Here is a 144179-nt window from a genome sequence, read left to right as displayed (position 1 = left end):
CTTGTTGAGCCTATACAATGCCAAAGTGCACTGTGAATATTCCAGATATTTAAGACCCAGCATTTCCTGATCTCTCTAACAACAGACACCACATTGAGACTTGCCTGGCAGTCCATTGGTTAAGACTTCACCTTCCAGGGCAGGGGGTGCACGTTCCATCCCTGGTTGGGAAGCTAGGATCCCACATACATCTTGGTCAAAAAACCAAAACATAAAACAGAAGCAGTATTGTAACAAATTCAATAAAGACTAAAAAAAAAAAAAAAAATGGTCCACATCTAAATACAGACACTGTTCACTATGGAGAACTCTGGGAGATTGGAACATCAAGAAATGTTACTCTAGGTCAGGTGTTACCAAATCCAGTTGATCATCAAAATCACCTAGAGTTATCTATAGTTATATAGATATACGGGCTTCCCTTGTGGCTCAGCTGGTAAACAATCTGCCTGCAAATGCGGGAGACCTGCGTTATATAAATATAGACTGTGAGTACCATCCAGACTAACAGGCTCTGTTTCTGGGAAAGATGAGGAAAAGAGAAGAGGAAGCCCAGAAATTTGCATTTTAAATAAACTCCAGGTAATTTTGTTAATTAACCCAATTTGACTAGCATGCATAGATAAAGATTTAGGTATACAGGACGTTTGAAAAATCTTTGTATAGTTTTAAGCTTTAATAATTTCAGAAGTATAATGTTACACACTTAGAAAAAATATTCAAAAGGTCATATCAACTTTTTAAATACTGTTGTTTCTTGTTAAAATTTAACATAACCACTGTCTTATATTATACATTTACTGTAGCTGATTTTCAAACTTTGCAAAAAAAATTATAAGAATTATATTCATAATTCTACCCTTAATGTTACTCAAAGAATGAAATATTAACCATACACAACAGTTTTGATGTCACCCCTCAAGAGTCCAAGTTAGAGAGATCAGGTTACTAAAATGGCCAAGAAAAAGTATTTTTTCTATCAGAAACTGTGGCAGTGACACAAAAACAGTTAAAAGTTTACTTTTTATTATTATTTATTTAAGATATTACTTCATGAATCTGTTAATGTATCTGAAGTATAATAGCATTAGACATTCATTATAATTACTTGAGGAATAAAAGTGCTCAAGCTGTATACTAAATTAACATAGTAAATTTACAGCCACTGTAACTGCAGTGTGTATTATTCTTTTAAGAAAAGTAGCAATCCATGAATTGCATAATTGTCAAGATTTTCATTTAATAGAAAATGCCCGTTCCTCAATCATAACAGGTAAAAGATAAATTAAAATTCTCATTTAAATAAACTTGCAGAGAATAATATTTGTAGAAAGGTATTTGAATAAAAACCTTCCCTGGTGGCTAACAGGTCTTCCCTTGTGGCTCAGACGGTAAAGCGTCTGCCTACAATGTGGGAGACCCAGGTTCGAGCCCTGGGTCAGGAAGATCCTCTGGAGAAAGAAATGGCAACCCACTCCAGCACTCCTGCCTGGAAAATCCCATGGACGGAGGAGCCCAGTAGGCTACAGTCCATGGGGTCACAAAGAGTCGGACACGACTGAGCAACTTCACTACTTCACTACTTTGAATAAAACTGTCTAGTATTAGAAATCATAAAGATGATTTTTTTAAAAGACCTCACTAAATCTTTACAATGGAGTAGGAAATGGCAACCCACTCCAGTATGCTTGCCTGGAGAATCGCATGGAGAGAGGAGCCTGGACAGCTGCAGTCCATGGGGTCGCAAAGACTCTGACATGACTTAGAGACTAAACAACAACCAACAGTTGCTTTTCAATGTTGTGTTAGTTTCAGGTACATAGCAAAATGATTCCTATATATATATAACATATATATTGTATGTATGTATATGCATGCTAAGTTGCTATAGTCATGTCTGACTGACATATATATATATATATGGCTTCCCAGGTGTTGCTAGTGGTAAGGAACCTGCCTGCCAATGCAGGAGACCTAAGAGTCACAGGTTTGATTCTTGAGTCAGGAAGATCCCCTGGAGGAGAACATGGCGACCCACTCCAGTATTCTTGCCTGGAGAATCCCTATGGACAGAGGAGCCTGGTGGGCTACAGTCCATGGGGTCACAAAGAGTCAGACATGACTGAAGTGACTTAGCACAGCACACAAATCTTTACAATGGAGATGCACAATGTTCTTCTTATAATTGGCTAGTAACAAATGTAATGTATCAAAAAGAGGTATTTAAATATTAATATATATTTCAGAGGGACCAATTCAAAGTATATGGACTAGCATCTACTTGAAAGGAGTGACCTGAGGATTATCAAAATCTGTAGCGGATGCAAGATGAAAGAGAAAGAACTTAGAAAGAGCTAGTTTGATTAGGTCTCATGAACTATATTAACATATATAGGTGTGTTTACCTATCAGTGGATAAAGAATGTCATCAACTCACACTAATGAAAGAAATTGAAGATTACAGTTACAGATGAAAAGATACATGCCATTCTTGGATTGGAAGAATTAATATTGTTAAAATGACCATACTACCCAAAGCAAACTATAGATTCAATGAAATCCCTATCAAAATACCAATGGCATTTTTCACAGAACTACCAAAAACACTTTTAAAACTTCTATGGAAACACAAAAGACCCTGAACAGCCAAAACAATCTTGAGAAAGAAGAATAGAACTGGAAGAATCACACTCCCTGAATTCAGGGAGTTTATAAAGCAAAGCTAAAGTAATCAAAACAGTATGGTACTGGCACAAAAGTAGATACTTAGTCAATGGAACAGAAGAATAGAGAACCCAGAAATAAACACAGACACTTAAGGTCAATTATTCTATAACAAAGTAGGCAAGAGTATACAATGAAGAAAAGACTCTTTACAATAGGTTGTGCTAAGAAACCTGAACAGCTACATGTAAAATAATTAAAATAGAACATCATTTATGAAAAAAACACTCAAAATGAAATAAAGACCTAAATGTAGGATGAGAAACTTCCTAGAAGAAAACAGAGGCAGAACACTCTTTAACATAAATAGTAGTGATTTTTTTTTATTTGTCTCCTAAACAAAGGAAATAAAAGCAAAAATAAACAACTGAGAACTAATTAAACTTAAAAGTTTTTGCACAGCAAAGGAAATCATTAACAAAATGAAAAGACAACCTACAGAATCGAAGAAAATATTTGCAAATGATACAACTGATAAGTGAGTAATATCTAACATATATAAACATGTCATACAACTCAACCTCAAAATAGCAAACAACCTGATTAAAAAATGGAAAGTGGAACTGAATAAACATTTTTCCAAAGAAAAAATGCAGATGGCCAACTAGCACATGAAAAGATCTCAACATCATTAAACATCAGGGAAGTGAAAATCACAACCAAAATGAGATAGCACCTCACACTTGTCAGAATCAGTTCAGTTCAGTTCAGTTCAGTCATTCAGTCGTGTCCAACTCTTTGTGACCCCATGAATTGCAGCACGCCAGGCCTCCCTATTCATCAGCAACTCCCGGACTGAGTCGGTGATGCCATCCAGCCTCTGTCGCCCCCTTCTCCTGCCCTCAATCGCTGCCAGTATCAGAGTCTTTTCCAATGAGTCAACTCATGAGGTGGCCAGAGTACTGGAGTTTCAGTTTCAGCATCATTCCTTCCAAAGAACACCCAGGACTGATCTCCTTTTGAATGGACTGGTTGGATCTCCTTGCAGTCCAAGGGATGCTCAGGAGTCTTCTCCAACACCACAGTTCAAAAGCATCAATTCTTTGGCACTCAGCTTTCTTCACAGTGCAACTCTCACACCCACACATGACCACTGGGAAAACCATAGCCTTGACTAGATGGACCTTTGTTGGCAAAGTAATATCTCTGCTTTTTAATATGCTATCTAGGTTGGTCATAACTTTTCTTCCAAGGAGTAAGCGTCTTTTAATTTCATGGCTGCAATCACCATCTGCAGTGATTTTGGAGCCCCCCAAAATAAAGTCTGACACTGTTTCCACTGTTTCCCCATCTATTTCCCATGAAGTGATGGGACCAGATGCCATGATCTTCGTTTTCTGAATGTTGAGCTTTAAGACAACTTTTTCACTCTCCTCTTTCACTTTCATCAAGAGGCTTTTTAGTTCCTCTTCACTTTCTGCCATAAGGGTGGTGTCATCTGCATATCTGAGGTTATTGATATTTGTCCTGGCAATCTTGATTCCAGCTTGTGCTTCTTCCGGTCCAGCGTTTCTCATGGTGTACTCTGCATATAAGTTAAATAAGCAGGGTGACAATATACAGCCTTGACAGACTCCTTTTCCTATTTGGAACCAGTCTGTTGTTCCATGTCCAGTTCTAACTGTTGCTTCCTGACCTGCATACAGGTTTCTCAAGAGGCAGGTTAGGTGGTCTGGTATTCCCATCTCTTTCAGAATTTTCCACAGTTGATTGTGACCCACACAGTTAAAGGCTTTGGCATAGTCAATAAAGCAGAAATAGATGTTTTTCTGGAACTCTCTTGCTTTTTCCATGATCCAGTGGATGTTGGCAATTTGATCTCTGGTTCCCCTGCCTTTTCTGAAAGCATCTTGAACATCATGAAGTTCACGGTTCATGTATTGCTGAAGACTGGCTTAGAGAATTTTGAGCATTACTTTACTATTGTGTGAGATGAGTGCAATTGTGCAGTAGTTTGAGCATTCTTTTGCATTGCCTTTCTTTGGGATGGGAAAGAAAACTGACCTTTTCCAGTCTTGTGGCCCCTGCTGAGTTTTCCAAATTTGCTGGCATATTGAGTGCAGCATTTTCACAGCATCATCTTTCAGGATTTGAAAGAGCTCAACTGAAATTCCATCACCTCCACTAGCTTTGTTCATAGTGATGCTTTCTAAGGCCCACTTGACTTCACATTCCAGGATGTCTGGCTCTAGATGAGTGATCACACCATTGTGATTATCTGGGTCGTGAAGATCTTTTTTGGTCAGTTCTTCTGTGTATTCTTGCCACCTCTTCTTAATATCTTCTGCTCCTGTTAGCTCCATAACATTTTGTCCTTTATTGTGCCCATCTTTGCATGAAATGTTCCCTTGGTATCTCTAATTTTCTTGAAGAGATCTCTAGTCTTTCCCATTCTGTTGTTTTCCTCTATTTCTTTGCATTGATCACTGAGGAAGGCTTTCTTACCTCTTCTTGCTATTCTTTGGAACTCTGCATTCAGATGCTTATATTTTTCCTTCTCTCCTTTGCTTTTCACTTCTCTTCTTTTCACAGCTATGTGTAAGTCCTCCCCAGACAGCTATTTTGCTTTTTTTGCATTCCTTTTCCATGGAGATGGTTTTGATCCCTGTCTTCTGTACTATGCCACGAACCTCCGTCCGTAGTTCATCGGCACTCTATCTATCAGATCTAGACCCTTAAACCTATTTCTATCTTCCACTGTATAATCATAAGGGATTTGATTTAGGTCATACCTGAATGGTCTAATGGTTTTCCCTACTTTCTTCAATTTAAGTCAGGATTTGGCAATAAGGATTCATGATCTGAGATAGAGTCAGCTCCCTGTATTGTTTTTGCCGACTGTATAGAGCTTCTCCATCTTTGGCTGCAAAGGATATAATCAATCTGATTTCGGTGCTGACTGTCTGGTGATGTCCATGTGTAGAGTCTTCTCTTGTGCTGTTGGAAGAGGGTGTTTGCTATGACCAGTGTGTTCTCTTAGCAAAACTCTATTAGCCTTTGCCCTGCTTCATTCTGTACTCCAAGGCCAAATTTGCCTATTACTCCAGGTGTTTCTTGACTTCCTACTTTTCCATTCCAGTCCCCTATAATGAACAGGACATCTTTTGTGGTTTTTAGTTCTAAAAGGTCTTGTAGGTCTTCATAGAACCATTCAACTTGAGCTTCTTCAGCGTTACTGGTTGAGGCATAGACTTGGATGGCTATCATGAAAAGGTCTACAAATAACAAATTTTAGAGAGGATGTGGAGAAACAGGAATCCTTGGACACTGTTGGTGGGAATGTAAATTGGTACAGCCACTGCAGAAAACAATATGGAGGTTCCTTCAAAAACTACCAATGGAACTACCATACGACCCAGCAATTCCACAGCTGGGTATATATCTGAAAAAACAAACACACTAATTGAAAAAGATACATGAACCTCAATGTTCATAACAGCACTATTTACAATGGCGCAGATATGGAAGCAGCCTAAGTGTCCATCAATAGATGGATGGATAAAGAAAATATGGTATATAGATATAATGGAATACTAGTGAGTCATAAAAACAATGATATTTTGCCATTTGCAACAACATGGATGGACTTGGAGGGAAGTATGCTAAGTTAGACGAGTCAGACAGAAAACAATAAACACTGTATGATATCACTTATATGTGGAATTGAAAAAATACAAATAAATTAGTGAATACAACAAAAAAGAAGCAGACTCACAGGCATAGAAAACAAATTAGTTGCTACCAGTGGAGCGAGAGAAGGGAGGAGGAGCAAATAGGAGTAGGGAATTAAGAGGTGCCCATTAGGTACAAAATGAACTACAATGATATACAGCACAGGGAACATAGTTTTAACTAAATATTTTATAATAACTATTAATAAGAGTATAACCTTTAAAATTGTGAATCACATTGTAAGTTACATAATACTGTACATTAACTATACTTCAATTTTGAAATTTTAAGAAAAAAAAGAATGTCAGCAACTCAAAGAGATTTAAGATTGGTCACTACACAAGAAAATTTCACACATCTGAAATTTCACCACTCACAAAAGAAATTTGATTCAGGTTTTCTCAAATTTAACAACCCTAAGCATTCATATCAGGTTAATAGATGAATCATCTATTAATTGCTCATATTTTCCAATTCTTTATAATTTAAATGAATTTATATTTTTTTAATCAAATTATTTAAAATAAATGTTAACTAGGTTAATAGATTCTGCAATTACGGGAATGAGTGAATTTAATTCAGATGACCATTATGTTTGCTACTGTGAGCAAGAATCTCTTAGAAGAAATGGAGTAGCCCTCACAGTCAACAAAGGAGTCCAAAATGCAGTACTCGGGTGCAATCTCTAAAACAACAGAAAGATCTTGTTCATTTCCAAGTCAAACCACTCAACATCACAGTAATCCAAGTCTATCCCTCAACAACTAATGCCAAAGTAGCTGAAGTTGAATGGTACTATGATGATCTACATGACCTTCTATAACTAACACCAAAGAAAAAGATGTTATTTTCATCAAAAGGGACTGGAATGCAAATAGGAAGTCAAGAGACACCTGTAGTAACAGAAAAGTTTCGCTGTGGACTACAAAATGAAGCAGTGCAAAGGTTAACAGAGTTTTGCCAAGAGAACACACTGGTCATTGCAAACACCCTCTTCCAGCAGCACAAGAGATGACTCTACACATGGACATTACCAGAAAGGTCAATATTGAAATCAGATTGATTATATTATTTGCAGCCGAAGATGGAGAATCTCCATACAGTCAGCAAAAACAATACTGGGAACTGACTGTGGCTCAGATCAAGAAATCGTTATTGCCAATTGAAGAAAGTAGGGAAAACCACTAGACCATTCAGGTATGACCTAAATCAAATCCCTTATGATTATACAGTGGAAGTGACAGATTCAAGGGATTGGATCTGATAGACAAACTGCCTGAAAAACTATGCATGGAGGTTCATAACATAGTACCAGAGACAGTGATCAAAACCATTCCCAAGAAAAAGAAATGAAAAAAGGCAAAATGGTTGTCTAAGGAGGTCTCACAAATAGCTGAGAAAAGAAGAGAAGTGAAAGGCAAAGGAGAAAAGGAAAGATACACCCATATGAATGCAGAGTTCCAAAGAAGACCAAGAAGAGATATGAAAGCCTCCGTAAGTGATCAATGCAAAGAAATAGAGAAAAACAATAGAATGGGAAAGACTAGAGATCACTTCAAGAAAACTAGCCATACCAAGGGAACATTTCATGCAAAGACAGGTACAATAAAGGACAAAAATGGTAGGGACCTAACAGAAGCAAAAGATATTAAGAAGAGGTGGCAAGAATACACAGAAGAACTATCCCCAAAAAAAGATCTTCATGACCCAGATAACCACGATAGTGTGGTCACTCACCTAGAGCCAGACATCCTGGAATGTGAAGTCAAGTGGGCCTTAGAAAGCATCACTATGAACAAAGCTAGTGGAGGTGATGAAATTCTAGCTGAGCTATTTCAAATCCTAAAAGATGATGCTGTGAAAGCGCTGCACTCAATATGCCAGCAAATTTGGAAAACTCAGCAGTGGCCACAAGACTGGAAAAGGTCAGTTTTCTTTCCCATTCCAAAGAAAGGCAATGCCAAAGACTGTTCAAACTACCATACAATTGCATTCATCTCACACGCTAGCAAAGTAATGCTCAAAATTCTCCAAGCTAGGTTTCAGCAGTACATGGACTAAGAACTTCCAGATGTCCAAGTTGGATTTAGAAAAGGCACAGTTACCAGAAATCAAATTGCCAACATCTGCTGGATCATTGAAAAATCAAGAGAGTTCCAGAAAAAAACCATCTACTTCTGCTTAATTGACTACATTAAGCCTTTGATTCTGTGGATCACAACAAATTGTGGAAAGTTCTTAATGAGATGGGAATATCAGACCACCTTACCTGCCTTCTGAGAAATCTGTATGCAGGTCAAGAAGCAACAGTGAGAACATGGAACAATGGACTGGTTCCAAATTGGGAAAGGAATACATCAAGGCTGTATATTGTCACCCTGAATATTTAACTTCAACGCAGAGTACATCATGCGAAATGCTGGGCTGGATGAAGCACAAGCTGGAATCAAGATTGCCCCCAAAAATATCAATAACCTCAGATACGTAGATGACACCACCTTTACGGCAGAAAGTGAAGAGGAACTAAACAGCCTCTTGATGAAAGTGAAAGAGAAGAATGAAAAAGTTGGCTTAAAACTCAACATTCAAAAAACCGAAGATTATGGCATCCAGTCCCATTAATTCATAGCAAATGGATGGGGACACAATGGAAACAGTGACAGACTTTATTTTCTTGGGCTCCAAAATCACTACAGATAGTGAATGAAGCCATGAAATTAAAAGATGCTTGATCCTTTGAAAAAAAGCTATAACCAACCTAGACAGCATATTAAAAAGCAGAGACATTACTTTACCAATAAATGTCCAAAATGTCCATATAGCCAAAGCTATGATTTTTCCAGTGTCACATATGGATGTGATAGGTGGATCATAAAGAAAGCTGAGTGCCAAAGAATTGATGCTTTTGAACTGTGGTTTTGAAGAAGACTTTTGAGAGTCCCTTGGACTACAAGGAGGTCAAACCAGTCAATCCTAAAGACAAATCAGTCCTGAATATTCATTGGAAAGACATGCTGAAAATGAAGCTCCATTATTTGGCCACCCAATGCAAATAACTGACTCATTGGAAAATACCATGATGCTGGGAAAGATTGAAGACAGAAAGAGAAGGGGATGACAGAGGATGAGATGGTTGAGGTTGGATGGTACCACTGACTCAATTGACATGAGGTTGAGCAAGCTCCATGAGTGAGTGAGTGGAGAACGGGGAAGCCTGGTGGGCTACAGTCCATGGGGTTGCAAAGAGTTGGACACAACTGAGCAACTGAACTGCGCTGAGGCTAATAGATGTATCTGAGCCTTCAGTAATAAGAGGAAGATAAAATCTGAACTTTGGCAATCAGGAAGTCAAGGACAATAATATATCTATTACTTTATAAATTGCCTTTGTCTTTACAACTCAAATTAATTTTATCTGTAACTGGACTCTTGAGAGCAATGTTCTATCAAGTTAATCCACCAAAAAAACAAACTTCAAACTCTAAAGAGATTTGCCTTTCTCAATCTAAATTAAAACACTGAAAAGGACAGATTGAAGCACAAAAGAGATCATGAAAATTTCAAAATAATTCCGTCCCACATTACCTCCTGTCCCCATCCCTCTATCCCACTCCACCTCCCCAAAAAACTTAAAAATGATTGCTGAAACAGAGCCCAGAGTACATTAGCCTTCTAGGAGTATCACAGCTGTCTGAAAGCTGAGGGAAAAAACTCCAGGCAGGATTATGGTTTCCTCCTTTTTTGTTATTGTTGTGTTTCACGCTGTTCATTTGGGGGGTTTTTTGAAAACAGAAGAAAGAATAGACAGCTGGATGGACAGACAGACAATTACCTGAAGCCAGATTATTAGTAGCTTAAGTAGTAATCTTTTAAGTGTATTGCCAAACACACCGCAAAGAGATCTGAAACAGCTCTTGTCTGAAAAAAGTTGAAGAGACGTGGTAACAGCACACCTCAAACTGTTTTCTTGACCCCAAACTTTAAATGTTACTTTCATCTTGTTAAAAGGTGCTTAAAGTAGTGTAAGGTTTTGAGGCTTCCTTTACTGAATGTGTCCCCGCTGCCTTCCTCAGCTGTCATTTGAATTACTTGAATTTTTATAATGGAAAAATATCACCTCCATAATTCATGCTGTGTCAATATAAAATTTTCAGTAATCCACCAGAATTAGAATAAATACAACCACTTCAACTGTATTTTTCCTTGCTTTACAAATCAGATGACAGACAAAAGTGTGGCTATGTAAACTATCCCAATTAGACACACTGGCCTGTGCCATTAAGATTTCAAGGGAAGAAACTCTCAACCGAACAATTAATTTCAGATCAAAACTGGACTAATAAAAATTTCTATATGAGTATCAACACACTAGCAGAGAAGAACAAATACCTTTGTCAAAATCTCATTGGGGAAATAGATTGATATAAAAATAGAAGCAACAACAGAAAATGATAATTTAGATTTTTGAAAGTATAAAACATTTTGTGGTTTTTTTTTTCTTGACAGGTAAAAACAAAACCCACAAAACCGTTTATATATTGCACTCTCTTCTTATCTATATCCTTTACATTGCATTTCTTTCTTCATGGAGGGGGGTGAGTGAGGGTAGCATTACAAAAAGGAAGCTGCAAAGTATTTAACTAATATATATTTACTTTAATCAATACAGACAACATATCCACTTTCAGACAACAAAAAGGATAAATTTAAAAAAAAAATTCACCCCCGCCCCATTTCCTGAATGTTAATATATATTCTTTATGGTTTTCTATGCTTATACAACATATATGTAATTATATAATGTATATGTAATTAAATATATATACCTTAACTTTCAGGTATTTTGAAACTTACTCAAGAAACTGTAAGAGTCACAATACCAGAAAGACTAAATAGTCTTTGTTTCAAAATAGACTTTTGTTAGTTCCAATCCAAGGTATACAGAAGGTATACAATTTTAAACCAAGTATACAGTTCTATATTCTTCTAGGCAATTTTTATGAAAATAAGGTTAGTATACCTTACCAAGTAAAAACAATCATAGTAAGAATCATGGAAGCCACTAACCCAGAAAAACCTTAAAAACAAATAAACAAAAAGAAGAAAGATAAAGAATACTAATATATCTATCATTAAGGACTCAGAAAAGCTTACACCCTAAGTTTTCAATGCCAGAAATACCCTGCTTTGCAGCTTGTCACAAAAGAGCATTGTCAATCTCAGCACACATTTTTTTCTTTTACTTCTCATTTCAAAAATGTCTCTCCTTTAAGATTTCAGCACTGCTTTAATTTGAAACAAGTTCCTTCAATATTGATGCTGTTATGAACAATGAAGTATTCTGTTTAATGTTACAAATTCTCAACTATCTGTAGTTTTGTTTTTTTATACCAAAAACTTGACTGTGATGCAAATTAACAATTGCCATATTACTGGTCTATGTATCATTGATGTGGCAACTGCTGTAGCTGGTTTCCTGGTGTCTTTAAGTGATTTAAATTGGATTTAGATCGTTTCGGGAGCTAAATGCTAATTGCTGAAACTCATCATTCGTGCGGTTGTACATGGCTAAATGATTCACTGAGATCCTAAAGCTCTTACCGTCAATGGTGTGTTGGTCATGGTTAACAACCAGTTCTGTGGGTAGGGAGAAGCCCAGTCCTGATTTGTAGCATTTTCCAATTTCCGGGTAGTAAATATTCCCACTATGGCCAATTTCAAGACACTGAAATAGGTCAATAACCTCAGAGTTGGGAAGGGATGTGCACAACCAGCTCTTGGGAGCATCTACCGGCCACTTCACAGCAATCTTGAACAGATAACTGAAATTCAGTGAGATTCCAACTTTTCACTCCATACAGCCACAATCATAACTACTCCCCTCAAAAGAAAAGCACCCCTGTTATCACCCATTCTTTCCCCTTTCCCATCATTTATCCTCCTCCTTTAGAAAACCGAGTCTAATTTTCTGCTGAGCTTTTGATCTGAAACTTCTTTCCCTAAACTCATGATTAAGAATGCAAAATCTTCACTTTGCACATCTTGACAATATCATGATCTTAAAAAAAAAAAAAAAAAGCAGTAGCTGCTTTTATTTCCTAGCATCAGGACTAGAGTCAAGAGGAAGGTAAACAATTATAACCATTCCCTAAGGTACATTTCAACCCAGAAGGCTATGGTGATTTCAGAACTTCCCATCAAAGTTCTTTTCCATCTCCTCACCTTTAGGGTCACCATGAATGGTTTCCCATGGGAAGTGCACTGTGCACAGGGGAGGGATGGATATGTGTTTGTTGAATAAGTAAACAAATATTCATTCCCCTCTCCATCTTGTGATACCCATGAGGACAGTCCCACAGAAGGAAGTACCTATAATATGAATGTACCTCCATAGTGTATCCTCAGCTATTATATAAGATGAGTAATATGAAGGCCATTTATGAAAGGGATTACAAAAGGCTTCCCTGGTGGCTCAGAGGTTAAAGTGTCTGCCTCCAATGCAGGAGACCCAGGTTCGATCCCTGGGTTCAGTCCCTGGGTCAGGAAGAAACTGCTTTCTCTAAGTGAAGAAGAAGAAGGAAATGGCACCCCACTCCAGTATTCTTGCCTGGAGAATCCCACGGATGGAGGAGCCTGGTAGGCTACAGTTCACGGGGTCGCAAAGAGTCGGACACAACTGAGCGACTTCACTTTCACTTTCACTATGAAAGGGAAGCCTATGGAAGTGTGTCTGAATTTGTCAATGGAAGGATTAAGTTACTAAACTGCAGGAAAGGGAAAATGTCCGTGTGTGCTAAGTCACTTCAGTTGTGTTCACCTCTTTGCAACCCCACGGACTGTAGCCCACCAGGCTCCTCTGTCCATGGGATTCTCCAGGCAAGAACACTAGAGTGGGTTGCCATGCCCTTCTCCAGGGGATCTTCCCGACCCAGGGATCAAACCTGCAACTCCTGCAGCTCCTACACTGCAGGTGAATTCTTTACCACTGAACCACCAGGGGAAGCCCAAAGGGAAAATACTATATTCCTAAAATTGTCCAAAATCATTGCTATCTGTACTGTCACTATTTCTCCAAAGATGCAGGCCCAGATTCACTGGGGAGAACCTGTCTGTACTCCAGGAGGCCATGTAAGCATCTGAAAAATTGTACCAGATGAAAGCAACTGGCTTAGAACGTCACTCAAGTATTTTTCTTCCCCAGCCTTCTATTCTCCCAACACTTCCTCTGCCTTCTCTTCACCAACACTATAATCACATTACCACTGTAATAAGTAATCTTTACTAGGAACCTTGCTCCAATTGAGAAGCCAACAACCAGCCTCGTAATTTCACCTGTTTTGAGGCTTGTTGATCTCTTCTTCCTTGAGCTCTTGTGGAAAATAAGGACATTTCTGAGGGGAAAATCCTCTAATTTCATGTGATTTATTAAACATGTTCAGAAGTATTCCAAATTGTATCATTTTTTGTGTAAGCAGCATTACAATTATTATTTTCCACCTCTTCCTTGGAAATGCACTTAGATTTAATCTACGTTACAAACTAACAGTCTCTGATTAGCTAATCTGAACTTTAGCCCAAAGCACGCTAAAGGAACTTAACTGAATTAATGAATGAATGGATAAATGGATATTATAAGATCAAAATCACTATTCTAGAATCTGTATAAATGCACTTCAATATTCAATCTAATTGAAAAAATGTTCATTTAGAACATATTTTATTGCCATCTTAAAAATCAACTACATTTGACACAATTTCATTCAACTCTGCATTTTGTTAGGGACCAGAAAATATAATGCTGTTTCTTAACCAAATCTTTGTAAACTTTGTGGTTGTAATTGCTATGATAGTAGGATTAAATTTTGTCTTCCCTGATGAGCTTTCCTAAGTAAATTTTTGAAGTCTTGATTATATCGGTATTTATCATTGTGCCTTTTTTTAATTCAGTAGCTTCCTTCAGAATCCAGTTTCAAACATACTGGAGAAGGCAGAAACTCCTCCATTTCTTTCTATTTCTGTTGTATATTTGTCCAAACCCCACATAGCCTGTAGAGGTCCTTCTAATCCCACAACTATAATGCAGGCAACGGAACCCTCAACAATTTGCAGGGAAAAGGAAAACTACAGCCTCCTTTGTTACAGGAATTTCATTTTAAAACTCTTCCTTTCTTCCGGAGGTTGGAGGGGGGTTCAGGATGGGGGACACTTGTGTGCCCCACGGCTGATTCATGTCAATGTATGGCAAAACCACTACAATATTGTAAAGTAATTAGCCTCCAATTAAAATTAATTGATTAATTTTTTAAAAAACCAAACACCAGTAGTTTTATTAAGATGGAGTTAAAAATCAGGTTTAATTTTAAAAAAAACTATTTCTTCCTAATGGTTCAGAAATACATTTCTCAGTATAAGAAGATAAATACAACTGAAATCAATTTTGCATTTCAAGTGTTTGGTCCTATGTGCATCTATGACTTGTAGTACCTTCAAGATTCCTTACTTTCTTCATTAGACACTTACTGACCAACTGTTGTAGCTACCAATTGAAAATTAGTATGTAGAAGATACATTTCTATTGATGAATTTAAAATACTGTTTTGTTGTGTTCGAAAAAATTATATTAACCACAAAAACTTGGGTTATTCAAGTGGGTACTTATTCAATACCCACTACTGAGTTTGGGGGGCTTCCCTTGTGGCTCAGATGGTAAAGAATCCGCCTGCAATGAGGGAGACCTGGGTTCAATCCATGGGCTGGGAAGATTCCCCTGGAAAAGAGAAAGGCTACCCACTCCAGTATTCTGGCCTGGAGGATTCCATAGACTCTGTAGTCCATGGTGTTGCAAAGAGTCAGACACAACTGAGTGACTTTCACTTTCACTGAGTTTTTAGGCTTTGTCTTCAATTTTAGATATATTTGAGTAGTTATCAGTGCTGTCAGAAAACTGGCTGGTTCACAGTTCAACCTGTCTGCAAAATCCTCAGTGGAGAAATAGTAGAGCTTAAGTCACTTACCCCAACTGGTGTCAGCTATTCCTGATGACAAGAGTGCCAGCAGGGTGGGGCAAGCTTACAGTCAGATTAATAAGAAGTTTAATCCCCTACTTCCCCAATATTAATATAATACAGCAGTTTTTCTTTCCACAGGGTACAATTAATAATCACTTCTCATTCAAGCAGCTGAGACACAACACTACCATTAGGCAGTGTTTCTCCAACAGCTGAGTCATCCCTTTCAATTTGGTGTCAATTAGGCTAATTAGTGGTTAGCAGCTCAGACTGCCCTTCAATCATTTAGAAATAGCTTTTCACACAAATGACAGGTACTCACTCTACGATTTTCTCACATACTGATAATCTATGTCTTGGCTGCTAAAACAGTTACTATAAGCAGGAAAGACAGCATTTGATTGGCTCAGCACTTGTCTGCCAACTGTCACAAAACAGAGTTGGCCACCCACTAGTTCTACGGCCTCTTGTCAGCCACAGCCATTGGGGCACAATTTGTTGGCCACTGATATAACTCAATCATGGTACCTTTTCATCTCACCAGCTAGGTGGTCGGGCTGTGCTTCCCCCTGAGGGCATATGTAACTGTTAACACACTATTTCTTTTGGCTCTAGTTCTAAACCCAGGCAAAGGGGATTAGAAACCTGGCTTTTAATTGTGCTTGCCTTTTTCTTTCGTGAATGGCAATCATTCTGTAGCACCTTTTGTGATATGAAAATGAACACTGGATTAAAGCATATTTTTGATTCCTCACCAAGCATTCTAGTCAGTCAGGCACCTTGCTTAAGCCGGTGGGTGTGCTTAGCGGACAGTTCAGTTTTGGCAGCAGGCAAACATTGAGCAATTTCAAAGCAAACCTGGTTTCTACTCCTAAAGAAGATCACTGGGAACAACTTTACAGAGATAACACAAAGAATTATTTAGCATTGTTCATTTAGTTATCAGATAAAATCTTGAAAATTTTGACAGATTGATTTCCCTCATGAGATTTTAATAATCATAATACATAAACAAAGAGCCTGCATAAACTGTAGAAAAACATAAAGTTGTTCTACAAATTAAATCTTCAGGTGAAGAACATCTTTTCAAAAGTAAGGTTGTGTTATGACTTTTGAAAAATGTTATATATACTGATATATCCTTTAGTAAGCCTCATAATATGAGAGAATTTTCATTTAAATAGGACATAATTATGTCCTGTCTAGAAGTTTAGATGTTTAAGAAAAGTTACCTTATTAAATTAGATATGTTTTCAAAAAATTAAATGTTATCAATCTTTTGATTCTCAGGAATTGAATCCTATGTAATAAAATTATATATGAATATATTTTTTGAACATGGTTATTCAAAATTTCCAGGAGTCAATAAAAAATTAGAAAATTTGCCAATTAAGTATTTAGAATGATATAATAATATATTTGAGTAATGAATCTCATGGAAGATTTTATGTAAAAAATATTTAAAGTACATCACTGACATGAAAAATGTACATATAGTTTAAGCCTATCTGTGATGCAATTAAATACAGTCTACTTCACTATATAAATGATGATACATTTTTATTTTATTTCTATGTTGAGAGTCTATATAATGTATAAAATATATTTATATATTACATACAGTCCAGCTATATATAAAAATATAAATATACACTTGAATTTGTATTGTATAAACAAATTAAAAGAAGTTGAAAATACTTAAGTATTTAAAAATGTGGTATCAATTACAGCCATAGAAAAATGTGACCAGCAAAACCTGATAAACAAAAAGATCCATTCTGACTAAAATTGGCTCAAAAAATTAAATAACAATAATTTGACCCATCATATAAGTTTTTAACATTTTATAAAAGGTATTTTTGATAATTTTCATTTTTAAAATTAATCATCTGAAATTATAAATATTGGATGATTTTTTTATACTAGCACTACACATATTTGAAAAGTCAAATATTTATGTTCTGTATGTTGAACTCATGTAAAATGGGTATAAATGAAATAGAGGTATAGGTTTGAACAGATAAAGCCAGATGGATATATCTTTGCATAAATAGCAAGTTATAGACCAGAAACATGTAACTTTTCTTTTTATTTGCCTAGTTATTGATTATCAGTAAGACTCAATCTTAGATTTTGTTCCCCTTAAATATAAAATGATACTTCAAAGAAATTTTTTCTTAAGCAATAAGGTTTACATTAAACTACAGACTCTGCAGTATGTGGAACAAATTTTTTAAATATGTTCTACATATAAAGTAAATTAACTTCTAAAACATGGGAATTGGGGAGAAAAAATAATTTACAATGTTCTGCTACTTTCTCTGCTACAATCTTTTAAAGCTCCAAAATTTTCTCTTTCATACTATTTCAATACTAGGCAATTAATGCCTTCAAACTAAGGACTTCACCTATGAAAACAATCCAAAAACAGTATGGTACAATCTGAAAAACATAATCAGTCTCTTTTCTATACTTCAAAATCTTTTCCACATAACTCATCGCATTACTTGTTAAGAAAATGTTTCAAAATATAAAACAGTGAGAGAAAATGATGGAATAATATTAGGACTGAGAAAAGAGGACAGAATAGAACAGGAAAGTTATAATTTTCAAATCAGACTAGGGATTTTGGTTTCAGAAAGAATAATGCTTAAGATATGTATTACAATAAAGAATATGGATTTTTGCACTTTTTTAAAATGTCAACACAGATTAACTTTTCACCATCTATTGATTTTTTTTCATGAAAAGGTGTAATTTGTACTTTCAATAGGGTAACCTCTGGCCACATCTGGCTACTGAGCATTTCAAATGTAGCTATCCCAAAATGAGAGATGTATTTAAGAGCAAAATACATACTAGATTTCAAAGATTTAGTACAAAAAATGCAAAATATATCCTTAAATTTCTTATATTGATTACATGTTAAAATGATAATATTTTGGATGTATCAGTTTAAATAATATATTAGTAAAAGTTATTTCACATTTCTTTTCACTTTATATGTCACTAGAAAATGTAAAATTATATTTCTTGCATTTATTTCTAAGGAACAGCACTTGTATAGACTGCATATACATAGAACTAAATGATCCTTTTAATCACAATATTAATGTAATCTGGTTTTTTCTGAAGTGCCAAAGAGATGCCCTAAGCAAACTAACAATGCCAAAATTAGCCAAAAAATAAAACAAAAGTGAAATAAATCCAAAAGCAGTAAAACAAACAAAAAACCCACAAAACGTGGACAGATATCTAAAAATAGGTAAACTGGACAGTTTTCCACTACTGAATTCATACAAATGCCAAACCATTTGTGAATATTGATGCAGCTTCAGTTTTTCATCCAGGTCCATCAGATTCATCCCTCTAGAGGACATTTTACATTCCTGTTACCCTTCCATGTATATCGGCCATGTGTTATTCTAACCAATCGCTAGATGATTAAAATTCAAAGCATAAGATTGAAAATGTATACTAGCTTATACATACAAATAGCTCTGCTCTACAAAATATACAAGTTTAACTACCAATTAATTGTTTTGTAAAAAATTATACATTCACTCCCTCAACAATAAATAACATGGTTATTTTATTGGCAAGTATGTTTGAGTATTATATCAAAACAGATACCTGAAAGCTGTAAATTTTAATCAGTTCATCAGTTGTCTTACACAGTATTGTATAAGAAAGTCAATAGAGTGGCCATATCCAAAGCACAGATTGAAACCAACTTTGATATTAAACAAAATGAGAAAAGAAATGGCAACTGGAACTGAAAGCTTCACAGCTACATCAGAAACAGAATTAAATTCTATTGCCAATACTAAGCTTCCATCTCATGGCATGCTTCCTTCTCTCCGACTCTGTTTCCAGTAGATTCGTCACTTAAAGTTCTGTTCACATGGAATTTGATGAAATCCCCAATCAGACCACAAGACTGGTAAACCTGTTCTAACTGCTCTTACAATATCATGGAACAGAGCTTGAATTACCAATCCACCAGAGAATGCTAATGCAATTATGAGTGTTTACTTACACCATGTGTTTCTCACTGAGCCTCCCCCGCTGTGTCAGGATAAACCGAAGGGAGCTAATGTTTTATAGATGGTAAGACTCTGTTTGTTTTCAGTAGGGCTAAGTCTCCCAAAGCACTCAGACACACTAATTAAAGTAAACTGCAGAGGCCCATAATAAAATATATGTGTTTGGAGACTGTGAGATGAACCCTACTGGCTTATTAAAAGTCAAAAGAAAAATATACATTATTTATGACTTCAAAGGGACACATTGTGAGCTCTAGTTTATTTAAAGGATTAACAAAGCAGTGGTTATTGGTGACCATCTGAACGTTTCTTCCTTCACAGTTCATTAGTTCTGTCATATATGTGAGAAGTCATCATTTGGGTTCAAATCAAATATTATTAATCAAATAAATTACAGAGGGCACACCAACATTATTAAATGAAATCTTTGTGAAAATAACTGCTAATAAATCTAGTACTTACTTTTCAACAGTTGCCTAGTTGCAACAGTGTGATTTAGGTTTTCAAAATGTGTTATAAGGATTAAACAATACATTCTTCATAAATTTGGCTATCCCCAAAAACAGGAAGCTGGGGAATATAATTACTAACCAAGTTGCTTCATATCTATGTCCACAAAAGTTATTCTGTACTCCCTTAATGTGGAAACCTGTAAACTTCACAAGGAAGTCCACTTTCTCATTTTCAGCAGACTACAATAGAAGGAAAAGTTATGGCACATGAAAATCAAAGCCTTTTTACATCTTATATTACTTTGAATTAAGAATCTTTGAATTCTAAATCAATCCACATTATTCAATCAAAGGACACTGTCTACACTTGGCTTAATCAAGCCTGAACAGAGGATGATAAAGACAAATCAATATTGCTACATTTGTTCATCAGTATATGAAAACTGCAAAGTTAACCATTTTTAATATGCTTCTATCAATGAAAATTTCATATTACTTAACTGATTATCATCATACATCTGAAGATTCCATATAAATGAAATCTTGCAAGCATTTCCGAGTATGATACTAAAAGAATTTGCTTCTCATATGGCTCTAGTCACCCTGAGATTTACCTAAGTTTACACTTTAAAAGGAAATAATGTCCCCCCAAAATAAGATGTCGCTTCTGGACTGTCTTGGAAATAGAGTTTCCCTAGTTTTCTCAAGACAACAGACGTGATATATAGGATAGATCTGAAATTGTCTCCTGATTGCTTTATTAGGGGTTTTATCTCATTTTGGGCTTCCCTCATGGCTCAGCTTGTAAAGAATCCACCTGCAACGCAGGAGACCTGGGTTCTATTCCTGGATTGGGAAGATCCCCTGGAGAAGGGAACCTCTGCCCACTCCAGCATTCTGGCCTGGAGAATTCCATGGAGTTGCAAAGAGGCGGACATGACTCAGCGACTTTCACTTCACTATCTCATTTTTTCTTTATTCTCCTTTTCTCTCCTCTGTCCTCCTCCCCTCCTCTCCCTCACCTGCACTCTCTCTCTCTCTCTTTCCATTTGGCACTTGTTTCCTTCTGAAATTTGCCCATAGTCATTTATCATCACAAGCTTAAGTAAAGAATATAAAGCCCAGGGTTATGACATTTTTAATTTTATGGGTCACACTTTCAGGCAGTGAGTTAAAGTTGCTGAGAATTAAGAACAAATGATATGATACTTATGTTTTATTTTCTTTATAAGTTCACTTTAACACCTCTATATTCTACCCTTCATTAAGCAGAAAAAGAAAAAAACCTAATTTGAATAAACTCAGCCTTACCAAAATAGAATTGTTTTATTAATAGAATTAGTTTTATTTCTATAATTTGTTTAGCTTAACCTCAACAGGGACTGATATAAACTTAATTTTTAGATTTCTGAATCTATTGGCAACATATTTATATTTTATTATTTTAATATTCCAGAAAATATTAATGGCGGAAAGATATTATTCCCACTTAGTTATGAGAGATTTCCACAAAATGTGCATTACAGACGGAAAATAATAAACTAAATTTATTGGACTAAAGGCTAATTATATTATTAGTCTTTTATCCATTTCTCTTTTTTTCTCTTGCCCATGTGGTTTCCTATGCCTATTTTCCTGTAACGCTAGATTTAAAAAGTTTCTTCTGGAACTGTAGGTATATCGTCTTAAAAAGATTCTCTACAGATATATCCTGTATCATTTCAAGAGCATCACATGATGATCTGGTAAGCAAAATTAAACAAACAAATGAAAACTTGTCATTAAGAAATCTGTATCTTCTTTAAATCTTATGTTCCTTTGAGCAATACAAGTATTTGTGTCTAACTTGACTGTATAGGTATAAACTCAGAACAGGTGCCTTTAATTCTTGAGCCAAATACTCTTAGCTGGTTTTTAATTCTCTCTGCTTTATCAAATTAAGGTGTCCTTATTCCAGCATTAGATTGAAAGTATTTTACACACACAATAAAGATCTTCCATTTTCGAATTAAATTTTGGTTGAAATGAAGATAAATTATAATTACATTGCTATGGCACTTACTGTGAGGTAGCTCTATTACCTCCATTTTATAAATAAGAAAACTGAGATTTAGAGAAACATGGTTATTTTTTTACTGTCATACTACTAGAAAGCAGTGAAGCCTTGATTTTAATACTAGCCCAATCCTGTCTAAATCTAGAATTGAGAGTTTAACCACTCTGATAAATTTCCTCTCCAGTAATAGAATACTATTGTTAACCTACAAAGTCAGACTCTTAGGGCTGTGATTACAGTAATCAATGGATTGTACCTCCTAAAAGTTAAGTTGAACGTATTCAACAGAGCTCAAAGTATTTCACTATAATGTTAACATTCAGTTCAGTTCAGTTCAGTCAGTCGCTCAGTCGTGTCCGACTCTTTGCGACCCCATAAACTGCAGCACGCCAGGCCTCCCTGTCCATTACCAACTCCCAGAGTTCACCATCGAGTCAGTGATGCCATCCAGCCATCTCATCCTCTGTCATCCCCTTCTCCTGCCCCCAATCCCTCCCAGCATCAGTCTTTTCCAATGAGTCAACTCTTCGCATGAGGTGGCCAAAGTATTGGAAACGAAAAAATGATGACCTCTTTATAAAATGGAAATGAACATCTTTTTCAAAATATGACAATAAAAAGTTACTTGGAGACTTCAAAACTTAAAAGAGGGTGGACAAAATAAATTTGCAAGTTCAAAACTAAATCTGTTGTTTTTATTATTGTGTTTAATCTAATCTAACTTCTATTTAACTTTGAAAACAGCAGGAAAGAGAAAAAAATGCCCAGTTATTCTCTGGAACAATCTTAGAAACCCAGGACAATCTTGGAAACCATTTTTAATTTATAGCCCCAAATCTAAAGGACAAGCATTTCTTTAATCTCTAAATATATATTCAGAAATGAATTAACATTGTCACAGATTTGTAAAAATTATTTTTTTTCAAGTTTGCAATTTAGGGGTTGAGATTCAAACAGTAAAAGGTAAATAAAAGTGAAGTAAAACTTTTTCTGTCATCCAATTTATCTCAATTTGTATAATTGTTATTGATAACAATCTCACTCATGAAACTGTAAAGTTCCTTAGGACAGAAATCAGGCCTACTTCTCCTTTTTATTTTATCCCTATTGCCAAAGACATTGTCTAGAAAATGTGTACATTAAGTAAACTTGTACTAAATGTTTATCACGGAATCGTAAATATATTAAGTCCTGTAGGGTTTCAGAGGGAAAAAGATTGCTTTCAGTTGGGGTAACTGTGGAAGACTGTGTAAAGGAAATAACTCTTGAGTTAACCTTGAAGATTGAGCTAGAATTTCAGTAGGCAGGGTTAAAATATATGCTTGAACATTGGAGAAGAGAGGGTGGCTTTGGGAAAGGAAGGCTATCAGGCAGATAGAATAACATAAGTAAAGATGTGAAGGATAAAATATAAACATAGTCTGTTACAGCAGGCAGACTGAAATGTGGGGCTGAAAGAGGAATTTTGAAGAGAATAAAGGGGAAGAGGAAGCGAGGATCAGATCAAGATTCAGGAAGCCTTGAAATTCAGACTTACTCTGGAAGGTTTTGAACATGCAATGAAGTAGCATTTTATAAACCTAAATTTAGCAACGAGCTACAAAATAGTTACTGCATTAAAATAACGGTAGGGGGAAAGCCAGGAAAGGGAACTGCAAAAATCTGAGTGGGAAGTAAATAAAACTCTGCAAATGTTTCTTCTCATCAACTTCTGAAAATGCTTCCTTGAAATCAGCAAATTGTTTAATTTGGGGGACTTCCCAGGTGGCGCTAGCAGTAGAGAACCTGTCTGCCAGTGCAGGAGATGTAAGAGACTCCGTTCAGTCCCTGGGTTGGGAAGATCCCTTGTAGCAGGGCATGGCAACCCACTCCAGTATTCTTGCCTGGATAATCCCATGGACAGAGGAACCTGGTGGGCTATGGTCCACAGAGTCACAAAGAGTTGAATATGACTGGCAACTTGAAACACACGCACCCAAAGAGATTTTACAGATGATCTTGACCACACATTGCATTTTATGATTTAGGAAACTGAGGATTAAGAGATTCAATGACCTGCCCAAAATTGCAAAGCCAATACTGATTATGGATCTCCTCACTTCCAGCCCCGTTGTTCTTTCTGTTATAAAAGAACTCCCCTCAAGGTGACTTTTTAAATTAAAAGGAATTAACAAAGAAACAAATACAGAATTAGGACCTTTATTGCTATTTCACTAGCCGACAGTAACCTTATTTAATAGATTTTCTTTGCCACACAGATATCCCACTGAAGCATTGTAATAAATGTAATAAAAGGGAAGATTAGGGCAAACATCGGTGGGAAGACATTAATTAGAGGAGGACCTCACCAATTCTCAGTTGACTAATCCTCAAACCCTGTAATTCTCATAAGAAAACTGGCAATCTTGCTTTACTTCTTATCAAAGAGACTTTCCAGCTAAAGAGAGGGGCAGGCTCAAATAATCAGAATCTCATTAATTTTATTAAATATACTATATAAAGTCCCATAATAAATAATTAAGCCCTATTAAACAGATATTGATAGCACATTTTATCCCTTCTTATTTAAAAGACACAAATAAAATGACAGTGCTTACACAGAAAATCATAAAACATAATTGTTGTTATTGATGACAATAATACCGTATGTTTGTTTTAGAGATTTTAAAGCTTTTCAAGCATGACTGTTGCTTCATAATTGCCACACAAAGCATTTATGTCTTCATCTATTTAAGTTTCCACCTGCTAGCTGTTAAAGCATCCGTTGAAATAGACAGATTTTCAGCAATTTGTGCAGGTATGTTTGTGATAACCTGACTTAAGAAAGTAATAGTTGTTCAACATGTCCAGTGGGGAGGGCCTGGCCAAGTGTAGCTTCAGACGCTGCCAGCAGTTTCTAGTTGTTCAGTCCCTAAGTCTTGTCCAACTCTTTGCATATCCATGGACTGCAGCACGCCAGGATTTCCTGTCCACTGTGTCCCAAAGTTTGCTCAAACTCATGTCCATTGAGTTGGTGATGCCATCCAACTATCTCATTCTCTGTCGCCCCCTTCTCCACCCGCCTTCCATTTTTCCCAGCATCAGGGTCTTTTCCAATGAGTTGGCTCTTTGCATCAGGTGGCCAAAGTACCAGAGTTTCAGCTTCAGGATTATACAGGATATACAGGATTGATTTCCTTTAAGAGTGACTGGTTGGATCTCCTTGCAGTCCAAGGGTCTCTCAAGAGTCTTCTCCAGCACCGCAGTTCAAAAGCATCAATTCTTCGGTGTTCAGTCTTCTTTATGGTGCAGCTCTCACATCCGTACATGACTACTGGAAACACCACAGCTTTAACTATATGGACTTCTGTCGGCAAAGCGATGTCTCTGCTTTTTCATACACTGTCGTGGTGTGTCATAGCTTTTCTTCCAAGGAGCAAGTATCTTTTAATTTTTTGGCTGCAGTCACTGTGTGCAGTGATTTTGGAGCCCAAGAAAATGAAGTCTGTCACTGTTTCCATTGTTTTTGCCATAAAGTGATGGATGCCATGATCTTCAGTTTTTGAACACTGAGTTTCAAGCCAGGCTTTTCACTCTTTTTCTTCGTCTTCATCAAGAGGCTCTTTAGTTCCCTGCTGCTTTCTGACATTAGGGTGGTATCATCTGCATTATCTGAGGTTGCTGGTATTTCACCTGGCAATCTCAATTCCAGTTTATGATTCATCCAGCCATCATTATTCAGAAACTGCCAGCAGTGTTTGAAGCCATACTAGGTAGTATCAATTAAAATACACAAATGTAGTCTCCACTTTCACTAGAGTATAAGCTAGGGCTTTAAAAAAAAATATTGAAAATGCTAAAGGTTCTAGAAATTGTCTTTTCTTTTGCCTATATTAATCATTTCTACTTGTACAAATATATGCTTCTGACTACTAGTGAAATTCATAGTGGTATAATTTGTCTTAGCTTTGACTGTGCCTGGGTTACACAAGTAAAACAGAATTTATCATTTTCAACTGAATCACAGTGCTGTACATATGGGCATTAAGGCAACTGATACAGTAAGCAGAGGGGCTCCCCAATACATGTCCATGTTCTAACTCCTGGAATCTGTCAATACGATGATTTGTATGGCAAAAGAAGATTTTCAAATGTAATTAAAATCATGGACCTTAAAAGAGATTATCATGGATCTTCCAGGTGGGCCCAATCTTATCACAAGTCATTAAAAGCAGAGGACTTCTCTTGGTACAGTCAGGGAGATACTGCAGAAATCAGAGAGATTTAAAACATAATTGGGAGTCAGCTCACCATTGTTAAAGGGGACCTCATGGAAGGGATTAGAAAGAATACAAGAAGTCCCTAGGAGCAAAGACTGTCCCTAGCTGATGGCTAGCAAGGAAATGTGGATGTTAGTCATACAATCGCAAGGAAATTTGAATTCAGCCAATAACCTGATTGAGCCTGGAGAAGATTCTTCCGCAGAGCCTCCAGTGAGAAATGCAGCCCAGTCAAAGCTTTAATTTCAACCTTGTGAGACCCTAAGCAGAGGACCCAGTCAGGGCCACTAGAACTTCTGACTTACAGAAACCGAGGAACAATACACTTGTGTTGTTTAAAGCTGCAAAGTGTGGCAGAGTGATGTCAGTGTCACGGCAGTATGAGACAATCCCTTTGTCTCTCGTCTTCAATCTACAGCCAGTAAAATATCCATAACTCAACAAATGATCCTCTGCCCGACATACCAGGACACCAGAGAAATCCATACATCTGTACATCTCTAGGTGGGCAGACTGAAAACCACAGGGGAGACTGGAACCAGGGGAAGAGACCACAGTCGCAACCGCCAAGCTAAAGTGGTTGAGCCTGAAGCCCCAGGGACCCAGTAGCCGCAGCAGAGATGATACACATGATACCAGCCTCCTCTGGCCACAGCAGCAACCACAACCACAGAGAGCCAAGTAGCAGCGTCAGCAGGACCTGCAACCCCAGCCCCTCTATCCGTTCAGAGCACACAACTCCAGCCCCCTGCCTACGGAGGCAGCACTCAAGACCCTGAAAACTCCATACACAGTTGAGGTACAAACCACCCCAGCTCCCTCACTCGACCTCCTTCTCCCCCTGCCAAGGAAGCAATGCTCATGACCCAGGTACCCCCAATACAAGAGGTACCCTCCATTCCAATGCCCCAGCTGTAATGCCAGCAACAGCAGCATCAAGGCACTAGTGAATCGTAGGGACACAAGCAGTGATGATGTGGCTACGGGTGATGCCTCTGAGAGAGGCAGTAGAGGAGGGAGACAGTGGAGTCTCAAATACAGAGGCAGCGCAGGTAAAAGAAACCAAAAACTTGTGCTACAGCACCACCTACTGAAAATCAAAATAGATGCTTCAAATTACCAATCTGTTGAACTGAACTGTCAAGTAAAAAATGCTTTACCTACAAAAGAAAGATGTTTGCTACTTCTAATGCATCGGCAGAGGAACAACTCATCAAGCACCATGAAAACCCTAGTAACAAAGCATCACGAAAAGAAAATAACAATTCTCCAGAAACCAAACAAGTCACAAAGAATTGTGCTCAAACTGACAGAGAATACAAAGTAGCTATTATGAAGAACATAGACAGTATATTAAAAAGCAGAGACATCACTTTGCCCACAAAGGTCCATATGGTCAAGGCTATGGTGTTTCCAGGAGTCATGTATAGATGTGAGAGTTGGATCATAAAGAAGGCTGAATGCCAAAGAATTTATGCTTTTGAACTGTGGTGCTGGAGAAGACTCTTGAGAGTCCTTTAGATGCAAGGAGATCAAACCAGTCAATCCTAAAGGAAATCAATCCTGAATATTTATTGGCAGAACTGATGCTGAAGCTCCAATACTTTGGCCACTGATGCTGGGAAAGATTGAAGGCGGGAGGAGAAGGGGACAACAGAGGATGAGATGGCTGGACAGCATCACTGACTCAATGGACATGAGTTTGAGCAAGCTCCGGGAGTTGGTGATGGACAGGGAAGCCTGGCATGCTGTAGTCCATAGAGTCACAGAGAGTCGGACATGACTGAGCGAGTAAACAATAATTATGATGAAACTCAATGAGCTTAGAAAAGCAGTTCACTGAGCTCAGAAATAAAATCAGTAAGAAGGAAACTCTCTTCTCCAAAGAGAATGACACTCTATCATAGAATCAAACAGAAATTCTGGAGCTGAAGAACTCAATAAATGAGGTGAAGAATGCATTAGAAAGCACTGGAAATAGGGCAGGCCATATAGAATAGAAAATTAACAAGTTCAAAGATAGAAATAAAAAAAGGATTCAAGCAGAAGAAGACAGAAAACTATTTTTTTTAATGAAAAAACTCTATAAGAACTATCTGACTCCATTAAAAGGACAACATAAGGATAATGGTTATCCCCAAAGAAGAAAGGGAGAAGGAAGCTGGGAGCTTATTTAAAGAAATAATACCTGAGAACTTCCCAAACCTGGGGAAGGAATGGATATACAAGTCCATGAAGCTAATCAGTTAATTTTCTCAATGCAAAAAGACCTTCTCCAAGACACATTAAGTTAAAAACTGTCAAAAGTTACTGATAGAGGAATAATTTTAAAGGTAGCCTAGGGAAAAAAAAAAAAAAGACAAGTTCTCTGAAAGGAGCCCTCATTAAGCTATAAGCCATCAGCAAAAACTCTATAAGCCAGGAGACAGCAGAATAACAAATTTCAAATGTTGAAAGATAAAAACTTGCAGCCAAGAATATTCTATCCAGCAAACTTTTTTTCAGATAAGGAGAAATAAAGGCTTTCCCAGACATATAAAAGCTTCAAGAGTACATCACCACTAGATCTACTTTACAAGAAATACAGAAAGAAGCTCTTCTAAAGAGATAAATAAAAATAATCAGAAAATTGTAATGCTATATCAGAATATGTTACTAAGGACTTAATCATTAGCATAAAGGTCAAAGGAGGAAACAAGAACAAAAATAACTATATCCACTTCAATTTGGTAACAAACTCACAACATGAAAAAAGTAAAAACCCACAGCTATCATTCTAAACTTACGAGCAAGATAAGGATGCCCACTTTCACCTCTCTTATTCAACACAGTATTGGAAGTACCAGAGCAATTAGGCAAGAAAAGAAGGAATAAAAGGCATCCAAATTGGAAAGAAAGAAGCAAAACTGTCACTATTTGTGGGTGACATGATTTTATATATTGAAAACACTAAAGACTCCACCAAAATAACTATTAGAAATAATAAACAAATACAGAAAAGTCAGGGTACAGAATTAACATTAAAAAATCTTGTCCTTCTATACACTAACAATAAACTAGCAGAAAGTGAAATTAGGAAAACAATCACACTTACAATCACATCAAAAAGAATAAAGTACCCAGGAATAAAATTAACCAAGGGGACAGAAGACCTGTACACTGAAAACCAGAAGACACTATTGAGAGGAATTTGAAGACACAAAGAAATAGAAAAATATTCTATGTTTATGGATTGCAAGAAATTAACATTGTTAAAATGTCCATATTACCTAAAGCAATCTACAGATTTAATGCAATCTCTATCAAAATCCCAATGACATCATCACATAAATAAAACCAAAAGTCCTAAAATTTGTATGGAACCTTAAAAAAGCCTGAAGATCCCACAGAATAATCTGGAGGGGAAAAAAGGCTGGAGGTATCACACTCCCTGATTTCAAATTATAGTACAAAGCTGTAGTACTTAAAACAGTGAGGCAGGAGCAGAAAAGCAAGCACATAAATCAATGGAACAGAACTGGGAGCTCAGAAATAAACCCACATTTATGTACACAACTAAATCACTACAAAGGCACCAAGAACGTACAATAAAGGAAAAAATGTCTCTTCAGTAAATGGTGTTGGAAAAACTGGACAGTCAAATACAATAGAGTGAAATTAGACCACTATCTTACATCATACACAAAAATCAACTCCAAATGGATTAAAGACTTGAATACAAGACTTAAAACCATAAAACACTTAGAAGAAAACAAAAGCAGTACATTATTTGACATCAGTCTTAGCAATATATTTTTTGATGTGGTTCCTCAAGCAAGGGAAACAAAAGCAAAAATAAACAAATGGGACTACTAATTTAAAAGCTTCTGCATAGCAAAGGACACTATCAACAAAAAGAAAAGACTCTTACAAGTGCAAGAAGATACTTGTAAATCATATACATGACAAGGGGTTAATATCCAAAATATATAAAGACCTAATATAACTCAATGACAGAAAAAAAAATCTGATTAGAAAATAGAGAATCTGAATAGATATTTCCCCCAAAAAATGATATATAATGTCCACAGGCACATAAAAAATATTCAACATCACTAATTATTGGGTAAATGCAAATCAAAACAATAATGATATATCACCTCACACCTGTTAGAAAGGCTACTATCAAAAAGACAAGAAATACTAAGTGTTGGAGAGGATGTAGAGAAAAGGGAACTTTTGTATACTGCTGGCGAGAATGTAAACTGGTACCACTATGGAAAAAGTATGGCAATTTCTCAAGAAGTTAAAAAGAGAACTACCATATGATCCAGGTATTCTACTTTTAGAAATTTACCTGAAGAATATAAAAACACTACTTTGAAAAAAATGTATTCACTTCTATGTTCATTGCAGCATTATTTACAATAGTCAAGATATGGAAATACCTAAGTGCCATCAACAGATGAATGAATGAAGATGTGGAATGGAATACTCTGTGTGTGTGTGTGTGTGTGTGTGTGTGTGTGTGTGTGTGTGTTAGTTGCTCAGTTGTTTCCAACTCTTTGTGACCCCAGAAACTGTAGCCCGCCAGGTTCCTCTGTCCATGGGATTCTCCAAGCAAGAATACTTGGGTAGCCATTCCCTTCTCCAGAGGATCTTCCCAACCCAGGGATCAAACCCGGGTCTCCCACACTACATGCAGATTCTTTATCATCTGAGCCACCAGGGAAGCCCAGTGGAACACTACTTAGCCATAGAAAGATAAAATATTTCCAGTTGCAACATGACTGAAACTTGAGGGTATTATGTTAAGCAAAATAAAACAAATGCCATATGACTACTCTCATGTGCACAATATTAATTAAATAAACAAGCCAAATTTAAAAAAAAAAAAACATAGATACAGAGAACAGAGTAGTGGCTATGAAAGGGAAAGGAGGATGGGTGAAATGTGAAATAGATGAAGGGAGTCAAGAGTATGGTGACAGACAGAAACTAAACTGTTGGTGGTGAACACGCTGCAGTGTTTACATAAGTCAAACTATACTGGTGTACAAATGAAACATATAATGTTATAAACCAATGAGTGTTACCTCAATTTTTCAAATAAAACTGTTAAAATCTGTGGTAATCTGTTACAGCCACAGTGAAAAACATACACCTGCGTATTCTGGTTGATTTACATAATGGAGAATATGCCATGTGTAAATAATTGTATTAGGGTATATGTTTCCTTATCTTGCCCAACATACAATCCATTAGTAAAATAAGATGTATATATGAAAGACTGATTAGTAAGTCAGTCAAAGCAGTAGTAAACTACATGATAATTCATAAACCTATTTAAAAAACAAAAAAATGCCTATTTAGATCATCTAGTAAAAGCTTAAAAGGTAGATTTTTTTTCCTATACATCAGGGAATATTTCTTAAATTACAGTATCTATAACGATCAACTGGAATCTCCTGGAGATTTTATTTAAAAGATTTCACTCAAAGATTCCCACTCTCAGAATTCCTGATCCAGTAAATCTGGGATGAGGTTTGGGAGGTTGTTAGCAAGTTTCCAGGTGATGCTGATACTGCTGATCTGAGGGCCAAAATTAAGAACCACCATGCATAAAAAGGAAAGGAAATGGTTTTAACAAACATTTAAAGTTTAAAAGTTCGATAACTGTTTAGGGACTGTGTTGTTCTAGTTGCTAAGTCATGTCTGACTCTTTTGTGACCCCATTGTAGCCCACCATGCTCCTCTGTCCATGGGATTTCCCAGGCAAGAATATTGGTGTGGGTTGCCATTTATTTCCTCAGGGGATCTTCTCGATCCAGGGATCAAATCACATCTCCTGCACTGCAGGCGGATTCTTTATCACTGAGCCATCTGGGAAGCTCTAAGTAGTCCAATATGAAAATCATGCTTTGGAAAGATTTTGTTCTTGTCGCGCTGCTCAGTTATGTCTGACTCTGCGACCCCACAGACTGTAACATGCAAGGCTTCCCTGTCCTTCACTGTCTCCCAGAGTTTGCTCAAACTCACATCCATTGAGTTGCTATACCATCCAACCATCTCTTCCTGTCGCCCCCTTCTCCTGTCCTCAATCTTTCCCAGCATCAGAGTCCTTACAGTGACTCAGCTCTTCACATCAGGTGGCCAAAGTATTGGAGTTTCAGCTTCAGCATCAGTTCTTCCAATCAATATTTAGGGTTGGTTTCCTTTAGGATTGACTGGTTTGATTTCCTTGCAATCCAAGGGTCTCTCAAGAGTCTTCTCCAACACCATGGTTCAAAAGCATTAACACTTCAGTGCTCAGCTTCTTTATGGGGGAACTCTCACATCCATACTCTACTGGGAAAACCATAACTTTGACTACATAGACCTTTGTCAGTGAAGTGATATCTGTTTTTCAATATGCTGTCTAGGTGTGTCACAGCTTTTGGAAAGATTACTGGAGCCATAAATATTTGGGAAATATCGAGTCAGGAAGAGATCTAAAGTAGAAAAAATTAAATATTAAGGATTCCATTACAAAAATCTGAGGTGAGAAGCCTAAAATCAACGAAGAATGAGCAGATATAGAAAAGGAAAAAAATGCTTGAGGATTAGCAAAAGGCTATACAAAAATAATAAAGTTACCTGGCATGTTACACTAAAGGCAATTGACTCATCAAGATTTTAGGCATTTTATATTTTCTTTTTCTTCTGTCAATTTTGGTTGTGTTTTTAGAAGAATTTATCATTTCACATCATAACAACTATCAAAGTTATTAACACAAAGTTGTTCATAATGTCCTTTTTAAGCCTTTAATGTCTGTAATAATATTGCCTTTTTCATTATTAATATTGGTAATTTGTGTTATAGATGATTTGTGTCCTGTTTTCTTCATTAGTCATACAAAGAGCTTTTCAACTGTGTTAATATTTTCAAAGCATTTAATTTTGACTGTTGATTTTAGGTTTACTTTCTCCATTTATTTTGGTTGTCTTTATTATTTCTTATATTTCTGGTCAATTATTATAGATTGGTTGTAATTTTTCCTGATTGATATGAAAGCACTAGAACATTGGTATTCAGCTTTTCTTATTTTCTATCGTATGTTTTTAATGCTCTAAATTTCTAAGCTATGTTTTAACTGCATTTCATAAATTTTGATGTGCCACGTTTTCATCATTTAATTTGGAATACTCTTTTAAATGTATTATATTTCTTTCCTGACCCACAAACTTTTATAAGTATTTTAAAGACAACTGTGGGATTTTTTTGCCTTTATATTATTAATTTCATTAACTTTTAGAAAATATATTCTGAATTATTTCAATCCTTTGAAATCCTGATCACAGGGACCACAGCCTTGTCTAACTCAGTGAAACTAAGCCATGCCATGTGGGGCCACCCAAGATGGACAGGTCATGGTGGAGAGGTATGTCAGAATGTGGTCCACTGGAGAAGGGAATGGCAAACCACTTCAGTATTCTTGCCTTGAGAACCCCATGAACAGTATGAAAGGGCAAAATGATAGGATACTGAAAGAGGAACTCCCCAGGTTGGTAGGTGCCCAATATGCTACTGGAGTTCAGTGGAAAAATAGCTCCAGAATAAATGAAGAGACAGCCAAAGCAAAAGCAACACCCAGTTGTGGATGTGACTGGTGATGGAAGCAAGATCCGATGCTGTAAAGAGCAGTATTGCATAGGAACCTGGAATGTCAGGTCCATGAATCAAGGCAAATTGGAAGTCCGACATTCTAGGAATCAGCGAACTGAAATGGACTGGAATGGGTGAATTTAACTCAGATATATTAACCATTATATCTACTACTGTGGGCAGGAATCCCTTAGAAGAAATGGAGTAGCCATCATGGTCAACAAAAGAATCCGAAATGCAGCACTTGGATACAAATCTCAAAAATAACAAAATGATCTCTGTTCGTTTCCAAGGCAAACCATCCAAAATCATGGTGATCCAAGTCTATGCCTCGACCACTAATGCTGAAGAAGCTGAAGTTAAATGGTTCTATGAAGATCTACAAGACCTTCTAGAACTAACACCCAAAACAGATGTCCTTTTCATTATAGGGGACTGGAATGCAGAAGTAGGAAGTCAAGAAACACCGGGAGTAACAGGCAAATTTGGCCTTGGAATGCGGAATAAAGCAAGGCAAACGCTAATAGAGTTTTGCCAAAGAACGCACTGGTCATAGCAAACACCCTCTTCCAACAACACAAGAGAAGACTCTACACATGGACATCACCAGATGGTCAACACCAAAATCAGATTGATTATATTCTTTGCAGCCAAAGATGGAGAAGCTCTATACAGTCAACAAAAACAAGACCAGGAGCTGACTGGGGCTCAGATCATGAAATCCTTATTGCCAAATTCAGACTTAAATTGAAGAAAGTGGGGGAAACCACTAGACTATTCAGGTATGACCTAAATCAAATCCATTATGATTATACAGTGGAAGTGAGAAATAGATTTAAGGGACTAGACCTGATAGATAGAGTGCCTGATGAACTATGGACAGAGGTTCATGACATTGTACAAGAGACAGGGATCAAGACCATTCTCATGGAAAAGAAATGTAAAAAAGCAAAATGGCTGTCTGAAGAGGCCTTACAAGTAGCTGTGAAAAGAAGAAAAGTGAAAAGCAAAGGAGAAAAGGAAAGATATAAGCATCTGAATGCAGAGTTCCAAAGAATAGCAAGGAGAGATAAGAAAGCCATCCTCAGCAATCAATGCAAAGAAATAGAGGAAAACAACAGAATGGGAAAGACTAAAGATCTCTTCAAGAAAATTAGAGACACCAAGGGAACATTTCATGCAAAGATGTGCTCGATAAAGGACAGAAATGGTATGCACCTAACAGAAGCAGAAGATGTTAAGAAGAGGTGGCAAGAATACACAGAAGAACTATACAAAAAAGATCTTCACGACCAAGATAATCATGATGGTGTGATCACTCATCTAGAGCCAGACATCCTGGAATGTGAAGTCAAGTGGGCCTTAGAAAGCATCACTACAAACAGAGCTAGTGGAGGTGATGGAATTCCAGTTGAGCTGTTTCAAATCCTGAAAGATGATGCTGTGAAAGTGCTGCACTCAATATGCCAGCAAATTTGGAAAACTCAGCAGTGGCCACAGGACAGGGAAAGGTCAGTTTTCATTCCAATAAACAAAGGAAATGCCAAAGAATGCTCAAACTACTGCATAATTGCACTCATCTCACGCTAGTAAAGTAATGCTCAAAATTCTCCAAGCCAGGCTTCAGCAATATGTGAACCGTGAACTTCCTGATGCTCAAGCTGGTTTTAGAAAAGGCAGAGGAACCAGAGATCAAATTGCCAACATCTGCTGGATCATCAAAAAACCAAAAGAGTTCCAGAATAACATCTATTTCTGCTTTGTTGACTATGTCAAAACCTTTTACTGTGTGGATCACAATAAACTGTGGAAATATTTGAAAGAGATGTGAATACCAGATCACCTGACCTGCCTCTTGAAAAACCTGTATGCAGGTCAGGAAGCAACAGTTAGAACTGGACATGGAACTGACTGGTCCCAAATAGGAAAAGGAGTCTGTCAAGGCTGTAGATTGTCACCCTGCTTATTTAACTTATATGCAGATTACATCATGAGAAATGCTGGGCTGGAGGAAGCACAAGCTGGAGTCAAGATTGCTGGGAGAAACATCAATAACCTCAGACATGCAGATGAAACCACCCTTATGGCAGAAAGTGAAGAGGAACTAAAAAGCCTCCTGATGAAAGTGAAAGAGGAGAGTGAAAAAGTTGGCTTAAAGCTCAACATTTAGAAAACAAAGATCATGGCATCCAGTCCCATCACTTCATGGGAAATAGATAGGGGAACAGTGGAAACATTGTCAGACTTTAATTTGTGGGGCTCCAAAATCACTGCAGATGGTGACTGCAGCCATGAAATTAAAAGACGCTTACGCCTTGGAAGAAAAGTTATGAGCAACCTAGTAGTATATTCAAAAGCAGAGACATTACTTTGCCGACTAAGGTCCATCTAGTCAAGGCTATGTTTTTCCAGTGGTCATGTATGGATATGAGAGTTGGACTGTGAAGAAGGCTGAGCGCTGAAGAATTGATGCTTTTGAACTGTGGTGTTGGAGAAAACTCTTGAGAGTCCCTTGGACTGCAAGGAGATCCAACCAGTCCATCCTAAAGGAGATCAGTCCTGGGTGTTCATTGGAAGGACTGATGCTGAGGCTGAAACTCCAATACTTTGGCCACCTCATGCGAAGAGTTGACTCATTGGAAAAGACCCTGATGCTGGGAGGGATTAGGGGCAGGAGGAGAAGGAGACAACAGGATGAGATGGCTGGATGGCATCACCAGCTCGATGGACATGAGTCTGAGTGAACTCTGGGAGTTGGTGATGGACAGGGAGGCCTGGCGTGCTGCGATTCATGGAGTCGCAAAGAGTCGGACACAACTGAGCGACTGAACTGAACTGAATGTCATAAAACTACGCTATATATACAGATGTAAGACTGTGATACTGTTCTGGTGGGCTTCTATTTCTCTGTTTGATTTCTGTATTTATCTTCCTTGAGATTTGCTGAGATTTTCAAGTCTGTGAGTTTGTGTTTTTTAATCAGTTCAGGAACATACTCAGAAATTTTCCTTTCAAATATAATTATTTCCAATTTTCTCTTTTTATTGTTGTCACTAAGAGTTTGCTATCATTTCTGCTCTGCTTTTAAGAAGTCTCAGGGTTAGAAATCCTGATTCTTTCGTCTTTCACTTTACATAGGCTTAAATTTTGCCCAGTGTTTTGAGAAGAGACTAGTTGTGTGTCTGAGATGACTCAGGTCTCCAATTTTGCTATTCCAGTCCTATGCAACTGACATGGAGTTGTGAGCATTTAAGTTTAAAGTTCTTTTCCCATCATCTTGCTATGATGTGAAAATTGTCTGTCTAAAAATTGAACCAATAGAAAAGATTTATAAAACAGCAAAAGAAAAAAAAAAAATCCAGGAAGACTGAGAATGATGACATTGTTTGAATCCCTGGCCTCAGTGATACCTGGAACTAGTACTATCCCTCATCTTTTCAATTATGTGAGTCAATAAATCTCATTTTTGCTAGTTGAAATTCAGCTTATGATCACTTGAAACTGAAATAATCCTGACAGGTATAATCAGTAGATTGACATTTGCCATATGCCATTTTTCAATACATTTTATCTTTTTACCTTTTCTTCAAGTGACAATCACTATCTTTTTCTTCTTCCATCAGTTTGAATTAAAACATATTTAAATATACCTCAGCAATCCCAACAGAAATACATTTATATAAAAGACTTAGAGGACTCTGAAGAAAATACATGTCTACCTAAAAAAAAGATAAAATAGGCATAAGCCTAGTTCAGAAACAGAACTTTGGGGTTTTAAGGAAAAGGTAATTCTGGGTAGTTGATTAGATGGTTCAGGGTGCTCGTGGGGGACACCATTTTGGAATTTTGAGCAATAACCAAGGGTGAAAGAGTTGCTGGTGACTATGATCAAAATTACTAGACAAGAAAAGGAACAAGTGAAATAATAATTATCAGGGGCTTCCCTGATGGTCAGTGGTTAAGATTCCGCCTTACAATGCAAGGTACACCAGTTCCATCCCTGGTCCAGGAAGATCCCGCGTGCTACAGAGCAACTGAGCCCCAGGGCCACAACTACTGAGCCCATTCTCCAGAGCCTGAGAGCCACAACTACTGAGCCCATGCACTGCAACTACTGAAATCCAAACACCTGCAGCCCATGCTTCACACCAAGAGAGAAGCCACAGCAATGAGAAACCTCTGCACCACAATGAAGAGTAGTCCTCTCTCTCTGCAATTAGAGAAAGCCAGCATGCAGCAACGAAGACTCACCACCGCCAAAAAGTAAAAACAAATGAAAACAAATAAATAAATAAACTTAAAGAAAAAGATGATTATTACTAAAACTGTTCTCCTTTTGGACTCCAGCCTAGGATGCTGGAGGAACCCTGGTTTATTGCATTCTATTACTGGCTCTGATTTGTTGCACGATGAGTGTGGGCTAACTTGTATCCCTTAGCATCCCCAGAATCTAACATTATTTTGCACATAATAGGTTTATGAATGCTTTCAGAAAGACACCCATGTAAAGGGAAGAGGCATTAGATTGAAAATAAAAAGATAAATATTCTATTCCCAGGGTCACCAAATACATCTTTCATGACTCTGGTTAAACCACATAACATCTCAAAGTCTCCGTTTTCTATAATATCTGCTGTGCCTGGTTGAGTGATGAGAAAGATGAAACAAAAATGAGTATGGCAAAGTACCCTGTAAACTATAATATGCTTTCCAAATGTAAAGGGTTAATATCATTAATGCTGATAATGTTGAAACTTACACATTTATGTTGTGTAATTTGTAATTTAAAAAGTCAGAAAGCTGATTAAAGTTGCAAGTGTATTCAAAGGTTTAAAAATCTTATTCAGATTATTTTGAAGAACCTACAAGATACAAATAGGCTTTATAGAGTCATATATTCCATTATGGAATTCACTATGAATTTACCAACTCTCCCCATTGAACATACCAATTCTACCTATTTTCATCTATCCCCCCCCCCTTTCTTCTTTCTATACTCTCAAATATGGATGTATTCACTAATGCAGAAGCTCCCCAAATCCTATTATTTAGAGATTTGTATGGAGGTTTCATTAGATGGACACAGTTAATTAAATCGATTGGCCATTGGTAACTAAACTCGATCTCCAACCCCTCTCCTCTCCCTATAGGTTGGAAGGAAGGACTAATCCTCTAATTGCCAGATTAGCGTTTCTGGTGATCAGACTCCATCCTGAAGCTATCTAGCCCCGCCCCCATGTAGCATCTCATTAGCATACAAAGGATGGTAAATTCTAAGGATTTTTCAGAGTTCTGTGCCAGGAACCAGGTACAAAGACCATATGTTTATTTTTTATGATATCACAATAGAAACAAATATCACCTCTGACATGTGCATTCTGCGGTTATCCCTTATTTAACCATAAATCATCTAACAGAGAAATTATAATTCACTCTAAAAAGAAAAGTTTGAAATATTATATCATTTAATCCCTAGTAGTAATCTGGATAAAATTTTAGAACCTGTACCCATGCTGCTGCTGCTAAGTCGCTTCAGTTGTGTCCGACTCTGTGCAACCCCATAGACGGCAGCCCACCAGGCTCCCCCGTCCCTGGGATTCTCCAGGCAAGAACACTGGAGTGGGTTGCCATTTCCTTCTCCAGTGCATGAAAGTGAAAAGTAAAAGTGAAGTCGCTCAGTCGTGTCCGACTCTTCGCGACTCCATGGACTGCAGCCTACCAGGCTCCTCCGCCCATGGGATTTTCCATGGCTAAATGTAATTCATCAGCTATCTGAAGCAGATCAGTACAAGCAAATTTAATGAAGTAAACTTGAGCTGATTTTTTAAATTTTATTTATTTTAATTGGAGGCTAATTACTTTACAATATTGTGGTGGTTTTTTTGCCATTCATTGACATGAATCAGCCACGAGTATACATATGTCCCACAATCCTGACCCCCCTCCCACCTCCCTCCCCACCCCATCCCCCTGGGTTATCCCAGTGCACCAGCTTTTGAGTGCCCTGCTTCATGCATCAAACTTGCACTGATCATCTATTTTACATATGGTAATATACATGTTTCAATGATATCCTTTCATATCGTCCCACCCTCGCCTTCTTCCACATAGTCTAAAAGTCTGTTCTTTACATCTGTGTCTCTTTTGCTGTCTCCCATATAGGGTTGTCATTACTATCTTTCTAAATTTCATATATATGCATTAATACACTGTATTGGTGTTTCTCTTTCTGGCTTACTTCACTCTGTATAATAGGCTCCAGTTTCATACACCTCATTAGAACTGACTCAAATGCATTTTTTTTATAGTTGAGTAATATTCCATTGTGTATACATACCACAGCTTTCTTATTCATTCATCTGCCAATGGACATCTAGGTTGCTTTTATATCCTAGCGATTGTAAACAGTGCTGTGATGAACATTGGGGTACATGTGTCTCTTTCAATTCTGGTCTCCTCAGTGTGTATGCCCAGCAGTGGGATTGCTGGGTCGTATGGAAGTTCTATTTCCAGTTTTTTAAGGAATCTCCACACTGTTCTCCATAGTGGCTGTACTAGTTTGCACTCCCACCAACAGTGTAAGAGGGTTCCCTTTTCTCCACACCCTCTCCAGCATTTATTGCTTGTAGACTTCTTGATGGCAGCCACTCTGACCAGCAAGAGATGGTACCTCAGTGTGGTTTTGATTTGCATTTCTCTGATAATGAGTGATGTTGAGCATCTTTTCATGTGTTTGTTAGCCATCTGTATGTCTTCTTTAGAGAAGTGACTTTTTAAATATATTGATTGGAAAGCCAGGTTAAAGATAAATAACATAGGCACAGATGTATTTATTTGATCATTTCTCACCAAACATTCAGCAATTAAATCATGTGTGCATATGCATCCTCAGTCATGTCCAACTCTTTGTGACCCCATAGACTGTAGCCCACCAGGCTCCTCTGTCCATGGGATTGTCCAGGCAAGAATACTGGAGAGGTTCTTATTTTCTACTTCAGGTGATCTTCTGACCCAGGGACCAAACCCTCATCTCCTGTGTTTCCTACCCTGGCAGGCAGAATCTTTACCACTGAGCCACTTGGGAAGCCTAACTAAACCATGTGAATATATAATTTTTACCCATCACATTGATAAAAGTTTAATTCAATGTTAATGAAGGTGTGGGAAAATAAATATTCATATATTTTAATGCGGTAGGGTAAAACAGTAAAGAATTTGAGGAATTCAATTTGGCAGTATTTAATAAAATTTTTGATTTAGGTCATACCTGAATGGTCTAGTTGTTTTCCCTACTTTCTTCAATTTAAGTCTGAATTTGGCAGTAAGGAGTTCATGATCTGAGCCACAGTCAGCTCCTGGTCTTGTTTTTGCTGACTGTATACAGCTTCTCCATCTTTGGCTGCAAAGAATAGAATCAATCTGTTATTTCGGTGTTGACCATCTGGTGATGTCCATGTGTAGAGTCTTCTCTTGTGTTGTTGGAAGAGGGTGTTTGCTATGACCAGTGCATTTTCTTGGCAAAACTCTATTGGTCTTTGCCCTGCTTCATTCCACATTCCAAGGCCAAATTTGCCTGTTACTCCAGGTGTTTCTTGACTTCCTACTTTTGCATTCCAGTCCCCTATAATGAAAAGGACATCTTTTGTGGGTGTTAGTTCTAAAAGGTCTCGTAGGTCTTCATAGAACCGTTCAACTTCAGCTTCTTCAGCGTTACTGGTTGGGGCATAGACTTGGATTACCGTGATATTGAATGGTTTGCCTTGGAAACAAACAGAGATCATTCTGTCGTTTTTGAGATTGCATCCAAGTACTGCATTTCAGACTCTTTTGTTGACCATGATGGCTACTCCATTTTTTCTGAGGGATTCCTGCCCGCAGTAGTAGATATAATGGTCATCTGAGTTAAATTCACCCATTCCAGTCCATTTTCGGAGAAGGCCATGGCACCGCACTCCAGTACTCTTGCCTGGAAAATCCCATGGACGGAGGAGCCTGGAAGGCCACAGTCCATGGGGTCGTTGAGGGTTGGACACAACTGAGCGACTTCACTTTCACTTTTCACTTTCTTGCATTGGAGAAGGAAATGGCAACCCACTCCAGTCTTGCCTGAAGAATCCCAGGGACGGGGGAGCCTGGTAGGCTGCTGTCTATGGGGTCGCACAGAGTCGGACACAACTGAAGTGACTTAGCAGTAGCAGCAGTCCATTTTAGTTCGCTGATTCCTAGAATGTCGATGTTCACCCTTGCCATCTCCTGTTTGACCACTTCCAATTTGCCTTGATTCATGGACCTGACATTCCAGGTTCCTGTGCAATATTGCTCTTTACAGCATCGGACCTTGCTTCTATCAACAGTCACATCCACCGCTGGGTATTGTTTTTGCTTTGGCTCCATCCCTTCATTCTTTCTGGAGTTATTTCTCCACTGATCTCCAGTAGCATATTGGGCACCTACCGACCTGGGGAGTTCCTCTTTAAGTATCCTATCATTTTTGCCCTTTCATACTGTTCATGGGGTTCTCAAGGCAAGAATACTGAAGTGGTTTGCCATTCCCTTCTCCAGTGGACCACATTCTGTCAGACCTTTCCACCATGCCCACCCGTCTTGGGTCGCCCCACAGAGCATGGCTTAGTTTCATTGAGTTAGACAAGGCTGTGGTCCTAGTGTGGTTAGATTGACTAGTTTTCTGTGATTATGGTTTCAGTGTGTCTGCCCTCTTGCAACACCTACCATCTTACTTGAGTTTCTCTTACCTTGGGCCTGGGGTATCTCTTCATGGCTGCTCCAGCAAAGCGCAGCCACTGCTCCTTACCTTGGATGAGGGGTATCTCCTCACTGCCGCCCCTCCTGACCTTGAACGTGGAATAGCTTCTCTAGGTGCTCCTGCGCCCGAGCAGCCACCGCTCGTTGGACGTGGGGTGACTCCTCCTGGCCGCCGCCCCTGGCCTTTGGTGGGGGTAGCTCCTCCCAGCTGCTCCTGTGCTGTCGCAGCCTGGCACTCTCGGCCGCCACCCCTGACCTCGGACGTGGGGTAGCTCCTCCCGGCTGCCGCCCCTGACCTCGGAAGTGGGGTGGCTCCTTTCAACAGCCACCCCTCGGGCGTGGGGTCCACCCAACTTCTGCCCCTGACCTCGGACGTGGGGTAGCTCCTCTCGGCAGCACTCTGCGCGTCGTCTCACTTAGGAAAGATGGGAACTCTGGGTCTTCTCATTTCTAGCCACTCACTTTGAGAACCTCGTAACACCCAGACGTCATCACTCTCATAATTGGTGCAGAAGGTAAGTCGCAGGGACCCCATTCAAGCTGTTTCAACTGGAGCCAATGTAGATTTCCATCAAGTCTGATTTCTGCCACCAGCCGTTGCCCTGAATAACCTCAAATGCTTCCAAACTAAAATCTGGCCATGGAAGAGCTAAGAAGACCGGTGATAGCAGGCTATCTTCAGCTTTTGGCTTTTCTCCTACATTTTTTAAAGTCCTTCCAACCCGATTATACAGTGGAAGTGAGAAATAGATTTAAGGGTCTAGATCTGATAGATAGAGTGCCTGATGAACTATGGACTGAGGTTCATGACATTGTACAGGAAACAGGGATCAAGACCATCCCCATGGAAAAGAAATGCAAAAAAGCAAAGTGGCTGTCTGAGGAGGCCTTACAAATAGCTGTGAAAAGAAGAAAAGTGAAAAGCAAAGGAGAAAAGGAAAGATATAAGCATCTGAATGCAGAGTTCCAAAGAATAGCAAGAAGAGATAAAGACTTCCTCAGCGATCAATGCAAAGAAATAGAGGAAAACAACAGAATGGGAAAGACTAGAGATCTCTTCAAGAAAATTAGAGACACCAAGGGAACATTTCATGCAAAGATGTGCTCGATAAAGGACAGAAATGGTATGGACCTAACAGAAGCAGAAGATATTAAGAAGAGGTGGCAAGAATGCACAGAAGAGCTGTACAAAAAAGATCTTCACGACCAAGATAATCACGATGGTGTGATCACTCATCTAGAGCCAGACATCCTGGAATGTGAAGTCGAGTGGGCCTTAGAAAGCATCACTAAGAAAAAAGCTAGTGGAGGTGATGGAATTGCAGCTGAGCTATTTCAAATCCTGAAAGATGATGCTGTGAAAGAGCTGCACTCAATATGTCAGCAAATTTGGAAAAGTCAGCAGTGGCCACAGGACTGGAAAAGGTCAGTTTTCATTCCCATCCCAAAGAAAGGCAATGCCAAAGAATGCCAAAGAACTACCACACAATTGCACTCATCTCACATGCTAGTAAACTAATGCTCAAAATTCTCCAAGCCAGGCTTCAGCAATACATGAACCGTGAACTTCCAGATGTTCAAGCTGGTTTTAGAAAAGACAGAGGAACCAGAGATCAAATTGCCAACATCTGCTGGATCATTGAAAAAGCAAGAGAGTTCCAGAAAAAAAAATTATTTCTGCTTTGTTGACTATGCCAAAGCCTTTGACTGTGTGGGTCACAATAAACTGTGGAAGATTCTGAAAGAGATGGGAATACCAGACCACCTGACTTGCCTCTTGAGAAACCTGTATGCAGGTCAGGAAGCAACAATTAGAACTGGACATGGAACAGACTGGTTCCAAATAGGAAAAGGAGTATGTCAAGGCTGTATATTTTCACCCTGCTTATTTAACTTACATGCAGAGTACATCATGAGAAACGCTGGGCTGGAAGAAGCACAAGCTGGAATCAAGATTGCCGGGAGAAATATCAATAACCTCAGATATGCAGATGACACCACCCTTATGGCAGAAAGTGAAGAGGAGCTAAAAAGCCTCTTGATGAAAGTGAAAGAGGAGAGTGAAAAAGTTGGCTTAAAGCTCAACATTCAGAAAACGAAGATCATGGCATCTGGTCCCATCACTTCATGGGAAATAGATGGGGAAACAGTGAAAATAGTGTCAGACTTTATTTTTTTGGGCTCCAGAATCACTGCAGATGGTGACTGTAGTCATGAAATTAAAAGACGCTTACTCCTTGGAAGAAAAGTTATGAGCAACCTAGACAGCATATTCAAAAGCAGAGATATTACTTTGCCAACAAAGGTCCGTCTAGTCAAGGCTATGGTTTTTCCTGCGGTCATGTATGGATGTGAGAGTTGGACTGTGAAGAAAGCTGAGCACCGAAGAACTAATGCTTTTGAACCGTGGTGTTGGAGAAGACTCTTGAGAGTCTCTTAGACTGCAAGGAGATCCAACCAGTCCATTCTGAAGGAGATCAGCCCTGGGATTTCTTTGGAAGGAATGATGCTGAAGCTGAAACTGCAGTACTTCGGCCACCTCATGTGAAGAGTTGACTCATTGGAAAAGACTCTGATGCTGGGAGGGATTGGGGGCAGGAGGAGAAGGGGACAACAGGATGAGATGGCTGGATGGCATCACTGACTCGATGGACGTGAGTTTGAGTGAACTCCAGGAGTTCATGATGGACAGGGAGGCCTGGCGCGCTGCGATTCATGGGGTCGCAAAGAGTCGGACACGACTGAGCGACTGAACTGAACTGAACTAAACTGAATAAAATTTTTAAGGTTTCCCTTGGTGGCTTAGTGATAAAGAACCCATCTGCCAATGCAGGTTCGATCCCTGGGTTGAGAAGATCCCCTGTGAAAGGAAATAGCAACCGACTCCAGTCTTGCCTGGGAAATCCCATGGATAGAGGAGCCTGGCAGGTTACAGTCCATGAGGCCACAAAGAAGTAGAACACAACTTAGCGACTAAACAACAATAAAATTTAAAGTGCAAACACATTTTAACCCAGCCATTCCTTCTGAATACATATTCTTCAGATATATTTCCACATGTGCAAATTTCTGTAATAAGATTATTTTTATTAATTACAGTGGTGAAAATGTGAAAACAGTCTAAGCATCTAGCTGTAAGGGAATAGTTCAGATAAATCCTAGTACCCACTTGGTACATACTTAGCACTTAAAAAGAATATGATAGATAAAGTCTCATCAATATCTCAATGATAGACTGCCAAATGAAAAATCAAGCTGAAAACACTGTTTAGAATAAGACCCTTATAATATTAACAAAAGAGTAATAACTATGCATGACATATGCTCAAAAATTAATTATATTATATATCTCACATAATATTGTTAAAAATAATTACCCCTCTGTGAGGGAGAAAATAACAAAAACTCACTTTTATTCTGTTAGTTTTTCATTTTAAACTTGTATAATGAAATTGCAGTCATATGTTATTTTGTGAGTCATTTATATCTGAATATTCCTGTAAGACAAAATAATCCTCAGATTCATCCAACCTATTCTCATGCAGGCAATGCCCCCTAAAGTCCCGTGAGCAGGGCTTTCCAGGGTGGCACTAGGGCCCATCTGCACTCTACCATACGAGTGCACCAGCAGATCCTGGAGTACCAGTAAATTTGAGACACCTGATTTTCTGCCATTAGCTTTTGAGACTACCCCAGCACTGTCAGCCTGCACAGTTAATTCATTTATCATCTGGATTTGTCAGTCACATCACAGTATCTCTCCTCCTCACTCTTCTGCACGTTCTCATTCTACCTGTACATTTTTCCACCTCTGCTTGTACCACGGAGTCCAACCTGCGTTTGAATCTTAGCTCTACCACTATTTGTGTAGAATAGGGCAAGTCACTAGAATGCCATGAAGTCTAGTTTCTTCAAATACGAAATTATGAAGATAACGTCTGCCTTCCACTATTACTGTTAGCGTATTGCATGTGAAGTATAGTGGTGGATTCCTATTTAGGGTGAAAAACTAACAGTGACTATTATGATCTTTCTCTGGTTCAGCCATCTCCTTCCTTGGTTCAGGGACCCCATAACGCGTCAATTCCAAAGTTCCTGAGCACTCTATGCCTACTCTGCTGACCTTAACTTCTGTCTCGGGGAAGCATGACAGAAAATTTCTGCAGGAGCCACGTTACTCAGTCTTAACTGCTCAAATTCTATGGCAGCAGTGCCATTACATACACTGTGTTCCAGAGCCTGAAAGATTAAAAAATACTAGCACTTCCTTATAATCAAAGCAACATGGGATCATGAGTGTGTCCTGTTTTTGTCCTGGGAGTGCCAGGAAAGAGACACACAGAAGAGTGAGCAGAAAGGTAAACAAAATGTTTTACTTATGCGTATAAAACAAGAAATGATAGTAGGATATAGAATGAGCAAGTATTAAGGAAAACAACTACTAAGCTGAATCAAGCTTCCTCTCGGTCACCTCTTATGAAGGCATATACAATTCTTTTTGAAACACTATTTACCTAAAGCCACATTGCAGGTATGGTTACCACTTTCCATGACACGCAGAAACACATCCGAATTTGATTCTGTAAAGCATGTAATTTAAACACTGGCACAACACTGTAAGTCAGTCCATAAAATCTGAGTTGTAGGGTCTAATACATAGGTGAAATCACATTATGATGAAATTGTTTCAACTAATCAGGTAACTTTATCCCAAACCACGCTATGGTTACTATCATATTAAAGTGCTATTATCCCGTGAAGTCCTGCTTCTCACTGCTTTTTTGTTATTCTCATCATAAATAAATTCAAGAGCACTACAACTACATATGAAACAGTACATTTTAAGGCTTTATTTACAAATTTATGCTTAAAATAATGTTGATTTGTTGCTACCACTGTGAAAAACTTTTAAATTACGTATAAGTGGTCACATCTTTTAACAAGAAAGGCATGGCTCATAAATACTTTAAAGACACCCAACAGCACTAAACTGAACGTGAATCCTGTGGGCTAAGTGTCTGGGTTCCCAGTCAAAACAGATGCCATCCTCCACAGTAACGGGTGTCTTTGCTGGTATTCTTCACCTTGCTATTATAAGAGCTCTTAATAGTCAAAGACATCTTCATCTGAAGCTTTCTTCTAGAAAACATATCCTATTTAGTAAACTAGGTGTAAAGCTCTTTTAAACTGTTTTGGATTTTCTTGACCTTAAATAAATTCTACATAAAAATCTAAATCAGAACTATTTCACCCAGGTGAAATTATATGAAGAAAATAAAAATGGTCTTTCTCTTATTCCTTCATATTCCCCCCTGCCCCTCCTAGATATAATAACCTATTTCGGAGGTAATACATATAATTCTGTGACAAATCCACTTCAGCCTTGGTAATGCCCTTCGTTTTGACTTCAAAACATTCACTGGCTCTCGTGGATTTGTACTATTTAACACCCAGATAAAGGTAAGCTGCCTTTTTTAATAACAATGGATTACATTTTCTCGTTACATTCTCTTATTCAATTGGATTTTTTCAATTTAAGTACATCTATTCTAGGGGAGAAATGCAACGTCAGTTCTGAGAATAATTGTAGCTATTAGAAAAGTAAACACGACGAAACACAAAGGAACATAAACTGAAATTATCTGATTAAATTACTATAAAGGACTAGCATTTCCATGGAGAAGCGAAGCATCGATGTGCTCTGGGTTTTACCTTTCCTTTCGTTGTTATAGGACTACGTTACAACTTGTATCTTCTCATAATCAAATACGTAGAGAGAGAATGTGGGGATATTTTAAATAGAAATAAAAATCTGGAGCATGTACAATGAAAGAGATACTATGGCATTTTATGTTTAGAGCCTGGTCTGATAGTTCCTAGACTAAAAACTGTCTTACTGCTTTTAAGGATGTTCTTCCTGAATACCAGGTCCAGATTACACCTCAGGGTTTTCAGATGCTCTAGTCCTTATATTCTGGTAACATGGCTAAGTCCATTAAAACTTACTTTGATTGCACAGTGCTCACACACATGCAAATAAAACTACTTTATTAAGACCTGTTCTACTCAATTTGAGCCATTAAAAATGCCATCCATTCACTGATACTTCAAGTTGCTTACTTGAATTACTTAAATACTACCATAATAATAAGATTAACTATGGTGTTTCCAGAATCTATATGACATACACAGTACCAACCATTTTACCTAAAGTTTTGCATAAAACTCCATGCCTTCTGCAGGATAGGTTTGCTGACCTCTCTTCCAAGTAATAAAACTAAGACCCACAGAGGTGAAGTGTCTTATTCCGAACAGCTCAGCTAACTAGCTTAAGCAGTTCTTGGGCCCAGTCAACCCAGTTCCAAAGTGTATAATCACTCCAGGGCACCTCTCACATTCTTGCTTTCAGTTCTGAGACCTGCACTCAAGCATTGTGCCAGCACCAGTACAGTGCCCAACATCCAGTGACTGCTTAGTAAGTGGTCAATGAAAGGATAAATGAATATATAAATGAACAAACTATTAGTCTTGGTATAATACAGAATATGGCCCACAACTTTGAAATATACTATCACAGTTTCTTAAAGTCAGCATGCAAAATCATGGAAGTATAAATGAATTAAAAATGAATCTCATTAAAATCACATTTACAGCAGCATATTTCTACTTGAAAAACATACTTCTACTTAAAGTATGTTACCCATACTTTAAGGTAACAAGCATATGTGATCTAATATATGTACATATATTACAGTCTGAGAAACTGGGCATATTGATGTCCTTGACTGTTTTCACTTAAGTTCAAACTTAAAAATTATGATTTGTTAATGGAACATTCCCTTTTTGCTGTGTCAGAATTAAAGTAGTGTATTTCACCTTCATTCCTTTTTCAGAGAAGCCAATGTTTAAATCTGATATTTGGGTTTAAATCATGTTTTCTGACCAACATTCCTTTGGAGAGCAGAATGCAATATTCAGTATTTCCAGGCATGCTGTTGTTGGACAGATCCCATAGCAATGAACCTGAAAGACTGGCAGGATGAAAGAGTAAGAGTTCAGAAAGGGCAAAGCCAAGATGCCAAGATGGAAGGAGAGGAGAGACGAAGGTGGTGGTGGCTGGGGGAGGCGGGGGAGAGAGAGAGATTTGTATTAGTCTTAATACCTTGTGACAGCCATGTAGAATGACATAATCCTGTTTTGTAGGACTATTTTGTTAAAATAATAGGAATATTATGTTTGCCTTCTTAAAACATTTCATAACAGTGCACCAACAAAAGATATGGACACCCTCCTGTTTCATTTCCTGCCTTCATAGAATGTTGTGTTACTAAAATATTTTTATTACGGCAAAACCTGAAGCAATATAAAATGTTTGCTTGAGGATTTATTTGAGTCCCTTTAAGCTGAACTTCTGTAATGAAATCTATTTACAGACATTCCACAGTGGCCTATGGTTACTAGCTTATGCAAATGAAGTGTGACCCTGGGAATAAACCTCTTGCCCCCTCATCATCCTCCCTGGCTTCAAAGGTCTCCAGGCAATCACTTTTTTAAGTGAAAAGATTTTTAAGCTGAATTGAAATAGAAAGAGAGGGAACATAACTTGATGCCCAATACTCACACAACCCAACCATTTACTATCTACTATTTTCCCATAAATATTTAGACACTAATTTATAAATCCATTTGGGATAAATGTGTTAGTGTGTAACGATTTTTTTTTTCAGCCTCTTCTTCTACTTTGAATCCTAGAAACTAGAGACCAATATCAATCAATAGTCATTTACTCTAACTTCATTTCTTACTTCTTAAACTAAGGGCCACTAGATTGGGACGGAATTGGTTTAGTGATAATAAAAGCTTCTCGGCTGATTCTATTATCACTGAAAATATATTTGTGCTGAGCACAAGAATAATCAAAGTAATTAGAAAGATTGTACAACTCCACAAGGATAATAACTATAATTTGGATATATCAGTGTTAGGAATATAGGAATATATTGATTTTTATAAGCAATTTTTTAATGGATCAAATTTTTAGAGAAGAGTAATGAAACTGGATAATTGATTCCATTTTCAGATGTATTAGCGGGAAAGATCAGTCCAAAATTTTTGAATGACAATCACCATACCAAAGGACATAATTTTAGGGGGTTCCTTCCTACTGGACGATACCTTGAAAAAAAGTTATTTTTTGTGGAGAAAATGTTTAAACTCCAGATGGCTAGTGGATTCTAATCAGTTCCTAGAGGGCCCAGAGACCTCAAGGTCAAAGTGTCATCACAAGATATTGTCAAAATTTAGAAACAAGTCCAGGATACTCTGGAAACTGTAGGCCAAAGGGCTCCTCTACAATATTTCAAGGGATGGAAAACCACAGATTACTAACGTTTTGACCTGGCCAAATGACATGATAAAGTTAGAGTGCAAGAAAACGTTGGCAATTCCCTGTGAATCTATTTATACATATAGTTATATAAATACATATATATATACATACATATATATTTTTATTTATATATTTTATATATTAAATTTATCTCTTTTATTTATAAATTTATATATAATTTTACAGGAAATTATATATATTATATATATTAATATATAATAACATTAATTATATATATACATATAAATTCTCTACTTAAGTCTTCTGAATCCTTGCTATTTTTAATGAAATATAGAGCTTTATTAACTGGTGATTCAGTGGTAAGGAATCTACCTGCCAATGCAGGAGACACAGGTTCGATCCCTGGGTCAGGAAAATCCCCTGGAGAAGGAAATGGCAAACCACTCCAATATTCTTGCCTGGGAAGTCTCATGGACAGAGGAACCTGGCAGGCAGTACATGGGGTCACAAAGGAGTCAGACATTACTTAGTGACTAAACAACGACAACAAAATGTTATTTAAACTAGCTTATCGTTATTCATGTTCTGAATTGTGTAAAAATCATTAAATTTATATCATGGGATTTTATTTTAGATGGTTTATGTTGAATAGTCACTATTTGGCATAGGTGACTAGTTATGTCTTGAAATGTGTAAGTCTCTGCAAAATCCTTGCTTTTAAAGGGGTCAAGGACCTCAAGACCATAACCATCTGCCTGGAAAAATTTGAATAGGCTCCAGAATGGGGCTAACAGTCCTGAATGCTTGGCCAGCAACAAATGAATGAAAGGCGGGGAAGTAATAAATTATGTCCCCAAAATAGACTCCAGAAATCGGTGCTACAACTCTGAAGGTCACAATAAGTAATGTCTTAAAGTTTGTTGTACTTGCGAACATTATTAAGTTGGAGAGGAAACATGCATGAGACCAGAAAATTAGGAAATGATACAACAGAACTATGAATCAGCAATTAAGAAGAAACTGTAGTGGATTTCCCTGGTGGTCCAATGGTAAAGCCATCACCTTCCAATGAAGGGGATGTAGGTTCAATCCCTGATGGGGCAGCTGAAATCCCACATACTTCAGGGCCAAATGCAAAACAACAAAACAAAATACAAAATAGATACAATATAGTAAGAAATTCAATAGAGACTTTAAAAAATGGTTCACATCAAAAAATCTTAAAAAAAAAACAGTAGCATATCAAGCTAAAATCATAGCTAAAATCCACTAAAAATTTTAATACTAGAGACACTAAAAACCCAATGGAGAAAAAAAATCAAAGAACTCAACCTGTGGAAAGTAGGAAATCCAGTGGAAAACATGCAAGCATTAAAAGGAAACATCCCTTTAAAAAACAACTCAGCATTCATACACACCAAAGAGTCCCTTTGGAAGCATTTCCTCAGATACTTACCTGTCAAATTTTTAAATTTCAAGAAATAAGAAAGATTGGAATATAATCTCAACTGTGGATATTGGTCCTCAGACTGAGAAGCCGGTAGGAGAGTCCTCAAAGATAAAGAGGTACTCTTAACAAGAGCCACACACACACACGAAAAAAATAGATAACAGAATTTAAAATGGCAATATCCTTTGGAAAGACAATAGAAAGTCCAAGTTCAAGTTCCATGGAATGGTCACGGTCTCTCACTTTTTTAAGACTCTGGCCACTATGGCAGAAGACACATCTCATGTCTCACACGAGATGTTCCAGAAATCCTGGTTCTGAACCACATTTACACAACAAGTAGTAAGACAGGATCCCTACCAGCAAAGCCCTGGGATATGTCAACTTTACCAGTTCTGCGTACAACTCATCACCATACAACATCCCCTAAAGAATAATAACCCAGGCTACTTTTCCACAGTGGATTAAAAATCTCCAAGAACAAACGCAGAAGGAAAGCTCTAAAAATTCACGGAAATGCATCATCAGTGCAGATGGCCAGAAAATAATGGCAGACCACAGAGGAGAGTATTTGAGGAAAGGATTCACCTCTTTTGGCCAAACCACATATGGAGAGGGCAGTGTGCGTGGGGCCCAAGCATTTCAGCCCACACCCTTTCAGCAAGCCAAGAGCATTCTGAGATCCTGTCAGGTCATAGGCAACACTTCAGGGGCCACAAGAACCTAATGTTTTCTTCTCAACCAATAGAAAGATGCAAAATACAGTTGCCTTCTTGGTAGATGAATCCCAGCTGGAGGGCAGTGAGGTCCTGGGAGGCTGATATGAAAAGTAGCTTGCGCTTTTTGACTGTATCTGTGAAAGATGCTCCGTTCCTTTGTAAGTAAAGCTGTTACTTGGGAGAGGGTAGAGCAACTTCATATAAAGTCCAGGACCATGGGGGCTCCAACCAGGCTCTTACAGCAGTAAAGAGCTATGAATCCAGAAGTGAAGGGAAAGTCTAGGCCATTGCCTCAGGGTTGAACAAGGACTGGAGGCATTGCTGGGAGTAGGATATTGGATGCAATAGGTGGCATTAGTGGTAAAGAACACGTCTACCAATGCAGGAGACTTAAAAGATGTGGGTTAGATCCCTGCAATGGAAAGACCCCTGGATGAGAGCACCTCAGCCCACTCCAGTGTTCTTGCCTGGAGAATCCATGGACAGAGGAGCCTGGTGGGCTATGGTCCATAGGGTCGCAAAGAGTCAGACATGACTAAAGTGACTTCACATGTATATACGTGTCATCGAAGCCTTTCAAACCAGTGCCTAGGCTGGAGTGACTGGTAACTAAGCATATGCATAGGGTCTCTCTCCTGCAGAATGAATAGGCATCCAACAAAAAAGTGCAGACAAGTCTAACAGTGAAACCATTTGGACAAGGGAGGCAAAGTGAGCTGAACAAATTTTCCTGTGCCCTGTATGCCTTGTTTGAGAAGTAAGACTAGCTTGCCCTTTAGCCTTAAGAATTTACGGGGCTTCTTGGGCAATTAAGGAGGTGGTATACTAAGAAGGCAGATAGGTACTTAAGTGATTAGAATATGTTCTAAGTTTATGAAGCAGGCCATACTGCTTACAAAACGATTATCAGTCTCTCTTCAAGGCTTCTATCATATTCTTCATAATTGCATCTTCACTCTTACAACTTTCTATTTTCAAGGTGGTTACACAACAAATAATACATTCTTTGAAATATGTTTCCTTAACTGTGTGTTTTGATTCTCTCCACAAATACATGAAAAGTGAAAGTGAAAGTCACTCAATCGTGTCCAACTCTTTGCAACACCACGGACTATACAGTCCATGAAATTCTCCAGGCCACAAATACATATCTAGTTTCTAATAAAAAACTACTGATACAAACTTCCATTAACAGTCACCTTCCCTATTCATTACAGCACCTATCTTCAACTGATAAATTATGCTTTACTTCCTGTGGTTACATTGAATTCCAAAATATAAAATACAAATTCCAATTTCCTTTCAGTAATGTCTTTCAAGATTAAATTCACCCATGGTTCAGTGGTAAAGAATATGCAGGTTCCATCCCTGGGTGGGGATGATCCCCTGGAGTAGAAAATGGCAACCCACTCCAGTACTTTTGCCTGGAAAATTCCATGGACAAAGGATCCTGGAAGGCTACATTCATAGGGTCACAAAGAGTCTGATACACTAAGCACACAGACACATAATGTTTTTCAAAGTGTTGTTAACCTCGCCACAAAATTAGTTTTACTTCAGCTTGAAACCAACTGCATTTTCAGGGTATACTGAAACACAACAGAGATCCTACTGCATTGTACAATCTTTTTTTGAAACAATCGTGCTTTAAATTAACTTTAACTTTAGATTCCTGGGTTGGCAAGATCCCCTGGAGGTGGGCATAGCAACCCACTCCAGTATTCTTACCTGGAGAATACCACAGACTGAGGAGCCTGGTGGGCTACAGTCCACAGGGTCGCATAGAGTTGGACACAATTGCAGCAACTAAGCGAGTACACATGTATGTATATATGTATGTACACATACGTATGTATGTATGGTTTTTTTAACTGAACTTGCAACGATCCCTAGGAAGAGATGAACAATTAGACACAAGGCACAAGATATGCCTGACACCAAGCAGCAGAGGCTGCAGGATCCCCGACGTCTCAGAAGGAATTTCAACCTTGTCCTTAAAGGCTAAGGCCTGATTCGTTAAGCCCTCAAACCATAAGTGGCTGGAGCAGCCCAGTTGCTCTGGGTTTAAAAAGGCCACTTCAGCAAAAGAGACACAGATGTATAGAACAGTTTTTTAGACTCTGTGGGAGAGGGAAAGGGTGGGATGATTTGGGAGAATGGCATTGAAACATGTATAATATCATATATGAAAAGAATCGCCAGTCCATGTTCGATGCATGATACTGGATGCTTGGGGCTGGTGCACTGGGACCACCCAGAAGGATGGTACAGGGAGGGAGAAGGGAGGGGGGTTCAGGATGGGGAACACATGTATACCTGTGGCGGATTCATGTTGATGTATGGCAAAACCAATACAATATTGTAAAGTAATTAACCTCCAATTAAAAAAAAAAAAGCCCGCTTCCACAGGGTTGGAAGACAGCGGTTTTGTGCATGTGCAGACTCTGGCGCTGCAGCAGGATGCCAAGCGCCAAGCGCAGGCAAGGCAGGGGATCAAAAGCAGTGGATTAGAAAAGTTCATTATTTATATTCAGACATTGAATTGTACTTTTAAGTCTGAGAAGAGAAGAATTTGCATGTACTTGTATATACATCTATTTTTATTTCATTATTAAAACTTTCATCTGTTTTAGCCAGTATAGGCTAATTCATGCTGCAGTAACAGTGATCTCAAGTCTTGCGGACTAAACAGTGAAAGTTTATTCCTTGCTCACTTTTACGCTCATCACATTGACGAGCTGCTGATCTGCTCAGTGTTCTCTTTATTTTGGAAGTAAGTCTGAATAAGCAGCCCTGACATGGTGCTCGCTGGTTTTTTGACAGAGAAGAGAGATGAGAATGAAGCAATGACTCTCAAAACTTAAGCATGGAAGGGGCATATGTCACTAGTGGCCCTTATTTATTTCATTGTAACTTATTTTGTATATATTTATATATGGAGAGAGAGATGAGTTAATTTATACACAGCCTCCCGGAAAGACTATCTGAAATCTAACACATCCTGGAGAAAGAAACTCTTAAGATTTTATTTGTAAAGCACAGTGCCTCATTATAATATGATCAGAAAATCATACTAGCAACCACTCACCAAAAAGACAATTTCTCAAAGACCTCTCCATAATAAAATTTATCATGCCTATACAGGTCTAAATGTCCCACTGTTCTAAACACATTCAAGTACCTGACTATTAAATCTTATAACTAAATGTTGCATATTTAGGTTTATGCTTTATAAATAATACATAAACATTATAAGCATTATAAATAATTTATACCATTATAAATCATGAGAAACACTGGGCTGGAAGAAACACAAGCTGGAATCAAGATTGCCAGGAGAAATATCAATAATCTCAGATATGCAGATGACACCACCCTTATGGCAGAAAGTGGAGCTAAAAAGCCTCTTGATGAAAGTGAAAGTGGAGAGTAAAAAAGTTGGCCTAAAGCTCAACATTTAGAAAATGAAGATCATGGCATCCGGTCCCATCACTTCATGGGAAATAGATGGGGAAACAGTGTCAGACTTTATTTTGGGGGGCTCCAAAATCACTGCAGATGGTGACTGCAGCCATGAAATTTAAAGACGCTTACTCTTGGAAGAAAAGTTATGAGCAACCTAGTAGTATATTCAAAAGCAGAGACATTACTTTGCCGACTAAGGTCCGTCTAGTCAAGGCTATGGTTTTTCCAGTGGTCATGTATGGATGTGAGAGTTGGACTGTGAAGAAGGCTAAGCACCGAAGAATTGATGCTTTTGAACTGTGGTGTTGCAGAAGACTCTTGAGAGTCCCTTGGACTGCAAGGAGATCCAACCAGTCCATTCTGAAGGAGATCAGCCTTGGGATTTCTTTGGAAGGAATGATGCTAAAGCTGAAACTCCAGTACTTTGGCCACCTCATGCGAAGAGTTGACTCATTGGAAAAGACTCTGATGCTGGGAGGGATTGGGGGCAGGAGGAGAAGGGGACGACAGAGGATGAGATGGCTGGATGGCATCACTGACTCGATAGACGTGAGTCTGAGTGAACTCCAGGAGTTGGTGATGGACAGGGAGTCCTGGCGCGCTGCGATTCATAGGGTCGCAAAGAGTTGGACACTACTGAGCAACTGAACTGAACTGAAATAAATTTAACATAAAGTAATTTAGATGAAAAAGAAGGAATATAGTAGAAACCAATCATAATTCAAGAAACATAATTTACTTAAAGCAAGTTTCCTCAAAAGCGAAGAACATTGACCACATTACATTTAGAAAGCCCCATTATATTTTAAGTATTCATAAGGAATCTGCCTGCCAATGCAGGAAATGTGGGTTTGATCCCTGGGTTGGGATGATCCCCTGGAGAAGGAAATGTCAACCCACTCCAACATTCTTTCCTGGGAAATATGATGGATGGAGAAGCCTGGTTGGCTACTGTCCATGGGGTTGCAGAGTCAGACATAACTCAGAGACTGAACAACAATTTATCTTTCCAGTTCAAGGATAATGGTCATCCTCGAAGCAATTATTTCCCATGAATTACATATGCTGATAAACATATACATTATAATTAATCTATAAAAATATACTATTTCTAAATAACAGAGCATGTTTTAAGAACTTTATAAAATAATATCCTAAAATACCATGTTCAGTCCTGCTGCATCTCTGTAAATTCCAACATCTTAAGCAAAAAAAGGCCTTCAAGGGTCAGAGTTTCTCAATGTCCAAACCATAGGATTACTTCAGGATTTAACATCAAGCGCAATTAAACGCAATTTACATAGATCTTTCTTGGAGCATAACCAAAAGGAATTTTTTAATGTTGATAAAATTGCAACAAGTGGGGATAAAACCACCTTTATACCCCTCAAGAACAAACAAATCAAACAACCAGAGGTGAGAGGATTACATGCCATGTAATGGTATGCATCCTATGACATCACCATCATTATTACCCAACAATTATTGAGCATTGTCATGTGCGAGGTAATGTGGTAGGAGCTGATAATATAATAACAAACAGAGGAGGAGAAATTAAGGGGAAACTTCCCAAAGAAGTCTGAATTTCAAAGAATGAATTTAAAAGAATGGATATCATTTTGCCAGATAAACAACATGGGCTAGCAAAAGAGGAAGGATGTGGAAAAAAGAGAAGGCATTCCATGCAGAACAGATCTCATAGGCCAGCATGGAGGCACCAAACAACACAGGGAATTAGTGAAACTGCAATTAGTACAACACAGATAGATACATATTGCTAGGGCCCACAGAGAAGGCTGGTGGGCTGCCATCTATGGGGTCACACAGAGTCGGACACGACTGAAGCAACTTAGCAGCAGCAGGGCCCAGGTGAAACTGTCAAACAGCATGGGCAGGAACCAGTTTATGGAGAATCTCATATACCTTGCTAAGGTTTTTAAATTATACTAGGAGCAACAGAATATCAATAAAGGGTCTTAAGGAAAAAAGAGTCACATACTAAATTAGTATTTTGGAAAAATAATTTTGTCCAGGGTATGGAGGATGCAATGGAAGAGGTTAAACTGCAGGAAGAATATCAGCAGACTTTTTAAATATCTAGGGGAGAAAGATTTTTTAAGAAAAGTTTCAGCAATGGCAAAAGCAGCAAGTTTAAAGCAGAGAGAGCCTGAAACAATACATAGAGGCAGAATTGATAGGGCTCATTGGATCCTTACTGGATATGGAGGTTTGACAGAAAAGCCAATTCTGATTAGGAAAGACACAAGTCTCAGAGGATGGGGAGTATGTGAGTTTCATTTGGAATGTGTTACTCATAAGGGGCCTGTTACACCACCAACCATCTATTGGAACGAAGATGACATTTTTCTGGATTCAAAAATTTTATGTTTAAAAAGCTTTTTCCCCCTAGCAGATACTTTGAAAGGAATCATTTTATAAGATATCGTCTTACTTTGAATAAAAATGCCTATGTAAAGAATTTGCTCCTTGAAGAAAATTGCCACAAATTTCTAATTCCTTGAGCTGTGTAGGATTCACATGCCAGGTCATAACCCTCATGCTTTTAAGTGATAAATAATTTTATTTCTCCCTTGATTGGGCATATGACTTCTCCCTCCTGCTGAGAGCATGTGCCTCTTCTGTATATTTGTTTGCCACCAAGATCAGACTTGCCCATGACCTATGAAGTAACCTGAACTGTGTTATATTTTTAAAGACCCATAGAGGAGACAGAAATGATTGCGCATCCTCAACATTTTGGCCAGTGGTCTGACATCATAGATATTCTCTGGGCTCATTTCAACATTTGACCAGTTATTCTTCCCACTGAGTCATGCTGAAACAAAAAACATTATCTGTGTAATTACTATCTTCAACAACCTAAAATTAAGCATATTATTATAACTCTGTGGTACAATGAGAAAGAAATTCTCGGCTTTAAGAAAATTAAGGAAATACTGATTCTAGGAAAGTTATACCATACAGGTAGAATAGATTTTTAGAAAATATTTTCCATAATTGCAGGAAAAACGTCTGTCATGTCTTCTGAAATGACAAAGCCCCCTCTCATCCCCTTCCTAAAAAAATAAAATTAAAACTAAGCATAGTTCTAAATACTGTCATTAAAGGTTGTATTTAGGTTTCAATTTCTGCTTATTTAACAATGCATTCATTCTTAAATATACAAATCATAACTACTAAAATATATAGCATGTCCCTAGAAAGTGAGTATTTCTTGTTATAACTAGCTAATGTTGCTTTCTAAACCCAAAACCTTTTAGAAAGTTTACATAAAAACTCTGATAAGGTCTTAAAAACATCTGTGATGAAGATCACACAATGCAGTTAATACCCAAGAAGAACTGTCGACAGTAGCTTCTTACTGCCTGCCAAAGTCCATGACTCTGTTTTAAGATTATGGTAGGCCATTCATTTTGTTTTTATAAACTTAAAGATGACTTAACCAAATCCCCTAACAGTAGTTAATGGTTCTTAATTATACGATGTGATAAAAACAAGAAGAAAGCCTTATTCACTGAAAGGCACTATTATTACTAAAATTGTCTAATTTTATATGTCAGTAAAATTAAAAGATGACACAGCAAAGATGGAAAAATATCCCATGAAGTGGTTAAACAGCAATCAAGTTTTCACTTCTCTGTGCCAAGTTTTACTTCAGAGAAGTTTCAGTTGCATACAATTTGGGGGAAACATGAAATTAAGTTTTAGAAGCAAATTTTATAGCAGAAGAATTTCATCCACAATCAATTCTTCTTTATTCATATGAAGAAGTACATTTTGCATCATTCCTTGAATCTGCTAGCATTTCCATGATTAAAATTTTGACCTGAAAGTTAAACAGCAGGATAGTCTATTTTGAGTAATCCTCATTGTTATATCAATATATCCAATAATATTTTCAACAAGAATACAAAACAAACACTGGCTTTCAAGGGTTCTATAGGATTTAGAACATGAACAAGATAAGCATACCTGAGACTGCCTACACCATTTCCTTTGGGGACAAGAACTCTGCTTCTTTCAAACCTGTGTAAATATGCGGGCTAATCAAGAGTTTCTAGTCTTCGTATGTCTTGTTACCTTATAATAACTAGTACTCACTTAATTTTTTTTCATTTGACACTTTCAGAAACCCTATGAGATTGGTAGTATAGTCCCTATACTATAGAGAAAGAATTTAAGGCTAATAGAAACTAGATTATATCCTCAAAATTCACAAACTCAAAAAACAGAAACAAGACTAAAATCCCTCTTCTATTCAATGGGATTTGAAGTACACATCTATCTAACTCTAAAACAGGCTCTATCCTATACAAGGCTGCTTTTGATATATCCGACTCTACATTTAACTGTCCCACCTTAAACTAGGTAACTGTATATCCATTTAATATAACTTTCACATAACTTATATTAATAGTAATCCCCCCTTCATTCACAAAAGTGTCCCAGTTGAAAAATAATTTATATGATCAACTTACCTTTAAGTTAATATACATGAAACTAAATGCATATAATTTTTGTTGTTGCTGTTGCTCTTGTTTAGTCGCTCAGGCCTGTCCAACTCTTTGCAACCCCATGGACTGCAGCACACCAGGCCTCCCTGTCCCTCACCATCTCTCGGAGTTTGCCCAAGTTCATATTCATTGCATCGGTGATGCCATCCAGCCATCTCATCTTCTGATGCCCTGTTCTCCTTCTGCCCTCAATCTTTTCCAGCATCAGGGACTTTTCCAGTGAGTTGGTTGTTCACATCAGATGACCAAAATACAGGAGCTTCAGCTTTAGCATCAGTCCTTCCAATGAATTTTCAGAACTGATTTCCTTTAGGGTTGTCTGTTTTGATCTGCTTGCAGTCCAAGGTACTCTCAAGAGTCTTCTCCAAGACTACAGTTCAAAAGCATCAATTCTCTGGCCCTCAGCCTTCCTTATGGTCCAACTCTCACATCCATACATGACTACTGGAAAAACCATAGCTTTGACTAGCTTTGGTCAGCAAAGTAATGTCTCTGCTTTTTAATATGCTGTCTAGGTTTGTCAAAACTTTTCTTTCAAGGAGTAAGCATCTTTTAATTTCATGGCTACAGTCACCATCTGCAGTTATTTTGGAGCCCAAGAAAATAAAGTATGTCACTGTTTCCACTGTTTCCCCATCAATTTGCCATGAAGTGATGGGACTGATTGCCATGATATTCATTTTTTGAATGTTGAGTTCTAAGCCAGCTTTTTCACTGTCCTCTTTCACTTTCATCAAGAGGCTCTTTAGTTCCTCTTCATTTTCTGCCATAAGAGTGGTGTCATCTGCATATCTGAGGTTATTGATATTTCTCTTCTCTTCTATTTATTATATTTCAAATCCAGCTTTTCTCCAGCTACAATTCCACTGTCTTAGTTCTGACACTCAGAATTTATTTTCTGAACTATTAAAAAAATTCTCAACTGATATTTTTACCTACATTGTAATTTATCTCTAATCTTATCTCTACATTGCAATTAATATAAACTTTCAAAAGGACACGTTCTATGTTATTTCTAAATCACTCACAGCTCTCAGTAACTGTATTGAACACATTTGTTAAATAATGGTTTTCTTCTTAAAAAGTATTTTCCACTAGGGTTTATTCTTAGAAAGACTATTGTAGAGCCAAAGAAAAATGTAAAAAGCAATTTCTAGATCTACATCATTATTTCTAAAGCACATTTATTAATTACTTCTAACTCTTATTTTATGTACACATATTTTTTTCTGATCTGTTGGGGGATCCCATCTTAGAATAAGGAAAAGCAATGAAGCTGCATTTGTTTCCACATATGTTTAAAATTTCCTTTTTGGACAACTAAAAAACAAATATCTTTATTCTTTTTTTAAAAAAGGACACATCTTCTCATGTAGTCATCCCAATTTAAAATACTTAAACAAAAAATAAATAAAATAAAATCCTTAAACAATTCCTCAGAATCTCCAGGATAAACACTAAAGCCTTCTTAGAAGTCTTAAGTCCCTTTGTTAATTGCTCCTTGCTTACTTCTCCACCCTAATCTCTCACTGTCTTCCCTGTCACAGACTACATCCCATCCGCTAAATGTTCTATAGTTACCAAACTATGCTGGCTTCTCTCTTGCCTTAGCACAGACTGCCTTCTTCCTCCTCTTTCCTCAAATTGTCCTAATTTTCACATCTTTGAGCAGAGAGTTCTGGTACCCTCTCCTCTGCTTATCTCTTGATTAAATCCTTGCTTGACACAGCACCAGACCCGAAGCACTCAGGGATAGGTTGTCATTATTGAGCTGAGTTTTGAGGTCTCTCTGCTGCTAAGCTGCTGCCGCTAAGTCGCTTCAGTCGTGTCCGACTCTGTGCGACCCCAGAGATGGCAGCCCACGAGGCTCCCCCATCCCTGGGATTCTCCAGGCAAGAACAGTGGAGTGGGTTGCCATTTCCTTCTCCAATGCATGAAAGTAAAAAGTGAAAGTGAAGTCACTGTGTCGTGTCCAACTCTCAGCGACCCCATGGACTGCAGCCTACCAGCCTCCTCCGTCCATGGGATTTTCCAGGCAAGAGTACTGGAGTGGGGTGCCATTGCCTTCTCCATAAAATAAGGCTAAATCATCTCTAACTTCCAGAGGTGCGAGGACTAAAGAAAAGAACGCACTTGTTATTACTGCCAATATGAGGAACGCGGTCACGAAGGAAGCTATTATTGAGTGAGCGCTGGAGGCACAACAAAGTCCTTCTGCGGTACTTTCTTTCTCTTAATTGTTATGCAACCCTCTGCGTGGGTACCGCCGCGTCGTTTTCCTGATTAGAAAACCGAGGCCCGAGCCAGATAAACAAGTTTTCAAGGTCTCCCAGATGTGGGCGATGAATTCCGCATTCGAACCCAGGTCTAGAGGCGGGCTTTGGGGGCGAGGGGCCGCGTTCCTACCCCGTCCCCAAAGTCCTTGAGCCGTCCGGTACCAAGCGCCTCTCGGCCTCTGTGGGAGCCCCCGGGGTCACCTCCCCGCACCCTGGGTCCCCATCTCCCACCTGTGGACGCACCGTGATTCCAGGTGTCGCAGCGCCCGCTTATAAAGCCGCAGCACCTTCTGCTGGTGGGTCAGATAGGCGGCCGACGACAAGAACGCCATGATGGCCGGCTCACCTTCATTCTACCCATTTCTGATCTCCTGTGTCATCTCCTTGGGTGAGGGATGGGTGAGTGAAGGTCTACCTCTCCTCTTTCAAGATGTTTCCATGTCCTTTTCACCATTGCTTGCAATGTCTTCCAGTAGGAATTACAGTCTTTTGGAAGAAAAGAAAAAAAACTCTCTGATTATTTGCCAACTTCCAAGGTTTATGTTAGATGCTTTTCCTTGGCGCTCCATAACATCCACTGCATTGCCACGTGATAGTTTAATGTTCTGGTTACCTGTCTGTCTCATTGACTAGGCTATAAGGTATTTGTGGTAGCGCTTTTATCTTTTAATTGCAATATTCAGAACTAGACCTGATGCACAGTAAGCATATGATAGATTTTTACTTTTAATAAAAATAGGACATTGGTCTATTGAACAGGATTAAATGAAAGATGACCATGAAGGTGCTATAGGAAGGCAATACCTAAAGTTTAATGTATTTATGATTTTTATAATAGACACTTGAAAATTTTTGAGAACAATCAGTTCAGTTCAGTTCAGTTGCTCAGTCATGTCTGACTCTTTGCGACCCCATGAATCGCAGCATGCCAGGACTCCCTGTCCATCACCAACTCCCAGAGTTCACTCAGACTCACGTCCATCGAGTCAGTGATGCCATCCAACCATCTCATCCTCTGTCGTCCCCTTCTCCTCCTGCCCCCAATCCCTCCCAGCATCAAAGTCTTTTCCAATGAGTCAACTCTTTTCATGAGGTGGCCAAAGTACTGGAGTTTTAGCTTTAGCATCATTCCTTCCAAAGAAATCCCAAGGCTGATCTCCTTCAGAATGGACTGGTTGGATCTCCTTGCAGTCCAAGGGACTCTCAAGAGTCTTCTCCAACACCACAGTTCAAAAGCATCAATTCTTCGGTGCTCAGCCTTCTTCACAGTCCAACTCTCACATCCATACATGACCACTGGAAAAACATAGCCTTGACTAGACGGACCTTAGTCGGCAAAGTAATGTCTCTGCTTTTGAATATACTACTAGGTTGCTCATAACTTTTCTTCCAAGGAGTAAGCGTCTTTAAATTTTATGGCTGCAGTCACCATCTGCAGCGATTTTGGAGCCCAAAATAATAAAGTCTGGCACTGTTTCCACTATTTCCCCGTCTATTTGCCATGAAGTGATGGGACCAGATGCCATGATCTTAGTTTTCTGAATGTTGAGTTTTAAGCCAACTTGTTCACTCTCCTTTCACTTTCATCAAGAGGCTTTTTAGCTCCTCTTCACTTTCTGCCATAAGGGTGTTTTCTGCATGTCTACGGTTATTGATATTTCTCCCAGCAATCTTGATTCCAGCTTGTGTTTCTTGCAGTCCAGCATTTCTCATGATGTACTCTGCATACAAGTTAAATAAGCAGGGTGACAATATACAGCCTTGACGTACTCCTTTTCCTACTTGGAACCAGTCTGTTGTTCCATGTCCAGTTCTAACTGTTGCTTCCTGGCCTGCACACAGATTTCTCAAGAGGCAGGTCAGGTGGTCTGGTATTCTCATCTCTTTCAGAATTTTCCACAGTTGATTGTGATCCACACCGGAGAGGCAATGGCACCCCACTCCAGTACTCTTGCCTGGAAAATCCCATGGATGGAGGAGCCTGGTAAGCTGCAGTCCATGGGGTCGCTAAGAGTCGGACATGACTGAGTGACTTCACTTTCACTTTTCACTCTCATGCATTGGAGAAGGAAATGGCAACCCACTCCAGTGTTCTTGCCTGGAGAATCCCAGGGACGGAGGGAGCCTGGTGGGCTGCCATCTCTGGGGTCGCACAGAGTCGGACACGACTGAAGCGACGCAGCAGCAGCAGCAGCATTGTGATCCACACAGTGAAAGGCTTTGGCATAGTCCAGAAAGCAGAAATAGATGTTATTCTGGAACTCTCTTGCTTTTTCCATGATCCAGCGGATGTTGGCAATTTGATCTCTCTTTCCTCTGCCTTTTCTAAAACCAGCTTGAACATCAGGAAGTTCACGGTTCATGTATTGCTGAAGCCTGGCTTGGAGAATTTTGAGCATTACTTTACTAGCGTGTGAGATGAGTGCAATTGTGCGGTAGTTTGAGCATTCTTTGGCATTGCCTTTCTTTGGGATTGGAATGAAAACTGACCTTTTCCAGTCCTATGGCCACTGCTGAGTTTTCCAAATTTGCTGGCATATTGAGTGCAGCACTTTCACAGCATTATCTTTCAGGATTTGAAATAGCTCAACTGGAATTCCATCACCTCCACTAGCTCTGTTTGTAGTGATGCTTTCTAAGGCCCACTTGACTTCACATTCCAGGATGTCTGGCTCTAGATGAGTGATCACACCATCGTGATCATCCCGGTCATGAGGATCTTTGATAGCTACCCCATATAATAAAATTACAAGTTTCCTTTCTCTTTTAAGCCATAATATCATGGCTTGAAAGCACCCTGATTCATAGTATCTATTCAAATGATAAAGTCAGAAATTCAGAACATGAAAGAATTATAGAATCTAGTCTAGTGATTTTCAACCCATTATTTAGCAATAGATCAAAATCATAATCATCCCCAGAATATAAACACTTTATTCTATAGCTCTTGCCTAAGAGCTGCTTCCAGGGAATAAAGGGCCTTGATTGTTCTACTTCTCTATGTCCTCTCTGGGCCTGGAGATTCTAAGACTCTGAATAGCACAGTTGTACAAACTCCAACCTAGTCCAGAATTTTATACGGCAAAAAAAGAAGCCAAAGACAGAGAAGGTTGTGATCTTCCCAGGAACACCACATGATGTAAGACGAGACCTGAGTCTTCAAGGGCCTACATTCCAAAATCATTTCACGCTTTTAATGGGAAAAAGCATTTAGCTCTGGGAACACTAGAAAAAATTTCCCCTTGCCTAGGTAAAACTATTCAAAGAGATGATAACAATACTTAGGAAATATGGACACTAAAGAAGTATTAGACTGAATTACATTGAAAAAATATTTGTGTTGCAAGGCACATTGCCTATGACTCTGATGATATCTAACCAAAAACTGTAAATAGCAGGCTGCCAGGTACCTGTATCTTTCCTTATGTCAAATTTTCATCAGAGACTATTTTGGAATTTTCCCCCATTAACAAAGTCAATGAAAATATAATAGTGATACTACTTTGAGAGAATCCCACGAATGTATCACCTCTCTGAATTCACAGCATTTTGGAGGCAAAATCTTACTATCAGATAACAGTGGGAGGCAGCCTCATTAAACCTGGCTATGAATTGTATTGGTTTTTATTCCAGATTGAATTGTGTGCCCTCGGCATGTATATGCTGAAGTCTCAGCCCCTAGTACCTCAGAATATGGCCTTGTGTGGAAACAGAGTTATGTACGTAGTTAAGATGAGATCACACCACAGTGAAGTAGACCTAAATCAATAATCAATATCACTAGTGTCTTTTAAAAAGGAAACTTTAGAGACAAACACACAGGGGAAAATGCTACATGAAAACTGGAATCCTGCTTCCGTAAGTCAAGGAATGAACAGAAACTGGGGATTCCTGAAAAAGATCCTTCTCTGGTGCATTCAGAGGGAACATACCTCTGGCGACACTTCAGTCTCAGACTTCTTGCCTCCAAAACTGCGGCAACAAATGTTTGCTGTTTAAGGCACCCAGTTTGTGGCACTTTGTTAGTGTGGTCCTTGCAAATTAATAAAATTCTAGATCTTCAATCACTCTCAAGGGGTTTTTTCTCAATCATCTAGTTGAGTAAATTACATGCCAAAAAATTAGATCTCTTTACTTAAATCTTCTGGTTGCTAGAAGTTAATCCAGGAAAAAAAAAAAAACATAAATAGCATTAACAAACAATTAGATAATATCTATATGCAGAGGATGAATTGAATACAAAATCATAAAAATACAGACAGCATAATGTGCTGTAAAAATCAATTATATCTAGAGTCAAGTCATACAGTTCTATTTTGATTAAGCTTCATATAACTGAACACAGAAATTTATGACCCTCTGTATTTGTTTCACCCCATTTATTTATTATCTGATTGCTACATTTGAAAACTTTATTTCTGCCTATGATCTACAATATTTTAAAGACATGTAGAGATATTCCAGCATTAGATTTTCTTTATGTCTGCTCCCTAGTGTGTGCAATTCTCTGGCCTCTCTTTTCATATACAATTTCATACAAGAAATCTGGTCCCCACAATAAGCCTTGCAAAAAATTAGTGACACAAATAAATATTTTAAAGGATTGTTTTAGTTCAAGCAATGATTCCAAAGATAAACACTTCATCTAACTTCCACATTTAGTTGTCTGTTAATAGACTGCTATCAAACTAAATGTCAAAACATAATCAAACTTCACACTTTATGATTTAACATGTCATAAAACCATACAGCTGGATTCTATCAATGTGAAATTAGTTCTCTAAAAACTATTAAAGGTACCCAATGATTTCTACCTTCTTTGAAGATTGTAAACATTACTTATTTTATAAAGTTCATGTATACTCTAGAGAAGATATTTGTATTTTAATCAGACAATGAAATAACTCCTTTATAAACAGAAATAACATTTGAGTGTGAATTTTTCTTTCTTATACAACTATACAAACCAGGAAAGAGGACTAGTCCCCTTTCAAGTATCATTTAAAAGTTGGCTGTTCGTATTTTTCAAGAGACATATCCCTTCTAAGTCTTTACTCCTACTTTGTGTTATAAATATGTCAGTATCACTGCCCTCATACCAAGTAAAGATGAAGCACCCTGTGGTTCAGGTGACCATCTTTCCAACTCTTCAAGAATTAAGCTGGTCACTGCTTTCCCATGAGACTTCACCTTAACGGTTTAGGGATTAAGAATCTCCATAATCAGCTCACAATGAGAACTGGATGAGTGTAGCCAAATCATTTGGTTTAATTCCATTTAACAAATACATATGTGTTAAGTGCCTACTATGCATTGTCATTGGACTAGGCATTGGATAACAAGAGATAGAATAAAACTCTTAAGGGACTTACAACTGAGAGACATAAATAAACATATATTGACATTATGAGGTAAGAAAAAAGATAACAATCTACCCAGGGTGCTATAAAACAGGAAATGGTGCTATGAAGCCACTTGGCCCATCCAAGAATTGTTCAATTGATTTCCTGGAAAAGTTAGATGAGCTAATTTCAGGAGAGATGGATGAGAGACTGGTCAGCAGGGAAGGTGGGAAAGTTCTCCCAAGTTATGGAGAGAAATAAAGTGAAATGGAGAAGTGTGCCCAAAATTTTGTCTCTCCAAAGTGAACACTTAGTGTAGGATATTATTAAGATCAATATCTGTGGAAGGAAGCATGAAGAAGCAGGACTGGGGCAGAAGTGGAAGCTGAACCAGTACACAAGATGCCCAAGTCTCTGCCAGCAACATGCAACTACCTGGAGCCAGACATTTATATCCTTGCCTGGCTCTGTCACCCAAATGGTGAGATGCCCAAATGGTGACACCTTGGGAGAGGCAGCATCCAGAAGTCAGAGAAGTGGCTGAGAGCTGGAGGCAGCTAGTCAGCAAATCCTCCTGGAAGAGGGTGCAAACAGAGCATCTCCATGGTGCCCAAAATGTAAAGCTAGTAGAGGGCCAGCATATTAAACTGTAAGTCCCATGTAGTAAATGGTAGGAAAAAAGTTGGAAAAGTAAATTTTCAAAGATACATTCTCATAATAATGTTCTAGTCTCGCCAGAGGGAGCCAATTGTGTATCTCTTCCCAACTCTACATTCAGTGACATTATTGGCATCTTGAAATCATCCTTGGAGAAAGTATTTACACCATAGAAACTGGCAAAAGTTACAAATCAGTGCTTTATTTTTCTTAGAACTAGTTTACCAACACAAAACATCACCATTTTCCTTCCTATGTCCATAAACCCAGTTTTGAACCATGATGAATAAAAGCCCCAGGTAAGACAGCATTCTGCAATCTGAGTGCTCATAAGTCAATAACCCCCATTCTTTTATGCTGAGAGAAGTAAAGACTCTTCCATTTCCTATCCTTGCCACTAACCTCATTTCTGCCTTGGTAAATTGTAGTAGTCTCAAAGGATAAATTCATTCATTACAAGCGTTCTGCTTTCACATGTATTCAAGAATATGTATTAAAGGCCTACTATGTATTAAAAGCCAAGTTAGGTACTGAGAACTCGATATTGAGCAAGCAAAAGACTTAGTTCCTATTCTTAGAATTTACAGTTGACACACAAACACTAAATAAATCATAAAATAAATATATAACCATAATGGTAACTATAATGAAGAAAAGATAGAGAATGGGAGATACTTGAATATCTTGGATGTTTTAACTTTACAAATCACCACATAGCATAAAATAAAACATCAAGTTAATAGAGACTAAGAATTAATGATATACAGTTTCAGAAAAAGCAAATTATAAGTATTTTTAGAAAATTTTGTCTTATCTACTGTTATGAAAAGCCCAGTTGAATACTGATTTTTTTCCCAAAAATTTCCATATGTGCACTAGCAATCATAGTTACCTCATGTTTTCCATTGACTGTATCATTGCATTCATCTGCTGTATCATTACAAAGATACAGAAACAGAGAAATTTGAATAGCATCAAAAAATCAGAATTTTTCTCCTTTGGCCACTGTTATTTACATTGTAAAGAATATCTCATGTTAAACTAGACTCACTTTTTCTAAATAATTGCCTTGAATATTATTAGTAAAATTCTCTGGTTAGGACATAACATTTGGCAAAGAAAATGAGGAATCTTACCTTAAAATTCATATTCCTGGGCTGACTATATGAAGGAAAAATGTTTTTTCAATTTACTATTTTTATTTTTAAAATAGACTTTCATTCTTGGAAAAAGCTGAGACTTATGCCTGATGTATACCTAACAATATAGGAAAGGATGAATTTAACATCTATTCATGATACTGCAGTTCAAAGCACATATCAAAATCTTGTTTTATACGGTTTGGAAAGTAACACTTTCTATTTGTGGCACCACATTTATGTGCTTGTGAATTCTGATCATATAAAAAAATAATTAATCCAGGACAACCTGTCTCTACTTCCTTATGGTCAAGTTTAGATTAAACAAGATTTGCCGTTTTTAACATCTTTTATCTTCACCCCAAAGTCATTACAAAATACATCTCTAGAATCAGATGAAAATTTATAAGTGTTTCCACTGTGGATTGCGCCAAAGAGTTAAAACATCGCAATGCATTATACATATATTCATACATAGGAGCAAAGGGATACCATTCTCATTTTTTCATCATCAAGGCATTTATAAGACTTCTATCTTCTTTTGCTTTTGTGACCTCTAACCAGAAAGGCCAAAGTAAATAAAGGTCAAGATAGATGTCAGATCAAGCAATTACTAAACAGGGAACTTGGCTGTGACCCTCAGATTAGAAATGCTGACCTGTCACAGCAACAGGGGAAAACCTTCCTGCAACTCCTTCTCTCATTTTATGAAATGCAATCTAGATTTCAGCCTAGGTTGAAAAAACCTGATATCCTTCATTTGCCTTTTAATTTTTTTCACCCTTCATATTGGGGTTGTCCTCCTATTTTCTCCTTGGCTATAGGCTCTGAATTGTAGATACTTGAAAGAAAAAATCAGCAAGAATTGGGAGCAGGGAGGGATAACATACCTACCATGAAAAATGAGAACAAGCCAACACAACACAAAATGTTGTAATGTCACTTTTGTTCATATAGCTGTACTTGGAACTGCATGAAATTTAGATGATTTGCACAATAGCAGTGACCTCAATCAATAATACTCATAGTTTTTCTTCAATGGGTCACTTGTAGTAACTGCTTTTTGAAATGTTCTTTGGAAGGTAACTAAAATTTGCAAATTTGTTTATACACCTGGACCTGGATTCCTCTAATCTCTAAAATATAACTCTCTCTCTAGTTCCAAAAAGATATTGAAAAATATTATCCTTATTACCCATTACAACCCACATTCACTCCTGAATTCCTCAAATCCATAAACTTCGCACCCTTCAAAAGATCCATATTACTGTTTTCATTTTCAAAAGGAAAAATAGAAGATTTTCCTATGAATTTTGAGTTGAAACAGAAAAAAAGAAAGGAAATCCATCACAGGAATTGTTGGATAATGGAGTCTTACAGAAAGGTTTCTGGCTTTTTTTCCCTGCTTGACTTTCCACAATTCACAGGAGAATATTAGTAATTAAACAAAGAACTCTTGGCCTCATTTCCTGGTAAACTATTAAATTTTGTTGCATTAATGGATTTTCACTGTTGAATATAATTATTTCAATAAAGTTCATTAAATCAAATAACCTGATTTGAATTCCTGACTTTGAAATAATCTGACCTCCCCCCCCCAGAAAAAAAGAGTCAAAGACTAATTAAAAAACAAACAAACAAAAATAACAACCATCATCCTGTTATTGGAGCACAAGCCTGGAATTCCAGTGAGGAAGAATTATCCAAACAAAAACAGAAAAAAACACTTTTTTTAAGGAAAGTCCTACTTTTCAAACATTCTTAACATTAGCAAACTTGAAACACTGACCCTAAAGGAAAAATGCAAATATATCATTTTAAGGTACTTTCCATTTCAGATTCTGCTCAAATCCCAGTCTCCACTGGAAAATAAAAGACAATTGGAAGATTTTCTTAGCTGCACACTACAGAAAACCGAAACAAAAGGAAAAGTTCCCGTATCAAAATGACAGTCAGTGTACATTATATGTAAACCACTTCTTGTAATCTTTTAAGTTTAATTATTTTCTGCCCATATGCTCCCAACTTTCACTTCTTTGTTCAAGAAGTCCTAGTGGAAAGTCCAGCCTATTATTTTTGTTATCATAACTGTTTCTTCTAGTCACCAAAGAACAAGGCTTTGAATAATCATCTTAGAAAGCATTATACCCTCCAAGGATTCCTTCACAGTTTACACTAATTTCGAAATATTATTTCTTTCAAAAGCATCAACATACAAGAATACCAGCAGAAGCAGGAATGAACTAGAAACTCTATATTATTTCTTTGAAAAAGATCATATTCACCTGTACTGCATGCATTTTTATTTACAAAATTCCCAGAGCTAAGGCTAAATAAAAGAACCCAGTTCACAATCGTTGTGAATTACTACATCTTATTTCTTCATTGTGTCTGCGGTTAACAAAACTGAATGAATAAGACTGAAGTTGCAACCTGTGATGGCTTGACATGTTTTCTGTTTCCTCAAGAGGTGTGGCCAGAATTTTTTTTTTTAATTGTGTACTGAAAAATAATTGTCTAAGAGTAAGAAACTGGCATTTAAATAGGAGTGGATTCTCTCTAAATTTTACCCCAGTGGCTCCAAGATATGAATCACAGAAAATGGTCTACTCCCTGTGGTCAGCATTCCTTCTGCCCACATTCAATAATGCCAATTAGCCTAGGTGGGGCCAATACAGGGGTGATCTTACAAATGGACCATTTTAATAATAATTTTTCCCTTTGGAAGGGGGTCTGTGGGCTTCAAACAAACCAATAATAAAATTAGTTTAAGAAAAAGGAAAAGTTAGACTTCAAGGTTAGAAAAACATTTAAACCTTAATCAGTATTTCTTCTTTTTGTCTTCTTTATTCCTTTTGGAAACTGAAATAACTCAAGAAAGCATAATAACCTTCTCTGGAATTTTCACTCAGCTTGAGGATGCCAAAAGTTTGTTAATATGTTTGTTTACACCCGATGCATTTTAGAAGTGTAGTACTCAGGGACTTAGAAAGTAATGAGTGCAAAATACAAAGTGAATTTAGAAGACTGAGTTTCTTCATGATGAATTATTTCATAATTAACTATGAAATATATTTTAGAATTTATTTCTGGCCTAAAGAAATATATGTGTTACATAGAACCTATTACAGTTTTTATATACAGTTCTTGTGCTATCATGCTAAGTTGCTCAGTCGTGTCCAATTCTGTGTGACCCCATGGACTCTTAACCCGCCAGGCTCCTGTATTCATGGGATTCTCCAAACAAGCATAGTGGAGTGGGTTGCCATTTCCTTCTCCATGGGATCTTCCCGACCAAAGTTTCTAACCCATATCTCTTACTGTCTCCTGTATTGGTAGGAGGGTTCTTTAAGACTAGCACCACCTGGGAAGCTATTTACAGTTATTTCCCCCCAAATCTATAAGCATTACACAAATCAATGCCTAACCTTTACCAAAATATTGTAACAATCATGTATACAATTATTCAGCCACGAGAAAAAATAAACTTCTGCCATTTGCAACAACATGGATAGAACTTGAGGGCCTTATGCTAAGTGAAATAAGCTAGACAAAGATAAATACTGCATGATATCAGTTCTATTTGAAGTCTTTAGAAAAAAAATCTAACATACAAACAGAGTAGAAAAGTGGTTGCCAGAGGCTTAGAGCATGGAGAAAATTGAGAGATAGTGTAAAAGGGTAAAAATGTTCAGCTATAAAATCTGAGAATCTAATGTGTAACAGGATGACTATCGTTGATAACAATGTACTGATAACTAAAATTTGCTGAGAGTAGAATTTAAATATTTTCACCAAAAATAAATAAATGAGGTGATGTATGTGTAATTATATGGAAGAAAATCCTTTCACAATGCATATATATATCAAATCATTATCATGTATGCATTAAATGTTATACTATAATTTTATTTGTTAATTTTAACTCCATCAAGCTGCAAAATATACCAACAATCAAGATACAGTGAAAATATATCCATATAATATTCCAGGACAATCTCTGAGGTAAATTCTTTGATTGTCTAACAACCTTATAAAGTGGAAAAAGTAATTTTTCCATTTTAAATGTGAGGAAATAGAGATTCAGAATAATTATGTCTATGATCTCAAGCTAATTTTTGTGAGAGTAGGTTAGATTCTAGGCCTTCTGGATTCCCACATACCACTTCGTGTTCACCCTGCCAATATTTGATTCAGTCCCCCAAAGTTTTATGTAACCTGTCTGTTCTTCGGGAATTCAGAGGAAGCACAGGTAACTTGTTTAAGGCTCCATGGACAGGAGGGCTTTGAGTAGAGCTTTAGATGAGGACCAGTTAGACCAGAAGGGGGGACAGAAGAAAAGTATGGCAGGAGAGGGTAAAACATAACCAAGTAAAGACAGTAACAGCATTTATTAAGCACATATTATCAGATACGATACTGAGCAGTTAACTTACATCATTTAATTTACTCCTCACTACCCACATGAATGAAGTACTTCCTCAGGAAACTGAGGCTTAAGAAACTTAAGTATCAATTTGCCCTGGGTCACAGAGCTGGGACAGAACTAATAGCTGGATTGTAACCCTGGTCTGTTTGGACACCCGAATTCAAACTCTTTAGCTTTGCTCTCTATTGCTTCTGGAGCCAAGGCATAAGGAATGGGCTTAAGTGAAAAAAACCCTGACAGCAGAAGAGTCCCACTAAGAATGGAAGAAAATGAACCAGATAGAACAGATGGGATTAAATTATCAAGGGTCTAAAAATTCAAGGAAAATTAAATTTGATGTAGTAAGCAATGGGTCCCCTTTACAGATTTTTGAATTGGAAGAAAGACAATAAAAAGAAGTATCCAAAGAATATCTTAAGACAGTAAGATGGAGCAAGCAAAGGACGAAGATAAGGGAGCTAGTTAGTAAGCTATCTAATGGTTCAAGTATGAAATGCTGAAAGTCTAATCTAGGGTTGTCAACATGATCGTGAATCAGAAGAAAAGGATACCGAAAACAATTAGAGGGAGGAATCAGCATAACTTCATGACTAATTAGATGCAAGAACTGAAGCAGAGGAATGATGAGTCAAAGATGACTGGATGGTTTCAAGCCTGGAGGACTGGAGAGATGGCGCCACAAAAAGTAAAGGTGAGAGAGCAATCTGTGGTGGAAAAGCCTGAGTTTGTGTTTAGGCATGTTGGATTTCAGTGACTGACGAGAAGGGACCTGGCAATGGGAACTCATTTTCAGATATCAGAACATATAACTATGAGAAACAAGGGCACCGTGCAATAATGAAAGGTGGAAGTTGTGGATATATCTGAATGTGCAGCTGAAGAACATGAAAAGAGAGAGAGCAGGGCTGAGATTTTAGTCTAAGGAGTTTCCGTTAAAAAAGGATGCTGGAGAAGAATGAGGAGGGATTCAGGAAATAAGCAAAACCAGTTTCTTTCCTTTAAGGGATTTACAATTTACTTGGGGAGGCATATTAACATGCGTGAAGCAACATCAGTGAAATTATTTATCTTCACTGGAATATAAGCTCCATGACAATAGAGACTAACTCTTAAAATAGGACTTGGCATATTTTAGAAATTCAATATTTGTTAAATAAATGAGTAATTCACTGTATGCCATGTTTCAGTAACTAGCACAGTGCCTGGCAAACAGCTGGAGCTCAATAAAGCTTGCTTAATTGGATTGAGCTAAGAATAATTCTATCTTTAGTCCTAAGGAGATCTCATCTGAAGGTTGTTAATTATGAGATTCCAGATAAGTTCACTAAAAATTCAAAGAAAAGACACATTATCAAAGCTTTAAAAGTAAAACTCATGAAGTGGCCTTGGAATAAAGAGAAAGTAAAAAGAAAGAAGGAATACCAAGGAAGGAGACAATTACTTAGGCACAGAAGCAGAAACAAATTTGAGACATCTGTGCATCAGTTTAAAATTTGGATGTAAATGAAGGATATGAATTAAAGAAACATGACAATTACCATTGTGCGTGGTGCTAGTAACCAATAAGTATATCACACCCTTTCATGATCGGCTACAGGCAATAAGAGAGAAATGAGTAGAGACCATGCCGAGGTTTGTGACCTGAGTGACCCAGCATAAGAATGACAGCAATGGGAACTCAAGTGGAGAGGAAGATGTGCTTGATTTTAAACATGGATGCCCAATGTCTCTGTTAGGGACCATTTGAATGAAATTCACTCAAACCAACTCAAGTGAAAATAGTACTCATTAAAGACGAAACACAAAATTTTGTAGACATCAGAGAAAATTTCAAAATGTACAGCTTGGCCAGCATTACAGATGGAAAAATCAGGAAGTAAAGCTGACGGTCCTTTTCTCAGTCCTTATATATCATGAGATATATTATATACTTCATGATTCTGTGGCTCTGATCCATTTTCCGGATAGATTCTATAGACCAGCTTCCTCTGCTTTTTCAAGGTATTTTTGTTCCTTTAGAACTTTCAGCGTGGACATGACTTTGGCTTGCTATGATGTCGACTTTACATGAACACCCAATTTTTGTGCTTTCATTCTGAAAAATGTCTCACATGCTTTCACAGGAATAATACTATCACTGCCCTACCTTTTTTTTCCCACAAAATTTATGAAGTTAATAATAGGATAAGAAAATTCATTTTTCATGTTTACTATTAACTGGAAGTATATATATTAATTCCCATTCACTTTGATACTCATTTATTTATTGCTTTAAAATGCTTCCTTTCTACACTCCATGTTATCTAATTAAAAAAATCAACAGATATCACTCACTATCTCTCACAGATACTTACTCAATTGAAAATGGATTCGAACTAAGGTATTATCTCTTCTTGGGACTTTCCAGGTGGCTCAGTGATAAACAATCTGCCTGCCAAGCAGGAGACACAGGTTCAATCCCTGGGTCAGGAAGATCCCCTGGAGAAGGAAATGGCAACCCACTCCAGTGTTCTTGCCTGGGAAATCCCAGGGACAGAGGAGCCTGGCAGGCTACAGTCCATGGGGTCACAAGAGTCGGACACGATTTATCTACTAGACAGCAGAAGCAGCAGTTGAATAGCTAAGAAAATATCTCTGGATGTTCTTTGGTAATCTTTTCTTGATGGGATTTTATGGCTCCAGGAAAGAGGCCTCCACCCACACAAAAATTCTCTCCCTTGTGAGCCAATAATCTGAAATTTCATTACTAGAATTTTATCCCTTTGGTTGACAACTTTGATCCTTATGAAAATACTTATTCTTTTGTTGTATGTAATAATTCCCCCTGCTTCTAGAGACAACCCCTGACTTCTTAATTTTACCAGGTCTAACTTTCCTGGTAAGCTAAATCTTTTGCATGTTATGTACTCAGATCCAGCAAATAGTTCAAGATGAAAGGGCGGAGGTATTGCTAAACTGCAAGCCAGAAAAATAAACTATGTCAAATGTTAGTATGAAATAGTCTTTTGCAATTTATTTGTAGCTACTTCATAAGGACCTATTGAGAAAATAATTTTAATTTTATTAAGCTTCAGACTATTTGCAAAAGTAGGTTTCAGATTATTCTATAATTTGTGGTATACAAGAGCAATGGACCTAAATTTTAAATTAAAAGAGAAAAAAATCTTCCTTCAAACTATAATCTTAACAAAGAGTCACTACCAATGTTCAATCCCCCTTCAAGTAACTGTTTTTATTCTTCAAGTATCAATATATATTTAATAAGTCATAAGGGAAAGATTGCAGAAGGCCACACTGATGTTTCCTTAAATATAAAGAAAATAAAGGATAAATATTAAAATCAGTAAGTCTATCATCACTCATGGCATATATATTTATATATTTCATCATATATATAGTTCCTCATGTCTGACCGGCTTTGTTACCTTTCGTAGTAGCGCACAAACCTAAAAATTCTCAGTGCCTGGCTGTACCATAAGCATCTTCTAATTGGTTCATTTGTAACCTATCTACTTCTTAACAATTTCCAATAGCCCATCTTTAAAGTGTTAAAGTTTTTCTGATGATAAAAATTGATCTACTTTAATTTTTCAAAGTACGGACAATTCTGTTCATTGTTTCTTTTAATTTCGACGTTAAGGAATACAGGTGTGCATTCTTATTTATAAATAGATAAGTATGCAAATATGGTCCATGATATAAGATCTTTCATGTAACACAATCATCACATGTGAAAACAGAAATTAGTTCTCCATTCACCACCCATATTCAGATATTACTGACAGTTTTAAGGTGACTACTCAATGCAAAAATCTTAATTATATTATCTGAAACTATTTGAATTAAGAAGGACTCTTGAGTGAAGCAGCTATACAAGGCAAGCTTATATTGCTTTGATGGACTCATTCAGTTTCAAGCAAACATTTGACCAAGTTATAGGATTTATATTACAATGTATTTCATTTCTTTAATTCTAAAAATGTAGCTATGAAAAATCTTATTAAATCCTTTCACCTAGTAGTTACAGAACCTGAAAGAGTCATAAATATCTCTGACCCTCATTTTTCTTATCTATTAATTTGAGAAAATAAACCACAGCATTTTTCTGTGGATTAAATTAAATGAGATATTAAAGTACCTGGTGCATAATAGATTTTCAGTAAATGTTTGCCTTTATTATTATAACTGGGAAGAGTATTTCAAGGAAAGAAGAAAAGTGACATTATAATACCACTTTTAAATCCAAGAATTGAGAGGATTCCCTGGTGATTCAGTGGTTAGGACTTTCAATACTATGTGCCTGGGTTTGATCCCTGGTCAGGGAACTAAGATCCTGCAAGCTGTGAGGCAAAAAGACAGAAAGAAAAAACATGTGGGTGTATATATATATACACATATATATATCTCCAAGCATTGAAATCACATGTATTCTTGGGCCATCTTCTTTTTCCTTCCTTACAACTGCCTAGAGGTCCATGTCTCTCTCTCTCTCTCCCTCTCTCTCTCTCTCTCCCTCTGTTTAATCACTAAATCATGTCCAACTCTTGCAACCCCATGGATTTTAGCCTGCCAGGATCCTCTGTCCTTGGGGTTCTCCAGGCAAGAATACTGGAGAGGGTTGCTGAAGTCCATGTAAATCCATTGGATTCCTGGCATCTTAATTATGGATTTTATTCAACAGGAATAAAACCAGGAGTATCAGGATTATACACAAGAGTCATGTTGATGGTGTTAATTCTCTTCAATTTAGGAAATACAAAAATGAAACTAATGAACGAATTGATTGAGCCAAGCCATTAACCCTCAAATAAAGGGTGATTACCTGCTTTTGATCTCAGATTACTAGGAAGATGCTTTGGTCCTATTTCAAGATGACTTCCCAGTTTGTTTCTTATTTACTTGAAGAAATAAATATCTTTTTTTTTAGGTTCCCTTCTCCCTCCACTTTAACTTCACCTTCTGATATAAAGCTAGACACCTCCTACCCTCTAATCCTGCTAATCAGTCATTCCTCCTTTTCCCATACCCTGCAACAACTAACCCTCCAGCACTTTTTACACAACTTGGTCTTTCTATACTTCAGTAAACTGAAGACCTCACTTTGAAGGATTTCACACTTAAAATTTCTTCCATCAAACCTTCCTATTGTGCATGTCCTATAGTGCAAAACAGGACAGTACTCAAAAATAGTGAGGCTGACCACTAAAATTCTGGTATCTATGGAGAGCCAAGTGAAAATAATATAGGCTAGAATAAATGTTTGGAGAAGGCAATGGCACCCCACTCCAGATTTTCTTGCCTGGAAAATCCCATGGGTGGAGGAGCCTGGTGGGCTGCAGTCCATGGGGTCACTAAGAGTTGGACACGACTGAGCGACTTCACTTTCACTTTTCACTTCCATGCATTAGAGAAGGAAATGGCAACCCACTCCAGTGTTCTTGCCTGGAGAATCCCAGGGACGGGGGAGCCTGGTGGGCTGCCATCCATGGGGTCACACAGAGTCGGACACAACTGAAGCGACTTAGCAGCAGCAGCAGAATAAACGTTAACAATCTAAAAACCAGACAAAACTATCTACAAGCTTGGTCAAACTTTGAAGAAATAAGAGGAATGTTAAATAAAATGTCCCCACAAGAACTAGCTATCCTCAATGGTTTGGGGTTTTTTTTCCCCATAAGCCAGAGTTTTATCCTAGTTAACCCATCTTTCATTAACATGTTGCAGAAATGGGGCCTGGCCAACCACCCCTGCATATACTCAATTGTCTCGACATGCTTTTGTGGTTGAAACTCAAATTCTTCCTCCCATACAACAAAACAGAAAATACTTTCATTTCCTTGAAAAAGTCAAGTATCTGCAAAATTTCATAATTTTTATATGTTTTCCTTTTATAAGATTCATATCACCTATTTAATAGATTACTTTTCTATCCTAGCAGAATCAGAAATTTACATTTATATAATCAGTTTCTTTTAAGTTTGTAGAGTATTGATTACATAGCTTTCAACGCCATTCATTTACACGGGTTCTCTGGTTTTTGCCTAAATCTATATATGTTTTATGAAAACCAACAAAATGAACTAAATATATAATAAACTACAATCTATTTGTGAGTGTATATTCAGTCTAACATGCACTTTGGGAATACTTCAATTTGATAACTGTATTTATAAGTATATGTTTTATGCTACAATATAGAGAAACAGGCATTTTCATATTTATTTAAACTTCAATATAAAAAGGGTTTGAGTAGATTCACAAATATTTGAGCAATGTAATGGCATAATAATATACACCAGACATATATACACACTATATTACATGTCAGACACCTTTTCACATGCACTATCTCATTTACTTCTCAGTGACCTCATGAGGTGAATCTATTGTTATCTTCACTTGTTACAACTAACTTGCTCAAAACCCCAAAACTGAGGAGCAGTTGATTTGGATATGAACCCAGGTGATCTGATTCTAGATCCATGTGTTTGCTAGTAAAGATAGAGAAAGAAAGGAAACCAGAGTTACAATGAGCCCAAGAAATGTGTGCTGAAAATTTTGTCTAATACAAAAAATGAGTCATAAATTTGGTTCTGATTTTTTGGGAGCCAAAGAAAGAAACACAATCAGAAACAAAATTCACAGTGTCCGTAACATAAAAGCCATACTAACAATTCAGAAGAAATATTGCATCTCCTCTGGTGGACATTAAGAGAAAGAGCAAGGAGTAGTCTTAAAGACAAACAAATGAACACCGCCACCAAAATGTAGCACCTTCTTATAATCCACTTAAATGCAAACTCAGGGAACACTCACAGACTTAGAGAATAAACTTATGGTTGCCAGGGAGGCGAAGGACTCGGGGAAGGGATGGTTAGGGAGTTTGAGACAGACATGTACACACTGCTATATTTTAAATGGATAATCAACAAGGACCTACTGTATAGCACATGGAACTCTGATCACTGTTATGTGGCAGCCTGGATGGGAGGGGAGTTTGGGGGAGAATGGGTTCAAGTATATGTATACCTGAGTCCCTTCACTGTTCAAATGAAACTATTACAATATTATTAATTAGCCATACCCCAACACAAAATAAAAAGCTTAAATTAACAAAAAAAAAAAAAAAAGGAAACTCAAGGAGTAACCCAGAACCTAACTCAGAAAAAGCACATTTTTAATGCTCCAAAGCAATATGATTATATCAAATATGTATGCCAATGGAATGGTTTGACCCTAGAGTAAAATTTAGGGTATCCCCAGGAATGTAAAGAGTACATCTTCTGTGTGTAATCTTCCCAGTATAACAATGTAATATATTTAGTAATTACTAAACATTTAATGAGAATTAGAAAATATTAACATTATATTCATTGGAAAAAAGCTGAGATGTACCTATTTTACCTGTCTGATTTAGAATATGTCTATTTAATTCTTCAGCAAAGTAGAAACAGAAAGGACACAAATCACTCTAAGCTTCATTCTCTTTGTTTGTAAAATAGGGATAATAATACTACTCCCTCATTGTGCTGCTTTGAAGAGTTAATGAAAAATACATTAAAAATTCTAAGAACAGTATCTGGTTGTGCTATATACTAATTAAAATGTTGATTACTATTAATAGCACTACTATTCCTAAATCTATATTTAGAAACTCTAAGATGGTCCTTCAAAGCTTTACAAAGCATAACAAATTAAAACAGAATACTAGGGCTTGAAGAATTAAAGGTGAAATTTTCATATTGTCCCAGGAATCAAATAACTACTCTAAAGTCAGGAGTCAACTCTGAAAAATTATATGCAGATTCTATGGGTTTGGTCACTTTTTAAAAGTGTTTTAAGTTAGGTTTAATTTTTTGAAGGGAAAAAATGATTTTTTTTTTAAAATTTATTGTCTAGACAAAAGTAAGCCCTTAAATCTGTTAATAAACTAAAGATAGATTTCTATACAAGCTAGGACACTGTTAAGAGTGAAAAGATGTGATAAAATAATTAACAGGCATCAATAGATCTACAACAGGTGTAAACCAGGATAATTCCAGCAATTCTAGGATATAGTCACCATAACTATACTTTCTTCTATATTTCAATCATACAGAGAATAATAATGGCTGTGCATTATCTTTAAAAAATATTGCAAAGGGCAATGGGGCTAGTATTTTTTTTATTATAAAATTGCATCTTTTTTCAATATATTGATCTCCAAAACAAATCAAGTATTACCAATTATACTCAGAATCAAAGGAATTTTAAAACTTTATGCAAAAGTTGGGACCTTATCATAAATCCCAGTGGCTTATGATGCTGATCAATTTGATATAACTGGCCAGTTAATATTATTCAGATTTATTTGGATATATTTTTTTCTTTGTATATTTAAAATCTATGGACAAATAAATACCCAGTAAATCCCTTCAGTGACTTTGTAAACTTATATAATAGAATCAAAAAATTTTTTTGATTCTTTATATTTTTTTTTCCCTTTTTGGAGGACATCTTAATGCAAAGGAAAAAAATATTTCCAGATTTTTTAGTCAAATATTACTTTTTTTTCCACAAAGGATTTGTCTTGCCATTATCCCCCTAGTTTAGTCTTTCTATAGTCTTCAAACTCTCATTACCACACAAGTAAATGAACAACGGATAAACATAATAGATATCTCTCTAACGTTTTAGATTGATGATTTTTTAAATAATCACTTAAAATAAAGAATAAATGGAGGGTTCCCCACTGCACTTCTAATCTTTGAACATAGCCTATTTCCATGCTTATCCTCTGAGAATCTAAGCTCTATGAGAGCAGGGACAGTTTATTCAGAACTATAATGGCAACCCACTCCAGTGTTCTTGCCTGGAGAATCCCAGGGATGGGGGAGCCTGGTGGGCTGTCGTCTCTGGGGTCGCACAGAGTTGGACACGACTGAAGCGACTTAGCAGCAGTAGCAGCATATGCTCAGAACATTATGTAGAATCTAACATTCAGTAGGTGCTCAATAAACATTTATTAATGAATACAAAGCTCATTATTTAGGTTTCACACATCAGTTTTTAAAGTCCAAGATTAGAACAACCAATCAAAAAAAAAAATCTTAAACAATTTGTATTAAAAGATTTACTGTGACACAGAAGGGTGAGGTAATGTCACGTTCTGATGCAATCTTTGATTTTTATTGGTATAGATAAGGGACTAGTAGTCCTGCCTTGTTCTGTACTCATCAGATCATGTATTATAAGAAATTTTGACAAAGTGGAATCAATTAGGAGAAGAGGAAAAGATGGAATTGAAATTAACCTGTAAACTGTTAATAATCATTCATGCATTATTAAAGGAATCACAGGGAAAGACAAAGTGGGGCATGATCACTCTTTAACTATCTTCCAACCTTATGGAAGAGGAATTGGATAATTCCATGTAACCAAGAGTATATAACATACCATGAAACAAAATATAACTCAATACAAAAGTAATTTTTTATGAGAATTCTGCATCATTCCTGTGGTTAGGACTTGGCATTTTCATTGTGGAGAGCTTAGGTTCAATCCCTGGCCAGGGATCTGGCAAGCTGCATTAATAATAATATAATAATAGTTTTAATAATTAGAGCTGAGGAAGAATGGAATGGATTATCTGTCTTTGAGATGCTGTGCTTTCTATCTGAGTTGATAAAGAGCTCTTCTGAGAAGACATACTGAAGTCCCTAGAACTTCTAAACTGATATTTTATTATGTATCTATATATGTAAAGTATAAAATACAATGCCAAATTCTAATGCTTTGTATAGATAGCTTTATACAAGTAGCTTTCAGCATATAAAAAATATTTAGATATCTAAGAACTTTTTATTATTTCCATTATCATTTCAGAATACATACCAACCAAAATAAAAATAAATATTCTGTGACTCACTTCAAAGAGATATCTGTTTTTACAATGCTTATTACATATAGCTAGTTGTTAATTTCTATAAGAAATTAGTGAATGAATAATCAATTGGTATAAACTAACTCTCTCTGAATTACTTGATAGTTTATTTCTTTTGCTGGAGAAGTTAAGAATTTGGATAAAAAGATGCTCCACATCTTACGTCATCAGGGAAATGTAATTCTTTTTTTTTTCTTTTTGCTGCTCAGTTTTTGAGATCTTAGTTCACTGACCAGGGATTGAACCTGTGCCCTCTTGCCGTGGGAGTGCAGAGTTCCAAACACTAGACTGCCAAGGGATTCCCAGGGAAGTGCAGATTAAAACAAGAAGATACCACTACAAACCTATTAGAATGGTCAAGATCTAAATGACAATACCAAATGTTGTTAAGGATGTGGAACAACAGAAAGTCTAATTCATTACTGGTGGGAATACAAAATGGTACAGCCAGTTTGGAAAACAGTTTGGCAGTTTCTTGTAAAACTAACCATACTCATACAATATGATTCATTAATCACATTCTTTGGTATTTACCCAAAGGAGTTGAAAACTTGCATCTACAGACACAAAAAATATCCTGTGCATGAGTATTTATAGTAGAATACATATATATAACTCATAATTGCCAAAACTTTGCAACCCTATGGACTGTAGCCTATCAGGCTTCTCCATCCATGGGATTTTCCAGGCAAGAGTGCTGGAGTGGATTGCCATTTCCTTCTCCAGGGGATCTTCCCAACCCAGGAATCGAACCCAGGTCTCCTGCATTGCAGGCAGACGCTTTACTGTCTGAGCCACCAGGGAAGCATATATATAAAACTCATAATTGCCAAAACTTGGAAGTAACCAAGACAACGTTGTTTTAGTAAGTGCTGCTGCTGCTGCTAAGTCACTTCAGTCATGTCCAACTCTGTGCAACCCCATAGACGGCAGCCCGCTAGGCTCCTCTATCCTTGGGATTCTCCAGGCAGGAATACTGGAGTAGGTTTGGTATAACCAGACAGTAGAATGTTGCTCAGCACTAAAAAGAAATAAGCTATCGAGCCATTAAAAGATATGGACAAACCTTAAATGCCTGTTTAAGAATATGAAATTTCTCTTCTATAATGTGAAAGAAAATATGAAAAGGCTACATATTGTATGATTTGATCAGATTCTAAATGGAATATCAAATAAATGTAAAAATATACTACTAAGAAAGAAAATATGCATTTTAAGTTGTTAATAGCTGGATTGCCGATATATTTGATATATATATATGTATATTTTTTTTTAAGAGTATGTGTTGTGTATACATATATATGGGTTTTCCAGATGGCATGGTGGTAAAGAATCCGTCTGCCAATGCAAGAGACCTGAGAGACACGGGTTCAATCCCTGGGTCGGGAAGATCCCCTGGAGAAGGAAATAGCAACTTGCTCCAGTATTCTGGCCTGGAAAATTCCATGGACAGAAAAGCCTGGCAGGCTATAGTCCATGGGGTCACAAAGAGTCAGACACAACTAAGTGGGTGAGCACAGCATACATATATATTCTTTAAGGAAAATATTTAGGTACTTTAATATTCACCTACTTCTCCCTTCCCACTCATTTATTCTAAGAAAATCAATTTTGCATTTTATTTTAGGTTTTCTTTTATTTATTAGTTATGAAGAGGACTCTAATTCTTATTGAAAAGTGTTGCTGAGCTAATGACACATTGCCACAGGAGAAAACATCTTAAGTTACAGAATTTAGATTTCTAAAACATCCCATCGAGATCCAAAATGCTCAAAATGCCTCAAGTTACCATCAACATCACCATGCTCCTCTTACAAAGCTGCCTCTCCTCACACTCTGACATTCAAAATAAAGAACCCAATTAGTTATATGATCTCATTGTTTTTGTTTTGTTTAATTAATTGTGCCTTTTTTTTTCCTGGGCTGGCCATAATTCACTATGAATTAACTCTGATTTGGATTACTTTAAAAACCCAACCTTGTTTTCATGTTAAACTGTGTACAGCTCATTTTAGTAACAAGAGTACTCACTTAAATTCTAATTATAGTCCGCTATTTGCTGCAAATCTTTTTTCTTCATAGCAATGCTTAAGTCAAGCTTTTTCATTTTGTGTTCTTGTAACTCATGTTTTCCTAATGATGCTTCCTCATACTTTATCTTAAAGCATACCAAAATAAAATAATAAATTTGTTTTTAATATCATAAGAGAAAACATTACAGTGTCTGGACATATATATTAATATATACATAATTTATTCAACTAAATATTATTCATTCAAAATTTTCAACTAAATATGATTCTACTCAGTCTAATTTTTTCAATCACTGGAAATTTTTTTTTCAATCACTGGAAATATGCAAAGAGACTCTTAATTAGTTGGGTTACTGAGAGCTCTATGAATAGTTTTTATTCATCAGTTTCAAACAGGATAATTGACCACAGAACCCAAGATAAAAATGATTTGGAAGAGGATGTGGCAAGGTGGGAAAGGAAGTAACTTCAGATATTCATAGGGCTCTTGAATAGCAGATTATGAAACAGTGGTTTAAAACACCTTTGTAGTTTCCTTGGATAATCTCTTAAACATGCAAATAAGTGACTAAGTTAAAGAAAATCAATTTAGCAATGGTTGGGGCATTTTTCTGTGGCATTTTAGGATCTTGTTAAAACTGGTGATAATTAAACCTAAATCCCAAGGGCCTCCTGTACAAAGATAGGAGTAAATGAAGAGACCAAATGACTGAGAAGACTTCTGGGCTAAGATTTCAATCACTGACACCATGAAAGATTGTCTTTGCTCCATCATGCCATAAAAGGATTTAATGATTTATCTGTCTTTTGAATTTCATGGGCTCCAAGTCGATTTTAACGGATTTCAGATGATTTCATCACAGTGCCGAAAAAACAATCCACAATACTGAAACCAAGTGGACAGTTTTACAATTTATTTCCATTCATTCATAAACTACTATCACAATACCAATCATTATATCTCCCTAAATCTCATATAATCTCATAAAAATAACTATCCATGACAATATCATGTTGACAAATTAATAGAACAATAAGCCTTTTAACAACAGATATGATTTTTAAATAGATTCTGAGTATCAAATAAATGTAAAGATAAAGTACTATGGAAGAAAATAAATCTGCATTTTAAGTGTCAAAAGCCAAATTACCAATAAAAAGACTTTCAAACTGACACTTGTGGAAGAGTTCAGTACAGGATACTATGGGAACCATTGAGGGGCGCCCGGCCAAGAATGAGTAGGGATGGGGAGAGATTGAAAGTTCGGGGAGGTTTCCTAGGCTTCAGGAAGAGGCCTTACTTCAGAGAAGTAATGGCCTTCACCCTTCAAATTAAAGCAAATGAATTCAATCTAGATTTAAAATGTTAATACCAGTTTGATGCATTAAGTAAAGCACTAGTATAACCAAGATCATCAATGTCTGGTACATCTACACCTTTGTCAAGAAAGTGTGCTGAGTTGATTTTCCCTAAAGAGTCAGCTCAATACCAAGAAAAGCTATTAAATCTGCTGATGTTTCTATAGTAACAAAGGACCAATAACTACTATAATTTTTTTAAACAGCCATTTAAAAATAGTTATCAAACTGGGAAATTTTCACATTTAAAAATACTCATTGTACAACCTACAAGCATTTGTTTTACATTTATTTTAAAAAAGGAAAAACAGATGAGATACTACCATTCATAGGGCAATATTTACATATTTTTTCACTAAACTGTTATCCAATATTTGACTGTTCTTCAACTTTTTGAAAAGTCATTCCAATATTCTGACCAAATGTCATCCTAATATATGTATACATATGTATGTGTATATATTAATATATATATTTAAAAACATAAATAAATATATCAAAGTGATGGTTATCAACTATATCAAAATATGCCCCCTGAGATTTGCATATTTTTTTCTCTTTTGAGACAGTAAGCTTTAGCATTTCAGTTTCATAATTAAAGATGAAATTCAGTTTCATAAGTAAAGATGGTGTCTTCCAGTATTTATGTAGTGCTCTTTATAATTTAAACTTTTTAAAAAGGAGCAAGGAGCTTGTTCATCTTCAGAAAGTTTTATGAGATTAATTCTTACCATATCACCTCTGCAGCTTGACTAAACATCTTAATTAAACCATTACATAACAAGGAATTAAGAAATGATATGACAGGATATGTTGTACTCACATTGGAGAGTGTCTCACCTGGAGTTTAGAGTGACTAACTTTGCAACCTAAAATTTTAGAATTAAAGAATACTGCTTTGCTCAACAGATGTGATTATAATTAATTATCTCAAGCAATGCTCAGAGTTCACCTTGACTGAAACACAAAGAAGACAGAGAAAATGTTCATAACAACTTTTTTTTTTACATAAAGTTCACACTGAATCCTAAATAGGCAAGATTTTTGAAAAGTAATGTATTCCTATCCGTCCTAAAATCTTACATAGTTACAAATCTCCATTTCTAAAATGACTCTAGGTTTCTAAATCATACATATATAAATGTGCAAAAAACAGGTAAATGTAAAACATCAAAAAGATTTAACAACTCAGAAAAATTAGTAACAGTAAATCCCTTTCAATAAACATGAGAGAGAAAGGACATGGACATTCATTTAAAAAATAGAACTCGATAGCAGTTCTATTGCTAGTTCAGTTGCCAGAGTAAATGTTTCCTTTGGACCACAAACAGCTCTAAAACATTGCTAGTATATATAGTTGAAATATATGATTTTTTCCCTGTCTGTAGTATCTCATATTTTTAAGAAAAATAAGTAGGAAAAGTAAACACGAATAGCCATGAAAATGGAGATATCCAAGCACAGTTAGTGGAAAACGTCCACCATAAAGATTACATAATGAACTATAATTACTATGACTGAATATAAGGCCATGGAAAAATTAGAGGAACACAAAATAACAACTGCTAAAGAGGTTTTTTTAAGATATAAATTAGGCTACCATTTCAAAATGACCACACACACACACACAGAAAGACATAGCTTTTGTGAAATTTTTCCTTAATTATTTGGCACTTAAAAACACAGTGCCTAAGTTTACATTTCAAGTAGATTATGAAACAAAATCTTGGAGAAGTACATTTTTAAAGGCTGTTAAAAAAGCACGTATATCTAGGTGCTCGCGGCACACTCTAAATGAAAACTTTGCAAACGGCTCCATCTTCAGGCCACTCACAATACACTGAGTTCAGTTATAAGGATGCCTCATTCACACTTTGCCGTAATAGTTCTTCCATTGCTCACTACCTTCGAATTTGTTCTGTGTTAGCATGGGAAATATCAGATTGAGTGAATTCATTAAGACACAAAACTTTGCCATTTTCCTTCACACGGAATATTTCTTCATAGATCAGTTTACTGCTCAAATACATCTATGCATATAAAGACCAATGGGAGAACATTAGATTAGCCCCCTGAGGTTAATTCTAAACAGACAAGGCTAAAAGAAAAGTAACTCTTTAAATTTCACTTTCTAATTTTAGAATAATATAATAATTTATATTATTGCATTTTTTTAATCTTCCAGCTTCTCAAATTCCTTCTTAGAGTTTAAGTTTTTAAATACAACATTTACAAGCTTATGATTGAAACCAAGCAGAGATGACTTAAGCAAGAGACTCCTTTTTCCCCCTGGTAAATAATATTCGTTTCTTTTTCCATTTCCCCTTTCCCTACTCTTACTAAAGTCAGAGATAGAAAACATTTTAAAAGAACCTGGAAGGAATTACATGGAGCAAGTGAATCCAATACAGCCCTAAATCCTGACTTTTTAATCTTTAAACCCTCTGCAAGTCATTTGACTTCTTATCTCAGGGAATGAGACACAACCCAGACAGACCTGCTTTCAGATCTCACATGTCTGCAAATTACCATATTTATTTGTTAAGCCAAGCAACCCCTAGAACTGGGGTACTAAAGAAAAGCAGCACTGCTCTTCATACCAAAGAGAGCAACGTAGAGTGACTTAGACAATCAATCACAAATATTCATACAGTTAAGCCTGCAGATCCAGGCTTGCCATAAACTTTGACCGTGCAAATTCAAAAGAAGTTTTATGAACACATTATAATGGCTTCCATGAAGATATTTCCATATAGAGATTGCTTAAGTAAAACACCCATTAGACAAGAATCATATCGGGCATGAAATATTACATACTCTCCTCAAGCAGATACTTATAGAGTGACTATTACAATGCAGGGAAAGTGTGTAAAAACTTTAAAAATGTGAAGACAACAGCTGCTCAAGGCCCCAGCAATTCAGGACAAATCTGACACAAGGTCAAAAGGAATCATAGAATCTCAGGTTTAGAAAGACAACTAAAGATCATTTAATCCAACCACACCTCTAACATTGTCATTAAAACCAATCTCTGTCTCTCTAGTCTCTTTAAGATGTAGTTGATGATAATTCACTGGCTGATCTTAAAGTCACTGAAGAAGCTAGTATCATGTGGACGCAAAGTTAAATAGCTGGCTTCCCAATGGCTCAGTGGTAAAGAATCGGCCTGCCGTGCGGGAGACATAAGAGACACAGGTTAGACCCCTGAGTCTGGAAGATCCCCTGGAGGAGGAAGTGGCAACTCACTCCAGTATTCTTGCCTGGAGAATCCCATGGACAGAGGAGCCTGGCAGCCTACAGTCCATAGGGTTGCAGAGTCAGACACGCCTGAAGCAACTGAGCATGCAAAGTTAAACAGCAGAAAGAATCTCATTACCTTCTGTTGTTTGTGAAATAAACAGATTTCTGGGCCTCCACTTCCAGCAGTGTAGGCACTCCATTGGCAGACTTTACAGTCACGAACAAGGAGGAAGGCAGGGCATGAAGGGAGCAGCTCAAGAGCTCACTCTCTGCTGGGGCAGAGCCAGCGGAACTACCAACTCTGCAACCTGAATGCAGCCTCTGCTGCTAAATGAGGATGGTAAAGACTAAAACAGAGAATGAGCAAGTACTATCTCTGACACAGTCTGACACTGTAGAAATACATTTTCTGAGCAAGTAGACCCAAGTCGCCATGATTTCTGCATTGGTCGACTGAAACTCATCCATCAACAGCCAGAATCCTTTTCTGTTATGAGCCCTGCTTGAGCCAAAGTTCAAGTCTAAGTCTGTTTGGTCAGGTTCAATACTACAGACATTTTAAAAAAGCCGAGACTGTAAAAAGCACAAGACAATAAAAAGCAGGAAAAAAATAAGGCTCAGAGGAAATGATGATTCGTAATGAATCATCTCTCAATGAAGAGCTGAAGTTGAATGTAGTTCATTAAATATATTTCTGATGGTATGAACTGGAGCCTGCCGGGCTCTTCTGTCATAGGATTCTCCAGGCGAAAATGCAGGAGAAGGTAGCCATTCCCTTCTTTAAGGGATCCTCTCAACCCAGGGATCAAACCCAGGTCTCCTGCATTGGCAGGTGAATTCTTTATTGTCTGTGCCACCAAGGAAGCCCAAAATTTAATTTAACCACTGAATTTGAAAACTAGGGTATGAAAATAACTTTTCCTCAATTAATGATGAAATAATAAATTATTTGTGTATACCATATGAAAGTGAAAGTTGCTCAGTCATGTCTAATAACTCTTTGTGAGCCCATGGACTGAATTCTCCAGGCCATCATACTGGAATGGGTAGCCTTTCCCTTCTCCAGGGGATCTTCCCAAGCCAGGCAAATTCCTTACCAGCTGAGCCACAAGGGAAGCCCAAGAATACTGGAGTGGGTAGCCTATCCCTTCTCCAGGGGATCTTCCCGACTCAGGAATCAAACCGGGGTCTCCTGCACTGTAGGCAGATTCTTTACCAACTGAGTTATCAGGGAAGCCTGTATACCACATGCTGCTGCTGCTGCTGCTGCTGCTGCTGCTAGGTCACTTCAGTCATGTCCGACTCTGCGACCCCATAGATGGCAGCCCACCAGGCTCCCCTGTCCCTGGGATTCTCCAGGCAAGAACACTGGAGTGGGTTGCCATTTCCTTCTCCAATGCATGAAAATGAAAAGTGAAAGTGAAGTCGCTCAGTCATGTCTGATTCTCATTGACCGCACGGACTGCAGCCCACCAGGCTCCCGCGTCCATGGGATTTTCCAGGCAAGAGTACTGGAGTGGGTTGCCAGTGCCTTCTCCAAATACCACATAGGCTCATAATTTAATCCATTGTGATATTTTTAATTACTTAATTTCAAGCACTAGTATTTAATTGACAATATCTATAACTGATAAGAATAAAACAGTGGAATTTAGCCCATGCATATCATAGATAATTCTGTTTCTCTTAAGAAAAACCATATTTCTGATGAGCAAAAATCTAAAGAAGCAGAAAGTGAAAAGTATAAAATAAATCAGAAAAGTAGTCATTCTCTTTGTCAACAAAAATATAATCACATAGGAGTCTTTATTTAGTTATATTTTTGTAGATATAAGAAATATTAATACAATTCTAAAAAAATTTATAAAAACATTAAAAGTTTATTACACTGTCAATTACAAACAATATTTTCTTCTTCAGTGTAGAACTCAGAGTTATGGGTTATCTGAGAAGTAAATTATCACATATCATTATCATTATAATAAAGGCGATCACACTTTTTGAGTGCTGACATAGCATTATACAAGGTGCTTTGCAAACATTAGATAAGTTTATCACCAAATGAAAGTTATATGTATTTTACTATGTGAATTTTTCAAATAAGAAACTTGTAGCTAAGATGCCACATTCTTTGCCCAAGGCCCATCTGTCTGACTCAAAAGTGATGCTCAGATACGTGTCTCTGCCTTTAAAATATCACTTTAAAGCCCTACTCTATACTTCAAGAACCATATTGACACATGTCCTAAGAATTTTAATTTAATTTTTACAATTCTGTATTATTATATTTCTAATACATTTAAAACCATAAATACATCATCCTTTTACTTCATAGAAAAATATTTTATTGATCTCAACTAAATGGAATGTAATATGTACAAAGTTTAATCAAACATTAATAGCTTTATTGTATTTTAAATGCTATACTGGAACATTATATTCAGAATCAGAGAATCAAATAGCATCACAGAAGCCAAACTTTGAGGACATTAAAGTTATTGCTAAGTAATGAGCAAAAGAAGAAATAAAGGACTGATTTTTTTAAGTTAAAATGTTGGCAACAATTTCTGAAATGTAAAGATATCCTGAACTGTCATTAATTATGCCTGAGAGTATATTTTACATATGAATCTTTAAGGGAAAAGATGCAGCAATAAGGAAGTGTTCCCATAAATCAGTATTTTAATTTTCTTAGTTTTCTAGGTGAAGTAACAAACTCATGAATGCAAGTGGGTTAAAATACAACAAATTAATCGAGAGTTTAGTATTATGGTGCTCTATATCAAATAAAATAGCGATTTTGAAAGCAGAGAGATGCATTTAGCCATATTTTTTTGTAATTACTTAAAAACGTGAAATTTTAACTTTAAAGATTACTTTAAATTAACTTTACTATTGTTTTAATCTTCCCTCTGTTGAAAACATTTAACCATTATCTCATCGTTTTGAATCTACTTATGTACAAAATCAAAAATTTCTCTCCGAAGTTATACGCAACAAGATTACATTTTTTTAAAAAAGCAATCAGAATTAGCCTGTCCCTAAGGAAACAATTTAGAAGCCCCTCAGCTCCATATATGGAGAGGCTGTTAGTCTGAAACATTCCTCACCAGGAAAGAGTGGCCGACCCATTTGCAGTTGCCACTAGGTGGAAGTCAAGGCACTCCCTGGGCCAGGCCCTTGCTGCAGTCCCAAGGCCGGCCTTGCTAACATTTCACCCAGAACCCTAGTGTGAAAAGGAGGGACTGTGCCTGATTCGCTGCCCTGTGCAAGCCCCGTGCCCTCTCAGATGCCTACAAAGATGCTGACAGCAGTGCAGAGCCTTACCCTGCCACCTCGCTAAATTTTGAACCTCAGCCAGGAATGAAAAGAGAAGAGTGAGCATCGTATAACCACAGCCAAGCTCGTGATGGCCTGATCACTCCAAAGCCTCTAGATCATTCTGAAGACTATCCACATAATCAGTTTTGCAGATAAGTATTCTTTTTTTAATCTTTTCTGCCAAAGTATTCAAACAGCTCAACAGCTCTTGCTGTTACTCCTCATTCTAATCAGCCCTCCCTCCTCATACTTCTGATATCAGTTTGTTCAAGAGTCTCTGAATATATATTTCTACCCAAACAGAGTTAAGACACAACATCCAGGAGCGAGGCACTGTGGGAAGCTGCTGACTGCGTTCGTCCAGGGGAAGCCAATTATGAATTTTAGTGAAGAACACGGACTTCAGATAACACATTTAGGCATCATCATAAAAAAAAAAGGGCAAGCCTGGCAGATCGACCATAATCACCTTCAGAATCTTGCCCATGATATTCAAGGTAGCATCTTCCCCGTCCAGAGGGGCAACTCAAGGCATAATAACTCAAAGAATGCTTTAACTCGGGCTTCATGCAGAAAATAAAGGGAATTACTGAGTCATCACTAACCCTACAGTATTGAGGTCTATTTATAATTATATCTAATTAATAGATAACGAGCATAATTACATGTACTCCCAAAATTATAATTCACATGCAGTAAGGCTGAGATATAAATTTCCAATTATTTCCTCCTGATAATTGGTGGAAATTTTTAGCAAATGTGATGAAAAGTAGCGTCTCTGGTATATTCTGTCTTCCTTGTCTCCTTGTCCTGCCCATGTCTCTTTGACCTCTTCTCTGTACTTCAGTCTTTTCATGTCATATGAAAGTACAAAAAGGTGCTTTTTCTAATATTAGAACCATCACCCAAGTCTCTGCTTATGATTGGTCAGTGTACATTTTCAGTACAATTATCATCAATAGATTCCTACTGGGGATTGCTCCCTCCATTCTGCTCTGAGGGAAAAATAAAGCGCCAACCACTGTTCGGTCTGTTAATGTGGTTCCATGACCCAGGATCGGCCTGAGTGCTCTGCAACTTACTTTTATCCTTCACCACCCAGGATGGTGTTGTAGTTGGGAGCAAACACTAAAGCCAGGCTCCCTGGCTCTGAGTCCTGACTTTGTCACTAACTAGTTACTTGGCCCCAGGAGATATGTAGAGCCTCTTTCTGCTTCAGATTCTTATCTTACGATGGAAATAGTTGCATTCACTCCTAGGGTTCCATGAGGATTCACTTACCTAATTCATTCACTTTGAACTGAGTTTGGTACACGGTATTTTATGTTACCTCCATTTATTCTGCGTAGTTGACATCTGCCATCCTACTACTTTAAGAGCTAATATTTTAATGCATACACAAATGGCGACCCTGACTCATTAAAACAGGAAAAAAAGGGATGTTTCTCAACTAACTAGATAAATAATTGCATTTTCAAGAAGGCACGACCAAATTCCAACTTTATGCATAAGTTCACCAGTTTTGAGAGACTACAGAGCTCAGCCAGCAAGGTTAAATCATTGCATAATGTCCCCATAGGCCATTATTACATTGTGATCACAAGGTCAAATTGTCTCTTTCCAGTCACTAAGTTAAAAGATGGAATTCCATTGTATTTCAACTGTCTCTGCTCTAGAAAAGCTGTCAACTCATATTATCAAATGTTCTGTTAAGGATTCTGTAGATTTTTATAGAAGTGACTTCCTGGTTGAGGTATGGGGAGTAATGGGGAGTATCTACCACTAGCATTATAGGGAAGAGATGAGAGAAAAGTAAAACCCTGCTTGTTCCTTCTGGGAACTGTGAGATCTAGGTGCTCATGTTTAGGAGAAAACTATTTAGGTTTGGATTAAACCTAGACTTTCTCTGTGTCACTGACACTCAAACTTATAACTACCTGAAGGAAGAAGTTAGTAAATGGCTTAGTGTAATGGCTAACTGTATGAGTTAACTTGGCTAGGCTAAAGTACCCAGATATTAGATCAAATGTGTCTAGATGTTTCTATGAAAGTATTTTTTATATGAGTATGATTTTATTACTAGAATTTCAGTAAAGCAGATTATCCTCCAACGTGGTGGGCTTCATCGAAACAATTAAAGCCTTAATAAAAAGACTGCTCTCCTTGCAGGAAGAGGTGATTCTATCAACAGACTACACTCAGACCTGAACTGCAACATCAGCTGTTCTCTAGCATCCAGCCTGTTACCCTGTCCTGCAGAATTTGACTTTGTGAGTCTCCGCAATAGCAGAAGTTGATACCTTAAAATAAATATCTCTCTAGACATAGACATGATAGAGATAGAGGTATATACCTCCTATTGATTCTGTTTCTCTGGAGAAGCCTAATACACAATCTTCTGCAAAAAGATTCTTGAATGCAACAATCTAACCCATATCCAAGGGAAAGTCACTCATATCTTCTTCAGTTTCTCTTGGGTGGATATCAGATGACACATGCTTTGCAATTGTCTTTGGAAAAGGACAGGGATTGCACAGCTGCCTAAATAATGAGAACTTACCTAGCCCAGAAAAGAGTGTGCTTCAGTTCAGTTCAGTTAAGTCACTCAGTCGTGTCCAACTCTTTGCGACCCCATGAGCTGCAGCACACCAGGCCTCCCTGTCCCACATTAACTCCCAGAGTCCACCCAAACTCATGTCCATTGAGTTGGTGATGCCATCCAGCCATCTCATCCTCTGTTGTCCCCTTCTCCTCCTGCCCTCAATCCCTCCCATCATCAAAGTCTTTTCCAATGAGTCAACTCTTCACATGAGATGGCCAAAGTACTGGAGTTTCAGCTTTAGCATCATTCCTTACAAAGAAATCCCAGGGCTGATTTCCTTCAGAATGGACTGGTTGGATCTCCGTGCAGTCCAAGGGACTCTCAAGAGTCTTCTCCAACACCACAGTTCAAAAGCATCAATTCCTCAGCGTTCAGCTTTCTTCACAGTCCAACTCTCACATCCATACAAGACTACTGGAAAAACCATAGCCTTGACTAGACGGACCTTAGTCGGCAAAGTAATGTCTCTGCTTTTTAATATGCTGTCTAGGTTGGTCATAACTTTTCTTCCAAGGAGTAGGCGTCTTTTAATTTTATGGCTGCAGTCACCATCTGCAGTGATTTTGGAGCCCAAAAAACTAAAGTCTGATACTGTTTCCACTGTTTCCCCATCTATTTCCCATGAAGTGATGGGACCGGATGCCATGATCTTTGTTTTCTGAATGTTGAGCTTTAAGCCAACCTTTTCACTCTCCACTTTCACTTTCATCAAGAGGCTTTTTAGTTCCTCTTCACTTTCTGCCATAAGGGTGGTGTCATCTGCATATCTGAGGTAATTGATATTTCTCCCGGCAATCTTGATTCCAGCTTGTGTTTCTTGCAGTCCAGCATGTCTCATGATGTATTCTGCATTTAAGTTAAATCAGCAGGGTGACAATATACAGCCTTGACGGACTCCTTTTCCTATTTGGAACCAGTCTTTTGTCCCCATGTCTAGTTCTAACTGTTGCTTCCTGGCCTGCATACAGATTTCTCAAGAGGCAGGTCAGGTGGTCTGGTATTTCCATCTCTTTCAGAATTTTCCACAGTTTATTGTGACCCACACAGTCAAAGGCTTTGGCATAGTCAATAAAACAAAAATAGATGTTTTTCTGGAATTCTCTTGCTTTTTCCATGATCCAGCGGATGTTGGCAATTTGATCTCTCTTTCCTCTGCCTTTTCTAAAACCAGCTTGAACATCAGGAAGTTCACGGTTCACGTATTGCTGAAGCCTGGCTTGGAGAATTTTGAGCATTACTTTACTAGCATGTGAGATGAGTGCAATTGTGTGGTAGTTCTTTGACATTCTTTTGCATTGCCTTTCTTTGGGATTGGAATGAAAACTGACCTTTTCAAGTCCTGTGGCCACTGCTGAGTTTTCCAAATTTGCTGGCATATTGAGTGCAGCACTTTCACAGCATCAACTTTCAGGATTTGAAACAGCTCAACTGGAATTCCATCACCTCCACTAGCTCTGTTTGTAGTGATGCTTTCTAAGGCCCACTTGACTTCACATTCCAGGATATCTGGCTCTAGATGAGTGATCACGCCATCATTATTATCCGGGTCATGAAGATCCTTTTTGTACAGTTTTGTGTATTCTTGCCACCTCTTCTTAATATCTTCTGCTTCTGTTAGGTCCCTACCATTTCTGTCCTTCATTGAGCCCATCTTTGCATGAAATGTTTCTTGGTGTCTCTAGTTTTCTTGAAGAGATCTCTGCTGCTGCTGCTGCTGCTAAGTTGCTTCAGTCGTGTCCGAATCTGTGCGACCCCATAGATGGCAGCCCACTAGGCTCCCCCGTCCCTGGGATTCTCCAGGCAAAAACACTGGAGTAGGTTGCCATTTCCTTCTCCAACGCATAAAAGTGAAAAGTAAAAGTAAAGTCACTCAGTCGTGTCCGACTCTTAGCGACCCCACGGACTGCAGCCTACCAGGCTCCTCCATCCATGGGATTTTCCAGGCAAGAGTACTGGAGTGGGGTGCCATTGCCTTCTCCAGAAGAGATCTCTAGTCTTTCCCATTCTGTTCTTTTCCTCTATTTCCTTGCATTGATCACTGAGGAAGGCTTTCTTATCTCTTCTTGCTATTCTTTGGAACTCTGCATTCAGATGCTTATATCTGTCCTTTTCTCCTTGCTTTTTGCTTCTCTTCTTTTCACAGCTATTTGTAAGGCCTCCCCAGACAGCCATTTTGCTTTTTTGCATTTCTTTTCCATGGGGATGGTCTTGATCCCTGTCTCCTGTACAATGTCACGAACCTCATTCCATAGTTCATCAGGCACTCTATCAGATCTAGGCCCTTAAATCTATTTCTCACTTCCACTGTATAATTATAAGGGATTTGATTTAGGTCATACCTGAATGGTCTAGCGGTTTTCCCTACTTTCTTCAATTTGAGTCTGAATTTGGCAATAAGGAGTTCATGATCTGAGCCACAGTCAGCTCCTGGTCTTGTTTTTGTTGACTGTATAGAGCTCCTCCATCTTTGGCTGCAAAGAATATAATCAATCTGATTTCGGTGTTGACCTTCTGGTGATGTCCATGTGTAGAGTCTTCTCTTGTGTTGTTGGAAGAGGGTGTTTGCTATGACCAGTGCATTTTCTTGGCAAAACTCTATTAGTCTTGGCCCTGCTTCATTCCGCATTCCAAGGCCAAATTTGCCTGTTACTCCAGGTGTTTCTTGACTTCCTACTTTTGCATTCCAGTCCCCTATAATGAAAAGGACATCTTTTTTAGGTGTTAGTTCTAAAAGGTTGCTGCGGACAGTGCACTAAGTGCAGGCAGCTGCAGCCAGCTCACTAAGCGTGGCCGAGAGAAGCTACCCCAGGTCCGAAGTCAGGGGCAGAAGCCGGGAGGACCCCATGCCTGAAGGGCGGCGGCCAAGAGGAGTTACCCTGCGTCCAAGGTCAGGGGTGGTGGCCGAGAGGAGCAACCCCTCGCCTGAGGCCTGGGGTGGCGGCCGGGAGGAGCAACCCCACGCCCAAGGCCAGGGGCAGCGGCCTGGAGGAGCAACCACATGTCCAAGGAGTGGTGGCTGCATGGGCGCAGGAGGGCCTAGAGTAGCCATCCCAAGTTGAAGGTCAGAAAGGGCAGCGGTGAGGAGATACCCCTCGTCCAAGGTAAGGAGCAGTCGCTGCGCTTTGCTGGAGCAGCCGTGAAAAGATACCCCACGCCCAAGGTAAGAGAAACCCAAGTAAGATGGTAGGTGTTGCAAGAGGGCATCAGAGGGCAGACACACTGAAACCATACTCACAGAAAACTAGTCAATCTAATCATACTAGGACCACAGCCTTGTCTAACTCAGTGAAACTAAGCCATGCCCATGGAGCAACCCAAGACGGGTGGGTCATGGTGGAGAGGTCTGACAGAATGTGGTCCACTGGAGAAGGGAATGGCAAACCACTTCAGCATTCTTGCCTTGAGAACCCCATGAACAATATGAAAAGGCAAAATGATAGGATACTGAAAGAGGAACTCCCCAGGTCAGTAGGTGCCCAATATTCTACTGGAGATCAGTGGAGAAATAACTCTAGAAAGAACGAAGGGATGGAGCCAAAGCAAAAACAATACCCAGCTGTGGATGTGACTGGTGATAGTAACAAGGTCCGATGCTATAAAGAGCTATATTGCATAGGAACCTGGAATGTCAGATCCGTGAATCAAGGCAAATTGGAAGTGGTCAAAGAAGAGATGGCAAGAGTGAATGTCGACATTCTAGGAATCAGCGAACTAAAATGGACTGGAATGGGTGAATTTAACTCAGGTGACCATTATATCTACTACTGCGGGCAGGAATCCCTCAGAAGAAATGGAGTAGCCATCATGGTCAACAAAAGAGTCCAAAATGCAGTACTTGGATGCAATCTCGAAAACGACAGAATAATCTCTGTTCATCTCCAAGGCAAACCATTCAATATCACAGTGATCCAAGTCTATGCCGCAACCAGTAACGCTGAAGAAGCTGAAGTTGAACGGTTCTATGAAGACCTACAAGACCTTTTAAAACTAACACCTAAAAAAGATGTTTTTTGTACAGTTTGCTTAATTTAGATTAAAAGCACTGAATTCAAAAACAGTGCAAAGATATTCAATTCTGTCTCTTTTCGAAAATCATGAGTTCTTAATGCACTGAGAATCTAAAATTTTTGAAAGAACTTGCTACATCTTCATTCTTATTTTATAAAAACATAAATTTTCATATAATTCTAAAATCAAAGAAGTAGCTTCACAAATTTTAAGTCATGGTACAACAGTTCCTTTTAGATTGCCTCCTATATCAATAAAGAGGGCATTTGGCTGCAAGTACCCATCCAATATGCTGCAGATGAGCTACAGGTGTGCTATAACTGTATCTCTCCCACTAGCTCTTAGATCATCTAAGAAGAGTCTGGAGTGCTCAGAGTTCCTGGGCCAAACATCTCTAGAGCAGCTTTTTTCAGAGCTTCACAAAGCGCTGCTCAAGTAGAGTGAAGACAGATGGTATTCCCTCCAGTCCCCATGGACAGTAGAAACTAAGAGTGACATCCAGTCATTCCCTGTTGTACCGTGACATGCTACAACCATTATCTGAACACGTACTTCAGTAGCCAGCACACTGGTGCCTATCATGGACAAGGAGCCCAAGGAGCTACTGAAGGAGTTTGAATCCACCTGCCAGTGCAAGAAATGTGCATTCAATCTCTGGGTCAGGAAGAGTCTCTGGAGAAGAAAATGGCAACCCACTCTAGTTTCTTGCCTGGGAAATCCCATGGACAGAGGAACCTGGCAGGCTACAGTCCATGGGGTTGTAAAAGAGTCAGATATGATTCAGCAACGAAAAAGCAAAACAACATGCAGCATAGCATATAGCCCAAAGAATAGCTGCAAAGGTCTGGCTGGTAAACTGAGAGGGAGGCTGGCAAACATACTTTCAAGCAGTGGCCCCCGACCTCTACCTCGGCTGCATACTTCTCTTTGATGTTGCTTGTATGCCCTTGTAGTAGTGAACAAGTGAGTTGCAGGGTGACTGAGCTAACTACCTACCCATTTCTACTGATTATTGCTTCATTATTTTAAATGCTTGATTAGAAAAAGTCTGATTAGATTCAACATTTTGCATTATCACAGGATATTTTAACACTACACTTGTCACTGAAAGAAAATTTAAAAGCTTTTAGAATCTTAGATAATCATTTCAACTGGCATAAATTTATAAATGGTAGAAATACATTTTTAAAATATTCTCCACTATTTATGCAAATAATTTCTGATTAGTGATTATTACCAAAAGTTTGAAGAGATCAAAATTAAAAAGTCTTACTAAAATTTTTCAAATCACTTTATCTTTATGCAAATTAAATATTAAGTTTTTATGCAAATTAAATGCTGAGTTTTCTCCCAGACACCTCTGTATTTTATTATTACCATCATAAAATCCTTGAAGATTATCCCACTGTGCATTCCAGACATTATTATTTTCCACATATACCATGATTAGATGCAGGATGAGAAACATTGGTTAAAACAGATTTCAACATTTAGCAAGAAATCCCCAGATTTTTGCTGCATCACCTACTCCTTTAAGCTTCCTAAGGGCAAACTATATGCCTACTTCATTATTGGATCTTTGGTTCCTTGTCTGGTGACCAGCCCAATAAATATATGCTAAAGTAATCAATACATTTGTGTGTGTGTGTGCATGTGTGTGTGCATGCTCAATTGTGTGTGCTCAGTCACACTTTGCGACCCCATGAAGTATGGAAAATGACCATCACTTTCTTTCAAAGTAAAATTTTAAATCTTTAGCCGTATGGATAGGAGAAACTTTCAGAATTCCTTTAGGAATTGTTTTTCCTTCAAAGCACTTTAAACTTAAAATAAGAACCTATATTACTTAGCAAAAAAGGGATTCTTAGATAGCATTATCAAAGAGCAGTGGGAAAGGGCAATGTCACTCTGACCCTCCAGATTCCTTCCATCTTCTTCCTACCATCTAACTCTCCCCAAATTCTCCCTCTTTTCTGGTCTGACTTCTAAAAGTGACTAAATGGAACATTTTAATTTTTTCTTTTAAAAAATTATTAATAAGATTTTATTGCATATGAGTCATTAAAGTATGTTTCCTGTAAGTCTACAAAGAAAAGTTTTCTTACTCTTGTTACAATGTTTCTCATAAAGATTTCCATCCTTTCTCAATGACAAGGACCGATTTCAACTTTGCTGAATTTTCACTTCAAGTCAAAATTTGTTCATACATGTATAAACAATCAGTAGGTGAAATAAAACACAAAAAAGCAGAAAATATGTACAAAGCTCTCATTACAAGAATAATAGCAAATCTAGTTAGTCTAGTTAACAAGTTAATGCCAGATAAATTTACCAAGCTCCCCAAAATGCCTATCATTTTCACTACAATCAGAGTCAGAAATGGAAACATCTTTTGATATTTTCCCTTCTAAGAGTAGCTTCTACCCAAAAGTAATAGCTGCATTTCAAAAAAAAAGTTTGATCATGGCCTTAAATAATGGTTCCTGCAGGAAATGAAAGAAAAATAACAAGCAAACAGACAAATGAACAGCAGATATTTTGGCTGTGAGGTCAAAGTAATTTACCATTTCACCAACCCACATGCAGCATATTTGAACACCTGGAATATAGTCCATTTGCTACATGATTAATTATCATTTTTCCTAAAATCTATGGCCCTCTATACCTCACGGCAGAAGTCAAAATGCTATACCACATAAGGAAAACACCTAGGTGGGTTTAGCAAAGCTGGATTTACCAAACTCAATCAGTTACACATTCCTTTGGTACCTGTGTAATTAATCTGTTTTTAATTGAGTTCCATTTTTGTCATATATTTGGTAAACAAAGGAGCATAAGTACAAATATTATGATTGTTTACAGCACAAATATTATGTAGCTTGCAATTTTACAAGACCCATGGTTGAAAGTGTGAAAGTGTTAGTCAGTCATGTCCAACTAGTCAACCCCACAGACTGTAGCCCACCAGGCTCCTCTGTCCATGGAATTCTCCAGGCAAGAATACTTGAGTGGGTAGCCATACCCTTCTCCAGGGGATTTTCCCAACCCAGGGATCGAATCTGGATATCCTACAATGCAGGCAGATTCTTCACCATCTGAGCCACCAGGGAAACCTACAAGACCCATTGGCAAGATTAAGGCTGAAAGCATCTAATGTTCAGACATATTCTTTTCTTTATACTTTCGCTTGTGATTATTTTGTTTTGTTTTCTGAACATCCCAAACCCACCTGTTTAGTTCATGTGACAGGGCAACTGAGTGGACATACCATAAAAGCTCTTTATTTTTGCCACGCTGCACAGCTTGTGGGATCACAGTTCCCCGATGAGGGATCAAACCCATGCCCCTTGTAGTGAAAGCACAGAGACTTGACCACTGGACCACAAGGGAAGTCCCTTGAAGCTCTTCTCAAACATAGATTCCTTCTGGTTCCAATTTATCTTCCCATTATACAAAAGGCAAGTTCATACTTGCATGGAAAAGACCTGGAATTCTTTATTATTTTGACAAAAAGTAGATTACAATTCCATCTTCATGAACAAGTCTATTCCAATTTTCTCCTGCATAAAAGTTACATCACAAGAAAAAACAAATTAAAATTACCTTAACTTGGTTTTTTTGGGCATTACCAGTGTTTAATTTAAAAAAAAAAAATAATTCTAAGTAGCCAGATACCTGTTGTTTCCTCTAATTCTATAATTATCTGAGTTTGAGGCCTTAAGGAAAAATAGGTGATTATATCTTATGCTTTCCTCCAAAATCTAAGATCTCCCAGAAAAGGAAGAACATACAGAAGACAATTATCCTTGTTTTTTTTTTCATGCTTAAATAGCTTGGAAATATGGCCAATGTCAAGAAAGGTCAACATATCGAGCATTATAAGCCTAATAAATTTAAATATTGAAAGTAAAGAAAACTTAAGACTTAGAAATATGGAAAACACGTGGCTCTTTTGAATTTCCCATTCTAGCATGTGTTCGTGCTAAGTCACTTCTGCCATGTCCAACTCTTTGCGACCCCATGGACTGCAGCCTGCCAGGCTTCTCTGTCCGTGGGATTCTCCAGACAAGAATACTGGAGTGGGTTGCCATTCCCTTCTCCAGGGGAGCTTCCTGAAGCGGGGATTCAACCTGTGTCTCTTATGTCTCCTGCACTGCAGATTCTATACCACTAGCACCACCTGGGAAGCCCATCCGATTCTAAAGTAATATGCGATTACCTGATGACTAGCTTAATAATTTATTAGTTTTCAAAATTCTCCCAGATTCCTCTTCAATTTGCTAAATTTCACTGGCTATGTTTTTGTGTAATACCTAACATGATACCGCAGAACCAGAGGCTTTGGAGCCAGAGCTTTTAGAACTGACCGTTTGAACGTATGCCACGGGTAAAGCAATATCTCTGATACTCAGTATGTTCAACATTTTAAGGGACTACCTTAAGGTCACACAACTGTTTAGTGACCAAAGTAGGACTAGACTCAGCCTCTGCAGTCCTGGCTCCGTGGCAAGCATTTCTCATTTCCTGCTGCTTGCTAACCATGGGAGGGCTGGGGAAGAGAGGTGTCAATTGTCATCGCTTTGCTGCTGAGGACAAATGTTGCATCACTTCATTGGAATGCAGTCCTTCATTGAGCAAAATCTCAAAGTGACATCTAGTGGAATACCCAGTCTCTATGGAGACATTTAATTAAACTGCAGTCCCTTTATACCAGCACAAATATTGTGAGGGAAAACAACTCAACTCCTTTGACATTTTTGCAAATAGGTTTAGTGGAATCCATTCTGTTTACTTTTACTGACATTTGTTTTTCAGTCAATTATCCCACATGGTAATTTTTTTTTCCTTTTATAATTTATTGCTAGCAAGTTAGCCATAAGAATAAATACAAGTAATTCCTTTCTTTGGTACAAGCACCAGAGTTTAGGTTAATAAAACAGCTGATGAAAATAAACACTCATTTTACCCCTCCCCTTTCCTTTTCCTTAAAGTTCTAGTTCACTTATATATCACACTGGTGGCAAGAGCAGAGTGCAACTAGAAAGAATTTAACCTCAAAAGCATCAAGGGTTTCCTCCTCACAAAGCCCTAAATCTTTGGAAAATAACATACTTTACTGGATTAGGCATCTGCCAATTAACTAACTAAATACGACAATCATTTTTTATCTCATATTCATCTGTCTCCAATCTTAGCACATCTTTATTTTGAAATGTTTTGTGAGTTCTTGAAAGGTTCAGAAAGTCTTCATCACAAAAAGTTCTATTCAACTTTTTTTTGTTCCATGGGATCTCATTGAGTAGACACAGAAAAACTAATTTTTAAGAAATTGAAAACTATATAGTGAAGAGCAGAACTGCTCAGACTCTAACCTGCACACAAAAAAACCTGGAGATCATGTAAAAATGGATATTCAAATTCAGTAGCTCTGATTGAGGCCTGAGAATTCATGTTCCTAACAAGTTCTCAGACAACACTTTAGTCCAAAAAGGGAAAGGTGTAGTGGGAAGGGCATTTACTTTGGAACTTGGGAGCCCTGATTGCAAGTCGACCTCAGTGGTTCCTGTCAGTGAGAACCGGAGAGACCCACGCCTTCTGTTTCCCCCTACACCACTCACAGCCACAATACCATCATCTGTCTTGGACCCACTGGGACTGACCTAATCCCATTCTCTATCCTACTCCATGTCAGGACACCCCTAGACTCCCAGGCTGCCTTCCAACTCCCACAGCTGAATCCTGCTTAGCCTCTGAACCTGGCCTATCCCCTCTGCGCATCCCTTCCCAAGTTCGGAAATCTTTCTCCTTTGTTCTCCAAAACTTGGTCAGCTGTCAGCAGAATCTCCAGTGTTCATTCTCTATTAACTGAAAACTCTCTTCCCCATCTTGCTTTAAGGAAAACCTGTGTCTCCACTGAGGAAACTGCTTTCCCTGGAGTCTTCTTAGTGGAGTTTATTTTGTCTCTCATAGAAATAGAGACTATGTCCTCCTTGCTCCTTATTGCTACTTTCAGACAAGTTTTCAATCCTTTCCTATTTCCAAAAACCACCCATTTTGAACCTCTGTCATCGGATTTTGTCGCCCATGATTTCTCATTGTTCTTGTCACCAAATGCCAAGGATCCCCTTCGTTTCCCCTACCCACGCCAGCCACTCACTCCCGTGGCCATTGCCCTAGACCTTGTTGCTGTTAACAACCCCATCTTCTCTTTAGTGTTAATTACATGCATCCCACTTTCTGCCATCACCTCTTCCCATTTTATCTCATTTTCTCTCTATTCTGCCCTCACAAGTCTCCCTTATCACTGCTACTGCTGAGGCATTAATCCTATCATCTTTTAAGTGTTCCTCACATCTTTGATATCCTCATTTCTCTCCTAACCCTACTTCAATTCCATTCTCAATGATTATTGACTCCTTTACCTCTCTACCTTATCTCTTACCTTTCGTTGCTCTTGCTTTGTAATACTAGAGTCCCATTTAAATCCAAATTTCTGCTTACTCTATGCCTTCCTCCATGTGGCTAAAATTACAAATCAGGGTGGCTGGTCTTTCTTTAAAACTTAATTATAAACCTCAAGTGTCCCCACCGTTTATACTGTATGTCTGTAGCCCATACACTCTTCAAATTATTGAGTTAGTCAAAAAAGTTCATTCGGGCTTTCTGTACACATGTGTGAAATCCTGAATGAACTTTTTCACCAATCCAATATATAGGCTGCCATTTTAGTCTCTCTCTTCAAGTACTCAGTCCTCTTCTCCCACTGTTACCTTAAGCTGATAACCTTGCTTCCTGTTTTACTGGAAAAAAAAAAAAACCAGAAGCAATAAGAAACAATTTCTACATACTTCCTTCAACACATCTACCCACATGCCTGCATCAGGAAACATCTTTGCCTTCCTGCCTGCTACCATTGTTAAATTGTCCAAAGCACCTATCAAAAATCAATTCTTACATGTAGCACTAGGTCTTCTCATCCCCCCTCACTGCTGCTGCTGCTAAGTCACTTCAATCGTGTCTGACCCTGTGCGACCCCATAGACAGCAGCCCACTGGAGTGGGTTGCCATTTCCTTCTCCAATGCATGAAAGTGAAAAGTGAAAGTGAAGTCGCTCAGTTGTGCCCGACTCTTAGTGACCCCAGGGACTGCAGCCCACCAGGCTCCTCCACCCATGGGATTTTCCAGACAAGAGTACTGGAGTGGGGTGCATCTCCCCTCACTAATCCAGACCAGACAGGCCTTCAGAGAGCTGTTGTTTCCACTAAATTCTGAATGTAACCCCCTGAGAGACCCTGATCCAGATCCATCCATTTAAGCAGCTTCCAAATTTTTGACACATGGAAACTGGGTTTTAACAATATTTATTGTTTTAAGCCACTAGGTTTTGGGGTGACTTTTTATGCAGCAATAAACATAATATAAGAAATAAGTGAATGAAGTGACAAAGCACAAAAGCTACATCACATCCACTGGTTAGTTAGGAAGGATTTATATACCAGTCAATTGAGGGACTAATTCTCAAGTATCAGGAGAGGAGAACAGCAGATACTTCCTCTGGGAGAAAAAATGGGGCTTAGAGAACTGGATAAGGAGCGTACCCTTAATATAGAATGGTAGAGCATGATCATGTGAAATATCTTTGATTCCTCTGATCCCCAGTGTGAAAGAGAAAACTCCCTAGCCAAAGAGAAACTCTGACAGTTATGGATGCTCACTATCCAGGCAGCGTTCACAATCTTTGTCAGTATAGTAGGATAAGCAGGGATATCCTAATAGCTATGGGACCTCAGAAAAGCCAAGTCATTTCTTCCCTCTCCTGAAGATGGACAGCATTTCTTTCAGCTGGTCCCAGCAGAAATAGTGGAGCAACATGCACAGATATGTGTCATGGGATTTCTTCTTATGGGGCTGACCAATTTATACAAATACTTGTTGGAGTGACCGTGCAAACCAGAATCAGGCAGTTTCATCACATTGGGAGTGGCCAGGCCTTTAGGACTCAGGCTGCCTACTCATCAAGAATGGCCAGACATTCGGGGCCTGAGGCTCCAAAGCTAAAAATAACTCATGCCCTCCTCCAGGGGGATCTTCCTGACCCAGGGATCAAACCCCCATCTCTTACATCTCCTGCATTTGCAGGTGGGTTCTTTACCACTAGCACCACCTGGGAAGCCCACAAAAATAACCCCCCAAGCCCTTTAAATCACAGAATAAATGCCAGGGATATTTTCACATTTGAAAATAATATTGGAGTCTAAGTTCAAACTCCTGTTTGATGAAGAATGGCGCAGCTAGTTTTATATGTAAGGCACATAAGCTGTAACTCTACAGTTTGATGACCAGAGAAGAAAGAAATCTTATAATAAAGTAGGTGTTTCTTTTTTTGGTTTGTTTTGTTTTTGCCTTAAGGACTCTAGGCCTAGGAGCAAATGCTCCCAGAATCCCTACAGAGAAACTTGAAGAATCTATCCATTGTCAGTTGATTGATAGGAAGATAGATAGATACAATAGAGAGATACACACATACATATATATTTAATTAAGTACATATAAATACATTTTTTAATTTAGCCAGAAAAGGTATTTTTTTAAACATAAATAGAAAAATACCAACTAATCCGAAAGTTTGCATTTCTTTTAAACTTTCTTACCTAACAGTAGTTTCCAAACAAAAAGAAATATGTTCTTCTAGGCTTTACAAAAAAATCAGACAATGAATTTGGCCAAACCTTATACCTATGATTTAGACATTTTAATAGAAATCTCTAAACAGATTTTAAACATTTTTATTTTGGCTGCAAAAAAGTTGTATCACCTGACTATTCAGTAATCTAAGTGAAAGATCTTTACTATTGTAGCATGGTTAATGTTTTCATATAATTTTACTATTCTGAATATTAATTATATTTGTGGCTATGATTACTATAGAAGCTATCAAACAATTTCTACTAACTCATAGAAGACATGGCTCTTTGAACTTCATCATTTCTCTAGCTACACTTACTCCCTTAATGATCTCATCTAGTTACTTGGCTTTAAACATCGTCTATACACTAATGATTTCCAAATTTATATCTAGGGCCCAGACAGCTCCTCTGAACTCCAGACTCATATATCCAGCTGCTTATTTGACAGCTCCATTTAAAGGCCTAACACACATTTCACACTTATCTTGTCTTAAACCAAACATCTGATCTTCTCTCCTGAATCTTTTCCTCCCACAGTCATCTTCCCCTTCTCAGAAAACAGAAGCCTATCCTCCTAGTTGCTCCTGGTCAGAAATCTGCGAGTTATCATTGACTCCTCTTTATTTCACCCTGATATCAAATCCATCAGCCAGTCCTGTCAATTCTACCTTCCACGTAGCCCAGAATCTGACTTCACGCTGTCTCCACTGCAGCTGTGTTGAGCCAGGGTACCTCTACCCGGACTCTACACCTGGATGACTCAACAGTCTCCTAGCGGGTTTCCTGTTTCTGCCCTTGCTCCCTGTCAGAGACACAGTACTCAGAGTGATTAAGTAAAAACACAGGTGATTGAGTAAAGCATATTCTCCCACACAAAAAAACCCTAAACTTGGACCTCATTTCAGTAAACCAAAAGACAATTCTTCAAGGTCCAACATAATTTCCATATCATACCTTCCACCTCCTCCACCCTGTTACTTAACTCATATCCTATATTCTCCCCATTATTCACTCTACTTGAGTCTCTCTGACCTCTTTACTGATGCTCAAACATCAGGGCCTTGGCACTGGTCCATCCATTTCCCGGGATGCTTTTCACTCAGCCACATGGTTCACCCCTTACTTCCTTCAGGTCTTGGCTCCATGGTAACTTTCCCAGGGTTTCCCCTTCCCCTATTCAAAGCACAATCCCTCTCCTCTCCCACAATACATGTCCGCCTTTGTTTCACTTTTCTTCATTGCCCTTTTCAACTAACAGCATAAATATTTTGTTTGTTTGTTTTCCTCTACTAAAATAGAAATGTCCTCAAAGCAAAAGCTTATATCCACTTTATTACTATACAGCCGGTTCTTAGAATATTCTTAGCAAGTAGTAGGCACTCAATAAATACTCACTGAATGTGTGAATATTAAATAATTGGAAAACCATTTCCAATCAGTATTTTAGCAATTGGTTACTATCCTAGCTAGTAGAAAGCCCAATATAGAATTGCTCATTCCCCCTTGAAACAAACATACTCTTTCTTTTTCATACTGTTGAATATCTAAGTCATTTTCACTCAGTTTTATTAATCTTTGAAGCAAAACCTAAGCTCCAGTGTTATGATTCTTTTTCTGGAAACACTGGTTTCTGATCTGAGAACCCCATTAGAGCTGATGATCATATTACTATTTAAAACTCAATGGACAAAGTATCTGTGGGCTTACACCCCTTCCTCTCTCTACCAAACGCAATCAGGGAAATATTCTGCAGGAACTGAATAATTGTAGAATAGGGGTCTACAAGCTATGGCCTGAAGACCAAAGACAGCTAACTTTCCCAGATGAAATACAGAATCCCCAGCTAAATTTGAATTTCAGATCAACAACAAATAATTTCTTAGTATAAATATGTCCCAAATTCTAAATGCAGGATCTAGAAAACTTAAGTCTGGCCTAGCACCTTATTTTGTGTAGCCCACAAGCAAAGAACGGTTTTTCCATGGGGTCGCAAAAAGTTGGACATGACTGAGAGACTGAACTGAACTGAACTGACACTGAAGTGATTAAAAGAAGAATAATATCTCATGACAAGTGAAAAGTACATGAAATTCAAATTTCCAGGTCTATAAATGATTATTGGAACACAGGAATACTATTTGTTTACTTGCCATCTATGGCCACTTTTGGGCTTCCCAGGTGGTGCTAGTGGTAAAGAATCCACCTCCCAATGCAGGAGATGTAAGAGACGCAGGTTTGATCCCTGGGTCAGGAAGATCTCCTGGAGGAGAGCATGGCAACCCACTCCAGTATTCTTGGCTAGAGAATCCTATGGACCAAGGAGCTGGGCGGCCTCTGGTCTAAAGGGTCACAGAGTCGGACATGACTGAGGGGACTTAGCATACATAGCCACTTCCATGCTTCAATCACACAATTGAAGTTTCGACAGAAACCAAGCTGCAGAGCCTACATATCTACTATCTGGGCCTTTGGAGAAAAAGCTTATCAACCTGTGCTGTAGAATATTTCCTTTTTATTCTTCCCCTGACTGAAGACTATGGCAAAATAACTGTTTCCTTTAAAAATCTCTTCCCACAGGAACACTCCCAGTGCTTTATTATGTTTGAAAAAAGAGTAGAAACCTCTGAGAAGAGACAAAATGAGAAAGGGCAGGGGTTGGGATGCCTGCAGAACTCAGTGGGGATCCTTTCTCTGCCCGTCATAGACTGATTAAGTTACTGAAATGCAGGCCACATGAGTACTATCACCCAAGGTGGCTGAGAGGGTTAGGAGACAAGAAGCAAATGACTGATTTTAAAGGACAAAAAAGGGTCCGATTTCTAGACTACAATGGAGAATATGATTGTCAGAAGGACAGAAAAGAGAAGGAGAAGAAAATGAAAAGATAAAAATAAGGACCAGGAGGATAGCTCTCACTCATTCACCAAGTGGTAAGCTTGAGAGAAAAATACAGACTTCAGAGACTTGGATTCAAGAAGATATCACGATTAAAATTAGGGAAGGAGGGATAGATGTACTCAGACCAAGTAAGGCAACTGTGACATCTTTTCCAAGCAAGTAAATCTTGGGTTGTGTCTACTCAATAAGCACGTGATTATCTTACTAAAAACTATATAATTCATACTTCCAGAAGTTAGTATTATTGTATTCAAATGGAGGCATAAATTTGTGCTGCTGTTGCTCTGTGGGGAAATAAGAAAAGGTAGAGCCATATTTACAGCGCTGTGAAATCCCCCAGATTCTCAAAGGAGTCAGTGGAGAAAGTAGCAACCATAGTTTCTTTAGAGACGTGCCAGGAGGCTTAGTGATAAAGAATCTGCCTGCAATCCAGAGACACAGATTCCATCCCTGGGTCAGGCAGATCCCCTGGAGAAGGTAGTGGCAATCCACTGCAGTATTCCTGCCTAGAAAATCCCATGGATAGAGGAACCTAGAGAGGCTACAGTCCATGGGGTCGCAAAAGAGTCAGGTGCGACTTAAACAACAACAATATAGCCTCTTTAGCCTCATTCTTTCCAACAAATATTTTCTACTTAGAGCACTGGGTTATAGTTATCTAGCCTCTGTTCTTAAGGCCTGAAAAAATAAGATGTATATAGATTGAGGGGGCAATTTATAAGATCCATCAAATGACAATCACTGTGACCCAAGACCCTGGGCAGTAGTTCCCAACACATGAGCCTCACTTGTAAACCATATTCTCAAACATAACTTCTGACACTAGATACACTGCGCTTCACTTCTCCTAAAAAGTGTATCAGCCTGGGAGAGAGTGAGAGTGATGTTATCACAGAAATCACGTTGTTCATTCTAAATATATTTTTAAACTGTAAGTTATTTGCAAACTTCAGGACTTCCGCTGTGTTTGGCAACAAATACTTACGACGTGTCTCACTCCTGACCTGTGTCATGAATGTCATATTTGAGTAGTACTGTTTCATGCTACTTCTCAAGGAAAAAATGTCCCCAAAGTATAAGTCATGTTAATATTAACCATGGCAGAAATACTATGAAAAATACATAGAATCATTCCCAAGGTTTCTAGGGAAATCATTCCCAAAACACTTCTAGGACTGTGTTTTGGAAATCAACTTCTGTTCACAATATACGCTGATGTACTTCATAGGCTCATACTCAGAGCTGACCAAGACCCTCATTAGTCCAGTCATGAGTTCTTTTATTTCCAACATATGCAGTTCCCATGGTAAAAACCACTGATCTAGTATAACAGATGACAGATACAGACGTCTGACACATTTTAGCCAATCAATAGGAAGTAAGATCCTTCGACCACTGCAGCTCTGGAGGTAAAGATGAACAGCCAGAGCCCTGGCCCTCTAGGAGTTCACAGTCTAGTGGAGACAATATCCAAGTAAAATAATTTTAATGTGGCATGCTTAGTAAAATGGGGGACATGACCACCATGCGTTATGAGCTCATGGGAAAAGAACTGAATCCATCATGGAATGATTGGCAAAAACTTTGCAAGAGAAAGAGCACACTGAGCTGCTATCCAGTGTCAGTAAATGATCAGGGGCCACTAGCCACAGGGAGCTGCTAAAAACCTCATGGTGCCTGATTCAGGATCCATTCACCTGAATCTCAAATGGAAAGTCAGTGAACTATGTTGGTGCCCTTGACCCACCTCCCCTCTAACCAGGAATCTCACCGTCACCAACCTGTCCATATTCTCTTGTCCCTCTGTGGTAGATACTTCAAGGGATAAGCCTCACCACAAAATTCTCTCCTATTTGGGAATCGCCACAGACAGAGGTGTGGGATATGAGAGGACGTATTTTATATGACCCTGACCTCCTAGAAATAGCTGATTCTTATAGAAGAAGGTTCTGGCCCAAACTGGACCATTCGGTGCTCTCTCTTTCAGTATCTGAAATTCTAAACTGAGATGCACAGGAACTTGGAAGTGAATCACACACTGATGCCAACACCCTATGAAGAATGACTACAAACTCCTGTCCCATAGGAAGCCCACAGCCACCCACCCTACCTTCTACTCTTTCTACCTTTTGCTTACTGTACTCCCTTCATCTGCTAAAGCTGGTCAGAGTTGGCTCTTTGCTTATAACCAAGACAGTTTCATACATGTCACCTATCCACATAGTTTTCCAACTCCTGTACACCTTGCATCTGCTAAAGCTGGTCAGAGTTGGCTCTTTGCTTATAACCAAGACAGTTGCATACATGTCACCTATCCACATAGTTTTCCAACTCCTATACCAATCTAACTGTGTTTTCCTCTGATCAAACAATTTGCTGAGAGATGAATGGCTCATAAATCTTGGTATGTCATCTACTCTCCTGAAATGTACTAGTTTGGGGAGACTTGTGGAGATATAACGTTGAAATCCAGCAATTTATGCTGGCGATATCTGCAAACCACTCTTCTTTTTGCTACTGAGTCAGTTCTTCTTGTTAAGATCGCCTTACTTCCAAGTTAGCCTTAGAGAAATGAAACATCTTTCACAATTCTAATCACGCCACCTCTAGCACATACCCAAGAGGTTGAAAGAAGAATTTAGAACTTGAGTTTTTAACCTAAAACTCAAAGCAAAATCATTAATGAAAAAATAAGTTTGTCCCTAAATAATTCAACATGCTTTTAGAATTGACCCTGATATCCGCTCTAGGTTCATTTCGCTCATCAGGCACACTAGTAGTACCAGTACTAGAAGCAGCAGTAATAGCATTTGACTTCTATTCCTAACAAACCCACAAGAAGGAAGGACATGATCTTCATTTGGGAAGTTCATTCACAAGGATGGATCAGTCCAGAGCTACCCTCTTTCAGGTGCCAGGAGACAAAGTCCTTTGCTACAGTCATGTAATTAAAAACAAAAAAGACACGTGCAAAGGTTAGGAAAAACCTTCTTTGGGGGGCAAAGAAAAGAGTTTTCAGGAACTGAATATTAGCTATACTGATGATCAGAAAACCATTTCCTATAATGTTTCTCCTCTGCTCTCAGTATTTGCTACTGACATTTCTGTAAAACTCAGAATAAAATAGAGTGGCATATCAAATGAAATAATACCATAAAAAGTTATCTATCTTTTTCAAAGATTAAGCATTCAACCTAAAGTATATCTTCAAAACCTGCCTCTAATCAGTCTCCCTTCTTTTTTCCAGTTATTGCACACCTCCGTAGGAAGTGTCTATGAGTGTGGTGAATGTATATGTATGAATGGCGGAGGGGGGGGTGTGGGGATGAGTCTGTGTGTGTGTGTTTGTTTTATTCCAAGTGAGAGGAGTCAGACATTTAATGAACACCTGAAAACTGGAGCTGGAGGGTGATAGCAAATACTCCATCTATCTGTGTGTGTGTGCTCAGTCATGTCCAATTCTTTGTGACCCCATGGACTATAGCCCACCAGGCTCCTCTGTCCGTGGAATTCTCCAGGCAAGAATACTGGAGTGGAATGCTATTTCCTCCTAAGGGAAATGCTCCATAATATGTGTTAAATGAATGACCAATGAACGAAGAAGATCTATACTCTTTGTAATAGCATTTTAAAGTAACATACTGTTCTTCCTGATAAGTTTATATTTTTATGAGAGAGAGAACTAGCATTAGCAACAACTATTCCTGAAAATTCATACCATCTTGGTCATTTCAATAAATATACTAATAGCTTGAATTTGTACCATTCTTTTCCATGAATATGTCAGTATTTGATGTGTTTTAGCTCCAGGAAGAAAGAATTAAGTTTTTAAAAAATCACTAATTTCACTGAGAAATTAGCCTCTAATATCACATTTTGACTGTAAGTAATTAAGGATAATAGTTCCATATGATCCTGGGGAAATGTTACTTTCAGCTAAATTGAAAACAGGATTATAACAGAAGAGATGATATAATTCATTCTAAATGATGAGGGTGACTTATTCTTGGGTTAAAGACCCGAGTTACTTTCTGTTCCAATATCTCTCACGTGTTATAAAATGATGGAGACTACTTTAGCTCCTGTATGTGGCAATTTCTATGATTCGGGCTAATTAATTCCTCTGTCAAGTATAATTAATCATCCCTATTCATGCACTGGAGAAGGAAATGGCAACCCACTCCAGTGTTCTTGCCTGGAGAATCCCAGGGACGGGGGAGCCTGGTGGGCTGCTGTCTATGGGGTCGCACAGAGTCGGACACGACTGAAGTGACTTAGCAGCAGCAGCAGCAGCATCCTACACAAGTATAATATATAATAACTATATAAATTTCATCTACAAAAGGCAGTGGAACAACTGTTCATGGCAACTAATAAAGGTTTCCTCTCATGGAAAGATCTTTCAAAACAATTAGTAATTAGTTAAATGTGCGCAAGTGCCCAGAAATTTCAGATGCTCAGTCAATTTCAAGTGACATGGCCTTTAGCTAGCCAACCGGTATGAGTAGTAAGATTGAAACAATTAGTTTGAAAAGCTCTACAAAACACTGGTAAGAAAAATTATAAGAAGGAAACCAGTTACCTGTGTATAAAATTCAATGTAAATGTTAGAAACATAAATTAAAACAAGGATGTAATTGCACACCAAGTAGAGAAAGAAGGAATTAAAAGAGCCTAACAGCAACTTATATTTTCTATGTTCAGCTTTTGTTCCTAAACCCAAAATGAATAATTTTTATTCAGAATATTTTATACTTATGTTTACCAGAAGTAATTTATCTGAGTAGAAAATGTGACCTATATTTAAACTGCCCATTTTGTATGCACTAAAATCAGATTTTTAATTTCATGAAATCATAGCTTCTCAGTACTGAGAATGCTTCTCTACTACTCAGACTAATTCTCATTTCTATTACTGAGGCTTTTTTGCATTTAGTTTATAAATGTTCATTTGTATTATACCAGAAATTTTGACTGAATCATTTTTTTAAAACTAAATTGCTACCAGGAAAGCAGTGATAGCACCGTGATAGATTTAAATCAGAAAATTATTTATACAATTCTCTCCAACCCTTTCTATAGTATCTTGGGTCAGAACCTTCTGTTGATCAATTCTCATACCAGCTCTGCTGGTCAGTTCTAAAGATTTCCCTTTCAGTCCAAATCCATGAGCAATCCCTAAATTTCATCAAAAATCAACATTAGGTGATGATATGTATGAGAATATTACTCAACACATTACACTTTTGTTTAATAGTGAAGTACTTTCTATCTTAGGCGACAGTTTGTCTAATATACTATTATCAAAAGTACATCTTATATCATTTATGTATTCTTATATTGCTGAAATTATATCTTATTCATCTTATTCTGTCTCTTCATCTTTGCCACCCTGTGTTTAAAGCTATTTTTCACCTCTATGGACAAGCACGTCATCTATAATGAAGACTCTGCAGGGTGTCCTCACGACATTTTTTCTGCCACATACCTCATCTTGGATGTCCATTCTGTAATAGATCCTCCCGACATTCCTCTGTTGACAAAGCATCAACCCACTGATGAAATCAGATTATCACTCCATGGACAAGCGTCTCTGACCGAAACTCTGGGAAGCAAATCATAGAACACTAAGAATAAAATTAGGAAGAATCGTTTTGCATGTAGTATAACATGCAAAACACAGCATGCATGTCTACCCTTACTGAAATGGAAAATTTTCCTTCACTTGCTTAAGGCCAATTAGTAATAGTTAAGCTACAGTCTTCTGTGACATGGAACATGTCTTTCAATAAAAGGAAAAGCAGATCATAAGCCTACTTCTCAGCTGTGACATGCTGTCTAGGCTCTGGTATGTCTCAAGTTGGAAAATATGCCTTTCCCTTCACAAAGAGAAATACCACATGCCACAGGGGCTGTGAACCCTGTGTGCTTGCTTATCATGGTGTTCTGAAACTGAAAACTACCAATTTTAAAGTCGCACGTTATTAAAATATTTCTTTATTTAGTTTTATAAAGGCTTCCCTCTAATAGCAACTTACTCAGTGCTGGGAGAATCCAAAACAACTGCTATTCCTTCAACTAGTCTATGATATTTTATTTTCCAATCTCAGGTAACATGCCCTTGGAGTGAACTGATACACATATCTTAACTATTTTCAGATTTTAGACTGAATTCTCAAACTGTCTTCACACTGGTATCACCTGGGAGCCTCAAAACACACTGATGCCTATTATCTACCACCAGAGATTGCAAATTATTTGGCCCCAGTGTGGTCTGAGCTTGGGAATTTTTAAATATCCTCAGATGACTCTAATGTGCAACCAGGTTTGAGAATCACTGGTCTATAGGAATATTTATTAACATCAAATTACCATGTGGGCATTAGATAAATAATTACTGCATCCTGTTCATTTTCACTTTTCACTTTCATGCATTGGAGAAGGAAATGGCAACCCACTCCAGTGTTCTTGCCTGGAGAATCCCAGGGACGGGGGAGCCTGGTGGGCTGCTGTCTATGGGGTCGCACAGAGTCGGACACGACTGAAGCGACTTAGCAGCAGCAGTAGCAGCATTTGTCATCTGACAAGGTCAGAGAATGACATTCAGGCTAGGTAACCTTACTAGCAATTGTTGTGACATATTAAAATGCCTTGAATGGGTGAACCGAAGGTCAGAAAGGTTGCACTGTTTACCCAAAGTCACCTAATAAATGGTGAAGCTGGTATTTGAATCAAGTCTGTTTGATGCTAAAAGACCTGTTCTTTCCACTATGCCAAACAGTTTCACTGGAGGTTATATCACCTGCAAAGAGGTAAAAATTAGTTTTTGAAGATCAAAAAATCCTTAGATACTATCATGATCTGTGATCCTCCAAAGTTCAACTCTGCTGACACAATTTTATTCCTTAATTTCTCTCACTGGAGAAAATTTTAATTTCTTTTTTTTTAATTTAGGAAGACAATAATGAAAAAAATGTTTGAGAAACACTCTACCATGTTCTGTCTCTATCCATTTGGTTGATAATGAGTTAACATATATACTACTCACACACCACATATATATTATCTGCTATACAAAATACCTGTAGAGAAAACAGCTCTCTCATCAACTTTACAATTCCCAAGTCGGCTTTCCTGGTAGCTCAGTTGGTGAAGAGTCTGCCCACAATGTGGGAGACCTGGGTTCAATCCCTAGGTTGGGAAGATCCCCTGGAGAAGGAAATGGCAACCCAGTCCAGTATTCTTGCCTGGAGAATTCCATGAACAGAGGAGCCTGGCAGGCTACAGTCCATGGGGTCACAAGGAGTTGGACATGACTAGTGATTAACACACAAGTTGCACTCAGAGTTAAAAAAAGCCACAGTATGAATAAAGCTGTATATGTCATAGGTCCAATAACACTGATGATGGGAGAGGAAGCAGTGTGTCCAAAAAGTATTATCTAAAAGTCTTTATAAACGTCTGTTATACTGCTACTTCATCATCATAGCAGTAGGTTGTTGGTTTGCAAACTTAGGAATTTCCCAAGTGAAATCTAAAATTAGCCCCTGTACATGTACAGAGCAAGGAAAGACCAAGAAAAGGATTGGTAGGTGGTAGGTTTTAACAAGCAAGGACACTTACAAAGCTTACCTTATGTATTAGCAAGATGAGTAGATCTCCATACCCGTCCCTAGAATCTTAAAAGTTTACACAGAGGCCTTAACTGAGTTTAGTCATCTATACTGTCCAGATAATCTCAACACCACCATCTAAAGGCTGTGTCATTGAGGTTCTAGTGCCGGAAACTCAAGTGGAATGCACAGTCCAAGGACAGGGGAATGGGTGAGGAATCATCAATTGCCCAGGTCCAGCTCCAGGGTTAGCCAATGTTGCATTCTCACAATGATCTTCTCCAACATAGGTAACCACTAGAGTAAGCTTTCTTTGATTTGACTCGTTACATGGCAAAATATCTCAAAGTTTTAAATACCTCGAGACAGGAATCAAGTCATTCAATTTTCTCTTATAGCGCTGGGCCTTGGATAAACTAATCAATCAGCAAGTGCATGTAAGATTCAAAAGAAAGAATTTCCATTGCCTGTACAGAGGTTATTAATCATACATTCAAATACACACAGTAATTAAACAATTCTAAGTAAATTTTAATTAATATTTATTGATACAGAAGATGTTCTTGCCCACTTTTTTAGAATCACTATTTTTAAAATCATTTTTTTATTCTGTAAAAAACAAAAATACAACACAACATAAGCATCAAAATTTAACCTGATACCTTTTCTAGATGTTAATTTGATTTATCAAGATGTCACCATTGCCCTATGGAGGGAAAGAGAATGAGATATCTGGGGCTACTGGCAAGTGTTCAAATACCTGAGCTCAAACTTTGGCTAAAGGCGATGAGAAACCCTACCCGATGGCAGCCTGAGAAAACACCTTCAGGAAGGTGTGTCCAACTTAAGCTGAAAAGTCAGTGCGTTTACGCCTGCCTGAACAAAACAGAGATAGAATTAAAGTGACAATCAGAAATATGGTGTCACAAAGTTTATTTGCCCAAGGCAAGACTAGAGTAGCTTTGAACAGTTTCCTTAAAGGAGTTGCTGCTTTAGACATTTGATAACCCAACAATCAAGGAGAATTCCTCTGTGAGCAAAATTCTAGAAAAATTCTCTGAGGTTTCCAACTACAGAGGTAAAGAATATTCAGGAATGTGCCTGGAGGGGTGAGGGAGGCAATGACACCAAGGAAGGAGTCACTGTAAGCTATAACTGAGAGTGGATTTCCCCATCCACAGCCCCTGCTCTCTACGGAGGAAGAGAAAAGGCCTAGAAGAGGAGAAAGAAAGGGGAGCCGCCACTCGTGGGGTGGTCACCATTGGAGCTGAGATAATGTCCACTGGGAAAGAAACCTCACTGCATGAAGGGCTCTAGCCCTTTCTGCTTTCTCTAACCCATTATGCACCTAGAGCTCCTGCCCAGTATCTTTGATTATTCTTCTCGTGGTGAGAAAATTGGGTCCACCAGAAAAAAAGAGAAAAATCAAGCTAAATTTGCATTGAAAAATTCAAGCCTGGTGGGCTGCCGTCTATGGGGTCGCACAGAGTTGGACACGACTGCAGTGACTTAGCAGTAGCAGCAGCAGTTGAGACTTGAAGGGTAAAGTCACGTTCAGATTCCTGTGCTAGAGAGAATCTGCTCCATTAAAGAAGTCGTGAGGCACTGCTGCTGCTACTAATGTCGGTCAGTCGCTAAGTCATGTCCAGCTCTTTGCAGCCCCATGGACTGCAGCATGCCAGACTTCCCTGTCCTTCAATATCTCCTGGAGCTTGCTCAAATTCATGTTCATTGAGTCGGTGATGCCATCCAGCCATCTCATCCTCTGTTGCCCCCTTCTCCTCCTTCCCTCAATCTTCCCCAGCATCAGAGTCTTTCCAATGAGTCGGCTCTTCACATCAGGTGGCCAAAGTATTGGAGCTTCAGCTTCAGCATCAGTCCTTCCAATGAATATTCAGGATTGAGTTCCTTTAGGATTGGCTGGTTTAATCTCCTTGCAGTCCAAGCGACTCTCCAGAGTCTCTTCTAGCACCACAATTTGAAACCATCAATTCTTCGGCGCTCAGCCTTCTTTTTGGTCCTACTCTCACATCCATACATGACTGTTGGAAAAACCATAGCTTTGACTAGATGGAGCTTTGTTGGCAAAGTGATGCTCTGCTTTGTAACACACTGTCTAGGTTTGTAATAGTTTTCCTTGCAAGGAACAAGTGTCTTAATTTCATGGCTGTAGTCTCCATACATAGTGATATTGGAACCAAAGAAAATAAAATCTTCCACTGACTCCACTTCTTCCCCTTCTATTTGCCATGAAGTGATGGTACTGGTAACGCCAACAAATGATAGTAGATAACATTTATTGAACATCTGCTATACATCAGTCACCATATTAGGTGTTTTATATTCATTTTCCCACTTAAAACTTTCAAAAACCTTATGAATTTTTTTCTTATGTATAAAGAGAAAATACTAGAGACTTTAAGCGTATGTTAGGTCACAATTTGCTTTGAGTTTTCTTGTGTAAAAAGCTAATAGTTGAAAGCTGAATCCTCTCATATCAACCCAACTTTTTTTATGTTTATGGATGTAATGGAGAATCTTTGATTCCTCTGTCAGGGACAGAAACCTAATTCAAACCAGGCAAAGCAAAAAGGACATTTCATGAGTTTATACAACCAAATTACAGCAAGGGTCAGGCACCAGAGCTCCAGCTCATGCCTCTGCTCTCCTTTGGATGTTAGTCTCTTTCTTCTCTATAGTACACAGGTATTCTCCAGTCAACTGAAAAAAATGGCCATTGACAATTCCAAGTTACCTCCTTCCAGGTTCCTCCCTCCAGAGAGAAAAGGCTTCCCCTCTGATTTCAGGGTGAAGAACCAGGCCTCTCCGGCCCAGTTTGGGACATATAGCCCATGTGACCACCCTGAGATCAATTGTTGCAGCTTAAATGTCCAAGACTGAATTACCTCTTTGGCCAAAAAGCCAGGGCCCTGTGTCTGGCAAGCCCAGCAGAATCACCTGATTAGGATAAAGGAGTTTTTTTTTAAGAAGGGGTGAGAGGTATGGCTATCAGAACCAGGAATAAAGGACAGAAAAAAATAGCAGATGTCCACTACACCAATTAGTATACAAATAACCTGTATATCATATTAAATGCACATTCTGACTCAGGAGGTCTGAGACAAGGCCCAAGGTGTTACATACCCAATAAGTGCCTAGAAGATGCCACAAACCACACTTTAAGTAGCAAGGCACTAACCTTCTTGCCATGCATCCCCCACAACTGTCTAAACATGGTAGATGCTCTGAAGCTTAGGGCTCACCCCCAAGGACAAATGCAATCTCACATGCTTGTCTGAGCATGGTGCCTTCTCAGGACCAGCTGGGTGTCCCCGTCACAACACTGAAATAGCAGAGGTGTTGCCCGTCAGGATCGAGACATATTGGCAGAACTCTGTGATAAAAACACTTTACAATTTCATGGCACCTTTCATTCCAAAGTGTTTCAAAGCTATATACATTCAGCACCACCGAAAGATGATAGAGGCAAGCAGACTCCGTGGGGTGAAGGAGGTGTCGGGGGATGGAGTGGGGGTGGAGGCATAATGTGAGCTAAGGTCAGTGAGACAGTTCTCTGTTAAAGGGAACACGACACCAAAAATTAAAGATAAGAAGGAAAGAAAGCTAAAACCCTTAAGGTTCACATTCAAAGAATGATAGCACATAGGTTAATGTTCAGAATCATTTTCATAGAACCATCATCTCCCAGTGGGTACAGGCACTCTGAGAACACAAAGAAAAAGAAAAGGAAGTCAGAAATGAGCTAACCAACCAAGAAGATTAAAAAACATCAGGAAATCTATAAGGTCTAAATCCATTAACTTCAGTTGGAATAGGCTATGCTGATCTTAATTAAACAATTAAGTCTTAAAACTTTAGAGGGAAGTTTTCCACTGCATATTCTCTGGTGTGGGAAATAGCCTCTTGTTTGTGGAGCACTGAGTAAAAGAAATGACTTTTCTAAGTATTGCAAAATGTGAATATTTAACTTAACCTTAATATATTAGATGAAAACGTGGGTCATTCATATATGTTCTCGGGGTGGGGTAGGGAAGTCTCTCTATGATGGAGCTTGAATATAGGAAGTTTTAATGACTTCTAGAGTATTTGCCTTTTAAATAAATCCATTTTTTAGTACTGTTACATCCCATTTATTACCAGGAACTCCTGGGGGGATTCTAGTGACTTGGAAGGCTTTTTCATTTCTTCTGGCTCCTTGGAATGTCCAGCGAATAACTGAAGACGCATAAGCTCCTGCAAGACAGTTTCAAGGAGGGTGTGCTCTGGCAGTATGTGGCCACCTGCCAGGGAAGCACATACCCAGTTATAAGGGCGAGGAGAGAAATCTTTTTACTGTTTCATATTTCCTGGAGTTTCCAAAGAACTTGTTGCATTAATCTTCCTTGTGAAATCTTTTAGTAAATGTACTTATTTATGAACATTCACAAAAAAACCTCAAGATAACGAGGGGAAAAAAAAAAAAAAAACAGGAATTCTTGGACCAGAAATTCATCTTTCTGGCTCTTTTTTTATTCACTATCCTCCCATCTTTCTCCTCCCACTTTCACTTGAGACAGATGATGAAAACTTCCCCAGCTAGCAGATAATAGTGGTTATTCCATCAGGAGGCTTATTATCTGGAATCATAGCCTTACTGTTTTGTCAGAGAGCAAACCATGCTGCTCATAAATGCAGCAAAAGTGTTTTCCATCAGGAAATACAGTAAATGACCCAGTACTCTTGCACCCTCACACTGTAGTTTTGAGCCCCTGGCAGAGTTCTGCCCCAAAGCCTATTTTTAAAAATGATGGGAAGTAACTTATGCATCTGGTTATCTCTCAGGATTCTGTCAGTTCCACAACTAGAAATGGTGCTGCCACGCTCACTCCAAAAAAAGTGGTGGTGAAGTGTAGGCTTCAGATAAGGATTTACACTGAGAGGCCAGCTCCAGAAACTACGTAAAAGATTATAGCTAGGAGACAGGCAAAGAGAAAGGTACAGTCATAAAATTAGAGTTATTACAATCTTACAGATAAATGAATATATTCCATTTCGGTTTGCCGTACATGTGACAATAGCACAGAAACAAAGCTGAATATATACCTTGTGAATTATAACCATCTAACATGCCACCTTGGAATGAACAATACAAAAAGAAAGAAAAGTTGCCCATTAAATGGCACATTTGAAGCGATGGAGTCTTTGGAATCGTATCCTTATTTGACTCATCATCTGATTTACTGATAGTCCATTTGCTTCTCTAAAGCTTTAATTTGGCTCAACATTTAACTAATGTCTATCACATAAATATGAATTGAGAGCTGACTGCATCCAGGCACAGTTCTAAGAATTGAGAATTCTAGGTAATTAAGACAAGCATGCTTCTGCCTCTCAGAACTTACCATCTAACATTATAGTCTAGTTTAGCATGAAGAATGTAATTGTTGAAATATGGACTATTGAAACTAGAACAGAACTGTTGAGTCCTCTGTGGCACTTGAATCATCAACCACCTTGTGAACACATTATTTATTGAGTGGAAGTGTCTATCTTTAAGGGCTTCCCTGGTGGCTCAGAGGTTAAAGCGTCTGCCTGCAACGTGGGAGACCTGGGTTTGATCCCTGGGTCGGGAAGATCCCCTGGACAAGGCAATGGCAACCCACTCCAGTACTCTTGCCTGGAAAATCCCATGGATGGAGAAGCCAAAAATTACCATAATCATTTTAAAATTCTAACGTTTTACTTCAACATGGATAATAAAATATTTTCAGAGGTCAAACAGTTTAGAGTAACTGAATTTAACTCCAAAAACATCCATTGATTGTCTCTGAAATATAAAGTATATTATGTAGTCCTCCAAGAAGCAGCAAACTGATGAAGACTTGGCATCTCCTCAGGCTGGCTACAACTCCATTCAGAGGTTATTTACATAAAGAACAAAAATAGAAAGTAAAATGAGACAGACACTGTAACAGCAGTTTAAACAAGCTCTAGATACATGTGGAATCAAAAGGTTAACTTTTATAACTGGAGCTCTTTACAGAAGTTGCAGTTGCAAGAAGGCCATGAAGGATGAATGTATCTCATCAGGCAGATTGGGTGAAGGCAGAGGAGCACAATGGTTAAGCATTGGCTATATGAAGTAATGGTTAGAATTCTGGCACTCTCTCTTATGAGCTCTATGACTTGGTCCAGTTTCTCACTTCTGAACTGGGATAATATAAGATGATTCGTGTAAAATACTTTACTCAGTGCCTGCTACATAATACTAATAAATATTCAGTTCAGCTCAGTTCAGTCACTCAGTCGTGTCCGACTCTTTGCGACTCCATGAATTGTAGCACGCCAGGCCTCCCTGTCCATCACCAACTCCTGGAGTTCACCCAAACTCATGTGCATTGAGTCGGTGATACCATCCAGCCATCTCATCCTCTGTCACCCCCTTCTCCTCCTGCCCCCAATCCCTCCCAGCATCAGGATCTTTTCCAATGAGTCAACTCTTCGCATGACGTGGCCAAAGTATTGGAGTTTCAGCCTCAACATCAGTCTTTCCAATGAACACCCAGGACTGATCTCCTTTGAGATGGACTGGCTGGATCTCCTTGCAGTCCAAGGGACTCTCAAGAGTCTTCTTCAGCACCACAGTTCAAAAGCATCAATTCTTGGGCGCTCAGCTTTCTTCACAGTCCAACTCTCACATCCATACATGATCACTGGAAAAACCATAGCCTTGACTAGACAAATCTTTGTTGGCAAAGTAATATCTCTGCTTTTTAATGTGCTATCTAGGTCAGTCATAACTTTCCTTCCAAGGAGTAAGCGTCTTTTAATTCCATGGCTGCAATCACCATCTGCAGTGATTTTGAAGCCCAGAAAAATAAAGTCTGACACTGTTTCCACTGTTTCCCCATCTATTTGCCATGAAGTGATGGGACCAGATGCCATGATCTTCATTTTTTGAATGTTGAGCTTTAAGCCAACTTTTTCACTCTCCTCTTTCACTTTCATCAAGGGGCTCTTTAGTTCTTCTTCGCTTTCTGCCATAAGGGTGGTGTCATCTGCATGTCTGAGGTTATTGATATTTCTCCCGGCAATCTTGATTCCAGCTTGTGCTTCCTCCAGCCCAGCGTTTCTCATGATGTACTCTGCATATAAGTTAAATAAGCAGAGTAACAATATACAGCCTTGACGGACTCCTTTTCCTATTTGGAACTAGTCTGTTGTTCCATGTCCAGTTCTAAGTGTTGGTTCCTGACCTGCATATAAATACTAGTTTCAATTATTATAGCCTAAGAGTAGAGGAAGAGAAGCAAGGAAGTATAGATCATACTTTAAAGAAGAGCTGAAGAGGAGCGTAAAAGGCTTATTGAAAAAGAGAGTTTAAGGGATAAATTGTTGAGGGCCTCCAAATGCAAGAAAATTAATATGGCCTCTATTATACAAGAAATAAGAGACCACTCAAGAGTTTTGGTGTAAGGGAGTAAGTGACATAATCAAACTATAATTAAATTTTGCTTCACACTTAGCAATTTTAAGACAATATTTCTACAGCGTTTTTAAGATGAGTAGTGGTACAACAGTCATGACTTTGACATAACATCTACTGTTCACCAAGCACTTACTATACAAAAGCATTGTGATAGGTACTCTGCATATTTTTTTCATTTAATCCTTATCAAAATTTTAAAAAATGAATCATGTGTAATCAGACATATATAACAGATGAGAAACTAAGGCTTACAAAAGTTAAGAAAATCCCAAGGTCACACACTTAAAAGAAAAATGAGTGCTATAGATGATGCGTCCTTCAGCAAACTTAATAGTATGGCTGTGGTTTGTTCTATCCTAATGTTTATCATGCTCATTGCATTTGACTGTTTAATTGTCTGCTACCCTACTAAAGTGAAAGTTTCTTATATCAGTGATTATATATTAGTCACCACTGTGTTCTCAGCAATCAATACCCTATCATGAATGATTATTAAGCGAATGAATATAACTTTTTGGCAGAATTTTCCTTAAATTGCATATTAATAAGCTTCATCTGACTTATTGCAAGCCTGCTAGAGTTGTGGCTAGAATATAAGTCCATAGAATTTATATTTTTTTACTTTTTTAAACTATGTAACTATATAACTATGTTATATGCAAAGGAAAGAAGTTTTTTTCTTATAATTAGACATATTTAGAGTCCTCCAGAGTCAACATGACCCAGATTCAGCCCAGTCAAAAAAAATAGTTCAAAACAAAGATAGAAAAATGAAATATAATTAATAACTCTAAAAATGGGCAATCAATAAAGTTAAAAAGAAGACAAACACTTCAGATCATTTAAGCATGGGTTTTATCTGGCGGCCTGATGTTGATTCTCTGGCTCTAGACTAACGTGACATAAACAAAAGTTATATTGTCATTTGGTTAATACATTGAAACAGATATTATCCATTAAACGTTACTATGGATAATCTTAAATGGCTTGAAATTTAAAAGAGGAAAGCCCATAAGACAATTTTATTTTCCCAGAAGATTTACAGCCCACCTAGCCTTTTTCTTTGGTTCAGTACACACAATGTGAGGCTTAATATGATTCATAATGGCTGAAAACTGGCTAAAAAAGTCAAGTTATAGGATTTTAAAATTGCCAGAAATAACCTAAATAGAGAATGATGAGACAGAAAATATACAAATAAATGTGTCTGGATTAGATGATTGTCTGACAAAGATTTTCATTTCTGCATTACAATTTCTATAGCTTCCATGTTTATTAATAAAGGGTCTGATTCTATCCATGACTTTTGACTGCTGATAGCTTTCAAAGCCTGTCACCCACCACCCATTCGTTTCTGTTCCTCAGAGGGGCAAGCTGATGAGAAATCCTAGGTGCTACCTCCTTTGGTAACAGTGGAAATTTCAAACCACGTGGTCCTTAGTCCATGCCCAGGAATCCAGACCCTAGACTTGCCCCAAACTATATTAAAGGCTAAGCCAGTCTCCCCTCCCTATTCTTTCAATCTGTCTCTGGACCTGCTGTTTGCAGAAAGCTTGCTTTGTCAGTAATAAATCTTTTCACACTTTCTTGGTGCATGTGTGGCATCGTTAGTCTTGACATCATAATCAAATTTTAGGTTGGGTTTTACCTCTGCAGAGTGGATGACATTTCAATATATTATTTTTATCATGTAAAAGGGTCATGAAAATGAACAAATTTTAAGGGCATTGACAAATCTTAAACACACACAGAACAAAGTAAAATATATGTCACTTCTCTATGCACATTTTCTGAATATTTCAAAAAAATAATTTTACATCACGTCATGGAAGAAATTAAACTACTACTTTTCAAATACTCTTCTATTGAAGCATTAATATTATATCATATGAATAACTGATAAAATGGACAGTGAGGGAGTTTTAATCAGAGTAGATTATGAATTTGATTGAGTAAGCATTTATCAAGTGCTAACGTGAACAAGTCTCTGACCTAAAAGTTTGTATATATTAGCCCATTTAGCTCTCATAACAACCCTGTGCAATAGATATTTCAGGATATCACTTTACAGATGAGGAAGCTAAAGCACACACAGATTAAGCAATTTGCGAAAATCAAAAGCTGGTAAGAGTGGTGAAAGACTTGGAAACCTAAAAAACATGTCTCCAAAACCACATACCCTTAACCACCTCTTCTCCAAAATTTAATAACTTCAGTATTTTTTATCATAATTGTGTATCACACAGGATTTATCATCTGTTCTCTTTATGTGGACATTTTCTAAGTTTTTAGTATTTTCAAAGGGATCAAGCCCTAAACTAAATACAAGTTTCAGACAAGCAATTAAGTGTGTTAGTTACTCAGTTATGTCCGACTCTTTGCAACCCCAAGGACTGCAGCCTCCCAGCCTCCTCTGTCCATGGAATTCTCCAAGCAAGAATACTGGAGTAGGCTGCCCTTCCTTTCTCCAGGTGATCTTCACAACCCAGGGATTGAATCTAGGTCTCCTGCCTCGCAGGCAGATTCTTTATCATCTAAACCACCAAGGAAGCCCTGTGAAAGTGTCAGTCGCAAAGATCATGGGTTAAATTTACACCGCATTCATTCCCATTTTTTCCTTCTTCTAAAAATGGTCTAATTTTCCTTCCTGCATCCTTCTCTTCTTCATGAGGCCAAATGCATAAAGGGACAAGTACCACATCTTGAGCTACAGAAGTGAACCTGACTGGTGTAAAGGTAATCTCAACACGTCTGCCACTGTGACTGGGTCAGGAGCACAGATGTAAGCCAATCAGCAGCAGGCACTGCCCTTGCCACAGAGATTAGCTCAGGAATGGACCATTCAGTCAGTTCAGTCACTCAGTCATGTCTGACTCTTTGGTGGACATATGATCTAATTGAGACCAATTAGATCTTATGATCTAACTGAGACCAGGGAAATATAATGGAATATTTACATAGAACTTCTGGGAACTAACTTTTCTCAGTCAAAAAAATCACCAGAAAAATAGCTCTCATTCCCTCTGAAAGTCATGAAACAGAACTGTGAAGCTTCAAGCAACCGCAGTCATTTTGTCCCCTTGAAGAAGCCAGCTTGAGGATGAAGCCAATACACAGAGGAGGGTACAGCTGAGCAAACTTCGGAGAACCAGCCAGAGCCATTGGATTAAAACAGGCTGAAGCTAGCCTCCTCTGAATTTTTGAGCAGGGGAGCTAGTAACATTTATTTGTTTGTTTAAGCTAGTTTAATTTTGTTTTCTGTTACTTGCAGTCCTAATTCACACATGTGTAAAATCACACTCCCTCTAGCGATTTTATACTGCTCTATCCTTTCACAAACATCTGTACAAAACAGCCTCTCGGTACCAATGTAACATTCCTTATTCATATGGAATGGAATGTCAGTCACTTCACGCTAGGATTTTTGGCTGTTAGTCTGTATTTTTCCTTTCCAGAAATGTCATTAACTGTTTTACTCCACTATTTTACATCATAGTTAATTCCAGGCTTTTTCACAGTTTATTTCTGGGTAAGATGGCATAAAAGATATCGGTGGGAGGAAGCTCATGACAGCTGAGTTTTTCTTTTTTAATTGTTTCATTCTTTGTACTCCCTCAGTCATCACTCCCACGGGACTCTGAAGCACTGACTGAGGGTCAGTGAAGGATGAAAGAAAGCTGGTCAAATTGAGCACAGAGAGCAGTAAAATCTCACATACTGAAAAGTGGGAGGGACCTCCGAGTGGTCCAGTGGTTAAGAATTTGCCTTGCAATGCAGGGAATGTGGGTTTGATCCCTGATCTGGGAAGGTCTACACGCGGCAGAGCAACTAAGGCTATGCCCCACAACTACTGAGCCTGCGCTCTAGAGCTGACAAGCACTGAGCCCACGTGCTATAACCACAAGCCCAAGCATCCCAGAGCCCATGCATGCATGCTCAGTCACGTCAGTCATGGCCAAATTTTTGTGACCCCCTCCCCAGACTAGAGCCTGGCAGGCTGCTCAGTCCATGAGATTCTCCAGGCAAGAGTACTAGAGTGGGTTGCCATGCCCACCTCCAGGGAATCTTCCCGACTCAGGGGTCGAACCTGAGTCTTCTGCATTACAGGTGGATTCTTTACTGCTGAGCCACCAGGAAAGCCCCCTAGAGCCCATGCTCTGCAACAAAATAAGCCACTGCCATGAGGAGCCCATGCACCACAACTAGGGAATAACCAGCACTCCCCGCAACTAGAGAAAAGCCTGTGCAGCAATGAAAACCCAGCACAGCCTAAATAAATACATCAAAACTTAAAAATAAAAAGCTATGATTATGGAGACTATGATAAACAGGAAAGAAAAATTAGTCATTATACTCCCAAAGAAACTGTTTGTCATTCAGTCACGTCTGACTCTTTTCAAATCAATGGACTCTTTTCAACTCAATGGACTCTTTTCAGCTCAAAGAACTCTTTTCAACTCAATGGACTGTAGCCTGCCAGGGGAGCTATTGATTTTTTTTTCTCTAATTTTATTTTATTTTTTTTTACTTTATAATACTGTATTGGTTTTGCCATACATCAACATGAATCTGCCATGGCTGTACATAAGTTCCCACTCCTGAACCCCCCTCCCACCCTCAGATGTACAGAACAGACTTTTTGAAGCTATTGATTTAAAAAAAAAAAATTTTAAACTCTGAAGCAAATAAAAAATAAAACACCAAAAATATATTAACAATGGTTGCACTAGAGACTTCCCTGGTGGTTCAGACAGTAAAGAATCCACCTGAAATGTGGGAGAGCTGGGTTCGATTCCTCAGTTGAGGAGGGCATGGCAACCCACTCCAGTATTCTTGCCTGGAGAATCCCCATGGACAGAGGAGCCTGGTGGGCTACAGTCCGTAGGGTTGCAAAGAGTCAGATGCGACTGGGCAACTAAGCACACAGCACAGGACTAGAGACTATACAGATTTTTCCTATTTTTTTCTTTTACTTTTTTAATGATCACAGGTTATTTTATGAAGAAAAATTTTAGTGTTTTAACATCGGAATGCTATACGGCATTTTTATTAGCCACATGTCTAAATTGGCAGACTTCGTTGAGATGTACAAAGATAAGAAAGTTAAAGAGGGAACATTTGGCACTGCATAATTTGAAGACCTTGATGACCACTTTCCCAAAGAGGTTTTCTTTGCGAAAGGAGATGCACAGTATCCAAAATAAGACCTCGCACCTCATAAAATTTAAATACTGTCCTTTGGGTGCTAAAAAACAGAAGACCACTAAAATCGGGTCTCTTGAGTCACTTGGCAATCTCTCAGCATTCTCCAAAGCAGCAATACCATACAAGAAATAAAATTGCATGAGAGGAGAGAAAAAGAGGACAGAGTTGTGACTCACTCTGACTTAGGCAGACTATTCAAAGGGAATAAGGGAAAGAGGCAAGGAATTAGATAACACCAGGCTGCAAATCTGTATATATCAGTACTTTCCAAAAGTGAATCTCAAAGTGAAAGGTTGAAATGAAGCGGAGACAGGAGGAAAATGAGGTGAAAGGAGATGGAACTGGAAAGATCTATGCCAGAAATATGTATATAAAAGGACAAACAATAGACCTGAATTATGGATAGAGATAGAGGAGTTAATAGAAAGGACAGAAGGAAAGTGAACAGGCAACCAAACGAGAAAAGATATTCCCAGTGGTGTCAGACCTGATGATGGAAGCCTTGGCTAGACCCTGGGAAGGGAAGGTGGAGGTGAATGACAAATGTGCAGCCTCAAAATAAATCATCTTTTCTAGACCTTCTGCAGGAACAAATTTTCCAGAGATTTAGATTTGGTAAACAGACCAAGCTGGATCACAGTGAGGAACTTATAGGGGATTTGAGATGTCAAACACACAGAAGCCAAGGTTTGCCTATAATGCTGGAAACAACACCACGGCCTTTTAGTATCAGGCTCATTTCAAATAACTTCAGTTTAGAGAGACTTCTCTAAAAAAAACCTACAACAATGTGTTAGCTTTTTCTTAGCTGTAAGATATAGCAACAATCAGTCATAGTTCATGTGTATAGTCTTGTTAATTCTTCCTTAGACTTGAAAACTATGTATAGTGTTCACGCATGCTTTGCATTATTTAACATGTTTACATTTAGTATTTGAAATCAACTCATCTGTTATAATGTGATAGAATTGTCAGACTGAAAGAAAAACATATTTGAAAAGAACCTATATTTTCTGATTTTTAAAATGAACAATTCTTCAAGTAGAAACTGTTAACCGGGAGTGGATTTTGTGCCTGAGGTTGTTTTATTAATTTTCAGATCTGAACAGACCGTAAGTGTAGTAATAAAGACAACAGGCTCTAGAGTGAGAGCAACCTGCCTGTGTTTGTCAGCAAACACACCTAAGCTCTCTGTCCCTGAATCTCCTACAAGATGACAATATCAGCATCTGCCTCACTGGGCTATTTCAAGGATTAAATAAAAGACACATGTGACCTATTCTACTCAGCACAGCATCTGGCACATAAAAAAGTATTCAGTAAATGCTGCTACTGGTTCTAAAGTCCCCATAATTGTCATATCACTTTTTCAACATTATTGCCAATATGGTTGCCCCTAAGAGTGAAAATTTTATTGACAAAAAAAATCATTTCTTACTTAGTTGTACACATATTTCAGACATCCTGAAGTCCCTGATCTCATGTGTATAATTTCCTTGACCTGGAGGACAGTCCTTGCCTCTTCCCTACCCTCAGTACCTGGCTAACTCTCACTCCTTCCCACTGTCGGCTAAAACATGTCTTCCTTCTAGAAGCTGGCCTTCTCTGACGCTGGAGGATGGAGTTGGTACCTAGCAACCTGCTCTTCCCCTATGCTCTTGTCATCACATTACATTGTAATTCCATGTGTATTTTACTGACTTATAGTCCCCCTTGTATTACGTACACACACACACAATTTTAAGCTTTGTGAGAACATAAATCTATCTTCTGAGCCTTCATTTCTAACCCAAACATGTAGTCGAAGTGTTCATGGCCCATACTGAGTTACTAATAAATGTACATTTTGAATAAATAAAAGACACTCAGCAAATAAATGTGAAGAAGTTTTACAAACCCTCTATGCTAGGCTGAATCATAAAATATCCACTAATCCAGAAGCATCCCATAACTACTGAGCTATTAAATTCACTGACTACTTGCCAAGAGTCCCCTAAATCAGGTAATTTGACAATAAATAAAATACCTTGACATATTTATGCAGATCTTTGAAGCAGTAAGTCAGAGAAAACAATTTAAATAATATGCCCTCAAGAAAATTTTTACAAATTTAGTGCTTTCCTGAGTCCAGTCATCTTAGAGCTCCTTAAATAGAAATTACCTTAATGGGAAGAATGATGGAAAATAATCATCAGAACTGCATAAAAATTCAACTAAGTATTTGTGAATAGTTCTGTGTTAGGCCTACAGGCAGATCAAAGAAAGACGACACACAGACTTTCCTCTCAACAGTTTGATAATCTAAATGACATATAAATAATGTGTCACCTCCCCCTACCAAATTCAGGCTTCCCTTGTGGCTCAGCCCATAAAGAATCCGCCTGCAATGCTGGAGACCTGGGTTCAATCCCTGGGTTGGGAAGATCCCCTGGAGAAGGCAAAGGCTACCCACCCCAGTATTCTAGCCTGAAGAATTTCATGGACTGCTTAGTCTATGGGATTGAAAAGAGTTGGACACAACTGAGCGACTTTCACTTTCAAAGTCCTACCAAATTTCCTACCAAATTCATTAATGAATGCCATTTATTTCCAGTAATATACATGTGCTTAATTTTGAATTTAAGAGAGGTCATGATTGAATGTTAATATGAACATTAAGGCTTTTTGCAACTGACATGAACTTGTGTATCTGAGATAAATTAACCATGCCGTAAAATTGTATAACAATTTTATGATTAATTCAGTCTTTTGAAAATAAACCAGTTTCTCCAAGAGCACATGCTCATAACATACATCAAATAGACAAGATGATTTGTATATAGCTTCTAAAAATTTACCCTGAAACATCTAATTATTTTTCCTTTTGGAAAAAGCATCTGAACACCTGTTGAAGCCATTACTGGTCTGTCCTTTGGGGGCAATAGGCGAGATCAAGCTCCCTCACATGCTGCATTTTTCTCCAGATTCACCAGGAACCTCATAGACTTGCTGCCGCATGACCTGAGCCCTTTAACAGGTGGCCAGTCTTATTTCTCCTCCCTACCATCCCCTCATCAAGAACGAAATACTGGATTTTTCTTTTGTTTTCTTTTCCCTCATGCAAATATCCAAAGTAGTGGGGAGATTCACAGGAGCAAAGTTTAACCCAGCAGAAACTTCATGAACCTGCATGGAACAAGAGTTTTGCTGGTGATATAGGAGATTAATGGGTCTTTCCCTGTTCCGCAAAGCTGAGTAAAATCAGTGAGAACAATGACGATACCAGTCATTCCATAATATCAAAGGTCAACAGAATCTCAACAAAATGATGGCTGCTAAACGGTTTACTGGACACTGCAACCATTTCCCTCTGAAAGTCAAGAAAGTCTTAATTTATAATTACACATTTTGCTTTGGCCTCACCAAGGCAATCCTTGGAGCAGCACTTAGGCTGCATAAATGTAGAAAGAAAGCTTCTGTTCTGATGTGTTACGAGACTAGGGTGTGTTGGTCCTCAGCCACCACACCCTCATCTGTGGTTGAGTATTCCCATCCTTCCTTTCGGCAATACAGTTCATTCTCAATTACTGACCAAGTCTTATTTTAAATTCTGAGACTGCGGTTCTATTTTCCATAATACAAAGATCTCCTGTTGTTTCCTTCAGCAACCTGGTGGGAAACAGATTCACTTCAAATCATTCAAACGAAGAAACTCCAAGGAAGCAAGAATTTACACAAGTTTGGGGCAGGGGTAAGGGAGCGGTGACACGTGCAACAAAGAATGCTGAGGCCCCAAAGACTTCAATAGTGGGAGGAAATGGTGTTCCAGGAGCCCAGGGGGACCTCACACTGAGAAGGCAGGACAATGTGGTGGGAGCAACAGCCACAGGAGACATAAAGAAGGACGAGGAAACGATCTGACCTCTCTCCTTTTATCTTCCCGTTGATCTCCTATCGGCAAGAATCTAACTAAAGGTTAGAAACAAGTTACAAGAGAATCCAAGTGATAAAATCTGTAAGGAGCAGCTTCCTGGGAGTACAATGCCAGACAGAGAAAGGCAAAGAATACAAAGTACATTATACAAATCACAATGCAAGATGGAGAAAGGCAAAAAATATGAAGGGAAAAAAATGCACAGATACATCCAAATATAACTTGTTAACAAGTTATTAAACTAGTCCAGCAATGTTTATCCCCAATGGTTTAAATAAGAGAACTATGGAGAGTTTTCCAAGTGAAGACTTTATGAGACGTTTGTGTGTAAATAGCACTGGCTACTTTCTTGTCTCCTCCTCTCTTCTCAAGCAACATAACGACCCCCAAAAGAACTACACAGAAATACTGAAATAATATTCTCCAACAGGGCAGTCTCTCTGGCAATATTCTTGCGGAGGGACAGAAGCTCACAGCTGACCTTGTACCATTACTGGTACAAAGCAAGAGCCTTTAATCCTCAGGAGACTGTGTTATAAATACTGATATCTAACCTCATTTGGAGAGGTGAGGATGGATTGCTAGCCAGAAAACCCATGATAGCTGAGTGAAGAGAGAGTAGATTGGTGGAATCATGCAATTAAAAATATGCAAAGTACCAAAACAAATTTAATTCCCATCACCTTTTCCAGAAAGTTACTAGAGGATGTGAGCCAACAAAATGAGAGTAAAAAATCAAGAAAAAGAAATGAGATCCAGAAATCTAGAGACCTAACATGGAAGAAAGATGAAAGTCACTCTAGAATGTTGATAAAGGAAAGTTTGAGCCTAGAAAGACAGAAGACTCCATAAAAGATGTAGCCGAGAAGAAAAAAAGAACACAAACAGGAAGAAAGAAAGAAAAAGAAAAGAAGGGGAGAGGGAAGGGACGAAGTGGAAAGGGAAGATATATCTGACTAAATTGAAAGGACATTTATAACTCTCAGAAAGTTGGAGAATCATTAGCGAATCTCTAAAAATTATAAGAGAATGAGGCAATTACTGACTTTAAGAAATGATGTAATTAGAGTAAACAACTTGACTCAGCTGTAAAAAGTACTTAGTTGTAACACTGAATGTTGCTTTAACCAAAAAAGTATGATATAACCATGTTGGAAGATGAGTGAAGGCAGGTGGCTAGGGAAGGAGGGTATGTTGCAGGTTAAAAGAGTCAAATCCTCATCTTTCATAAAAGTTAACCCAAAACTGCTACACATGGAACATGAATCTAAAGATGGTTGTTTCAAATTATAGAGATAAAAAGCAGACTATTAGCTAAAAGAGTTTGAAGTGGATGCCTTTGAAGAATGGGAATTGGAGAAGAGTGGGGTAAGGAATGGTCAGAATTTTTTGTTATAAGCTTACTAGTACTAGCTCAAATCTTAAAACTATATGTGTATATACAAAATGTTATATACTGTGTGTATATGTGTGTGAACCTGTGAGATTAAAATTTAGGTTAAATATTTTAAATCAACCATAAAGTTCACAGTTATACTTTACAAGAATAAAGAGACCTGTTGAACAATGCAGTGTAATTAGAATTCCACATGTGGGTCTACTAGGAGACCACGTAACCCACAAAGAAGAGAAAAGTCCCGAAGGTCATCACAAACAAGCAATGTGAGGCCTTAAAATAATGTACCATCAAATGAGAGAGTTTCCGTCTCTGGCTGGAGTGCTTTAATTGTGTCTCAAATAAAATACACTCTGGGATATTTATAGATTTAACTAATCTCATTTTCATATAATGTATGACAGACTTTGGCCCTTCCTTATACATGAAAAGGGTTAGACACCTGTTGATTTATCGTTTGCCCAGCAAACTAAATGCTAAATCAATGAAGTCCCGCAGCTCCTTTGCAAAATATAACTCAAAAGCCAACTAGGAAAGGCCTGAGTAGTCAAGGTAATCAGAAGCAGCAGAGCAGCTACCTACAAGCAAAGGGATGGGACACAGGTAACAAAAGTGTTCCCGTTGTTTTGCTAATCAGAGATGCCCAAGAATGTGTTTTAAATTGTGTATGTTTCTTTCCTGGTTGCAAATAGGAAAACAAAAGTTAACAAAAGAGAGATTATTCAGAAGTATTGAGTACAAACAGATCTCTTACTTTTCTTTTTTTTTTTTTTTTGGCTGAACTACACGGCTTGCAGAATCTTACTCCCAACCAGGGATCAAACCTGTGCCGCTTGCAGTAGAAGCAGGGAGTCTTAACCACTGAACCATCAAGCAAGTGCCCAAAACAGATTTATCTTTACTTATGCTTCATGGAGCATTGGAAATATCAGCAGATTTTTCTAGGACTTTTACAGTCCTGACATTTGTTTGCATTATTTTCTGATAAACCTCTAAGGCAAAGAGATTAACAAAAAATAATGGGAGAAGTTTCAGTTGCAAGTTCAGAAACATTTTACTTTCCAAATTATCTTTTAGTGTCAATATGAGCAACACAAAGAACATGAGATTTAGAGTCAATATTACCAACCTTAATATTAGTCAATCTTGCACTAATATTACCAACATCAAAGGATTCTTATAACAATTAGAGACAATCTATGTGAGCAGTCTGGCACATAATAGATACATGCATGCATGCTAAGTCACTTCAGTCGTGTCTGACTCTGTGTGACCCCACAGACAGCAGCCCACCAGGGTCCTCTGTCCACAGGATTCTCCAGGCAAGAATACTGGAGTGGGTTGCCATTGCCTTCTCCAAATAGATATATAATTATCTTTATTATCATTATTCTCCAGATAGTTGAGATTTTAGTCAAGTAAAACCTTGTATACACTGTTTGTATCAAGTTCAGTTTCACCTATAAGAAACACTGGTGGAAAAGAGAAAATGCAAAATACTTCTATGGCTACAGTAATGCCAAGAGGTAATTAGACAAGAATAAGACCGCTTGTCCTTGTGTGATAGCAGTTAGTACTATTCACCAAATATTCCCCACTTAGGTTCCTTTTAAGTACCTGGTTGGGGAGCAAGGACCTTATATTAGTTTTGGTCTATGTGTTGTGAGCAGGAAATCACAGGCATCATCTGGGCCAAGTATTTAACTGCAAAGCAAGACCATCCAAAGCTCTCTTTTTCATTGAGCATAGTGACCAGCAATGTTCAAAATGGCAGTCACTCTGTCAACCCAGTTCCTGAGTGATTATACGTAGAGCTTTCCTGATGACCCACAATTGACATGCTAGTGTGAGCAAGAAACAAAACTCATTGTAGATTCCTAAATGTGTTTATTACTCTTTCTGGGTCTGTGCTCAGTCATGTCCAACTCCATGCAACCCCACGGACTGTAGCCCACCAGGCTCCTCTGTCCACGGGATTCTCCAGGCAAGAATCCTGGAGTGGGTTGCCATTTCCTCCTCCTGGGGATTTTTCTGGCCCAGGGATTGCATTTCCTGCTTTGGCAGGCAGATTCTTTACCATTGAGGCACCTGGAAAGCCCATATATTTGTTACTAGCTTAACTTAATAAATAAGGGAAGATGATTCAACATCCGGACAACAACCTATCAGTCTCTGTCTCCCTCTCTCTTTCTCTTTCACATTAATAACAATTGTTATTATTATCATTATTATATGGTACTAGGCACTCAACTGAAAAATAACACGGCATTGGGAACAGTCATGTGCAGCTTCCCCCAGTGATAAAGAATCTGCCTGCAATGCAGGAGATGCTGGAAATGTAGGTTCAGTTCCTGAGTCAGAAAGATCCCCTGGAGAAGGGAATGGCAACCCACTCCAGTATTCTTGCCTGGAGAGTCCCATGGACAGAGGAGCCTGATGGGCTACAGTCCATGGGGTTGCAAAGAGTTGGACACAACTGAAGTGACTGAGCGTGCATGTTTGTGCATGCTAAGTACACACAGAAAGAGCCTACAGGAAAAGCAGAACAGATTACACCTCCATTCACAAAGATATGACACCCTCACAGGGACAATAGGAGTAACTAAATGACAGTTTTCCGGTTCTTCTGAGATGATTCATACCTCCTATATTTTATGTCCAAGAGAAGTCATTATATTCTCTCATCAAGCCTTTTAGTACTTGAACTGGTTTGAATACATTTCTGGTCCTTTCAACAAAAAGAATGCTAACTCTAACTGACTCTTGGACCCACGGAGGCACACGGAGCCCAGTATCATTACAGGTAGCGTATTGCTAAGAAGAGCGACAGGGGAGAGATTAAAGGGATGACCCCTTGCTCCACAGCCTGACAGTTAAGCCAAACAGTGCAGTTAACCAATGGCAAACTCAGCAAGCCCCCAAATAAACCTTAATGAGTACAGCATATTATCAGGAGTGTTCAGTGCCTATTTCATGAAATAGGGAAAAAAACTACCCATCCTCTGAATTAAAGAGTTGCTTATATTCTATGTAGTAAATAACTACATAAAAATATGTCATTAATGAAAAAAACGTTTGCATGCAAAGATCTTACTCCAAGGAGAATGTGCGTTGGGCCCGAACATAGTTCATCTGGTATGTATAAGCGCTGCAGGGAAAACACGAGCACCTGCATGAACATCTGATTACTTAACCAGGCCTTTTGTCTATTCTGTCAGATCTCTCTGCTAGAAATCCCTTTTTCTGACACAATCAAAAGAAAACCAGTTTTTCAAATGAATGTTCGTTTACTCCAAAGAGCAAGCCAGGACTTATACTTGCCGTGTGTGTCTCCATCTCCTTTCAGGAGATGGTTGGTAATTACTGCAGGGTTTCACTCCAGGGAGGGATTGTCTCTGCAACTTTCACTGATTTGTTTAACTAGCAATGAAATGCGATTTACATGCCTTTCTCCCAAGGTGGTCTTCTTGAAAAACCACAGCAAAATGATCATCTGCAAGCTGAGCTCATGGTAAATAAAACCAGGTCCTTTTCTTTTCTAAAGTGGAAGGTCTAATCCTGTAGTCTTGATTGCTTTCCTAATTACAGACTCCAATCACTGCCACAGTACCCGGTGGTGGCAAGAGCTCTGTAACCGGTTATACACCCCACCTTCGTCATGAACCTCCTCACTTAAACCCAATACAGAATCAACTCATATCTCCATGTAGCAGGTACTGAAAACTTCACTCAAGCCAGGGTTTCATTTCCCTTTTCATTTGTTCCCTTTTCATTTGTTCTATCTTTCTCACCATTGTATCATGAGAAAAATGTGTTCTTTTCTTCCAATTAAAAAAGTAGTCAAAAAGCTTGGCATCATCTCCCATAAATAGAATACTGAGGAATAACAAAGCAACCCAGATTCCAAAATCACAGGGACTGTTTCTTCTCAGCTCATTTCTCAAACATAGGATGAGCGGAGACAAGGAAGGTATGTATTACAAGCAGATTTCCCCACTCCAAGAACATGAAAGCCTTATAATGAAATGAGAGGTGCAGGCAAATTCACAGAAAAACCTAAGTACATCCCAGAAGACCTCATCTTACAGCAACACTTGCCTCCATCTGCCCACACTCATCCACTTGACCATATGATAAAGGCAGAGTCCCCTGAAGGTATGCCCTTGTCCAAGGAACTACACCAACTCAAATCTGGGAGGAAGAACAGGGGAAAGTGTTTAACTGAAACCTAAATACAAAATGTAGTGCTTTGTAATCCAGTAGCACCTCCTACTCCGTATGTCTTAAGTGCTTTTCAAGCATGAGGTTTTTATTACACTCCTTTTCAGAAAGCAGGAAGCAAGCTGAGATAAAATAAAGGGCTTAAGCCTAAACTCAGCCAGCAAGGCAGGACAAATAGAGGGAGGCGCCCAGACCATTACTGTGAACTGGGCCTCTGATGTGTTTAAGGGGCTGCCAAGTTACCCAACTGCGAACACAACCTGACTTCAAGGAACAAGGTGATACAACTACTCCTGAAGAGGATGAGAAAGTGACAAGAAGATTCTCATCAGTGAATAGATCACTCTGAGAACACTGTCCCCCACCCAACCTTGGAGATTAAGGAAGCAGGGAGGGAGAAACCACATGAGCTCTTCACCACCCAGCTGAAGGCCTACTGCTTCACAGAACATCAATATTATAACTCTCACTCGGCTGGTCTGGACAAAAAAAAGCATCACGTGGGACTGACTAGTGAGACTGAACTTCTATAACAATTAACTGAGGCAAGAAACTATTCACCTACCCATTTTTTCCTAACAAAAAGTGAGTGTAAATACAATAAAGAATTTTTTATTCTCTCCAACTACTTCTGCAGTCAGTTTTATACATTCAAGGTGTTTGCTGACCATTAAAAAATATCATATGGACACACTGCTATATTTTAAGTTAAAAAAGAAAACAAGAAAAAAATAAAGTGATAATAATGAATTATAATTCATTGGACAAAAACAACAACAAAAAAAGATATGAACCCTATGTGTTCTCCTAGAAACTTTAGTTTTGTGCCTCATACAGCCAGGTCCATAATCCACGAAGCACTGGTATATGGAAGTGGGGGTGGGGTTGGAGGTGGGGGAGGGGTGGATTGGGAATTTGGGACTGGCAGATGCAAACTATTACATGCAGAATGGAAACAAGCTACCTGTATAGCACAGAGAACTATATTCAATATCCTGAGATAAACCATAATGGAAGCAAATATTTTAAAAAAGTATATGTGTGTGTGTGTGTGCAGCAGAAATTAATAACAATATTGTAAATCAACTACACTCAATTAAAAAAAAAAGAATTGACTTGTGTGTATGATTTTAGATAAGGATTTGATCTTACTTTTTTCCATATGGATACTTCAATGATACAGCACTTTTTGTTGAAAAGGCCTTTTTCTCTTTATTACAAAGCTATTGTACATTTGTGATAAACCAAGTCTTCATATATCCAAAAAAAAAAAAAACCACAAAGGACATGTCCTATTTTTTTTTTT

This window comes from Budorcas taxicolor, chromosome 6, assembly GCF_023091745.1.
Source record: "Budorcas taxicolor isolate Tak-1 chromosome 6, Takin1.1, whole genome shotgun sequence".
Classification (NCBI taxonomy): Eukaryota; Metazoa; Chordata; class Mammalia; order Artiodactyla; family Bovidae; genus Budorcas; species Budorcas taxicolor.
This window is presented reverse-complemented; position numbering follows the sequence as displayed.